Consider the following 121896-nt stretch of genomic DNA (forward strand, 5'->3'; position numbering starts at 1 on the left):
GCTACAGTACCGCTTGAAATGCGAAAAACTAGCGGTTTACAGGTTGATCTTCAAGTTTTATCTCAACCGCCTGGAACAACTGCTGACGACATTGGGAATAAATTTTGGAATTTTAAGTACGCTGGAAGAGGTCAAATTGTCTATGCATTGGATGGTGGGTTCCATATCAGTCATAAGGTCAGAATATAGCCTTTTGATTCTACGTACCCCCGTTCTAGTTATAAATATAGAGTAAAACCGCCTCGGAAAAATATGAGAAAAGATAACAAGTCCAAAGATTAGGAAACTAAATATCAGAACGCCAATATCTAGGAAACGCGTACGATCAATATTGAAAAGATGATTTTCCCTGGAGCCTTGCCGGCGGATGACGGGTTTACCGCAGCCAGCCTTTCCGACGTCGACCACGGAACCGCAATCGCAGCCAAAATTGCAGGCCGAACAATAGGTATCGCGACAAACGCGACTCTCATCTTAGGAAGAGTCACAGATGGCTCGGGAGTTTGCGACTACAGTACTCTATTAGAACTTTATCTCAAGGTCTATGATGATATACTTGCCCGAGGCCCGAAGCAAAACTGCATAATTTCTTTATCATATCTGACCTCCATCCCGCAGCCAGAAGACCCAATAGATACTACCATGAACTTGTATCATATCGGAATCCAGGATGAGAGCGGCTATTCTTGGTACCACCGGCTCGCTAAAGAAGCTATGGACGATGTCATCGATTACATTATAAATCTTCCCAATACATTTTTTGTCGTTGCATCGGGAAACGGTGACGACGTAAGTTTTGGTAACTCGAGAATCAATTCACCCTCGGCAGGTGGTTGGTTCGTCTTCGATTAATTATGGTTTTTGGCTAAAATCATTATAGCATGTTCTTGTAAATGCCCACCCTGCCACACTCGGCGCGGTATACGCCGGAGTGAACCCAAGGTTCATAGTCGTGGGTGGCTATGCTCCGAACGTGGGACTAAATCTTTACCAGACCGCACCTTACGTTTCAGTAATGGCGCCGGCGGGATCAATCAACGTTCCTGCGCGGTGGATAAACAAACGACTCGAGGACTCGGATTCCTATGTGTGGATGAAAGCCTTATTCCACAGAAAGCACGAACTCGGCTTCTCTGCCGGAACTTCTTATGGTAAGTGAAAGCTCCATAGACATCCATAAGATATCTTGATTTCAATTCCGCCACTTGAATGTCACTCTGACTTCCATACCAAAATAATAGCTAGCCCAGCAGTTGCTGCCATGATTGCAGCATGGCTATCAATCGGAATTAAGGTGAAAGATATTGTGCCATTGATGGAAAAGCTAGCATATCCAAGGGTCACGAGGGGCCCGAAAGCTCTCTATAACGGCGTCCCAATTAGCCGCTGGCCGAAAACTCAAGTACCCGCATGGTATAAGGCAAAAAATAGTACCCCCTTGCCTCCGGCCCAGTTAGACATAGAGGTAAGCGAAAAGAATGATACCCTTGCCGAATTGTAAATCGGAGTACTCGGCGTCGCACATCGTTCTCGCCGGCAACAGTTCTTATACTTTATCGAAACATACATTCGCAGATTCGTACATTCTATCGATCCTGCAGGACAGGTAGACTATCACTTGTGGGTATTTCAGATAGTACGCCATTCTCTAGCATATCAGCAGACAATCATGTTAATTTTATATTCAGGGTGTAAGCCGTTTTCTTTTGACGATCTTTTTGAGGGTCCGGAATTGTTGTATATATCAATAGTATTTCTAGGAGATGTTAGGACTAAATCGGGGTTTATCGTACCTCACAACATGATCTCGAAGCTCAAGAAATGAAATAGGCTAGCCAATAGTTTCAAATCAAATCACAATTGCACTGGATGCCCTGGTACCATACTAAAGCATCCAACACAGAAAATACCACAATGGACGTCTATAGGATTTAGGAATTGAACTAGGAAGTGGAATGGACATCAATTCCCTCCCAAAGACAGTGGCGAGGGACTGCAGATATTAATTTTATACCATTGACTAGACCCCACCTAAATATTTGGAGTTTCACCATAGCCGCACCGTGGGCCCTCCGAGAATATTCATTGATAACACGCTGATAAGCATGTTTTTGACATTATACTAAGCTAACTAAGGTCGGAGCACTCGGATCCTATCCACAAAAGCATTCGCGATCGATACATTAACTTTTGAACATATTTAACGAAGAAGCAAAACTAAACTATTATTAAAGACCTGAACGGTCAACAAAGAAAACCCTATCAGGCGCAATTAACATACATGCATACCAGAGCCATTCAAGCATTATCATTAGATGAGAAATTAAAGTATCGGCACTAAAGCATTCTGATCAAAGATTGAGACTTGGGTCATTGCCCAATAATAACCACTCCTTCAACAACCTTGCCCAAACTGGAGATATGTTAATCCGCAACCCTAATCCCACTTACACCTAGTCTTACACTGAACCGTACAATGTTTGGTAAATGTACGAGTAACCGTAACCGTTTTCGTGGGAGTTGGCGCAGTGGTTACCGAAGGCTTGACACCAATACACGAGCAAGCACTGGAGTATCGAACACTTCCTGAACATGCAGCAGCGTATGCAGGAATGTTTGATGGAACGACAGTAACCTGTCGAGCTTCAATGTCACGATATCCGACCCTCTTGGTGGCGAAGATGGTCGTTGTGGTCTTCTCCGTGACAGTGACAGTCCTACAAAAAGTTTAGCACTTGTTTTCTTCTTCCTCTTTTGAATGAAAAACGCGAGGTATCTGAGGTAGATTAGGGATTAACACATACTTCGCGGCTGGCGTGACCGTCGTCAAGAGAAACGATGAGCAATCGGCAGCACCTTGTCTATTCGGAAAAGCTTTGGCAATGACGGCTACGGCCCGTAAGGGTTAACCTTCGATTCCGTATCATACTATAGGTTTTAAACACCATACCTCTCAGGCAGTTGTCGCGCCTGCAACCATATTCTACTTGCATCGCTCCTACGATAAGAGCGTAAACGAGGGTAACGAACACAATTGCCAGACGCATTGTGGGCGATAGTGATAGTATTGTACGTTAAGTATAATCTTTATAAAAGGGGGTAATACAATTAGAATGCCGTTAGCTAGGAGATGCTTTCGATAATATATTAATACCGAAGATTATGGCGACAAAAACCGAAACTTCCACTGCCCTTTAAATAGAATTATCACGATCCTGCTAGGCAAGACTTTCCATTACATTTACTATTATGCTTATCTCAGTAGACTCCATATAACTCAGCCAAGAAACAATCCCGATCAACAAGATCTGGGCAGAATCAATATAACGTTAGCCAAGTATCGTGCCTCTAGACTAGCCAATTGCTATCTACGTCAAATGTAACAGCGGCACGGAAACGAACGCGGCGGTGAGGCATGGTGAGACGGTCGGCAACGCTCCAGATCACTGTTTTGTTGGATTTTGTAGCACGGCATATTCCACACTAACCCGGTAGTCTCGGCTCTAGCTAGCCGGTCGAAGCTAAATTTTTACAGGGAAACCTAGGTTTCTGTATGCACTAGTTACTGACCGTCAATTTATAGGGCAATTGCAGTTATTGATAACCTTATAGAATGATAAGCAGACGGATAGATACCTCCACGTGCGTATTAGATCGTACTTCAACTTAAGCTTCACATGAGGCTGATGATAATTTGGAATAATCAAGGAATCTAATTAGGTAAACATTGAATTTTTGTTTGGAAGCTATTAATAGACCTCAGGGATGTTACACACCCTTCGACGGTTGAATCTGTAGATGGCTTACAGTTTCTCTGCGCTCATCCTGGATATTCAGGTCGGAATTACCGCAACCGGCCGATATCAACAGCCCTGCAATCCTCCGGGTGAAACAAATCTATTCAGGAAGCCATCTTTACCATCTAAGGAAAATTACTTAGGAGGGCCCCAGAAAATGCTCTCCCGCAGCCAGGGTGTGCATGACTAGTCGTTGGTCGGCGGTTTGGGTGAAGTAGTAGGGACTAAATATTTATATAGAATATTAAATCATAAGACCACTACTCGCGATAATCACGAGGGGCCTCGAAGGTGCTATAGAGAATTGTCAATTAAGGCATCCAAAATCTTCTTTGATAGGATCATGCTCTGCCTAGGTCAGGTTTATAGCTCTTGAGTATTCTTGGATAAGGGGAATGGAAGGGAATCCGAGGCCTGAATGGGACTAAGATTCATACGATGCCTGTATAGTGTGGAATATACGAAGAAATTTCACGTTTATGCGTGATGAAGTCATACTACGCTATAACTAGCTTCAAAAAAAAATGAAACTTAAAATAGTTGGGGCAAGGATGCACACGACCTGAAGCCTTAATTTACGACACGACACATGAGGACTGTTTGGGAAAAGAATCTTAAAAAGGTAATACTACAAAGTCATTCTCGAATTTATGAATGTAACGCGCTTTGTATCTTACAAGAGCTCTATTCGACACGCCCTCGCACAAACCCGCTCTACCATAAAAGCACGAATCACTTTAGTGGTTAGAAGTCAGGATAAACCACAGGAAGACACCAAGCAAAGAGAAATCGGAGATTCAAACTATCAGTCTTAATTAGCTAACTTTTTCAATTAAAAGACCGAGATATCATCTACATACCTCTTCTTTTTCTCCCCCCAGTAGTCAGTTTTGAATGAGACATACTCGCCCCATTCGAACTCCCATTCTTCGTCGTATTGGATAACTTCCGGATCCTGGGGGCTTCGGAGGCACAAGCAGGTGAACTTGTATGGCACAACCCCTTTTTCAATTTGGGGGCTGGTTGGTTGTTGAGGAATTGCTCTGTTCCAGGTAAACCAGCGGGCAAGCTTCATGCCGTCGGGAGCGCACAAAAACCCCTCCAAGTCTTTGATGCACTCTACCATTTCCGGGCGCCAAACCCAGACAGTTGTCTTGCGTAAAGCAGCGTACTTAGGATCAAGGACCGCTGCAATTTCAGAGAATTCCCAGCGAACTAGGTCTTCATTGTGCCAATGGCGGTAGCGGTGGAGGTCTGTATTTGTTGGAAGATGTATTAACAACTGCGCTACTCTCTATGGGTTTGGGAATTGATCTTTACATACCGGCAACAAGAGTACAATACCAAGAGTTCCAGCCAGGGAGTTCAGTTTGGGCGAAAACTTTGTTCACCCACCAAGCGAAGAAATTGTCCATGAGCCTTGGGACCTCAACCACTGCTTCCTTCATTAGGGCGGCCTATATCATTCCAAGTTAGTATCACTACCAGCGTAGGTCTAAATTCTAGGAGAACTTTACATCGCAGGTGGCCGGCCAGTTAAACGTCTTATCAGTGAGAAGGCTATACGACTTGCGGTTTGCCAGGATGCTTTTGATACAAAAGGGGGCAGGTTTAGCTGCACGCTGTGGAGTGGTCGGAATAATTGGCATGTGCAACATTAGCGGGCTGCAATCTTGTTCGTGCGGGCCTAAGACGGACACCATCATTTTACGCATAAAAGTCGACAATTTTAGCTGAATCCCAAATCTCGTCCGGAAAATAATCGGTTTGGGGATGAGATATTGTTTCGAGGGGGTGCTGAAAAATGTATTGTTCGGTGCAATACCAGAACGATCAGAAGGTTGTAGTCGTGTGTATATTGTTTGGAACTAAGGTGAAGAAGTAGGTGAGGTGCAATGGGGCAAGTCAGGGGAAGAGTGAAAGAAATCCAGAGCGGAGAGCTTTTATACTGTGAAATGGTGAAGAGATGTCTAACTGGAATCAACGAATGGGACATTTTAGGAACTTCATAATCGTTGCAAAGATCTACCACCCAACGCAGAAATAACGTTGAATGGATATCTCTGAATAGCAACAACGATGAAAATCAGTATCAAGAAAAGCCAAATACGGTAACACGTGGGCGTAAACCGACCATTTGTATTGAATGAACGACGAACAAACACCAAAGGCAGTACTAGAACGTCAAAAGTCTACAAAAATCATCTTCGGTTTAAGAGCGATCTAATCATAGCTGTCAATGAAAATAAAAAGGATCTGCAGATGTTGACGAAAGGCTCCGGTGGAGAGACGGAAGATGTCAGGTCCACGTGTCAGCCCTCCGCTACCGTAAGTTCCTCCAGCGACTTCACCATATCCACGATGTTCGACTCCTTCTTCTTCTTCCTCCACATCAAACTTGTCTGCGTTTTCTCCAACTCCTCGATCCACTTACCTTTGTCTTTATTCTCCCACTGGAATACCCGTCTGAGATTCTCGGTGTTGGCCGGGGAGAGCTGTATGCCGATCCTCTTAGCCTCAAGCTGCATCAAGCGTACAAAGATTTTTATCGTAACGAAGCTAGTGCTAGCATTGCACGCCCACTGTAGAGTATTTTCAAAGGTTTGAACTGCATGATCTTCGTCATAAGGACCACGTGCAAGGATCGGCCGAACAATAATATCCTCTTTATCCCCCCCTTCGGGAACGGGAGTCGGGGTTTCCAATCCTTTGACTTTAGCGAGACTGGCCATGGCATTTTGGGAGACGATCAACATGGGAAAGGTCAAAGGCTGGGACATGGTAAACATCCCGTTCTTGCGGTCGTAGATGTCCATCAACACATATAGACCAGACTTTGACCGCTCGAAGCGAGCTTCTGATTCATCTTTGAAGAGTTCGAGTTCCGTTGGATCTTCTTGTTCTTCATCCTTGATCTTGTTTTGGTGGATATCAAGGACGAGTATGTGAAAAAGGGCACTAGGACACACGTTAAAATAGGCAAATTTGTGAACGCCAAAGAGTAGCCTTACTTCATGAAGGTGGGTCCTGGAGATATATTTCTCAAGTCTTGTATCTCTTCAGGTAGTTTTTCCCTCCATTCATCGAGAAGCCTATAGAAACGCTTCTTCTCTAGTAATGAAAGAGATTTCTCGCCATTAATACTCTCAAGCTGCTTTTCAGCCAATTCATAAGCAATAACATGTAATGTTGCATGGCATTGAAAGGCGACTCTTGTGACGTTCAGCTCTGGTTCTCTAATATAAGGGTAAGGTCGCCACTCGTCTGCTGCCTTAACTTCTCTAAACGCTCCACCATCCTTGTGCTGAACAGGGTGGATTGGTATACCACCGTCAGGGACGGGGTACCCTACCGGGCAGTGCGATTCAAGATAAGGTAGCGGAAGGTCTGGCGGCGGCATCGTATGAGCGCATCGTGCCACCCAATCATACATACTAAGGCTCTACGCGGTTAGCGGCGGCGCATCAACAAAATACTAACCCTTGAAGCCTGCGGCGAGTCCTGTTACCTTTGGAAACTAAACGCTGCCCAAACTGTAACCTGCCTTGCAAATTCAAATTTCTTTTCAGCGTCGGTTTGCGGCGCGGCTACATCTTTACCTTTCATAGAGCCTTCGGTGCTGGGTTGTAGGAATAGCTCCCTACACAACCTAATACCATTATTAAGGAACATTCCACCAAGACGATCCATTCCATCGGCTGCAAGAGTAACGCCAATCATAAGAGCACTCTGGACAGTTAAAAGAGTGGGTATTTGGGTTGTTTCTTCGTTCCACAAGCGCATGGCTTCTTGGAAGAACCGATGGCCAATGAAATTGGGATTGTGAGGATCCGCACGGAAAGGTGTTCTGTTGGAATAATGCTGCAACACTATTAGCATAGGTCCGCTCTTCGGTGAGGGGCCTTTGTCTTCCGCACTGGTAGATTTCGCTACACAGACCTTGGATTTCAAGGGGCTGGACAGACAGAGAAATGACAATTCGTTTATTTCGCATCGCTGCAAGGAATCATTGATTCCTTTGGCGGTTTGATCATTTTTTTTTGTCTTTGTCTTCGGCGATGTGCTGAAGCGGCGGAACGGGTAGCGAGATCTCGGCAAACATAGGTCTTGATCACATATCTCTGATCTTAGGCTAACCCAATACGCTTGTTCCTCTGTGGGACTTGGGCTTTAATAGATCGGGACACCAATTTATGGACCTCGCGGAGCTCAATATTTCGGAGTTCCGCTCTTATGTTTGGCGAAAGATCAAACCACCTCCTCCGCCACAACTGCGAGCTGTTTATGTGTATGGTGTAGAGCTAACTTACACATGCTTCCGCAAGCGTCGCGTTGACAAGGAGCGGCGAACAATAGGTGGTGTCTCCGGTTTTCATTGCGTCGATAAAAATGTCCCAATCGAAAAGGTGCCAGACTGGGTGGTCCCATGTCATGTACAATGACATCAAATGAGAAACAAGCTCGTCGTCGTCGGTAACCGTAGTCCAGGGGTGAGCGGTCACATCAAGGATTGGCCGGTCGTCTAGAATGTCGAGGTTTATCCTGTCCAGTGGTTCGAGGCCCTGGTACCATTCCTCGTTCACAAGGAGACTTAGTGACGATGTCGTAGGTACTGGTGATATTACTTCCGTCGGAAGATATGCTGCTTGGTCGTTCCGGATGAACATCATAATTTCTTCTAGAGTGGCTTGGCCTCGGATGACCGCTAGAACTCGTTGCAAAGAGGAGACGCTTGACCCTTTAATATGATCAAGGATTCTTTCATATTTAGCGATGTCCGATTCGTAGTCCTTGATCTTATCGCGAATGATATTTCGTTTGTGCCGCGCAGTCCCCTCGATGCTGTATATGCACTCCAGGTCCGATTCGATACACGAACTACATTTTGGCGACTCTTCATCGCACTGATGCCCATTTTTAGTACATAGTTCAAAATTGCGATTTAAGCAAAGATTGTCAGTTTATTGAAGCCCAGAACGTCTAGAAGCCTTCTACAACAACCCATGCTAGGGTTAGACCGATTATGTGTTGTAGACGAACTGGGGTTGAGAGCACGGTATAGGATTAAATAGATTCTCATGTAAAAATGGGATAGAGACAAAGAACCGTGAAGCGGGGAGGGGCGGCCGGAGTCATACATACTTTCCTTTTTGACTGCTGACAGGGCATACAAGCAGTCTTTGCCCGAGTTTTTTTGTTGCTCTTCACTACCATTGCAGGCCGAGGCTGGAGCGCCGGCGCCGGGCGCAACTTCCTCAGAGGGGCCTTAGAGCCACTAGGCCTTCCCGACATGGTTACCGATAAATCCTCAAGTTTTTCGCTATCGTTGTTTCCGTGGGAGATGAGTACCACTCTATACACGCTGAGGGTGGTCGGTCGCGATATGAACCGGTTGAGAACGGCGACCCCTCAGAATCCTGTAGGAAAGAACTCGATCTGTCTCAGATGGGAGGGGATAATGACAATGGCAACGGAAACTTTTTGATGCTAGCCTATAGCCCTGGTGGACTCCACTACCCGTCCTGCCGCAGTACAGAAAAGTGGGCGGGGTCCACCAGCATCTTTTCAGGTTGCTCCATGGCTTGGCACAGGAGCGGGCTCTCACGAGACCCGGCTGAGCGCTGCATCGAAGTGGCAAAGCCCCAAATTGGATAGTCGCTATCAAGATATGGGCCAGAACCGACAGCTCTATTCCGTTATCGTGTTGTCCAAATCTCAGACGCAGACACCTGACAGCGGCTACACTTCCCGACCAATCATATCCTATCAGTGGCTTGTCGGGTGGCTAGAGCGGCTTGAATTGGCTCTCCCAGGCTAGTGTTGAGGCTGGATGGGAATGGGATTCTGCCCTGCCAAATAAGATCCCGAGTCCATCGGCGTCCAAATCTTAGTGTCGCCTGCTTAGTATAACTGTACAGGTCCAACAATCGGCCCATGGAATATTAAGTCGCCAATTCGATACGTCAAAGCAGTCTTTATAGCTTCATCAAACGGGTAGGCGCCAGTACGCAGTCGCAACAGATCGCATCCTGGACACGGAGGTCGGAAGAGTTTTTTTTGTGCGGGTACGATATTTGGAATACATGAGACTGAGATGAGGTGGCCATCGAGTCGCTCAAAACGAAGGATTCCAACTGAGGGCATATATGTCTAGAGTACAACCAAAAATACCTAATAGACGAGTCAGTTCTGCTTGCAGCAACTGTAAAAAGGGGAAGTGCAAGGTAAAATACTTTCAATCGCACCTCTCGACGTTTATTGGGCAGAAACTCGTCTAATTTGCTGCTCGCTCCCAGTGTTCTGGTCCGCCAGCACCTTGTGAATCGTGCGCGAGGAAGGGCCGCGAATGTGTATTCGAAATTGCCCTCGATGGCAGACGGAAAGAATCTGCGAAAACCGCCCTGGACGCGGTAAAAGCCAAACATGGAGCCTTGGAGTCTCTTTTCAATTGCTTGCAGTCCGGAAACGATGAAGCTGTGTCCTCTCTGGTAAGTGCGATTCGAAAGGGGTCTGCACTCCCGGACTTGGAGAAAGTGGTGGAAGAACATCAGAGCATTTCCATTGTTGGGGCGAAGGAAAGGGAAGTGATCGCCGGCCCCTCAACCATCCAACAACAAGCGACAGAAGACCCCGAAGAAGTCGACGATGACATGGATATCTACGAAGCTTATTAATACAGTCGCGCATGTTTAGTTTATAGCTGGCACTTTTTTCGTTTTCAGTTTGTATTCTCTCGATTTCTTTGTCTAGCCATTTTTTAGATATCTCGAGGCCTTTTCATCCTAATGTGTGGATGCCTCGGTTACGTTGCACTATGTTTGCTTTAATGGGAGTATAGGTGTGTAGTCTATATTAATATACCTTTCTATGTATCGCGACCCGGATTAATAAGCATTTCGGCGGGACCTGAAATTTTCTCTCAGAATTACTAATTATATCTCATTACATATAAATGCTTGACGCTCTACTCTACCACTTTTTCTTTAGTGTTAGACTTTAAATTATTCTTTTAGAGTATACGTAGTCATTGTTTGAAGTTAGGATGCAACAGTAGTCTAGCCCCCAGTGCGATATGGAGTATCAACTTGTACACGAGCCGAGTTCCAGCTAGTAGAATTGCAGAATTCAACTTGAAGGAAATGTTGCGTCTCGAAGTACTTACTTACGACTTAACTACAAGACGGCGGAGTTTAAAAGGTTACTAGTTCATAGTTAATTGGAAATTTGGAGCTCGACCAGCCGACAAAATATCCCGGAATGCGCTAGTCCTATACCCAGACACATGTGCACATCAAATTGTCGCCGAATACGCCATATTATGCCCAATCTCTAATACCGAGCTCCAAGCACCTCAAAAGCTTCCACAACCCTCGCGACCCGACTCCTCGCAGATGCTAATAACGCTCTTGAGGCAGCGTATGTTACCTGCCCGCGGTGATACTTATAGCAGGCATCGCATACCTCACTTATAGCTTTTTCAGAGTCGGGATTTAGGCAAACTGGTGGCGGGTCGGCGTAATATGAGGAATAGCGGTGTCGGTGTCGGTTAGCGTAGTGTCTATACGAGGCATGTGGTTGTATATATCGACAACCATGGGGATGAGGTTTCGCGTCTCGATGGCCGCACTAATTTGCATAGACGTCACACGATATATTAGCCTTTTTAATTCATGGTCAGATGATATACAAGTATACTTTTATATTCAGATAAAAATTTGCTTACCATTGTGAAGTAGTAGAGTCTATAGCACATGTCAAGTGTTCACAATTGAATATCTCGGTTGCTGGATATAGGTTGTTTTAGGAGCTACAGATATGCAAGGAATGTGATTCGGGCAGATCTCAAGTTGTTGAAATCAATTTTGCATTGAATTGGGCTTTTGGACAAAGAGTATGAGTATCGCAAACCTCAATATATTTTTGGTTTAGGATTTAGATCTAGGAGATATCGTTGTTTCTAATGTAATTTAAAAAGAGCACAGTATTGACAATGAAAACTTGATGAATGAAACTACTAGAAACAGCTCCTAGCTAGATAATTTATATTGCTCGCCTGGTTTCTTTCAAGGTGTAAAATCCCGCTAGAAGCCAAAGTTGAAATTCATAATATAGCCCAAGAATACCAACGAAGTGGGGATAAGTCTAAGGTCCTATTTCTGTATCGATAGATGCAGCTATCCGGCACGCGTAGTTTTAGTATCTCCCCAGAACGTTATATGGGTCCACTAAAAACCTAGGGTCCAATCCGCATAGGACTTGGTGGGTAAATGAGCCGGGTTCAGAAAATTGAAATAACTAAACATGAAAGACGGAATTTTAGGGCCGATGCAAGCCTTCCAATTTTATTGGATCCTTTAACCACGCTCTCCATTTTATGGTTTAGACTTTGTTTAGTTTCCTACTGTTTACATACTATGTTTACGGCGACCCGAGAGAGGTTCGGGCCTCGCCGATTAAACATCCTCAGTCCAATCATTCTTTAAGCCGTCCCCGATCCAAAGAAAGCGATATTCCACAAAGCAGTGCTACCTCGGTGTAAAATGACTCGTCTGTCCGGAAATTTAACGTCTAAATTAAATGAAATATTATTGGCTCGATAGGAGCGCCTTGTTTTGCCAATTCGGCTCCTTCAAGTTTACAGCAACACTTAAAACCCTTCGTCATGCGTATACAACGTGTTAGTCAAATCGGTGCCGGGATTGTTTGTTCTAGCTGTATAGATTGGAATCTGACTGATTTTCTTCGTGGACTAGTCGATGATATGTAGAATCCACTTCGTGTGGCCCGAGCCCACGTCATTCGCACATGCATACCAGATTAAAAAGATATATTCTAATGGTGAAGATTGGCATAAAGGTCATAATTGTGACATGCGGTGAGCTGCAATCCATTAACATGAAGCGCTCTATCAGTGAAAGCTCCGACCAATGCAATAACAAAGTGATTACGAGACAATGCTCTGTTCAATTAAGAGACCAGTGCTCACCAGCCAACTTAAAGATTGGGTAAATTGTGTTGCCCCCGAAAATGCAACAGGGTCCAAAACCCAACAATTAACAACGCAAACCCGATCGACAGACGCAGTCAATGGCGATATCATAGGAGACCTGCAACGTCTCAAAACAAACCATAATGTGAATACCTGTCAAAATAAACGATTTTACGTCAAGACTTATATCAAATTATTTCCTTTCTTCTTTTTCTTTCCTTTCCTCTGTCTTTTTCTTATCACACTTCATTACCTCCTCCAGGTTTTGATATATATCTCCGTCCTCAATAACCTTTTCCTTTTAAGCTTTTGGAGCTTTATACATCCCCCCTTGTACAATTCTATCAAGCTTTAACTTACCGAGATGCCATCTCTTATTTCATCGCTCACAAGCGTGGGCCTCTTGGGTGTCTGGCTTAGCGGTCTTGGCTCCGCTTCTCCAGCACTCGCAGCTGCGGCGGTCGGCCATCGATACCAACCAGCTATTCGTGATCGAATCTCGTCATACAACGTTTCTTTCGATTCTGAAGAATTCGACACGCTTGGCGATCTTGATTGGCGTCCTCTTGATGAGCCCTATGAAGGCCTCTTATGGAAGAGCTTCCGCGTTGGGGCTAGCAGGCATTTCTTCCAGTTTTACGCTGGGAAGAATGCATTCGCCTTGGTTCCCTTGGACAAGGCAAACAGAATCCAGCACGAAAATGATCCTTCTCTTTCTTGCCTTTACAAGGACTCGGATATCTCTTCCTTCAGCATTGATTCTCTCATGTTTGGTTGCGCTCTTCGCAGCGGTGTCCCGGTTCAGTGTAATATCGACTTTAAAGGCACCGATCGCTCTGGAAATCTAGTTGGATTTCAATCTGCTGAGTTTTCACCCCCTTACGCTCGCATGAATGAAGTCGGTCGCCTCGAAGCCGGCAAAGCTCGCCTTCAGCAAATAAGATTCAACCCTGGCTTTAGCAAACTCAAGGACCTACGCTTTAGCATTTCGAATTATTCGGTGTTGTATTCTACTGATCCGCCTATGCAAACTCAAGTGCCTCTTGATGTTGCTTACGGCGGCTCTTTAATGCTCATTATCAACAGAGTCGAGTATATTACTAATTCTACGGCGGCTACCGAGAGTGTACTTCCATCCCCGTCTACTAGTGCTCCTGTCCTTGAAAAGCGCGGAAAGCATGTAACAGACTGCTTCGATATGAACGGAGACACCACCTACAACAGTATTTCTGTTCCTTGGAAGGATCTTCAGTACGACGGCTTTTATAACGTTAAGCATCTTCTTGGAAATTTCGACGGGAGATGTGACGCAAAAAGTTTAAACGCATCGACTGGTCACTTATTTGCCCCCGGTCTGGTCCCCTACACTGATAAGTCGGCGTCAATTTTTCCTTCTATTGGTATCGACTACTTTGGATCCAAGAGAAAGGATATGTCAATAAAGAGCTTCTACCTTGGGTGCGAACAATTTTTGGATCCGACTAGTGTTCTTGATACCACGACTCCGTGTACGATTGGTCTTGTCGGCCTTGTTCGACAAAAGAAGGGAAACAAACCCCAGGATCTCATATTTCAACAAGTCAGCATTGCCAAGCCCGCAGGCGCCGCCCCTGAGGATGTCGGGTTCGCCTTTGTAGACCTTATTGATGGCGATCACCTCACAAAGCTCTATTTTGTTTTACTCTCAGCCGACCCACAAGCTACGAGCGTTGCCATCATTCTCGACAATTTCACCTATTTAACACGGAAGGGCAAGGGACCACAAACCGGAAACAAAGCTGTCGCAGCTTCTCCGGACTCAAGGATCGACGAAATTGTTCAGGCCATTAGTGACGGGCATGGTCGCGAGACTTTGGGCCTACCAGGAAAGAACTTACGAGAGAGACAATCAGACATCGATTGGCTTCGGGGATCACCGCAGCAATATGAAGGCTTAAAGCCTCGTAGCCCATGGATTAGTAATCTCAATTGGGCCAGAAGCCAGACACAGAGTTCTATATCCGCCTCTGCACTCCCTACTTCTATTCTTGAGCCGCCTTATCCTAGCCGAAGTGGTAAAGTTTGGCCAAGGGGCAACTCTACCTTCACCTTCGAAGACGTTACCAATGTCGACCCTAAAACTGGATTTTTCAAGATTACCGAAGAGTCAACTGCCCCCTTTCAATTCGGACCGGAGTGGAAAGGCCGCCATCAAGATGCTGATGGCAACCCGAAAGATAATGTCATATTCAACAATGCGACTTGGGCTTTTGGACCCGTCAACGCTACACGCCAAAACTTTGCGTTTACAGAAGTTGCTTGGGCAAATCGTGGTACCCCAGAGTGGAATAATACAAAACCCCAAATCAGAATCCCATCCGGTCCAGGACATCCAGTCTATCAGATTCGAGAGTTCATGACCGCTTGCTACCCTGCAATCACGACAGACGAAGATAAAGCAAGACTTAACATGCTAGGGGGTGGATTTGAGTGTCATTTCACGGTCTTCGGGTATAAGGAGGGCAGCAAAGAGGATCCTGCGGAACATGCAATCGACTTCCCCATTGGTTCATGGGAGAAGTGGCGCTGGGATACTTTCCCAAAGAACTTCAAGGGTGTTAATGTTCTGGAGTTCCATGCCACATACGCTAGTACGAGGAATGTCCGCATCTTTGTTGATGACATCAAGTTTGAATCGTTCTAGTCAAGGGTTTCACCTTCCTTTTCTTTTGTCACGTCTTTTAGTTTAGTTCTTATTGGGATATGGGCGAATTGCTGTGGAGGATTCGGAATTTGGTATATCGGAACTCCCTTTCCACAGCTATCGATGAGCTATCTTATCTTCTTGGTCCGGTTTTAGGAGCCCCCCCAGGTAGATAAAAGGAATGGAAAAATTCATCGTATAACTTTTATCAGAATTTTGCTGATCTAGCATCAGGTTGTTTATTCTCGTGCTAAATTAGCCTCGATGTAGCTGCACTCCGCGCAATCTCCATTAAGCTATCAATACACCTATTGACGCATCTTCACTCTACGCTAAATCAACGTTATAATTTTCATGGCACCAGAATTTAATCTTGATGAGGCCCGGCCACTCAAATTCCATATGACCCTACCTATTTCCATCCCGAGCGCGTGGGTTCGATGCTATTCAAAGCCCTGATTGTAGGCGTACAGCAAAGATTCTATCTCCGGCGGAAGCATTGACGAATTGAGGTAAGCTCAGCCGCGCTGTCGTTGAGCTATTCCTAGCGTAACAGGCTCAAAGAGTGTATAAACTCTTAAATTGGGATTGATACCTCCTAACTCTCACACCACCCTGAGCACAAGTTGTTTACTACTGAGACCGCACACCGCCTTCCCTCATCGCTACTATAGAAAGCAACTCTCCTCCAAATATCGATCATACCGGGTACGGATCTATTCCTTGACATAGCTAGCACTCTGATCAATCGCGTTTTTTCTCTTAGAAAAGCAATGCCCCTAATTCCCATCGGACATCATCACTATATCCTCCCTGGTGGTGAGCAGGTATTCACGTTCAAAAATTCAGAAGTTCTGCAGAAGATCACTAGAACTCAAGGGAATCTTCTCAGAAAGGCTGAGACGGAAAGTTACTTGAGGAAGAAGGCAAAGAAACTGCTTCAGCAGTGGACTAAGGAGCTGGTATGCTGTATTCTTGGCGCGCGTATATTATCATGTGGAACGAGGATGGATTACTAATACTATTTTTTTCAATCAGAGAGAAGCATCTACGAAATATCACCAGTGTGTCATACATATCAAAGAGCTTTTCCGTATACAGTCTACCGGGGAGCCGCCACCTGACAAAAGCCTAATTCTTGTCAAAAAGCTACGGTTAAAGCGTAGTTCACCGAATTTGTCACCTTGCCCTCCTCTTTCTCCTCCTCTTCCGGGGACAAAAACTCCTCGACCACCAAAACGATCCAGGATTCCGATCAGCACCTGGAGAAAAAATGATCAAGGTCGTCTGGGAGGTAGATGTACAGACGACGCGAAGATTCCGTCGTTCTTAAGGGATGGGGAGGATTCTTCGGCTGGCGATGATCGACCGGTCACGCCGAGCACGCATGTTTGGAGTCCAGAGCCTGGAAGTGCTTCGGGAAGGTTTTGTCGTGTTGGATCGACTGCGAGGAGACGACCGAGGACTGCACCGAATGAGAGTGAGCTTTTGATCGGCTTGAGGGATGATGTTAGGAGGAAGATAAATTTTCGAGATCTTTAAGTGCGGAAGTTTAGTAGTCAACTCTTGAGCTATGAACTCAGGCCTTTCATGCAACTTTGATAGTATCCTAATATATCTAATTCGAAGATATCTTAGTCATTAGACTAGATATCTAGGTGATTTAACGAATCAAACAACTCTACAAAATTTCGTCAGGTCGCCAGACCCCTTAAATCCGAAAAGCCCCTTCACAGTTATTCGTAGTTATAACGTTTCCCCATTCTAGCAGCCACGTCAACCGAAACCGTTCCAAAGTACGCGACCGAAATCACCGTAGATGGTACAAAAGCATTCTGCAAATCACCAGGATGGTTCACCAACCACCAAGGTGCAAATGCAAAGATAGGGACTATATTAACTATAAGAGCCCAAATAAGGATCTTTGTTGGGCAAATTGCTTCTGCAGCATATAAACCCCATGCATCACATCTTCCCGCCGGTAGATCGTTAACTCTTTTTGGCATCGCGAACTTGATGCAATTGGAAGCGTTTATGGAATCATCTGGGTGATCGTAGTGGTCCATGATTTCTGGACGACACATGGGACGTATGATGGGTACTGGAGGTTCTCGGTGTGGGATTGCATAGTTCTTATCTTGTCTGTCCGGAAGACTTTGTCTCGTCGTGTCAACGTAGCAGAGGCCATCGCCGCGAGATATTTGTTTGGATGAATAACGGTTGAACTGGTTATATGTAAATATGTCAATTAAGTTAGTGTAACTCAGGAACAGAGGGAACTGACCCTTATAGACTAAGGTATCCGTATGAGTACTAACCTTTATGTACTGAATATCATGGATATGAGTAAAAGAAAACCAAAGTTTCCACCCTCGTATAGCAGAGTAAGATTTGCGAAAGGCCGAAAATAGATCTCTATCATTTTGTGACTTTGAAAATTTGAGGACTTTAACAACATCGCGATCACCTACACTTCCTCGAGCGCAGAAGAATATTTGAAAATTATCTGAGATGGTTGGCGGCTTCGGGACCGGATCCGCAGCCGCAGTGTTGGTCGAAGGGGCTCTAGAGCCTGGTAGTGAATTATTGCCTTCCTTTGCAGCACGGGACTTTTTTCGAAGACGAGCGTGCCGGAACTTACGCGGTTCTTGGCCGCGAGACTCTGTTTTCGTGGTTTGATGTCCTGCTGGAGCCGCGGTTCTCTTACTACACTCAACCGCCATGTCGATGTTGGGAGAGTCACAATCAACGTCGTCATCGAAACCCCCAGCGCCCGCCACATCTGGTATTGCGTCGGCCCTACCAGTCAATAAATTCCAATTCTCCCGGAACACCCCGTAAAATGAAATTAAGAGTAAGGGAATTGTGATACAGATTAAGAACACATCCACTACGAGAGAACATAACTCAAGTGTGAAGGGTAAAACACTTTTCTTCAAACTTTTCGGGTCAACAGGGTACCTGAATCTCAGGCAACTATATCGATCTGAGGGATCAAAAAGACACAATATTCCCATACTAACTCTGTTATAAAGCCTCTCGATAACGTTAACGTAAACATAGAGAGAAAAAGAGAAGGGCTTGGAGTTTATGGCTTCGTCCGATAGCTTCAGCGACGCGCTAGTGCTTTCACGGCGTGTTACAAACCGAGAACTATACCATAGACTAATAAAAGCTATGACGGGGATTAAACAGGTTAAAATTAAGAGCCAATACAGTCCAACAGACAGGACGACGCGTGGAAGTCTGCGTATTGGTCTAGCCTTAGCTGTATCAGCTATACCCCCTTTTGTGGCCTGGAGCGAGGCCACGTCGGCCTTGGTCGATTTATTATTGGATTCGAAATGCCTATCATCAATCTGGAAGCTCATTTGCATTCCACAATCCTGTACTATAGATATTTTTATTAGTTCTTTGATCCGTAATACCCTGGGATGATTTAATACTAGGATATACAGACACAATCCCAAAAGAAACGGCTGTACCCATCCCCCAGGACATTTTCAAGATCCCGAGGCTGGCTCAAAGGCCAAAACGATATCGGTTGCCGCAAGACACGCTCAAACCAGAGCCCGAGTCTATTAATATTTCTCCTAAAGGCACCAAGATTGAGGAAGTGACGTTTGTTCGTTGCGTTTGAATATGTACGCAAATTATAGTCGCCGAAGATTCGGTATGCTTCGACTCCATTGGATCCTCCCAGAAATACTTGGACACCGTCTCTGATTCCTGGGAACGGGATTAGTGTTGTATCGCCGACAGATTCTGAGGGCTCTGCCGCTGAAATTTGTGGCTCTGACTGGTCAATCATACTATCGGCACGAGTTTCATTTGATTACTCCGTGGATCGCTCCTAGTGAGTGAGATAGGGCTTGTTCTTAAAACAACTCTGTGTAAAAAAAGTAGGCATCAAGAGTGAGACAGCTGGCCTCGGACTCAGGTACCTCTCAACTATAAGTGCTCGCAGGCGCTGTTGTAATATATGGTTTTTTTTTAAAAAAAAAACACTAAGGAGGCTGCGCATTGATAACCGATCGGGTCCAAGAGGGGGCCTTTAAAGATTCAGACTTCCCGTGAATTAATTAAGCCTTGTTGCCGAGTGGGGCTGAGGAGATCCTGCATACATGTATGCATGCATGTTTGATTCTAGCCAAGCTACGAGGCGACCGATTTTCGAACCGCGCGCCTGATTAAGGCTGATTTTCAGACCCTTGGGCAAAGGTTCAAGTCTGATCTTCCTCTAGTTATAAAGATAGACAAGTTCATATCTATCACCATATTTCCGATTTTTCCTAACCCGAGACCCGATATTCCCAGAAACAAGACCGAAATACGCCACAGAAACAATCCACCAAGGTAAATACCCCCCAATACAGAAACAGAGAAAGTGGACTACAACCCCCCAAATCAGAATCTTTGTAGGACAAATAGCTTCTTCGGCGTGTAATCCATAAAGTTCAGAAAACCCGCTACGGGTGGAAGGTGTGAGTTTCTTCGGCATGGCGTATCGGAGACAATCTGAGGCGTCAGTTCTGCCGCCGGTTGGGTTTGAAAAATGGTCCATGATTGCTCGTCGACCTATAGGGCGTATGAGCCACGATGGTGGTTGGCGATGGGGGATTAAATATTCGTCATCGTCGATGGGCGGTACGTTTTCCTCCTTGATGTCGCAAAGGTCTGCTGCGTATGATGTAAATGGTTCGATATTCCGGAAGAGATTCCAGAAGCTGTTCCTCTCTTGACGCCTACGCGCATAATAGCCACGCCAGAACTAGGGGTTCAAAGAAGATGTTTATCAGCGATAAATAATAGCTACTGTTGCGATACACAAATGTGTACATACATACCCTCACAGATCTAATATCGTGAACATGCGTCAACGAGAAAAGAAGCCTCCAGCCCCGTATTTCGGCGTAGTTGATACGAAGTTGTTGAAACAGAGCTTGATCGGTGGTAAGGTTATCGGATTTGATAGTCGTCATAACATCTCTACCACAGTCCCCCTCCGCACAGAAATATATTTGGAACTTCACGGGAAGTTCTTGATTCGACACTGTGTCTACCCGAGGCTTAGAGGTTTCAATAAATTGAAAATCCATGTAGTCAGATCTGTCTAATGGAATATCGGCGTGCATTTCCATGCCGCAATCCTATGTGAGTACAGTTATTAGTCCTAGTTTGAGAGACTACGTCCCCTTGATGTAACATACACAATCCCAAAACATACGACGAAAGAATTTGGGGTGGGGTTTAGTGGTCCGAGGCTGTCGTAACGGCCAAAATGATATAGGCTGTCGCAGAGTGTCCTCCAACAAGATCTTAATATCATCAATCAGACTTGGTTTAGAATCTTGTCGAGAATCTAGCCGAAGGTTGTAATCGGCAAAAACCCTTCGGGGCTCATGATACTTTCTGGTGTAGTAAAGTTCCATTGTTAAAGAAGCCTAGGAGCAAATCCAGTAACGTGGCGTTTCGACGGACGGTATTAGTTCAGAGATTTGGGCTATAGATATAGATATAGTGTATCGATACACTGCAATTTTGGCTTCAACACCTGCTCAGCCTTACGGCGCGGCATAGCCTTGGCAAATTGCTTGCTAGATACATTGGAGTTTTTATAATGCAGGCGACGAGGTCAGTGTTTTTCTCTCGATTTAGTCCATAATTTTAATACCAAAGTTTCCCGGAAATCTGAACTCATGAACTTCTTACTTAGTCTCTGAGGGATTACTGCTTCATGAGGACCTGAAGCTGGGACAACTCCGCGTTGTGAGTCCAAATTACAACACCAAGTCAGTTATCACCACGCTTTGGAGTATTCTGGCCCACGACGTCGAAGTTGAGTTGGCCAAGATTACACTTCTTGAACCTCCCTGTCAAGTGGTATCGAGATAGCCCATATAAGACATATCTTTAGCAATTCGAGATCTCGAACCCTCGAAAGCTGTATTCGCCGTCAACCGGCACTGGTGTGTTGTTGTCAATCGTGTTGTCAGCCTCGTATCGCCTTGATAGTCCCGAAACCAAGTCGAAGAGCTTCGGTTCATGTCCATCAGAAAATGAGACAAGAGATGAACCACTCAAGAAAGACCTGAAGAAAATTCACCGGCCCTGGATAAATCGAATATATCAACTTGGACCACGTGAAAAGGAATATCCGACGTTCCTGGATATATAACAACTTAAGAGCCAAAGGGGCGCTTAAAACATACGCATTCAGCATATGCCATGAGTCGGCGAAACATCTAGCCGGCGGTCCAAAGCTCACTAGCTGAAAAACATGAAAGTCCGACAATTTAAGCTTAATCTTAGAGTCTTCCTCCCCTTGGAGGAAGGGTTATTGGGTGGAAAGGCACACTCGGGCCTGCGTAACGTTATCGACATTTAATGCAGTATCTCGTTTCCTCGGTTTCTTTCGCTTAGTTAGAGCCTTTAAACCTTAGATTTCGATGTATTGTGATGCATAAGTATGCAGGATATCAGCCACCACACCAGGCATGATCGATCGGGACTGTGCCTTTGTCAGATATTACGTGTAACTTCCTAGGACAAAAGATCGTGGGGTTGTGATCGGACCAACCACAAAGAAGTTTTGCAAGAAAACCTTATGGCCGAAGTATACACTTTCTTGTGCCTTTGTGTGAGCCTTGATTCAGTTTCAACCTGGTTAAGTAATCCCGCACCGCATAGAGCTCAGTGTACCGCCAAAAGGATATAATGCAAATGACGCGGCAACAATAGAACAGGAAAATTAACAAAGAATCAATTGATCCGCACGGGATAATGGCAGGACAAAGGACCCGAATTTACCGAATCAACTGGCTTGTGAAGTTTCATCTGCCTTTGGTGAATTGTGTTCTGTTGGTCTAGTAGAGATCTAGATGCTCATCGATGCTCTGCTGTGTATGCTGTGTGCTGGTGCAAAGGTGTTGGAAAGAAGAGTTCAGATGTTGCAATTTGGTATATAAAAACTTCGTATTCTCCCAACGTCACCTGTCTCCCCTCTCACTCTTCATTATCCTTCTTCATCATCACCACCAAGATCCTCCATCCTCCTCCCAAGATTTTCTTCCTACTCATCAGCAAGCTTAAGCTTAAGCTTCACCGTTTCCATTTCCTGTCAAGACCTTGCACCCATACCTTATTTCCGAATTCGTCGTGCCAAGTCTCGTTTAATCTTCCTCTTTCAGATATTCCAACATAGTCCAACACAGATCCTTCAGAGGCCAGACCGACGTAACCGCTACCAGAACTACTTCCACAGGAACGCCAGCAACCATGTCCTCCGTAAAACCAGCTGACAATAAGACCGGCGAGGTCATTCTCTTTGCCTTTGAGAAGCGCCCGGGTAACCCTACCGCTTCCGGGTTTTGTCAAAAGGTCGAGTGTTATCTCCGATTCGCTGGCGTCAAGTACACCCAAGAAGACACTCTCCCCTTCAAGGCTCCAAAGAAGAAGCTTCCTTACGTCAACATTGATGGCACCATCGTTCCAGACTCTCAGTTCATTGTTCGCTACATCAAGGAGAAGGGATTAGCTGATTTGGATAAGTCGGCCGGTCTTACTCAGCTTCAAATTGTTGAAGGTGTTGCCTACCGTGGTTACTGGGAGGAAGCCATCTACCCTGCTATCGTCAGAAGCCGTTGGTTTGACAAGGAGAATGAAGCTGTCATTGCTCGTGAGGTAACTACTAAGCCTTCTCTATCTAGGTACACTGCTATGATCTTATACTAACTAAGAGACTTCATAGGTCTTCGGAGATCTCCCATTCTTCCTTCGCATCCCACTTCACTGGTGGTTCCGCAGATCCCTGACCCATAGTCTCGTCGCACAGGGAGTCGGCCGCCACAGTGATTCAGAGACCGAAGTCATCCTCCGTGAAGCTCTCGAATCCCTCGAGATCCGTCTCACTCCATCTGGCACTGCTACTGAATGGTTTCATAGGACTGCTACTCCAGCTGATATTGACGCCGTCATTTCAGCTATGCTTATCAATCTCTGTGGAACCAATTCCAATCCGTTCTGCAAGAAGATTATCTTAGGCAGCAAGGTCCTTCGTGGATACATGAAGCGTGCTGTCGAGGGTTTCTTCCCAGAGTTTGAAATTCTTTTGAAGGAGGTTAAGGAGGCTGAAGGGAGGGATGGGCCTGTTTTGGAGGTTCTTTAAGGGATTGTAGCTGTCGAGTCGCTTGATTGTCGCGTGTTTGACGGTTGTATCTCTTATTACTTCTCTGACTACATATTTTCTTGTCCACTTTGGCTTAATTCTTCATTTTCCTACCAAGAGGATTGCATTTGGGCCTTTCTACCATTGGCCACTTTCCCACCCCTACAAGATATACGTTCTCGCCAGCTTTCGGGACTGGATAGATTCTACTCCTCAGTAGACCCTACCTTCTCCAAAGGCACCGGCCTCCATATCACAATATAGTACACTAATACTACTAATACTCCTTATTTTTAGTTTCCCGACTTTTTTTCCATTCGTTCAATTTCGTAGTGGTTAGGTTTGGCTTGTTTTGGTTAGATCTGCTTTTCTTTTCCATTTTGTTTCGGTATGAATTGCTTTCGCTGGTACTATTTTCTAAGATTGGCTTTCTTGCTTGCTCGCACTGCACGTACTTGTTGACCGGCATTTTCCACGATTGTCATTTATTTGTTTTCTTCCCCGTCACGTACGTACACATACATGCATACATACATCTAGATACTACAAGTACCTCTTCCACATATGATATCAAGCGTATTCATAACACACTTTGTGTATTCATAAAATAATATCCAATTGCAATTCATAAATCGGGGATAAAAGGATCGCTAAGAGTACTATGAACAAAAAAAGAAGAAAACAAAGAAACACACATGACAACACAAAAAAGCTATTCATGAATGAAAAGGGATAGACATATCATATATCATTTCGTAAGGAAAGGGCCTTTTCCGAAGAGATTTCGTACCGACCGACCGGGCTATTTTCTGTTTTTCTTCGCCGTGATCGTGAAGGGTTAAGAGGGGATAGGATGGTTATTCATTGTAGGAGGAAGGAGAGCTAGTGGGGGAGGAGTCCGTGTCCAATCCGGTCCAGTCCAGTCCGTTCCGTCCTGGTTAGGTGAGTAGAGATAAAAGGGGTCAAAAAAAAAAGTTCGTTCCAATTACATTAAACTAAACACATTAAACTAAGTATACCCGGAGTTCCAAGAGATCCTAGGACCAGAGGAGGTGGAGGGCACTAGTGGTGAGGTCGACAGCTAAATCGACGGTCATCAGTTTCGCACTCACGCACGCGCAATAGTTTCTCTAAAACACAAAAAGAATCGCACACAAAAACATGAGGTATCAAAACGTTTGCAAGGCTGTTGTTATAGCTTACCGGCGGCCGCGTCTACGTCGCCTCTTGCATTCAAAGTCCTGTAGAATCATATCTGCACCTTTCTCTGCGATGGCGTAAACGGTTCCTTGGAGATGGGAGCTGATCTGTACTGGGATGATACTGGCGTCTACGACTCTAAGTCTCTTAACACCGTGAACTCTGAGTTTCTCATCAACGACACCCTTGTGGATACCGTGGCCGCTCATGGCACAGGTACCAACTGGATGCCAATCGGAGACGGTGTTGTCCTTGACGAATTGAAGCCAATCGGTCTCGGTACCCGGGGCTGGCTCTGGAGGAACTTCACGCTTGACGATGGCAGCGTTCAGAGGACCTTGGCGGGCGATACTGTCGGCGAATTTAAGACCTTCTGCCAATGTGAGCATATCGACAACACCATTACCTTCGAAGTACCGTGGATTAATGACAGGATGTTGGTCAGCAGACAATGGTACACCGACTGGAGGTGGCTGGATATGGATGTGACCGGTAGAGAAGGGGTATTGCAACATTTGGAAGACTGTGCCATATTTCTTAAGAGGGTCTGGGTTGCCAACAGCGAATAGGATGTTAGGATCGAAGACGTATTCTAGATTGCCAAGGAATTTATTGAAGTCGAGCTTGGATTTGATGCTGAGAGTTCGGTCGTCGGTACCAGAGACAAGGCTTCGGAGATGGTTGACATAGGATTCGTTCATGACTTTGTTTAGTGGGAGATAGGCAAAATCATTGGGAAGAACGGTGAGGAGACCAGTGTGATTGGTATAGTATTCGTCTTCAGCGTCGGCCAGTTCAACGGGGTCTTTGAGCGGGCCTTGGTTTTCAACCAACGGGTCGAGTTCGTAAAGTAGAACGTTCACTATGAGTTTGTTAGTACACTTTTTAACTACTATCGCCTTCACATGTATATATATACGTGCAAAATGGGATGATTATAACATACTGATACGATCCTGCAAGTTCTCTCCAACGTGAGGGCTGTTGACAAGAACCGTAACACCGGCAGGCGTGAGGTAAGTTGGGTTTCCAACACCAGAGAGTTCCAAAAGCTGTGGAGATTGGATAGTTCCAGCCGAAAGAATAACCTCAGATGCAGCATTGACGGTATAACTGGCTCCACCGTGGGTGAAAATCACACCAGTTGCTGTCTTGTGACCTCCAACGGTCTGAATGATAACCTTTTGCACCATGGCTTCGGTGAGGACGTGAAGATTGGGTCTAGCAGCGTGAGGACGATAGTATTGCGAGGCCGAGTAGCTTCTAGTACGATTGATTGGGTTCACATTTGTCAAGCCGGTCCAAACACCCCAGTTCGATCCATTGAAGCTATCACGACTTGGGATTCCGAGATTGTTGAGGGTTTGATGCCAGAATTGGTGAGTGCCACCGTACTGGTTGGAGAAGCATGTATTGATTGGGCCGGTGGTACCATGGTCGGCAGCATTATAATCTAGCTTGAAGGCTAATTCATCGGCTGGACTGGGCGCATTGAAAGTTTCGGGTTTCTTGAAGTATGGACTGAATGAAGCATCAATGTTAGCATCATGATATCCACCCATCCAAGAAACGAGTTAAGAAAAGTACGAAGAGGCCAACTTACATCAAGCTGTTGAAATCCCACCCAGGATTCCCAAGACTGGCCCAGGCATCATAATCTGGCTTGTTTCCTCTCATCCAGACAAAAAAGTTGATAGCACTGCTGCCACCCAGCGCTTTACCTCTCGAGTAAAACAACGGTCGATTGCCCAGCTCGGTCTGAGGCTCCGTCATGAAGCTCCAGTCATAATTGGTACCCACAGCCCATCCCACCTTTCCTGGTGTGTAGATAATCGGGTCATCGAGACCACTCGTACCGGCCTCGAGGACACCGACTTTGATGTGGGGATTAGCACTGAGTCTGCCGGCAACAACGAGACCAGCAGTACCACCACCAACGATAATATAGTCGAATTGGACAGCTGCGAATGCAGAAGCCGTGATGGCTTCAACAACGTTCGCTCCTCCTAGACATAGGAGAACGGTCGCAATTGGAGCGACTAATTTGCTGATAAACATTATGCAACAACTGAACTTTGAACGACCCAGCTACTCGGGAAGTAGCTGTTATCAGGAGGAGGGGAGGAAAGGGAAGGGGGGAGGATAGAAGAAAGACTAAAACCTGACGTTCCGAGAATCTGGGAATGGAGTACGGGTACGTACCTTAAATAGACTTCGCATCAATCCCCCACTGTGAAGCAGTCCTCTGTCGCTCTGTGTGTCTTCTTCATTCGTTCTTTCTTTTTCCTTCTTTATTTTTCCTTCCTCTCTTTCTTCCTTCTTTCTTCTTTTCTTTTTTTTTTCTTTCCTTCACCGCGCGCACAATCACAGCAGTCCGGGCACGGCAGCGCCAGCAAGCGCAACGCAGCTGAGGTTAGTAATTTCCTTGCAGTGCAGTGCAGCAGCGTACTACACAGTATGATTTCTGGAAAAGCCAGTTTCCGCCGGAGATGATGCCGGACGCGTTCTGAAGTTCTAACTCAATCTAGAAAAGTTGACAATCGAACTTACAAGCTTACCTTGATAGTGGGGCCAACTTAGCAGACTTAGCAGAGGCTGATAAGAATCAGGAAGTCTTATGTGGGGACCGGGGCCTGATCTAAGAAGCGAGCGATTTGGCCACCCCTTTCTCCTATTTTTTCTCATTCGATCGAACTACCGAGGCCTTCAATCGTATGCAATGCAATCGATCTCAAATGCAATAACAAACCACCTCCAAGAATAAAACCTTTTAAGGAGCACGTATCAGCCAGGCCCGTCCGCTGTTTTGGAATCTATGTATGGAGAGAGAGAGAGATGGCTACCGGTTACCAGTTACCAGAGCCTCGGTATGATTGAGAGAGGGACAATGCATTGTGCAATTATCGAAGGTGGTCACCGACAATACCATGCTTCAGCACGACTTGACACGTGGGGTCCACAGGAGCCCCACGAGGGGCCTGAGCGGTGGCAGAAATCATTGGCTAGCGGCTGCTCATCACATCCATCACATCACATATGCACATCACATCACGAATTCATGCACCTTACCCACCATCCGGTGCCCCGGGACCCGCCGTTTCCCAACAACCAGCCTCCTCGAAGTTTAGCTCATTGTGGTGTTTCTGTTAGTAAATGTTATTCGAAGGTATCTTTCGGGTGCAAGGTGAGTGAAAATGAACAGGTTCGTAACGTTTGCTGACATCCGACCAGGCATCAGCCGGCAAACTGTCAAACTGGATAAGCGAAACATTATTGCTTCCTTCCCTTCCCTCCCGCTGTTCGTTTTATGGAAAAGACTGTAGATCAACCGCAGCGCGTCACATTCGTGCTTTGTGATATACACTTGGATACATACTATAAGTTAAGTATACTATAAGTACTTAACTATGTATGTCGAGTGGATCGAACTCAAACTAGTGGTGCCATTGAGAAGTGATATCATGCACTCCGCATCAATATCAGTTCCATGGTCCATTCTCAACCTTGCACGTGTATGTATGAGTGGAGTACTGACGAGTTTATGCAGCAATTAGCAATTCACAATCACTCTCTTGTTATTGATCTTTAGCTTTGCTGCTACATACTGTTGGGCACAAAATAGCAGCTGCGAAAGCCCAGACATTACCCCATATCGTATTCTAATTCTAACGATATGTGTGTGGAGCGGAAGAGAGTAAGATCCTCTTACTATTCGTGGGAAGAATGTGAAAACGTCAACTGGGATTCGAAACTATACCGGACGGGGATCTATACAGCTCATTTCATTATTGCATGGACCACCTTGCAAATCCTCGAAATGGAATAGCATCAAATTTCAGTTGAAGCCCTTGGCGCATCCAATTGGCTCGATCTTGAGGGCTGTTACTTTTTCGTTTTTTTGCACAATTGCCCAAAGCTCGCACACATAAGAGTGCTGAGATAGTGTGCATGCGTCGACTAACTACATGTAACTTTGGCTATACCTATAGGAAGCCATCGTTATAGCTCATAGACCACCTGAGCAAAAGCATTATATACCCGAAGAAAGATAATGTCGGAGATGACGTTCATTTACGACTGGATGCTTCAGAATGGGCAACAGAACACGAAAACCCGGAATTAGGACCCTGACAGGCAAGGATAATTGCAAACCTTAAATCTCCCTTCGGTGCTGGTTTGTTACACAGGCTGATGTCGAAATTCGGTGTTGAAATTCAACACATTTCCAGCTTGGTTTTCCGTCATTACATTATCCAAGCGACGGGACCCCCCGACGGGACATCCGCGGGATGATTACACCCAACTCCATTAATTCCAGGCTGAAAGAAATATACACGGCAAATGAAGATTTGGGCTGCATGTTTTCTGACAAGGTGGTATTCGGTCTCGTAAAAGAAATACATGATGGCGCTGAGCTGGGCTCCAGAGTGTGTCCAATTGTGTGTCCGTCGACGGATATTAGAGGCATCGGTAATTTTTCCCGACCCAATCACTTCCATCTCATCCCGAGTTCGAACTGCGATCGGTAGACGCGGTAACATATGATATAAAATATCCAGGGAACTACCTAATACTTGAGGATATAATCGACGTCGACATGATCCTTTGAAAACTCCACAATAGGTATGTACCTACTTGCTTCCTGCAGTCACTATCACCCGCATACGAACCTTTGCCACTGTGCCGCCTTTGAACATTAACTAACTTGGCGTCTAGCTTCCGCTCGGCTGACTTCAGCTGCTTGCTTGCCAGCCAAACTGCAAGGATTTCGAGCGGGGTATACATATTTTTGCCCACACCGAGTGACTGCCTGAAATATCATGTAGACTTCGTGATTGCTCTTTGAGAAGGTGCAGCTGCAGCTACTCCACTTTAGTAGTAAATTAGGACGTCGACATCAGGTTTTGTTTGTTCGAATCTTCAATAAAAAAAATAAAACTTGGAAACCTGCTACATATATGCTGACTGCACTTTTTTTTTTCGTAGACGTCTAGCCATTTTCGGAAGGAAGTCTACGACTCTTTGGGAATACTGAGGTCATGCATCGGTATTCGGATTTGTTAAACCTGCATATACATGCCGCGCGTATGTCGGTCCGGGATTTTAAATCCCCGTTTTTCGATGTCTTCTATTCGCAAGGACTGGTATCGTTAGATGAAACCATCAGTTCCGGGATTCTGCGTTGTTCGTCGTTCACGTAGGTCGTGGAAGTGGATCCCGTTACGTTGCAAAGAGCAAGAGTTTTTCGGCAACTGTTATGGTCCGCCTTTGAAGGAAGTCTTTCTTCCTCCCTTCCCTAAGGCTAGGGTTCGGGAAGGCCCGGATTTAGGTGTCTTTGATTTAGTTTTTCGACGCCACTCTGACAAGCTTTAACGAATTTTATGGCGGCGGGGCGTTTGAGGGCATAAATTCTTCGGGCGGGTTTCAGTCTAGTGGACTCTCTTTTTTTTGATATCGTGAGACTTTACATTTTTGTGATAGTCGACCAGTGGGTCTTACGGACCCGAGTACTTTTTTTCCTTGCATTTTTCTTGGGGAGAGGTAACGTCATGCAGTTAATTAAAGATTATTTTTTCGCTGCTACATGGAAATAAGTGTGATATCGTAATATTACTCGTTTTAGTAACTCAGCTGGCCAGTCTCACTCACAAGGAGGGTGGAGCGTTTCGAGTCCCGTGCTGTGCCGCTGTGCATAAGATACAGGTATGGAAGGTACTCATTGGCAGATATGCCGGTTTAAAGTTCGGATCGAACTTCGGAGCTTCTTACTTCTTACTTTTTGTTTTTTGCCCTCACTCTCTCTTCAACTTTGAGGAGGGGCCATGCATGGGAACCCTTGATGTGATAGTGGGATGATGTGTTTTTTTTCTTCCAATATTCAAACCACTAGTCATTAAACTTAATTATATTCAATGCTAAAACTGGATAATGAGTGTTAAAAAGTGCTAACTAGAGTGGGTTTTGTGCAGGAACGGCAACTATCTCGTGCATTGACGCAGTTACAGTCCTGAGAATCCTAGTAAATACCATTTGTTCACCTAGGATCCTAGGACTATGAAGGCCGATCCCGTCCAAATACATATATTCAACAAAAAAATAACATACCCTTGCCGACTCCTCGATCGCGATAGGAAAATTTAGGAAATTTTCTTTCTTGGGAGGCGAGTATATATTATGAATCAATTCCATCCATATAGTGTTAATTGGCTAGTTGCAACGGATTTACTGATATTCGCAAGTTTTACTAAGCTCAGCGGTATATCACTAAGCGGATATGCAGTCTGCCTTGTTTTTCTCGGCGGCGAGGTTATATAGCTTAGCGGCCGTGGTTTTTTGTCTATTCTATCCGAGGCTATTAACTGCTTCGGGCCGTGGCGTGGGATTCCTAGGTTTAAATCCGTGGATCCTTTTGGTGATGGGACTCCGCAGGTCCGCTGCTATATATATCTACCTGAAATAGGGACAGCAAGTTAGTTTGGGATATGGTCGGTATCGACAGGGTCTGGTATCGAACAAGGGTAGGGTATTGGACGGCTATTGCGGTATGTAGATCTACTAGTTTCATGCGGGTGATGCCGCAGAGCTAAGTGGTCACCTGAGTCAAGAATTCTTAGGATATTAGCGGCCAACGGACATTTAAGTGTCAGAATAGCTCTTATTTATCAAATGTTAATAGCTAATAATTTCGGTTCTTTTTAATAAAATATTAGTTCAAAGATATTAGTTTGGAAATGTGATGAACAGTCTATGCGAAGTTGTCACCCCGTGACCTTTTGTATTTTATAGTATGAGCCGTATGCTTAATTAGCTTGGATTTCATGTAACCACATATAACCCCTGGTATATTACTTGGATCTGATATATAGCTTTACCTAGGGTATCAGACTATTACGTGCTTCCCTCGAAGTAGCATTATTGACCTTGAGAGGGTCTCGGACTCGTTACCAAACTCTTTTGGAACATTATGATATCATCGACTGGATCCCCCAAAACCCCCCCTTTATGCAGGACATGTGATCAAAAAGATTGATATTAATTGCTAGCACATGGTCCGATACCGTGCCGTTGTATTCCTGAAACTCGTTAAAACATGAATGCATGCATGCATTGTGATGCCGCTCGGAGCCGCTGAATTGTCTCGCCATTCTGGTTAGTCGTCTAGTCACCTCGAAGATACGTCTAATTAATTCTCAAGATTATCATTACTATCACTTTTAACGAAATTCTTTCGCAAACTTCTCGATTTTGTCTCGAGCCTAGCCCAACCTAGATTTCTAACAAGCAGAGTGTATTACCAATAACTTTTCATGTTAGATAGTCGTGGCAATATCTTATTCCCTCGAACACCCTACACTATCTATATTCTCATTTCTAGATTTCGTTCACTAGTTGGTACTGCGCCATTTAGAATCCGGGGTTCCTTGGTGTGGGTTAAAGTCACATGCTTGTCAACTCATCTATCACATATCACTGCATCATGCAACATTGCTACGGGAGTATGTTGCAACTGTTTTACTGGGGGCGAGAAGCAGTCTAGACTGTTTTTAAAAGCATATTCTAGTTATGTCCAAAGCAATATGTTGGCACAAACACGCAAGATACCTTAGTTATACATAGCCCGTACCATGTGTCAGATTTGAGTTGGGTGGCACCGTATGTAATAGATTTTTGTGATATTTCTTGTGCACACGTGTCGTCAATAGAATGACTTTTAGGTAGCCTAGATTTTTTTTTTTTCCCTTTGTTAGCCTTGAGGCGGCGGATGTTTAAATGAGGGCAGGAATAGAAAGGCTATGCATTTGTTTGTGAAGTTGAAAGGTTCGTGGTGTGCGCATGTACTGCATGGATGTGGAGTTAAGTTGGTGTCGATCTTGATCGAAGGGTATGTAGGTTGCCACGGCTTATAACATTCTCGTAGTGCTTTCCAATCCATTTGGTTTTTGAGAGGCTGGACTGTAATTTGCGCCGCGGTTTGTGAGTTTTTTAATAGTAGCCGGTGATCGAGATGCACAGGATGTGCTCGATGTAGAGGCTCCGCGGCCGAGCCAACATTCATGGAACTTGCGAGAATCCATATACTCGCGGATGTTGCGGATGGCAAAACGGTACCACGGCGGTTCTAGAGTACTCTTTTCCTTAATCCCGATGGTAGATTTGTCTCACGGACCAAAAATGCATATCATAATATTATTGGAGAGACTAGTCTGGCTACGAGACAAATTCATATTATTCTAGGCCGCTAACTATATGTCTGTCATTGGTCGTTATCAAGTTGTAATATCATTATGCTTGCGAATTTGATTCATTATACATCTATTGAGGATCTAGATATAGTCTTTTATCCCTCGCTAGAATAGATATTGGAGTCCGGAAATGCGGGCACCGGGTTTTTCATTGTATACATTCACGCAGACATTTGTCGGGTGAGGCCGAAACCGATTAGCCGCAATGGCTCGTACGAAAAAAATATCTGCTGAGTCTCATTCTTAGACGCTATAAAGAGAGACACAGTCCGCTTTAATTAAGACTAGGTGCACGGCAGTAGGCTAGAGAGCTAAGAAGTGATGAAACGATCTGATCATATCGTTGCTATATACGGTCGTGCGTTCACTATGAGTGTTTCATATGGGCAATATCTTACTGAATAGAATTGCTGTTTTAGACTATCACCCGTAACTTAGCTAGCTACGTATCTTTCTTTTTCGAATGCGGTATTCTCGTTGATTTGTCGTCTTGATCAGAGTCTCGCGAACGCGTTATAACGTTAGCGATCGATCGTATGTACGAAATCCTTTGTCTTATTGCCAAAGTACTATCGTGCCGACCTTGTATCGCGTAGCTTATGTAATTTTGAGGAGTATTTTTTTTTTAAAATATATCTATACAGGTCTAGATGCCTTTTGGGAGATCGATGGGTCCCTGATAAGTAGTAAATAGGATAGTATTAGGGTGACAAGTAGCGATAGAGTGATCGGTGTATCATCGAGCCCCGAGATATATCGGATGTATATTTTGAATATCCTGGACGTTGACTTAAGTTGCTAGAGGTGGCGGTTTGTCGCGAAATAGCGACGTATATGCCGTGCATTTGTGAAGGTTTGCAATGCGACCGGTATAAGTGTATACGTACACCGTTATGGCCTCAATGATGCTTTGAGACCGAGACCGAGACCGAGACTCCCTAGCTATAGGGGGGTTGCAGTCAGTGCAATAGCATGGCCGTGAAGGTTATCGGTTCCTAAGAGCATAATGCCTAATGTAATGCACGTTTAGAGTCTGCATTTCCATAGTAGACAGTGTAAGAGGTATCTCGTTATTGACTCTGTAGCGTTAACAATCTTTATTGAAGGTGAATATATGATCAATTGGGGCGGACTGCTAAACTTCTGAGTTTGTAACAAATAATGGACCCGCAATCTTGACACTTGGATTCGTCGGGATAGGGATCTCGAGGTCAATCTTTGAGCTCGCAATTCTCTGTGGCCGCGCTGGCTTTCTCTTCCTGAACTTTGCGAGCATGAGTTTGATTAATTAGATGAATTTGTACTATTTTCGAGAGGATTTCTGACTAATTAAAGTCCACTAACCTAAAATGGTTAACTTAGTAAACGGTAGACTATCCACAATTCTAGATTCTGGATGATCTTGACATTCTGACGTGATAAAAATTGCTCTAGGGAAGGGAGCCTGGTATAAAATATTTTCAGGGCTTCCTTTGAAGGAGTTATATGTATTCAGGTAGATGGGGGACGAATATGGTAGAGGTAAACTAAGCGCTATAAAAATCACGCTCTTTTTCTTTCAATTTGTGGAGGTCAATACTAAATCTGATACGAAAGAGCGAACGTGGTCGTTATTTACTTCTAGCTCTTTACCTGGTACACCGGCCGGTATCGCAGGTGTAATTTCTCGTATTCAAAATGCAGGCAGCAAGAGTCGCCGTGGTGGTGAGGGCGTATGATTCCCAAGACCTTTTTTGGTGGCTCGAATGCAGGTGGGCTAAAAACGAAAAGAGCCGGGGCGGGTCTCGAGGCTAGGGGCGTTATGTAAGAAAAGAAGATCATTGCGCATGCAATAGGAAGCAACCTTAGCTCTATCGCAGGGTCGTTGGAGTTCTAGCGGCATGGTTCCGATGGTCTCCACGTAATGTAAGAGGTCAGAACGCACGCACTTGCACCTGCACCCCAGGCTGCAGGCATCAATTCTATGCCAAATTTAAACAATCGGAGGCTATTAGTAAGGTCATACTTCAACTTCACGGGTAGCTCTATAACTGGGACTTATGCGCTTCATGGGATATTCGTATTTTCTTGGAAATGGATGCGTTTTCACGGTTTCGAGGGCTATAGCGGTCCGCATATATGAGAGTTAGAAGACGCCTGGTAGTGAATTAGATGATGCAGTATCTAGATATCTATCATAAATTATCTTGTGATTGTGATTGCATGTTGTCTCGTACCCAGACCTGGAAGGATTGCATGGGTATAGTTTAAATTTGGTGTCGATTGAGAGTTCCAGTAGCCAAATAGATGGTAGATTCTGACCACCGGTCACATTAACTTCGGGCCTTCTAAGCTTTCTTCAATCATAATGTAATATACATAAATGATTTTTTATTCAAAACTAGCGTGGTGTATAATTGAATAGGCTGGTCAGAAGTTAAGGGGGGGCGCAATGATATGAATGTTGAGGCACCAGGCCTCGAGCTCGGTGTACATACCAACCATGGAAGTAAAGGAATTTCTATAGATCTATTTTCTGCTATCTGATGCACACTTCTCGAGATTTCGCCCTATCAGAATGCCAAGGTCCGAACAGCAGAATGTCGTAGAACCGACCAAGCTTTATGACGTAAAACTACTTCGTGCGCATTTGCAGGAGGTTTGTGCGCATGTCGCACAATACCCCGGATTATGAAGAGTAATCAAGTATAATGCTGAATCATGAATGATATATACTCATATATATGCCTAAGCCGCAACTAGCGCCAGATAAGCTACTTGTACTGAAGACATCCAAAGCTAAAACCGACTTCGGCCGCTTTTCGAATTTGTCTGTTTTTCCTTTTAGGCCTCAGCTTGACATGGGCTATGTCTTCGCCGCATATTTTGCGGTATGCAAACTTAGCTGAGCTTCCTAGACTTGAAAACGGCAAAACTGAAGTATTCGAGTCGGCTACGCCGTAGGTGACAGGCTTACCCCTCCACAAATAAGCAATATCCTGCGAAAAGACGCATCTCTAGTGGGGAACCACGGTTAAAGTTCAACTTTGTACTACAAAGATACGTTCAAGCTTTACGATCGGTAAGGCTTGGCTTCAGATATTCGAGGAGCCCCCAGTATTATTTCAAAATGAGAACTTTAAACTAGGAGTAAACTATATGTAATTGGTAGAGAATTATATGAGCTGCGGATAGGATCGTCCTGGTGGTTGGATAATTGTGAGTTCGTATTCAAGTTGATCAATAATCATAATAAGAACTAGGAAGGAACGTTATTAAAGGTCTAGGGCAAACCGGATTATTGGGATTTTTGATACACATATGCTCTGAGAATCTGGAGGGTCAAAAGGTCTTGGCTGACACGGGTAGAAGCGATAGGCAGGTGGGATACGGTGTGCCAGCTCCCTATTTCAATATCGGCTCCGGAAGGACTAAAACACCTGAACTGGTCAGAGAATCATGACAGTCGTTAGCCTCACGAAAAAGTTGACAGGTCCAGAATAGCGTGGACTAGGCCGAACGGCACCTTATTCCGACTTTATAGCAAACATGCCCGCCCTGCCACCCTGTCAAAGGGGTACGTGCGCTGCCCAAATCGCTTGAATGCAGAATTGTCCGGTTTCCACATCCCGCTTCTGCATATTTACGGCTTTCCGCAGCCTTAATCGGAATATTTCCATATCAATTGGAATGAAGATATATTCCATTGCCCTACGGATCTCCACGTGGGATTGAATTAGAGTTCTGATTGCAAAGACGTATACGCGTATCGCAACTACGGTAGCAAAATTAAGCACACATGCACAGACGTTACGTGCGTGAGGTGCCATAATTATGGCTGAAAACTGGAGAGCTCGGTCGCACCACATGTCTGTTGTGACACATGGACATTAGGGCCTCAAAGCTTGGTTCGCCCAGCTTTGGGGCACTGTAGAGCTTCACCTTCGCTCTCGAATTCCAATGGCCAGGGGAAAGCCTGAAAATAGCGAGATTTGGATTCCTTGGTATGATCCTGAGCTCATGAGATTTGGATATCGGGGTGCCTCATTAGGCGAGCTTACTTTTATCGACAGGGTTTTGGAGGGGTACGACGTTGAAGTCTTGGATTACTCATCGCGCATTGCATTGACGTGCATATTGCCAGACCAGGCTTCGCACGTAGCCGACAACACACTTTTGTGTGGTATTCCGAATTGGGACGCCAATGTTTTAGCTTCGGGAGGAGCGCCAAGATCTGCCAGTATCCGCATTCCCGTTCTCGTTCTCCACTCCGTTTAATTTTTTAATTTTATAAAATTGTAAAATTGGGGGTTTACAGTATTCAATCTGGCGAATGGAGACTTTGAAAACATCTTCTCTATGGCATGATCGAGTTGTTTGTTGCTAATCACTGATATCATATTCTCATTACTATAGTCGACCGTGGCTGAATCCAAATGGCTAGCGCTTCAATACAGCGGAGTCACTAGGAAGACATAAACGGCAAACCGCGATTCAGTGTGGCACTATTGCGGAGACTATAAATTTGTGCAACAGTGGAAATACATCTATAAGCCTTTTGGTCATCGAGCTCCTCGATACCTGGCCAACAACGATTGTATGAGGGGCCGGCGATACTCAAAATTCTCTGCAATAGTGAGACCTTTCTTACAGACCCTTGGTTTGACCTGAACCAAAGGTCCACGCACGTTGAGCATGGATCTAGTACAGTGGTAGTCTTGTGTTGTACAGTGGTACATGTAAGCCGGAATTCATGAAGGGGTCTCTTTTAGCTTCTATACATACCAGGGGGCTGGACACCGTCGACTATGTCCAACCAATCATAATGGTTAACTTCGCTTCGACTGCATAGGAACCATATCGGCCTACCTTCGCAATTTTATCATTTCCATGCATGCTAAACCTTTCAATTTTAGAAATTGTTCCTTTAGCAGCTCTCGGAATATCTCGTATACCCGTGCTCTTCGGACCAAACTTCAAACATGCGAGCTAATTCTCTAGACAAAGCGAATGTACAGGCTTGTCGAAAGTTTTGTCATTTCTGACAGATAGCGCCTTCCACTCTCGATAACTTCTACGGAAGTGAGATCTGAAAAGATATATAAAGGCCTCGAATCACCCCATCGTTCAGAAATTCTTTCAGCATCAGCGCAACAAAGCATCACTGAACAGGTCTTAAACCAGCATTCAAAACTACTACCGATCTCTATATCCTCTTGTCTATAACACAATTATCATTCTTCAAGAAAAATGGTTGGATTTATGAAATCGGTTCTCACCGTCACCGCCGTCTTCGGCTTCTTCGCTGGTGGCCTCGCCGCCCCAGCCCCAGCCCCAGAAATCGACTACCTTTCTCTCATCAAGCCAGGACCCGGGTTTCCAACTCCTCAACAGTTGAACCTTACCAATGCTGATTTGGCCAAGCCAGCCCCAGGTACGTCTATTCTAACGTTATGACCTTATCAATTCTTACTCGGAAATATCATCTAACCATTGGATAGCCCTTGCGAAATTGATGGTCCGTGAGACTCTCGAAAAGCGTTATAATCCACAATGTTGGGGTGAACCCAGATGCAACTATAACGATGCTGTTGGCTGCTATAACTACCTAAACAGTCTCGGAAGCACCACTTGCGCCGCTAGCGGTGTCGTTCGTATGTGCTCTGTCAACGGCTGCAACTGGTATGCTAGGTCTCTTAACGGCTATTCTGCTTCTCCTTGGTAAGTTTCAAAATCCCACTGAAGAGTTTTCGATGTCACAACAATGAGCTTCAGAGCTAACAGCGGTATTAGTTACAAGGCTGCTGCTGGTGGCGCTTGGGTCCTTAACAACTGCAACGTTGGCGGTCGTCTCTCTGGTGAGTTTATTAAAAGATAGAGCCCCGAACAATGAAACATTCAGGTTTGCTGACTTTTTTTATAGGATCCAATGCTGCCTACGATAATGGCAACCTTGCCGTTGATATCTTGGCTGGCTAAATCGGTGGCTTTTAATCCGCGAGTTCAATGGATATCATTGCTTGATATCTAGTATCTGAAATACCTAATCCCTCCTAAACTTCTCAAAAGTTGTTATTCTCAGTGGGAAACACACCTTCGGACCTATCTCAAAGATAGGTACTTTCTCTTTACTGTCGCTCGTTTATTCTTGTCAAATACTTTAGGCCTAAGTATGTAGCTTTTGAAAATAAAAACAAATCCGGATCCATATATTTCTACATAGATGAGATACTAGCTCAACTAAACGTAGGCGCGAGAGTCTCGACTAGTATGACTTAGGGTATATGTGGCTGCGTTCCCATGCTTTCGAGATTTGGTTCAGGTTCACATGACTATGCGCGCTTCTGGTAGCCTTTTAGAAGTTGCATGTGCGTGCACTAAGATACTCGAATATCATACATGGCTGGGCGCCAAATCTGGCCTTGGGGCCAACTACCTAGGTACATAATTAGGTAAGCAATATCGATACGTACCTACGTAAGATCCTCGTCAGGTAGCTACAAGAATACCTACTACTTCTATAGCCGTAGCTAGATAATCCCATTGGTCCAAACTCGAATAAAATATTCAAGACTTCTATTGAAACTTTTTATGGCTTGACTAAAGCCCATAAAGTTTTCTTATTCGCCAATAGAGGTGATACTTAGCTTGCGTCATGACGTTTATATCGGCGGGGGATTTGGATTTTGTAAAGACAGTCAATATGCAATAGTAATGGTTAAGCCGATCCCCATTTTGGGATTATAAGTTGAGATTCTTCCAAATATATCTAGATATCTGCTGAACTCATTGAACAGGGTGCACTGGGAATGCCGTCTGGGAATGAGATCGTGAGCGTAGTGTTAATATAAATGAAAACTGTAGCATCATGCTCCATATGAATATCAGTCGATCTCGTGGCTTTATAAATCTAGAATTTCCACCTAAATCAATTCCGGGATTTGACATCTGATATCTTTTTCAAAATCCTGTGTGATAATCACTTCGTCGGAATTCAATCGTTATCATGGTTCTCATAATCCGGTCAAAAATCCGGATGTTTGATTACTTTTGTTGTTTTTCGTTCCATCTCCTTGTCTCTCGGTCTTGTAACTTGCCATTTCTCATCTTCTCTTCAGTCGTCATCTATCTCCTTATTCTAGCTTGACCAACCATAAGCTATCACCACTACCCCCTAGCCCCTAGCTCCTATCAACTAACGTCCATCTAGAAGGTCAGACATAGTAGTTTTCCAACCTATTAAACTTGAAATATCGTTTATCTAGCGCGGAAAAACATTGCCTCGAGTAGGTTGTTACATTAATAACACACCCTGTCCAATCATTTACCACGTCAATGTTTAAGAGTACAAAGGCTGATTATTCGATCATTTCCAGGATGTCTGATAGTAACGGATCATATCTGCCCGAAACCTCGCTACCAGGGGCTAGTTCGAACGATCAAGTCAATGACGTGGGTTTCATTGCCCTTGAGCAAAGGGAAAGGAGTCTTCATGATGCCTCTCCCAGTTTTCCTCGCAAGATTAACATCAAGACCGTTGAGTTCGGCGAGCAAAAGTTTGAAGTCACGACTCTACGGAGTTTTATCAAACTCCTGAAAACCGGCCACCTTGCGTTTGTTCTGGGAAAAACTGGTGGTCCAGTTTTAGAGGCCGAGTCTACCCGGGCCGTTTTCCCAGGCTATTGTATCACCAGCTATGAGGTATCCGATACTACGATAACCGTCAAGTTTGTGAAGCATTTGGTGGATATCATCTATCCTCCTAGACCGTGCGAGGATGAATGCAAAGAGCTCTTGATAGCATTCGAGAAATGCAATAGCCCCGAAATAAAGCTTCACTTTGAGAAGGTGCCCTCAAAGACCTCTGTGTCAGTGGAGAGATGTTTGCGGCAAATGGTTGAGCATACCACATTTATTGTCGAAGATAACTCCTTAGGGCTTTTGTCATCAAATATCGTTCACCACAATGATTATTTGTTGGTGCAGTGGAAATCCGTACTTAAAGAAACAGACAAAAAAGCCGAAGAGGCACAAGTGGTCTTTGGAGGTCCTCTAGAAGCCATTGAGATGGACCTAGAGGATGAGAACGAGGAGACCGTAATTATCTTCCACCCAGAAGACCAACAGGAGAAAATTCTTTACGCGAAGATAGATGAAGAACAATCCTTTGTTCTCCATTTCCCGGGAGGTACCGAGTTAGAGGCGAAGTGGCCGAAAGATTACACTTTGGGCTACATGATGTCTCGCGTGTTCAAACTTTGTCTCCCTGGTATGACTGAGAGCCATCGCATGATTATCAAAAGCATGAAGGAGTGGATTTGTCTACTCCAGAGTCCGAATTTCGGTAAGATTTTATGTCGCGATATTTTGAATCTTTAGTCTTAACTGACTTTACGGATTATTAAAATTCTAGTTTGGAGGCAAAGCCGAACGAGGTGGAGAAAACTCGGTGCCGGAAGATTTTGAAGAATGCTGTGGATTGCTATCGTTCCGGGAGAGGGTTTCCAATTGGCCCCATCTTTTTTACCCACCCAGATCGCTCATTGGGGACAGAAACAGACCAAAATGTTGCTGAAGTTCTTGCTACTTCAGCTCTTAACGCACAACAAAGAGTTTCTGCGACTCATGCTCTTTGTAAAACAGAAGAGCTATTCTCAGGGATAGCTCTCCTTACCGGAGCGGCAGGAACTGGGAAGACCTTCACGGCTGCGACAATTGTCAAAGCTGCATCTGTTTCCACAGACTATAAAAAGATTATCGTAACGACCAAAAAAAACACTACCCTCCAGCGGATTTTCGAGGCGGTGATGGATGTCCTTGATACCCCTGGATGCAAAGTCCTTTACATCCAGGGTAAAATCGCTTCCGAAAAAATGGAAAAGTCAGCCTCGCAAAAGATTCGTGAACTCGTGAAGAAGCACGAGATACAGAGACACCAGCTTGAAGCGTTACAGAATTTACCAGATTCAAGCGCCTCTAAACGAAAAATGATAATCGGAGAGCATCATGTCATCTTTGCGACTTTGGACATTATTCAACGGGACCTTGATAGTTCTATTTTTCCCGCTAGCTTCATTTTAATCGATGAGGCGGCTGCGACGTCTGAGCTAGACTCTCTGATTCCTATCACAAAGTTCAATAAGTCATTGAAGCGTCTGGTTCTCGTTGGTGATTCAATGCAACTTAAGCCATACTCCGCAGCTGAAGACTCTTTCGTAACCAAGCGTAGCTTGTTTCTTCGCTGCCAGCAATCAGATTGGGCACTTCCGCGCTTGATAGATAACTATCGGATGCATCCCCAAGTGGCCGACCCCATCCGCAATATGTTTTACAATACGGATTCAATGGTACGATGGGGATTAATGAAGGAGCGGAACGCGAAAGAGTTTCTTTTAGAAAGTACCGAATTCGCAAAAAGTATTGCCGGTTCTCTAACCACTCTCGAAGTGATGAAAAATTTCAATCCAAAGATAAAGAGTTTGAGTTCTTGGTGGGATGTTCCTGGCAGAGAAAAGAGAGTGGGAAGTTCCTTCGGGAACGAAGCTGAAGTCGAGGCGCTACTCATCCTCCTAGACTAAATCCGGTCCTCGGATGAACTCAAAGCAGAAGATATCGATCTTGGGAAGGTTGGAGTCACAAGCTTCTATACCGGGCAAATTCACGCTATAAAGGATGCTGTGGACGAGAGATTCCCCGATTGGATTACCGAAGGCCTTGAAATCGCTTCCATCAACGCCTTTCAAGGACGAGAGAAAGAAATAATGCTTATATCTCTTGTGAGAGCAAACGACTGTGATGAGGTTGGTATTTTGAATAAACAACATCGCATTTGTACGGTTTTAAGCAGAGCTAGAATTTGTCAAATCATTATTAGAAATTTTGATTTTATCAGAAACCAGGTTCGTAATGGGCTTCAGCGCTGCCTTATTTTCGTCTGTCATCCACATAATATACTAACTAGTTAATAGATCCGCAGGAAGTTTGACGGGATCAAGCTTCAAGAAAGAAAAGCGATTGTTGAAGCGGGGAGAGTTCATGAAGTGAGTAGAGAATTTTAAACTTTTATGTTCTGAAGGAACTAGCATTGGAGCCTTTTTACTGACTTTTATCGCGATTTCCTTTTTAGCTACAAGGCGGAAAGCACGTGGGGCAACCACTCAGTACCCTTCTTAGAGACCATAAATGGAATCGGTTCCGGGATGACCGGATCAATCCTTTCTTGGGGACCCAGGAGGAAGCAGAGATGGAGAAGTTTGGAGGAGAGGCGTGATTGCCGGAAGGCGTACTCGGTCCTTGGGCGTTAAAGCTGCCTCAGATAAAGCTTGAGTATAGTTAAACTTGATTCAGAAATATCTGCAGCAGTAACTAGTCTCGTCGGAACTATATGTATACGGAATTTTTATAATCTGAAAACCGATACCTAGCTTCCCCGCCCTACTATTTTTCCCCTTCAAGACTAAGACTCTAATCCTATATCTTGGATATGTGGCTTGATTATGCTACTATAGTAGCCTGGAGCTGCGTCTTCGATTGTTCTTCAAAAGCACCGTTGCCTGTGCTGTGTATGTTAGCATTGGGTTAGAAATCGTGAGTTTGAGTCCAAATACCTTGAGGGAGGAAGAAGCTTGTGATCGCTGGAATTTAACACCCCTCCAACAGCTTTTATAAAGTCCTTCGTCTTGACTCTCGAAATAATATTTATCATACCCTTGATACTTCGAGAGCTAACATTTTTGCCTCTATGTTCTTTGTCCTTTGCCCAGGCTAGAGTATAATTGATTACCGGCGACTAAAAGATTTCTAAGACCGATTGAAACTTGGGTTTGCTCCAGGTTTGCTAAGTCGATATTATGTCTTCTTATCGTTGTCTCGAGACTTTGGTGTTTGCTGTCCCGCTGAGTAATTGACTTTTCGAGATAGTTTAATTTTTTTCTGGTTCTCAGAGACTCTTAGGGAAAATATCACCCGCAGTTCTTTGAGTTTACGGTCGAAATCTTGCAACGAAATGTCTGAGGTGGCTGGGGTTTGATTTCCGTTGTTAACAGTGCCAGATTTGAACCCACTAGATGCTCTGGGTTTCGGTAACAGCTTGTGATTTGCTGGGTCCCGTATCTTTGGTCCGCAATCGGGTAAATTTTGTATTGTAGTTTTTTCGTCGACGAGGCGACTGCCCATAGTTTCAAGCTCTTTTCTGTCAGCACGGAGCCTACCGTACCGTTTTTCTTGATCCACCATGGTACTGAAAGTAATAATTAGTACAGATATTGATTTCGTTCCCAGATGTCACAAAGGGCAAGTTGGCTAGAATAAGCTGATGGTGGTGGTGGTGGTGGTGGCGTTATGAGTAGGATGACGAGAGGAAAGAAGATTCCAATTACTCGAATAAAGGGTACCTAGGTATATATAGGTAGGTAGTTCCGCATATATATATGATCAAGTTTATACCATAGATTAATAATGAGCGAATATCCTAGAGCTGAGAAGATCGTGAGTGCGTGGGAGATTGGCGACCGAGTCACCAAAACGTAGGGACCATATTTAGGGCGGGCTCGAGACATATGTTTACGAATACGCACACTTACCGAGACTATGAGTACACGAAGAAAACACGCTTAGCATAATGCTGGATCCTAAACATCTGGTGGCCACCCACACTGAGAGAAAGCTCTTGCCGTTATTCGACACTGTTTCACGTAAGGCTGTGTATGCATTATCATATAGTGGCGGATGTTTCAATTGGCGTGTAATTTAGTCTTTGTATTATGACGAATGATTGTATTATTATTCACCCGAAAGAGATGACCCTAGCCCCTAGAGAACTTGCTAGAACCGCAATCGATAGTTGAAATCGAAAGGTAAAGAATTCTGTCAAAAATTGACCGGGACAAGGGATACCGAACAATAAGAATCATAATGAAAGGGAAGGTAGTAGGTAGCTCATTTGATGAAGTCAGTGAGGTTGCCAGATTGTTCCATAGATGGGCTAATCATCAGTAAGCTCTTGTTTAGAGCAGAAGAACCATTCTCGCCTCCCGTGGCGCCATCGTCTTTATTGGTCGAAACCAAATTTATGGCAACAATACCATCATCAAGTGTCCTAATCTCCTCCTCAATAGCATCTAGGATTTTCTCATGAAGAAAGCCATCGAAAAATGGACCTCTATCATCTTCGGGAGAGTCTCCCAAGATCTTGGTACCGACACCAACGATCCTTTTCCAACCTGGTAGATATTTTCTGATATCATCCTGAGCGAGTTGCAGTGATTTGAACCGGAAGACTTGCTGGCTAATCGCCTTTTTGTGCTCACGAGGGAATGAGGGAGAGGAGAAACGGATGCAACCATTGCAGGCGCGGTCTAGGTGACGAGTACCTCTAACACGTTTGCAACGGCATGGAGGGAAGTGTTTCTCGTCATCTGAAATGTCGATGTGGTAGCACTACAGCCAAGTCGAACGATTAGCGGACTTTTGCCACCTCATATGCTCAGATGAAAGACTTTTTAATGAACCTGGCTGAAAGTGTAAATTCTATGGCACATCTTGACCTGGTCGACTTGAAACTTGGGAGAAGTGGGTTCCCTGGTTGGTATTGACTGTGTGAAAGTTACGGTGTAATGGTTAGCTTTTGACAGAAACAACGAGAGGAGCGACTGGATTGAAAACGAACAACGTTACCTTTGCGTATTCTAGATACGAAAATCGCAGCTCGTGGCTTAGATTCGGTTGGAAGTTGATGTTAATATTGGATTCAACCAACGTGGCTCAACGATGATGTTGGGTTTAATGGCTTCTGGTGCTGGTGGGGGGTAAAGTGTGTTTGGGTTGTGTCGTTGTGTTAGCTTGTTATGGCGCCGAGGCTCAGGAGATGTATACAGTGAAAATCATCAACCTCACCAATTAAAGATTGGGACCTATTCACAAGAGATGAATCAATCTTGGTGCCAATACGATATCAGGATATTCTATTCTTTCACTTTTATCTCGAATTGAATTTTAACTTCAAATATACCGGTGTAGCTGTGGCCTTTGTTAGGGCCGCTCACAAAGATCCAACGACTCATTTTACACCACAATCCAACGTTGCCAACATCGTACATCGCACAATTTAATTGAAAACGTGAAGGTCCTGAAACTGACTTACCTCGATCGTTCCACGGCGCTCCTAATAGCATATACTACGGCAAAAATTAAGGTTGCAGCGGGACGGCTTTCTAGTTGTGTTCCGTTGGCCAAGGTGCTTCAAGTATCCAAGCTCTCATGAAACACGTCTCATGTGTGGCTGTGCCGGCTTTCGAGGGTTGTTCTACCACTTTATTATCACACATGTCGTCTATGCGCGAGAGGAAAGAGTGCCGTCGGCGTTCGATCATTATCTCATAGCCGCAGGACTCTCACCCTATCAATCAGAATTTACTTACGATCAAGAAGTCACAGGTAGTCCCAGGTCTAATGGTCTTATCAGAAGAATTTACTATCTTTAAAGAGCTTTCTTTGTGCAATTATTCAATATGATATTATCGCTCCGGCTGCTTCTATATGCTATCCAACTGCTTCTGGCCTTTTACTCTAGACTTGCGGAGTCTGTGCCGACACAGGCATTGGGTGATACGTCTTTCTGGTACTTACTTCTCAAACCAGAGCATCGTACCGATATTTCCCTACATAAAAATATCACGGCCGAGATTGCCGCGATTGAAGAGAACAAGGCGTTTAGATATTTTGCCAATGCGCACGAATTAGGAACATATTTCCATTTTTTTCAAGCGGAGGAGAAAAGAGTTCACTCTATTAGGGAGAAGTATAGAAACTATGTAAGTGGTTGATACATCCGAGTTTACTTGTGTACGATGACTAACGATAGTCCTGTTGCTCCGTTCAAGTATGACCTACTAGAGAGATATTCGGAGGAATTAGAGGTATCCGATGGAAAAGCCGAAATTGAAACTTTTAGGCGTGAGACGAGTCCACCGGATCATGATACTGGAAGTACGCCGGAAAGGACCCCAGACGAGCAATTACCGGTCGGATTCGTTCACCAACCGTCTACATGGGACTTAGAGGTATTATCAACACCACCCGGGAATCAAACGGGTGGGTACGGATACTATTATGCTCAAAGTTCAGGCGAAAAGGTTACAATATATGTGGTAGATACTGGAGCCAATATAGACCATGCGGTAATGAAGCACCTTTTCGAAATTTTGAAGTTGAATATAAGAATATATCGACTAACAACCACCAAAAAAGGAATTTGTTGATTTGCGTTCTCGGAATCTCATTGAAGAGTGGAGATGGGCAGGCCCATTTGCTGCAAGAGGTCAATATAAAGATCTAGATCCCGAAGCACGAGGAACTGGGATCCTAGCTTCGATAGCAGGGAAAAATCTCGGTGCGGTGAAAAACTCAAAGATTGTGATCATTCGGCAACAGGATATTAGCGGTAGTTTCACGATACTCAACGCTATATCTTCGCTGGTTGAGACGTATCGTTCGATACGAAATAAAGGTAGCACTGCCGAAAAGATCGTAGTAAATCTATCGTGGACAATAAGCGCTTCACCGCAACAGATGCAAAATCCAAGAATCAAGCGACTGGTCCAATATTTTCAGGAAATTTTGAAAGCTTTGCATGATATGCCGAACGTCATCGTCGTTCATGCTGCTGGAATGAGCAGAGATGTATGTATAACCGGTATTAAGGAGGTCAATATGATGGTAGCGCTAACCTTTAGATTTGAGTAGGATTCATTGTCACTGTTCTCTGGTCCTATAATCGACAAACTTCCAAAGCTGGTATCTGTCGGCGGGGTAAACGTTTTAGGTCATCGAATACACGCTTATGACAACAGAATTCGGATTTTCGCGCCGGCCGGTGAAATCATGACACCGGTTGGTTGGTCGAAGAAACAGTACGAGCTCGTAGGCGGTGTTGGACATGGTTAGTTTGGTGTCTTCCTGCCCAAATTAAGACTTGTGGAACCTCTTTACTAAATTATATGATAGCATCGGCAAGGGTTTCTGGAATATTGGCATATTTTATGGGCAAAGGAATGGATCCCGATAATGCGCGAGCACATCTATATAGCTTAGCGTACCCTAGGGGTGACGGTGATGCTCCTGTGGCATGGAATGGAGAACTTGGTGGATCTTCAAAATGTCAATGCGGGGGGGAGGCTTTAGCGTTCACTGAAACTTTGGCGAGGACTTTAATGAGGCCAACGATGGGGTTGGATCCTCGTGGATTTACTGTTCTAACAGATACCGGTATGTTATACTTAAATTGTGTCTATTGAGATTGAGTTGTATCATACTAAACCCTGAACTCCTTTAGACATATCCCCCGTTACAGTAGCTAGCGGTATATCAGAGCCAGTGGAGGGCGGCGGCCATATACCCGTCATTCACCATGGTCAATCCGATGGCGCTGCGCGGACTTCTCATCAATCTGAAGGCAGTACCCGCGCATCTACTCAATCCCAAGACGGCGAAGCACTTTCATCTGGACCCACATCAACTTCGATGGCTCACACTCGCCGACCCTCTGTAACAGTTTGGGTCAGTACAACGATTATTCACAGCACAAGGGTCGGCGATATCGAATCAATAGCTACTTTGGTGTCTGTCAAGTCAATTACGAGCACTAGAAGTTTTGACGACGAATTCAAAGGTAACGGAGACAGCACAGTAAATCAGCAGACCGCTATATCAGGGAGTGACAACCAGAATACTCTCGCAGAAGATCTCACGGACTCCTCTACAACGATGGCCCGGACGGAAGGGGATGGTAAAACGTATGTTACTACTATTTCGGAACGGATGACGACATCCGCAGGTGAAAGAGACCAGAAGGATTATGTGGAAGTCTTCGAGACATCGACTCGCACGGGCGAGGACGGTAAAATATTTATTGTTATCCTAAAAAAGACCGCTAGAAGAGAAGCCACCTCGGCTAATCGTGGGAGTTCAGAGGGCTTCGTGACGTCAACTGGGACGAATGGGGATGACCAGACTTATACCACTACTCGCCCCAAACATACTCAGCTTCACTCCACGACATTTGCAGATACAAAAGCGACTCGGGTCGTAGAAGATATAGTTATTCAAACGTCGACTGGCACCGATAAAGATGGGAAAGTTTTCACAACTACCCGTTTAGTGGTTACAAGTATCTACCAAACTATATCTAGGGTGGCCAGTGACCGGCAAGATGATGATGTGGAACCCCCTGAGATCTTTACTGGTACGGACACGGATGGTAGTCTATTTACCACGACTCGCTCAAACGGTGGATGGCGCCGAACGACGTCTGGGGTGACAAAACCGCAAGATGAAGAGAAAGTTACTGAGATCTCGACTGGTACGGACAAAGAAGGCAGTATATTCACCACTACTTTGACGAGAACTGGTATTACAAACATCCAGACGATCCGTGGGGTTGAGTTTGAGACATTAATTGATACCGATAAGGACGGTAGTACATATACTACTACTGTCCCAAAGAACACAAAAACTCACACAAGTAATAGGGAGAGTCAAAGTTCCACAGGGCCTACACGCTCAAGCGGGGTAACGTCTGAGGATGTATCGGCGAGTAAGCGCATAGGAAGAGGAGGAACTACATCCGCACCGGAAGGGGAGGAGACAGTCTTCAGTACTCTCAATGATGGCAGCGCAATAAGAAACGAGACTTCTCCAGTTTCAACTACCAACAACGATAGGCGCTCTGGCCATTCTGGCAGCCCGGTGACAGCCGGGATGCAGAATAGCTCTTTGCTTCCTGGACAAAAGAATAATAGTACTACCACAGGGTCTCTTGAATTTCCCAACAGCCATGGGAATGGTACCACTATAGGACCGTACGGTCGAAATTCCACCTTTGGTACTATGACTGCGTTTGGGAACTCGAGTGACCATCACACAGTGTTCATAACGGTGACAACAGCAAGTTTGGTTTTCATTCCGGGCCCAGCAGCCGTAATCTCGGGTGTCGAGCCAACCAAAACACCACCGCCAGCCACCACACAAAGTTCTGGGGGGGTTACTCTGGATCACAATTCGACATTATCTGATGATTGGTGGGCACCAATTGCTGAGACTACAACTTACCCGCCAGTCACGGCCACCTTTCTGTTCGAGGACGGAGAAAGTACCGTTACTGTTACGACCACCCAATCTGGCGGAATGATAATCGTTCCACCCCGTGACTGGGATAACAAGGCAAAAGATTTACTCAAAGAAATTGTCGGTAAAGTAAACCCTCCCCCGGTGGGCGCCGTTCTTGGGGGGGCGGCGGCAGGGGCGGCGGCGGCGGCGGTTTTGTTAAAGCTCCCCCGAAAAATTCCCCTCCCTCCACGGGTACAGCTAGGGAAATGTGGCTTGCCAATTTTCTGTGATGCTATCAAAGGCCTGCCGCTACCGAAACTAAGGGCGCCGCACCCCCCGCCTTTAGGGTTCCCGACAATATTCGGAGCCCTAGCGTTCGTGAGGATCCCCATGCCCGTAGTCATACCAGGCCCGCCCATGCCATTTCCGGTACCAGGGCCGCCGGTTCCGTTTCCAGTGCCTGTGCCTGTTCCTCCCATACCAGTTATTGGACCGCCAGGCGGTCCCGGTGGCGGCGGCGGCGGCGGCGGAAATGGCGGCGGAAATGGCGGCCCTAATCGTAATAACGGCAATAATGGCCGGCCTGCTACTGTAACTGTAACTGTAACTGTTAAGGACAATAAGCCAGATGACAAAAAGGATCCAAATGGGAAGGATGACCCGGACGACCCGGACGACCCCGACGAGCCCACCCTGACTACTACAGCAGAAAACAGTCTAACTCGTCTGTCAACTCGAACCAGAGCTGAAACAACTGAAGCTCCAAGTACAATCTACACCACTACCGCCCCAACTTATACGTTTGATGAGACGTACTCGATTACTTCGACCACGGGGAGACGTGATATCACATTGTCGAGCTCTAGAAGTAGAAGAACCAGTTCCTGGAATACTACAGCCACTAGTGATGATGAGGGGGAGACTACCACTAGCTATGAAGAGAGCGAAACAACTACTAGTGATGATGACACTTTTACAACTACTCGTGAAGACGACACGATTACAACTACTAGTGATTATCTCACTTTTACAACTACTAGTGGTGGTGTCACTTTTACAACTACTCGTGAAGACGACACAATTACAACTACTCGCGAAGACGAGACCGCGACAACTACTCGTGAAGACGAGACCGCGACGACTACTCGTGATGATGAGACCGATACAACTACTAGCACGGGGCGCCGGAGAACGACAAGTATCAGAAGATCTAGTAGGGGAACAACCTCTGAAGAAACATCAAGTACCTCGTCTGAAACTTCAAGCGAGTCATCGAGCAGCTCAAGTTCTTCATCTAGTTCCTCAAGCTCCTCAAGCTCCTCAAGCCAAAAGAATGCAACACTCATTGTCACTTATACATCAACAAACTTCGATCTCCCAAATTATGTTACTATCACCCTAACTGGAACAGCCAGTCTTTTGCCTACAGAGACTGGTAGGATCAGTAGGACCGTTATCAAAACCTACACTTCCACAGATTATGAAAACCCGCGTACAATCTTTGTTACGCCCACGGGCTTCCAGGGAACGAAGGTAATAACTGAAGCTGGACAGACCAGAACGCTTACTTACGTGTCAACAAATTACGAAAACCCTAATACTATCTACATCACCCAACCGGGCCAGACCAAGGTCGTGACCCATGTTTCAACGAACTACAACGATGTAAACACAATAACGGTTACTAAAGAAGGGGAAACAAAAGTCGTGACATACACTTCAACTAACTATAACGACGTAAATACAATAACGGTTACTAAAGAGGGAGAGACGAAGATTGTGACATACACTTCAACTAACTATAACGACGTAAATACAATAACGGTTACTAAAGAAGGCGAAACGAAGATCGTGACGTACACTTCAACTAACTACAACGATGTTAACACAATAACCGTTACTAAAGAAGGCGAAACGAAGATTATAACCCTAGTATCGACGAACTTCAACGACGTTCAGACAATTTATATCACCACTAGGTCTAAGGGAACTGTCACCGTTATGACGACAACAACAGATTGGGGCTACAGACCGACGATCATTTCAACAGTATTCGGCGCCGCGCCAGTATACATCACCAAAACAATGACTGAAAAATGTATACCAGGGTCTCGAGATAAAGTTGCCGAAACGGCCTCTGCGACTCCCGCCGGTGCCGTAACTTCCACCGCCATGGCAATGGACGCCGCCCTCACTGCTTCTGCAGATGCAAAAGACTTGGTTAAACGAGTTAAGCTCGCGGACGGAACAGATGTTGATATAAAAGTACCGGTAGTACAAACTATTTGGAAAACTTTAGTAGCGACGGTTACGACACGAGGCGCTATCACGGGTCTTGTAGCCGTACCCCCTCCCAAGATCGGCGTCGGTATCAAACAAGGCAATTGCTACGGTCTTACTCACAATCGTTATCTAAACCCACATGCGATTCGGGATTTGATTGAAAATCAGTTTTGTCCACAGTTGGAGTTACAATCTGACTACGGAGAATTCTGGATGGAAAATTACGGTGATACGCTAAACGAAGTTGAGGTCAGCGTTGTATGGGGTCAAGGAGCACGGCCTAGTAGATCTTCATGCATCACGTATCTCCGTGAGGTTCTCATCGATGGCTGTGATGGGGATGGGGAAAGTAATCCTTTGGAGTGGAAAGGTGGCGGGAGAGTTCTGGGTAATGGGGCATTGTGGATTATACGTCCCCGTAGAAACCGCGCTAAAGCTAGGAAAGAGAGGATTGCACAATGCAACTTGACAAATGGGGTTGTTGGGGATGACTTTGTGTTTAAGATGGCAGGGTATGGTTTCTTGGATGCTGACAATGGTGTGGAGTTATATAAAGCGATTGAGGAGGAGTGTCGTCAGCAGGACTTGACGCAATGGAGGTTTAATTATGAGACTAGTATCGCAGGGGAGGGTATCATTGAGTGGACTGCGGAGCATAAAGGTCGAGGAAATCAAACATCTTGCGTGGCAAATGCTATTCAAAAGGTTAGCGGTCTTGAAGGGATTCATTGCAATAGCGATTTTTGAGATCTATTATAAAGATAGCATAGTATATAAAACTTAGATTCTTTTTCCTCATGTGCAATCTTAGCTTGAATTTTAATTTTAAATCTCGTTATGGTTTATGGTTTAAGGGTCTCTATTAAGTTCACTTCATAGGTAGTTTAGAATTGATATCTATCTCTAGTAAAACATTGAATACAAGCACAGATAAGTTTTTGGTCGATCAATAGCATCAACGATCCGGGATAGTAAATTTTGATACGGGAACAGGTATGGCTAGAGGTCCTCTTTCCCTTCCCCCCTCGACCCCACCGCAGGAGGTCAACGTAAAACCTGTAAGTCGCTTAAATTTCGGGCGGAATGCATGCCCAACCAATTGGAAAAAATCAAGTGATTCCAGCATATGAAAATGCACTGCCTTAAGGATGCTTCGCCCCAAATCTTAAAACTTCGGGGTAGTGAACGGCCAACTTCTGCCTCCAACACCCCCAACCTTAGCAGCCATATCTCCTGACTCCCGCTGGCACTCGGCGATACTACTATCAAAATTGTACAACAAGTTTAAAACAGCACAGTACTTCCAATCAGGCCCCTTGAAACGAAAGGCACGGTGTAGGTTTGGCTAAATCTAGCTAGGTATCCGAGGCAAAGCAGCAATCGACTAGTCTGACCGTTGCAGTCGTGTCTGTATGTACCTGTCTAAAACTAGACTTCACATGTCTGTAGCAGTATTACTAGGTGCTTTATTGCTGCAAAGTACCATATGGGCGAATCTTCGGGATAATGTGATCAATAGCGTGACTGAAACTAGCGGGTGTCCTAAAGCGAGGCTAACTTTACTAATTAGCTTATAATTGTTTGAAATTAATCTATGAAAAAACGCTGAAGGAGCGCTACGCGAAAAAGAAAGCCATCAATATAGCTAGATCTTCTGACGCTAGCTCCTCGTTTTTGCTAATATTATCGATAACTACCTAGGTAGTCCGCGAACTGTTGAACCCGGAAGGCGTTGCACCAACCAGCTGGCCAGTTCGCTCTAAATCGCACGTACCTGGTCTCATGGTAAGAAACTCCTGCAGATTTGCGGGGCGATGCGGATTAACTTAAGAGTAAGAGAGGCGTACGCATCGATGGTAGAATCAAGAATGAGACTATAGAGCAGCGCAGATTGTAAACTAAATCGCTGTAATCCAGGCTTGCTTCGTCGCCAGACTCCTCAGCTGTACCACCGTGATCGATCTGAGCCCTCTATGCATACACTTATGACCAACAAGCTTTACATACGAAAAGACGCGCAGTAGACTAAATAGATAGGAGTGATATTGCGATTGCTGTGCCTCGAGATCTTCGGTTGGGGTTGGCTATGCAGCATAGAAGGTATCTAGCGGCCGAAGGATCAAGCCCTACGATATTTAGTGACACCCCGAGAGCTCACCACAGTACCGCATCCAGGGCGATGATAATCGCACCGAAGATGTAATAAATGCATGTCTAGTACTTAAATTTTACGTTTACACGCGCTTTCCTGAAGGAAAAGGCTCCCGGATTAAAATATTAATATATTGCCAAACCCCGCTCTTAAGACTCATGAACCTTGAATGATATTCAAATCAATTTTGTATTCGTGATTAAGGCGGTCACATGCACATACTATCTATCAGGACGCATCATTGCATCGGTCTCACCTTGCGATCGGAGACTACTCTACTTGGTAAGTATTAAAAGTTTTCCCGGTCGCTAGCTTCAGTAGCAGGAAGAATCACAAATCAAGACTTCTAGCTCTAGAGCCCTATATATAAAAGCCGCAGTATTGAAAAGATTGAAAAGTACTTTGTAAGTTCGGGCACCTAAAATCGATCGATTTTAATAATATATATTCGCCCGGTCATCTGACCATAAATTTAATAATAGAAACAGGAACCTCACCAGATACGCGAATATTTACATACATCCCTAAACATGGGGGCTCTGAGGGCAGCTTTGACTAGGGCTAGTACATTAGTTTTACTTGTAGTGTCCAGCTTTATATGCGGCGTTATGTCAGATGGATTGGACAATAGGCCGTTGCCCGATATCCAGGCTAAAATCGGCACTGTCGAAAATGCGCAAGAACACTGGATTGCATACATTCAACCAAGTTCAATAATAAAGGACAAGAAGCTCCCGTGGTATCAAGAATATTACAAAGCCGTGCAAAAGTATCTCCTTCCACCTGGCCAGAAGAACTTTCACGTTTACGTGGATTCGTGGGGTCAAAGAGGTTATATACATTTCAGTATATTCAGATCTGATCCTGAATTTAACTTCTGGGAGGCCGCCCTAAAGGATATTTATGAAGTGTACAAAGCCGAGGTAAGAACTAACTTTTGAATTGAAGTGCAAGTTGTACAATTGTTCCGCGTCTAGACGTCTATTGGCGACGTATCTCTAGGTTCATCGGGGGCGCTAATGACAACGTATAAATATGCTAACAGCACCATCGATTGAAGTACTTGCAATGTTCAGAGCTCCTTGTGCTAATATTCTAGCTAGATTGCCACGCATGCCGTTATTTATACGTCTATCGCCGATATATTTCCGAATGAAGCGTACCTTACACCATGGCTGACGGATCTGACGTCGGAAAGTTCAGCGATGCCCGCGAGCCAAGATAGAGCTTCAAAGCGCTCTAGCTTGCTTAACCGACGATCAAAAACTAAACGGCCGTCTCTAAACGAGACCAGACCAAGCTCACAACAGCATTTACCCCTTATGCTCGGTATTGGAAATGAAGATACCGCCAGAAGTGCCAATAAAGTAAAACGGGCCCGGCTTAATTCTGTAGAATTGTCACATGAAAGGCTGCCGGAGCTGCAAGTGATCGCACAGCCACCTTCAATGGTTAAAGCCCCCAGAGAGCTACCAGTTCTCGGTGATTTCTCCTTCTATTCCACCCAGGGGAAGGGACAGATTATTTATGTCGTTGATACTGGGTTAGACATCAACCATCCGGTAAGATTCTGATCAATAATTGAAAGGGGTTCACCGGAGATCACGAGCAGCTTTCGAAAGCTTAGACAAGCTGACCACGATCTTTTAAAACCAACAGGAACTAAAAAACGCTAATATCCAAGATTGGATATTCCCAGATTATTTTCCTAGCGACGAAAAAAAGGATGCGACACCATATCACGGTACATCAATTATAAGTCAGCTTGTCGGAAAGACTTTCGGGATTGTCCCACAAGCCGAAATAGTTGTAGTGGATATTTACGACGGCCGCGGTTTAAGCAATAGAGGTCTGTTCATACAGGCTTTTGTCGCAATTCGACATCATATAACCACTAAAAATTACGGAAAAAACTGTATTGTCAACATTTGCGCTGCTTGGAACGATCTCGACCCCTATGCCGAAAGCTTTTTTGAAGTATTCCTCCATTGGGCTAACTTAAATAAAGTTATTGTGGTTGTACCATCTGGAAACTTCCCTGTGGTAAGGTGACCTAAAATGTCCATGAACCTCTTACACGATTACTCGCGCTCCTGTGCCTTTAATTTTACATACAGGCGGATTTCGACTGATAAATCGGACTTTTTATAATACCGACGCTAATTATATGGTTATTGCGTTTATAGAATGTTAAAATCGATTCGTACCCCGCTAAGCTTCTTCACGACGATGCGAAGAAAGACATTTTTTGGAAACAGCTCGCCGTGGTGGGAGGCATAGACATGACTGGACAACAAGAGAGTATTTTCCAAACGGCACCATTCGTTAAGGTATCAGCTCCGGCTACTCGTATCTGGGTTGCCGGTCCATTGGAAAACTCCAACTTTGGGCTCGGTCCGCGCCTTCCTCCCTCAAACAGAGAAGGCTTTCGGCTGGTTGGCGGGACGTCATTTGGTGAGTGTAACTCGATTTCGATATCTTGCTGGTCTGTCAAAGCCGTCCTCCGAGTTCAAGAGTATACGGATCATGACAGACTAGCGCCCCTCGCTCAGTCTCAAACGAATTTTACTGACTAATTTCTATATAAAAAAAGCTGCACCATTAGTATCTGGTATGATTGCAATGTGGCTTGGAGCTGAGATATTCACCACCAATAATGTCATTGAGGAAATGTACAAGTTGGCATATAATCGTACAGAGAACGGCCCAAATGTTCTATATAATGGCATAAGCCCGGCTCAGTGGCCCAGTCAAGATTCTGATGATTCTGATGATGTTTGATTATGCGGAGGTTGCGGGGTCCCAAAGAGGCTGAAATGAACCTATGACACCATTTATTCGAAAGCTTAACCCCGTACCATGGCCAAGTTTAGATATACACCAATTTTATGAGGTATGGGAAAGAGACAACAGACTTTAGTTGAGTTTATTGACGGGCGGCCTCCTCGAAGCGGAAACTGACAGAAAGATCAATAATGGTTATGTGAAGTCACTTACTTGTAATATAATGATATGTATTTAAAGATTGCTCCATCGTTTGACCCCTTAAGCGCATAGACATTCTTTTTACTATTCAAGGAAATGCACCTGCAGTGTATTCTTAATTTCTCGGCCAAGCCCAGCTGCTCATAATTAATAAGCACGTTTCTATGACCTATATACCTTCCCGGTGAATTTTCATGCGCGATATCGAGAAAAACCTGCCGCAATGAATGCACTTTTGATTCGCTAACTTAGCCGTATACAGGAGCTGAGAATCGAATCGCAAGGGTATCTAGCGCTATACCCAAATCCTGCAGCTTAGCCAAGAGCGGGGTAATCAAGTCAATAATTTGTTAGTCTCGATGCCGATAGCCAATACATGCCTTTCCGCTGGCTTCCCAGGATTCTCTAATAACTCTACACCTAGTCAATATCGAAGCTCTTCTGGCCCAGACCATTCTGCCGCTAAGAACCAAGCTTATCGGGGTCTCCAGCCAGGCTTAAGCTAATTAAGATGACAACACAATTAAAACCTAGTATTACACGCGAGGAGCTAGGTAAGCAGAGAACTATTGAATATTGCTTCAAAAATGCGCAGGAGAGGCTGCGTAATGAAGTAGCTTTGAAGAACAAGAGGAACGAAGGTCCGCAAGCGAAGGAAAGCACAGCACAGAAGGAATTGGAAGAGTTTCTGACGGGCGCAATCAATATCACGGATCTCATTGCAACGTTCGAAAGGACTCCGGAGAGAGAAAAGAAGGATGAGAGGTTTGAGCAGTTGATGACGACTCTCGCTCGGGTTCAATCCCTTGGGGATGAGTTGATTTCCGCAGCGCCTGAAAGCGTGTCTCTTGTATGGTTTGGATTAAGTTCGCTGATATCGGTAAGTTGTGATGGCCATTCGTTCTCCAGATGTATATTCACAGTGGGATTTTATGTAATTACATAGACCCATAGATCAAAGACGATTCTACTACATAATCAATTCAAGATTTAGTGGTGCTAACAAAGATGGTGATGGATAACAAGATTGGAACAATGAAAGTCACGGTTCGACAATGTATTTACAGTACCTGCAGCTCCATTGTGGCCATGGTAGAGCTCTGCTTCCAACTGGAAAAACGAGAGCAAAACTATAACCAACCATCAAAAACGGTCCGAACTACAAACAGTCCTAGTATCTGGGATTCCAACATCCCTGAACTCATTTTTCTGATATTAGACTTTTTGTGGCATGCAAAACCTCATCGGGCAACCAAAGGTCTTAAAGGTATGTCATTAGCTTACAACTCTGTAATTAACACAAATTAGAACTTCATGCATGTTAAGCCGCAAACTTAACTCACCCACTCGGATAAAACTAGGCTTTGGAAAGACCATTAAGGAAGCCTTCACCGGTGCTTTAGAAGAGAAAAGTGCAGCTTTACTTGAGTATTACCAAAAAGTTGTCGAAAAGGCGCAACGGCTTTACGAAGACTTCCTCATCTGCGAAAACATAGGTAATCGTGCCCGCGTCTCGTCTCTTTTTTGAATTAGACAATTACGTACTAATCCGGTGTTCGCTATGACGCAAAGATATCGGAAAAGGGTTGAAAGGTAAAGTTTGACAAATCCCAGGAACACCATACCGAAAGTTATTATTGACAATAAAGTCATATTAGAAATATGTACCGTTGCAAAAGATCTGGTTGATATCGTACACCACGAATTTTTGGCGAGTGAGCTTGATAGGCAAAAAAAACGTCTTGAAGCGTCGAGGGCCCATGAAACGCACTTTAGGGCCCTGCAAAGCCGTCTGGACGATATTACGAGGCACCGCTAGATAGTAGAGTGGCTTTTGACCGATTATACCTACTTGGACTGGAAATCTAGATCAACCGATGCGGGGCTACTATGTCTGGAGGCACCAAGAGGCCATGGAAAATCGACTGCTATGGGGCAGATATGCCGAGATTTACAGATCGACGGGCAAAATATAATACTAAGATTCTTTTTCAAAAAGGGTGACAACGACATCCAAAGGACACATACGGCACTGGAAACAGCCCTATTTCAACTCTTGGACGATGAACGCATTCGAAGCAATGATGAAATCTTGGCAGAAGTTGTAGAGATCTTAAATCCATCTTATGGATCTGAAGGCGAAACTGTCAAATCCATTTCTTTTGAAAACCCAGACGCAATGAGTGAAGTGATCTCAAAGATCACGTCAGTCATTCCGAATCGCGTCTACTTGATACTCGACGCACTTGATGAATGTCAAGATCGAAAGGAAAAGGATATTCTTGATTGTTTCAAACAGCTTCTCGGAGACAACCTTCGGGTTATAGTCTCTGCACGCGATACTATCAACATAACAGCGGAATTGGACTCTGCCGATTATAAAATGGTGTATACTCCAGAGCAAGTTGAAACGGCCGCCTCGCCGGCTGTTAGAATGATAAGGATTACGAAGGAAAGAAACGCCGAAGATGTTAAAAAATATCTCGAGTTTGAGGTCGAGCAGGTCATGGGGCCTCTTATCAATAAAGATCGGAACGAAAATTACTTTCTTTCCCGAGTCAAAAACATTGTTGACACAATTTTCAGCAAGGCCAATGGGGATTTTACTAGAGCCCGACTTATTCTAACACATCTAAAACAACCCTCGAAGCTTCCATTGGATAAGAAAATCGAAAAATTACCAGACTCTATCGGAGATATCTATATGTCCAGTCTAGAAGCTTTAACACCCAATCAGCAAGAGTTGGTTGTTACGGCGCTAAAGTGGATCGTTTGGGGAGTTTCAGGAGTTCATATTACCGAGATTTCGGATCACTATCGAGAAATTTATCATCAAGACCGGGTAATGGATGAAAATCCTTCAGAAGTCGTGCCTCCAAACGGAAACCCCGAGGCCAATCCTACCGAAATGGTAGAATGCAATCTCTTGCCGTTCAGGGAGGAGAACTTGGGACCGGAAGTCAAAGAAGTTCTCAATCATCTTCGTGATGGAGGACGCGATTTCTTCCGTTATGACTCAAACACTGATCTGGTTACTGTAGATATTTCCATTAGAGAATGGATAAGAAACGATACTGCGAGTCATTCAGGTGCAAATCGGCCATCTATGATGAATGGGTTTCATAGATATCGCGACATGAATGGGTATACGGTTTTCCAACTTACTCTCACGCGTAGGTCTCCGAGAAAGACGGTCACTGCGCATGCCACTATTTACGTACTAATACATCCATTGTACGATAGCCTCCTTCGTGAAATATGGAGATATTCTCTCCCCTCTATTCAACGAGAGAGAAGCACAAATGAATTTAACCCTGAACATACGTAAGTGAGAACTTAATCCTGTCATATGTTCCTTGGAAGGGATCGCTGATTGAAATATCTGGTAACAACCGCTGATAACAATACGTTTAGTCCGCACACTAAACAATCGAGAGTTTAAAGAAAAATATATGCCCTGGAGCCGACGCTGGAGCCTAGAAGAAAATTATCGGCCTAGATACGAGATCGAACACTGGCACGATCATCTCGCCATATTACAAAAGTGGTAGACGGAGGATAGCATCGGTGATGTTTGGTAGTCTGGTCTTCTTCAAGAGCTCGATATCTTCACGCGGCCTGAAAACTGGCACCGTTGGAATATTCAACGTCGACCAGAGGTAGAATTCCGGTGGCCGAATACCCATTTTGCGCTGCCTTTGACTTTTTGGTACGAACCCGCAACTATGGTGGTTCCCTCAAAATTGCATACGACCGCAGAGCTCTTGTTACGATACTTTGAACAGCCAATTCACTTCGCGTCGCATAACGGGCTGCATATAATTCTCGAATACTTACTAGCACCGCGTTCAAGCCGACCTAAATCCGCCGCCCCACATTCAGAACGCGAACAAGAGACTTCTCAATATTTCAGTGCAAAGTATAAAACAATTTGCATGTTTTATGAAGCGTGGGAGCAGACTCTTAAGCACTGTGAGGACCGGGGAAGCTCCGTCCTCCCTCAGCTTTTATTTGCAGAAGGCTATGAGCTCTTGAGCATCGTGTCCCAAAAAACACGATCTTCACGTCCGGCAAAATGGGAAAGCTTTCTTGTGGAAGATGTACTCTTCCAGTGGGACACTAATTACCGTGCTGCTTGGTTTACTTTACAGGCAGCAAGGCAGGACCAATTCGCGGATTTTGCCAGCCTTTTAACGGATGCTGACAAAGAAGCTATGGCGGAGTTGCTAAAAAACCACGACCACGATACTGGAAAACTTGAAGCCGAATGTATAAAAATCCTGAGCGAGAAAAAGAACGAAGTAACGACCGCCTGTCCTCTATATAACGTACCTGATGGGCTTTACCGAGTCCCCCTACACATTGGGGTTTTGAATGCAAGGGTCCGCAAATACTTGATCAATTGTGGCGCCGACATTAATACTATAGTTGACAAAGAATATTCGGCCACTCTTCTACTTCAACTTTTACATGCCCTTAGTTTCGCTGAAGATAGACAAACCCATCGAGACGTTTACCTCCAGGGAGTTCGGGGCCTTTTAACCGAGGGAGCAGATTTAGAGAGAAGAGGAAGTTACAAGGGCGCCAGCGCTCTACACTACGCCGCGGCAATTCACGATCTAAGTCTGTTTCGGCAGATTGCCCAGTTAAAAACGTGGGATATCCTTGCTTTCGACCAAAGCGAAAGGACTCCAATGCATTATCTATTCATGTTCCGACCTCCCGATTCGAAAATTGAAGAAGTTTCCGAAATCTTTAAAACATTAATTCGGTTAGGCCCGGATACCTCGAAGGTAATTAATGCGCAGGATGCGTATAGTCAAGGCCCACTGTCTCTGGCTATGAAGACTGGGTTCATCGAGGGTATTCGATGGCTTGCAGATCTGAAAGTTGACATCCACGACGAGGACAGACAAGGACAGAACTGCCTCCATCATATGTATAACATCTACGACGATGAAAAATATGTAAATTCAATAGTTCGTCTGTTAGCGGAGGATCTGGGCACTGACTGGAGGAAACGCGACAACGGAGGACGAACACCCTTATACCTTGCGATCGAGTATTGTAATACCACTGTTGCACTTGCTTTCCTTGATCTTTATGATAGGCTAGGGCCTATTATATCGTGTGACGACGACCTCATCTGCTATAACAGTGATGAAAATTACAGTATCCTCCACTATCTGGCCTTAATTCCAGATTCGTATAGGATAATTGACAGGGTTCTCAAGTTGGCAGGGGGCAAAATGGATGTTTACCATCGGCCGAATGGCACAGGATCGCGCCCTTTGGAGTTTGCGATTAAGGAAAATATCAATATAGACGTCGCCCAGCGTATACTCGAATCGGGCTCGTACACCTGTGGCACAGAACAGTCTGGATGGAACGAAGTAGACATATGTTGCCAGGAGATCATGAAACACGACCCAAACGACGCCAAGGGTGCCGAATCTATGAAAAACCTCAAATTCATACTGCAGCTTTTTTTCCGACACTGTCCACGGGATGCTATAACTGCCCTTGGATACCCGATATTCCACTCAAAGAACCCATTCCTGAACGAGGATGAGCAAGAGGATATGATATCGCAGTTGGATGTTCTGCTTACCGATGCTCATGGCTGGACAGTCGCAGCTATTTTGCACGCAATGGGCAACGGTAGGTTCAAGGATTTACCGATAGAATATTATGAAGGGGAATTTACCAAGCAGAAGGTACCTGGCAAGCTCGCTCTAAAATCAAGCTTCGGGCAATTTCGAACCGAAGACGGTCTTCAATTTATCATAGGTAAGATGAGAAAATTTTTGAACTCTGAATATAACGATGGCCGACCTCTAAAGTGATAAGAAGGTTTAATTCTGACTATGATACACAGATCCAAGTATGGCTATCTATAGGCATTCATCTCCTGACATATACTTTGCAGATCACCCAATTACGCTATCGAAGAAAACGACATACTTTGAAGTAACATTTAATTTCTCGGAGGCTTATTATCGTGGGATAGGAAAGGATGGAAACGATATAGGAGAAGTGAAAGGAGGTCACGACGTCACTCCTTCGAATGCCACAAACGAAATTGACGAGGAACACTACTTCTCAGTAGGAGTCATGTCAAAGGTGAGCCAGCTACTGCCTGGTGAAGGGGGCTATAAACTAGGAATCGAGTGCAGCTCCGATGGCGCTATAAGAACCATCTTCACGCATTCAAAGGGAGCCAAGTGCATATCGCAACTCTGGAATACAGGAAGCGAGGATGGATACCGAACTGCGCGGAAGGCTGCCTTTGGAATATCTCCAACAGAACATGACGGCAAGCATGTCATTGGATGTGGAATGAACTCTCTTGACCGTATAATCTTCTTTTCTGTAAACGGAAAAATGTTACCGGCATGGTTCTCAACATCAAAATCACTGCAGCTTCCTACCATTACCCTCCGCGATTGCGATATGTTCTTACACGGGTTTTCGGTTAACTTTGGAAGAACTAAGTTCGTTTTTGAAGACGCTAACGCACCAGACTGGGTGTGGGATGGAGAAGTACCCGAAGTCGACGGGATACACCTTATACATCGCCCGGACCAGGATGGAATTATCAGAGACGGAGGCTTTATGCTTCCGCGGTACCATTGATATAGGTATTTTTCATAAGATAGTTTAAGCTATGGCAAATTACCATTTGCATCTATGTATGTTTATACCCTACCCGTGCCGAAGCGATGCAATACGAGAGTATTCTATATACAATTGATAGCTATTATATACCTAGCTATACTCTCAAATTTTAAGTACGTACTGCCTAAAACTAGTATTTCGGATCCAATCAAATTTATGTACCGTAAACTTTGAGGGATGTATAGTGATATACTTAAACGATATAAGATATAAGCCAGCTTAAGAATTTCGAAAGTCTTGCAAAGAGCCAGTACATTCCGGGCACTTAAGTGCGTGCTAGGTTACTAGGCGTTTCTAAAGGGGACTTAAAGTAGTCTAGAGACTATTTATTACCTAAATGGGAGATAGTTATATTGATACATGATTGGTGTCTACTCCATTGCTATCAGTATATATTTATTGCATGTTTAGCAGCATAACGGGGATGATCTGCCCTAATTTCTAACTAGATACCTAGGTAACCCACTACATAACTCCCTACTTGAGTACTTAAGTACTAAGTGAGGAATCCCAAATTAAAATATCTGAATAGGGACCAGCAGATGATCTCTGTCACTCAAGCAACCACCCCCAACACGGAACTCCTTGTTGCGTATTTCCAAAGGTACAACTCCTTCATCGAAACATCCATGAATTCTAAGCTCTTCCGCCATCAACTTCACTCCACTCCTCTCTTCGACTAGGTCACTTCGCTCAACAGCTTAAACCGTTCCGAGCAGTTGGCTTCTTTTAGATTCACATCTTGCCCTAAGCCTTTTCTTTGTTCCACCACCTGGTTCCTTCGCCTTTCTCGAATCATTCCACCCAGAAGTTGAAACTGGAGAAAGAACCAGACCAATTTTATCTTCTTTGAACATACTGTGAGTGAATTTGTATACCCAACTAGATAGGTGTTTCAAGGCTGTGTCCTAGATTGAAAAAGATTTTTTGGTACTATACGGAGATATTAACAACCTAAAACCATCGGTAGGGCTGTCTGACTTTTCCTGTCGGTTCGGGGATCTCATAGAGAGAAAATTTGCCTTTCTTCCACCCATCTATCCCACTGAATTCTGTCCAGACGTTTTGTCGACTACGTCACCTTCCCACAGAAACATATCCTTCTATTAACATCCGCCTATTTTCCTAACCCTTTCATCTTCCCTATCATCTCATCTTTGTCGTACCGACCAACCAAACTTTTATCGAAATCGAGTTTATTCCGCTCCAGAATCTACTAAAATGTGCAAGTCTATCTACACCTTCCAAGTAAGTCACGATTTTCCCGCCCTCATGATAATGACGCTTAATATGGGCAGTAATTCTTATCATAATTTAGTGCCACCATACATCTGTTGCAGAGCCTCAGACTGGGCTGCACCAAACTCCAGGGGAGTGTCGCTGTGGCAGATTCGATGGCAGAAAAATGGTCACTTTTCTCTGTCCAGGCTGCCTGTTGTTTAACAGGGCTATCGTCAATCCCCCCCAACTTTCCTGGTTGCTTGAGCAGCAAGAGAATACCGCGGAGTAAGTCCAATTTTTATTAGGAAACACAACAATATTTACGTCAATATGGTACCTAATATATGGTAGGATCATCCTCACCGGCTCCTTCTCTGACAACAACAAGAAGATCACATCTGGGACCGTTGAGCAAAAGACCGGAAAGTCTACTGGTCCACTCTCTGTCTCAGAGCCGGTTGAGCAAAAGTTCCGTCCTACTACCTATGCTGCAGCTGTTCGAGGAAAGCCTGGTGCTCAGAAGTCAAGCTATCTAAAGGGCACCATCGCCGAAGATCAGCAGATGCAACAGAAGAATTTCCGTCAGCAGCACGGTGGACGATATGCAGGAAAACGGGGGTAAATTACTCTCCGTACCTCCCTTTCCCGCACTTTATTTCCTTGAGTTCTTTATTAGTATCAGGGAGACACGGGATATAGCATTAGTTTGTACACACAGAGCGCTTCTCCGCTAACGGAAACGGTTTGATAGGTTCACACCAGGACATTGTTTCTTCTAATATTTTTTATATCCTCTGTTTGCCGACCGTTGGTTAACCTTTGATTCAAGAACCATTTGCGCTATGCGGGAGATCCAGTCGACGTCACCCAGTTCCTATTTCCCTTCTCCCCGTAATTTCCCCTACTTACCCGGCACATATACCTTCGCCACAACCCAGCTTCCATCCTAAATGATCCTCGCGTCTCTCCGATGAATTTCTGGAAGTGGTCGCGGATCAAATTGTGAGCATGGATATGGCTTTTCATCTTGTTTACTCTGCATCTCCCAACAGGATAGCCGTGTCCTGATCTTGTATATAGTGGATCTCTTTTCCTTTCCCCCAGCGGTTCTGCTTTCGTTCTAACTAGCCAGTCAGGTTTAACACTTTCCGGCTAGCACATTACTAATATTCCTTCCCACGGCTTTATTCTATCCCCACACTTGTCCCTATTTTCTCTATTGTCCTCTTTCTTTATGCTTTGGTTTGTGAACGCTGAACTCTATGGTCTGAGTCGACTTATTGTCTGGAATATCGAGCCTTCCCTCCAGCATCCAGACCATAGGACCCCTAGGTTACCTTTGACGGGCCACATGTCTAGCAACTCGACTTGCTCCTGTTGTTTTATGTTTCCGCGCGACTTTGGGGTGTTACGGCAACGGCGCGTCACCTGACTCCACTAATGCTATGGGCTAACTAGAGCACGTCGCCCCCAAAGCTATAACGAGTACCATCACCTGGTACTCTCATCACATTCGTAATGAAACTCTCCACCTATTCGCCAACCATCTCCCCAACATCAGTCCGGCTCCAGTCATCCTCATGAATACCAACCCACTTTCCAAACAAATCTAACCTGAATAAGTTCCACATGGCTTTGTCGCTATCTCATTGGGATCGTGATATCTACATTCCTGGCTTCAATACAACGGCTTCTCTTGCTTCGATCATTTACGTCATTGTCATTTCTTACTTCCTCTCCTTTGGTTGCTTTCTTATGTATATGATGCGACCTTCCCTTACGAGCCGTATTTGGTAATTCAACATCCATTGGATTATAACCAGTTATTCTAAGCCCAATTGTATTCCTTTTGCCCTCCTTACATCCTTACACCAACTCCACAGTCTCGGCTCTCCTCATCAACACCACTCCTCTAAACTATTCCTCTATCAGCCCAGGTGAGCCCTCTTTCCCTCGTCCTTCTCCCTTCAACGAGATTTGTGGGGGACCACTAACTATTATCCTCTTGGTTTTACGCGGCACTCGACGAAAACTAAACAAAATATCATAATACAGTCTTTCCAGGAACATCATTACCAGTCAAAATCTAAAATGTCTAACGAAAATGTCCCTCCTACTATCCCGGGCACTGTTCCGTCCGCTGCGCAAGATCAAATCAATCTTCCTTTCGATGCTATCAAAGAAAGCATCACTCCAGTTCACCCAATCTCCGCCGGAGAAAACACCCAGGCCAAAATCCGTACCCAAGTTCTCCGTGGAGCGGACCACCTCACTGGGCTAGCCCGTCACGAATTCAAACGCGACGGTGACTTCGGAGCACCTCTTCCCAATCCACCTGGTTTCGAAAACTCAATTCCTCCTACCACCGGCCCAGCCAATACCAAAGCCTCAGAACTCGACAACAACATTTGCAAAGCCGAATGGTACAAGTCTCTCGTCAACTGGCCATTCCCATACCTCTTCGAGAACTTCCACCAAGGATTCCTTGACGCCAAAACCAACACTATCAATATCGAGCTTACCACTGTCACCAGGTGTATCAACTTCATTGAAGACTGTGGGATTCCTCAACAGGCCTGGGAAGCTCATGCCTACAACGAAGGTGTTAAGTTTGGGAAGACATATATGGCTGACAGAATCGACACCAAGACCCGCGTTGTCACTGAAAAATTCGACTATGACAACATCCCTGGTGTTGCTCGACCGAAGGAGTACCCTCGTGGAGGATTTAAGCAATTTGCCAAGCGAAGGGAAGCTGAAGAACGGGAGGCGAGGAGGAAGAATATGAACTTTGTTGAGAAAGGGTGGGATAGTACTAAGTTTGGTGCTAAGAAGGCTTGGAAGAATAGGAAGCAGATTACTGAATGCAAGGTTACTTGAGTAGTTGGTTGGTTATCATTGGAGTCTTTCTGTGGCTTTAATTTTGATTGATCATGAAACTCTACCCATACCTTGACCTGTTTTTCTTGAGCTTAAGCCAGCTGATCTATGCTATTTTGTTTGGTTCAGCTCTTATGTATATTCTTACCTACTTTCTTGTAGAGTCTTTGGATAGGGGATCATAAAGGGTACCCAGCCCATATTCTACAAAATTATTTCTCTTGGCTTCTATTCATAGTCAATAGTAACTATTCTACCTCGTTCCACAATCAACTACCAATCCTTCCAACATTCTTACCAATACTTCCATCAGTATGATCACTTCTATCGCTCGTCGTAGTATCTAGAACGCTGACAGCTCATGGCATATATACTACCTAAGTGCTTGCATCTATAAGAGTATACGTACATGTCAACCGTATCCCACGTCACGCAAACCATCCCTCCTCACCAACTTACAGACCCCAGGAACTTCAAACTTAATATATACTCCCTGCTATCTACTGCTTTAACATTAAGGGGCACTCACGCGAGCTCATTTATCATAAAAGAGAGTAAAGAGTCCGGCTCATGATTTCATGCTATTAATATTATACCCCATACATCTACGCTACTAGATTTTCTGGAAGGCGAACGAAAACAACCGCTCTAAAGGATGGGAAATTCGAATCCCTCACTGATAGATGTGCTCCTCCCAATCACAACTTTTCAAAATAAGATAATTCCGACCCTGAGATACATCATAGAACCGTTCTCACATCTATAGGATGTCAGACGTCAGTAGCATCATATCACGAGTTTCAACCAATTTAACAATAACCCTCAGTCAACCACCCGTGCATGGATACCTATCCAATCCCAGCACACAAGAGGAATCAAGATGCATCACGTCGATGCAAACTACCATAATAAACCTTTCGCCTGGGCGAGTTACCAATGACATTGATAGCTAAATTTAAAATCTGAAGCCTCACTGCGGCTTCGAATTCACTGCACAAAGCTTAAGCCTCGATACCAAACAGCCTCTACTTGATGTCTCCTGGCACCTATACCACATTTGGTCAGACCAAAAGTGCCCAGAGCTGATGCATCACGATACCGTCTTGTTCTACAAAAGATCCATTACTGTTCTATGATCGCTAATTGATCAATCAGCCATCATCATCATCATCATCCAAAATTTATAGGTTATGAGTTCAACGGGAACGAGACTAGAGCTCAACTCCAACACAAGAAGGTACCTATTATATATAGGGGTTTGTAAGTTTGTCTTTCATCACAATTGGCGCAATTCGTGGGAATCGATAACTGGGTGGGTCTTAAGGTCTGAGAATTGCACTGGACACATGTAACCCGTGGCAAAACCATGTTGATGGACGATAGATTGCTGGGCCTTTCGTAGGTTATATTATATGTTATACACAAGCCTCAGGACCTCCCATACGTTTATAATATGTCGGTCTCGTAACCAAAACCTCAACCCAAAGCTTTAAATCATAAAGTCTGGACTCCGAACACAGATATTTACAATTTATCCAGTGGCTAGATCAACCCGTTTTTTAACGGGATTTGTAGACGCACTGCAATAAAAGACACTAATCAGCTTCAGGTATATTAGTGCTATTGTCGCAGATACTCAAATCGTGCAAGTCGCATTTAAGCGTCGCAGAACGGGGGATGTGAATTGATATGTTATGGCTTAGGTGAATTAAACAACTTTAAAGTAAATAGGAAAGTAGTGACGAATGCAGAGGAAATTTATAAATCCAGGTGTAGCTATGAGGCGGTACAATCGCCTTGTAAGTCAGAATGCAGAAAGATTGCAAAAATACCCAAGTTTACAGTAGAGTAGTAGAATCTTCTATAGGCCCGATCGGGTTATGTAAATGAACTACCTACAAATACCTACTAGATACAATAAATTTCAGGGCTCAAACTCAATGGACCAAACCGTACCGGGTTTACAGCCTAAAGCAACTCGGTTACCGTAGATGGCCCAGCTGTACGGTCTATAGTTTGGTGGTAGCCAAATTCTCTGACGACCTCGACTCACCCATTCGTTCTCGACGATTATGTGGTGTTGTTCATGTTCCTTGGGCGGTTGGTTCAGTTTGTCATAAGGACTTTCGGTAGAGGAATATGGTTTTCTAGACATCTCCCTCATAGCCAAAGACCTCAGAGATGCTAAGACGTCCGCGGGCCACGATTTTACTGTGTCAACGTGGGAGGCAAATTCTAGGGTGCTTGCCGCATCGGTATATTCCTGTAGTAGGACCCCGGCGCTAGAATCCCACAGGTTTACCGTACAGGTTTCTTCAAACCTCGACGTCGACATCAAAGTTCCACCGTCCAAGGAAAACCTCAAGATTGGCTGACGGAGGTAATTATAGCGCCTATCACGCGGGTTTGCAAGATCCATATCTCGCAGTGCGTCCCCGGTATCCACCCCCCACAGCTTGATCGTTCCATTCTCTCCGAAAACAGCAAGGATTTCACCATCGGGGGAGAACGCCATAGCAACCACGTTGTCAATGTGGCCCTCCAGAGTCCGCACCGAATCTCCATCTCCGCTGATATTTAGAAGTCCGACCTTTCCGTCCCCGTAAGAATATGCCAGAAAATTGCCATCGGGAGAGAATATTGGCTTCACTCCCCAGCCAACATCAGTATTTATCGTTCGTAACAACGTTCCACCCGTATCGTATAGTTTGACGTCATCATCCGACGCCGACGCTAAATTTCCAAGAGACGAAAATGCTATGCTTCTAAAAAGGCTTTGGTTCGACATTATTGTTTGTAGCAAGCGCCCATCTCCGCTCCACAGCTTGATAGCCTTGTCACGAGATGCGGAAGCTAGAATTTTACCATCAGAAGAGAACGCTACACCACCGACAATGTCCGTATGGCCCTGTAAAATCAGTGCCGATGGCTCGTTCAGATCCCAAAGTCTAATAGTGAAATCTGAATCTCCTAATACTAAAATCCCGCCAGAAGCAAGTGCAGTGTCCTGGATCGTGCCGCCGCGTTTGAATTCCACTGTTTGCAGGAGTGTCCCATCCATGCTCCAATACTTGAATGTGTTGTCCCAGGACCCAGAAACTATTCTGTCATTAAGAAATACCAAGCTCACAACAGCTTTTGTGTGCCCTTCCAGCGTTCGCAGCAATGTTCCGTCCACATTCCACAACTTGATTGTTTTGTCAATAGATCCTGATACCAAAGTTCCATCAGAAGAAAAGGCAAGAGCTCTGACACTGTCTGTATGCCCCTTTAGCACTCGCAACAACGTCCCGTCTGTTTTCCATAGCCTGATAGATCTATCGTCAGAGCCAGATGCTAGAATATCGTTAAAGAATTCTAGGGCCTGAATTCCACTGGTATGTCCTTCAAGCACTTGCGGTTTAGGTTGTGTTAACGTTGAGCCTGTATCCCACAGTATAACTTCACCGCCAGAAGATCCAGATCCTAAGACATCACCAGCAGAAAACCTTATCACCTCAACAGCACTCGTATTCTCTTCCAAGGTCCGCAACAACCTCCCAGTATCTATGTTCCACAATTTAATCATCCCATCTACAGATACCGACGCCAAAACTCCATCGAAACGAAACGCCAAACTGTTTATCGATCTCCCATCTCCTTCTATCGTCCGTAACGGTGCCCCAGTGCCCGAATTCCACAGCCTGATTATCCTATCTGAACACGAAGAGGCGATGACGCCGTCGAAGACCGCTACACTCTTAATCATACCTTTGTGTCCTTCTAGGGACTGCAGCAGACCACCCCAATTTCGTTGGACTTTGGGAAATGATCGGATCCACGGTATCATTGCTTTCAAGTCGAACCGTTTTCTGACAATGCTATCTTCTGGCGTGAATATGATCGCTGAGATGTAAGTTTGTAGAGGTGCCCTATCGATGATATACCTATTCTGAAGCAAGAACCTCCTAAGATCATAAAGAAAAGCTAGGACTTTTTCGCCCTTTTCGACCTAAAAGCACCTCTCGTGAGCCGTTATGATAAGACCCTAAACAAGATGACCTCCAGGAAACTAGACTGGATGCAATGCGGGCCAACCTCTTGATGGACTCCGATCATCAATTAATCAAAAACGGTGTCACTTACATCCACTATAGCTCTCAAGTCCTCCGCCATCTGGATTGTATTTTCCAGATCGCCCAGTATACTCTCCGCTTCAAGCCAATGAAGCAACCTGCGCTCTAGAAATCGGTGCGTTTGATCATCGTCACAAATTTTATTTCCGCTCCGGGTCAGATGATATACCCAGTAACGGCATGCGTACTGAAGCTCAGGAGATATATACTTTTGCACCAGAATTTCGTGAATTTCGGATCGCAGGATTCCTGGTAGCTCTAAACGGCAGATGTCTTGTTTCAACCCTAAGCCTTCAGAATTTGACATGATCTCGATGCACTTAGTCGCGAGCATCTTGTGTATCTCTTTCTCATTTATCCAAAGTTGGGACATATTCTTATCATTACACAAACGCGGGCTAACAAGGAAATCGCGGAAAGATAGATGAAATGTTCTGACCGGGTCATGGCGTCCCATAGGTATGTTGAGAACGGAATGCAGTTTTTTGAGCCGATTATCGATTGTTGTTTCCGGGACGGACAGAAGTTTTGCTAGAGACGGGATCGAGAGTGGACTAGCCAGAGTCAAAATTGACCCAACTATCTCCCTAAACTCTCCTGCTAACCTATCCCGTTGTTTGGCAGAGTTTTGATTCTCGACAAACCGCTTGAGGACGGGAAGATAGGTTTGTTCTACGCGAGCGTCCTCAGTCAAGTCTGCCTGATATTCCAGAATGAGACCGAGCTGTTCCTTAGCATCCCAGTTTTCATCAGCGATGAAACGACAAGCTGTCTTTGCGAAAATGAACAAGGGTACGGCTATTTGAACTAGCTTTGTGATGTCTTCGTCGCCCGGCCAGTCCTTGGGAAGCTCTCTCTTCGCTCGTATTTTCGAAAATTCATCATTTAGAAGAATACGAATGTCCCTGTCGATTCCATGCACCTCGTGTAAGACGACATCTTGATGGCAACCCTCAAAGAGGCTTTTGAACCCATCCCGAATAGGCAGCTCCGGCCTGCTTGTCAGGAAAACACAAAATTCGATACTTTTTACCTCCTTTAGTCGCGAGAGAAGGAATACGATTTCTTCTTGGTCTCTTTCGTCGTCGCACTCGTCCAATGCGTCAATTAAAATAATAACTCTAGTATGTCGAAGCTCAATTCCAGTGCCTGACAATCCGGACAGAGGCTGTAATATCAGTTTTTCAAACCGTTCCGCGATATTCATTTTGGGGATGCCAGGGTCCGCTTCAATGGCCCTTTGTATATTCCGCCCAACGCCGACTGTATGTGCCAATTGAAACGCAATCGTGGTGAACAGTCTGGCGGCCCTACCGCGGTCCTTCTCGCCTCTTCTAAAAAAGAAGCTGGCCCCAAGCTGGCCTTTCTTTTCGAGTCTTTTAGCTATTGTTCGCGATATCGTGGACTTCCCGGTGCCTGCGACGCCGCTTAGCCAGAAAATGCATTCACTAGCACCAGGCGGAGCATCCGCCCAGCCTGCAATGCGTTCTTGCAGCTCAGACCGAGTCCCAGGTAAGCACTCGGGTTCGTGTCGGTCCTCGAAGCTTTTATATCCCGCCCCTTCAGCGATGGGGAGCCCTGCCAAATCGAATTTCTGGTTCAGATTCCGGACAGTCTCCCTAAATTTGTGTCAGCGGACTCCAATGGTATGTTTATTTGCAATTTTCTCGCTATTTGCCCTCCCCCTCCCAGTCTAGGGAGTTACTTACGTGTGGTCTATGATGAGAAATGTATTAATAGATGCCTTCCACCTTTCTAGACTGTTGACGATTTCAACTACTCCGGTCTTAACGAACGGCCACTTTGTACGTTTGAGATATCTAAAGCGCGACTGCTCTTTTTGCGAATCCAGTTTGTCATGGAGTTGTTCAAGTTCCTTCAAGCAGCCCCCCAGTGCAACCTTTAACTCTCCATTCTCGGAAAGGCCGTGGTATTTCGGGTTCTTTATAAGCTCATCAAGTCGTTTTATTAATCCTTCGATACTCCCGATCTCTGCCTTGAGTTTTCCAATATCGCTCTTAGCGCCTTTAACACCCTCATAATAGTCCCAGCAGGCCTTGAAACCTTGAATTACGCCAACGATTCCAGCTGCTATCGACAAAGGATCCGCCATTATTTCGATTTCGGGTGTTGTGACTTTTTTCGCACCGGTTTGCAAGATCTTATGTTTTTTTGATCGTCTATTCTCGCATCTAGGCGCTCGAGGCAGGTTAATTTATGGAAATGGTTGAAGGATTGTGGGGTCGTTTATCTGTCAGCTGAAAACTCGCAGCCTTGAACAACATATCATGCATATGCATATGCATTGTCCGCCGCGTATTTTGCTCGATAACACATTCGCCAACTCAGGTTGGGGCTTGGCGGCTAACTAAGTATCCGGCGTAGGTTATGGTTTTTGACATAGATATAACCGTGCAAACTGACCGAGGCCGGATATTTACAAGTAACGACACATGAAGTTTCTCAGCCTATAGCTAGTTAGTTGTCAAAAGAGAGAAGATATACCACACTGTAAAGGAGCTCTATTAGTAAAAGATAGCCAAGATAAGATAATGAAGTTATGTACCGTATAGATGCCGATAATGAGCCTTCCCTGGATCGATATATATATTTTCAAACCATGGTCACGTGACGTCTATTGTTGGTGTCGTTTTTTGGCTCTCTTAACCTGTAATATACCTAATTCTCAGGAAGCATGGATGATTCTTTGAACTACTTCGATATCGATATCGATATTGCTAACTATCGGCAACACCTCGGCTGGGTTGGGTACGAGACAACTAACCATCATTGATGAAGGGTTGGACATTGCATTTGGGTGGTTGGTCCGGATTCTAGGTTTGCAGAGCTGAAGGGCGATGATGCTGATAAGCAGGACAGGTGTGGGTTGATGTTAGTGTTGTTCTTTGATTTCGTCTCCAAAATCCAACAGTGTTGACGACCTTGCAGATTGAAATATGTGCAGCTCCCCCTTTGTGATGTGACATGTAGGTACGACCGGCCATTGTTAATATCATCTATATCAGAGTTTCACGAATCAACTATACTAATGGAGTCCCGGATATATATAAAATGGTGAACGAGATACCAGTGGATTTAATTTTTATTCTAACTAGTAAGGCAGTAATAAGTATAATATTAGGTAAGGACAGATGCATGGGCTAAAAACAAAAGAGGAAGGATTAGACATGTTTCCGCTCATTCATTCTCCACAAGCACATGCATTTTCTAACTAATATTCAAAATAAAATATTCCGGCCATGCATTAGTACATATAGCTTTGCTAATATCGCAACGGTATAATCAACATGTGAGAAATTAATTGTTACATGGTCCTGGCCCAAGTCTCGCATGATTTTTGTAGGGGGTGTTTATGAATTAAATTTCAGGCGAAGAATCACCTACATAATCACGTCCAATAAGCCGACCATCGACGCGACGGACGAAAATACACAATGGAAGTAATGGCTCCCGAGTGTAAAATGTTAAATATTCATACTTAGGTATATAAGTATTTATATCTATCGGAGTGGCATGGCTTCTGGCCAATCTATACGTATAAGGTATGTACATGTACTTATGGTGTGAAAGTACATAGACATAACATCCCAACATGGCATATTTACAAAACTAATATATATAACCTGCTGTCTAAGTACTACTTACCTATTAACTATGATTGGGACCCACACGCAAACAATCACTGTTTTCAATCACTATGGCTCAAGTCTTTAGCTCAGCCTCTTCTTCTTCTCATTATATAACGACACCGTCTATGCGACCAGCAGTTTATTTTGAATGCTTCGATACGCTACATACCTGATATATAAACATTATTATAATCAGTTCGGACAATATGATTTCACTTACCACCACATGCATCCCAGATACTAGTGATCCTGGCGTGTACATCGCCTCAATATGCAATGACTCTATATTCAAAGGGACACTCTTGCCTTGCACTCATATCGAAACAAAGAGGTTCGAACGTTCGAGTAATGACTAGCAAAACGGTATCGATAAAGCCTCTTAGGTCTTCTACGATATATAGACATCTTCTGTCTTAGATTCATAGATTGGAATCGTTCCCAGACCATGGTGGTCTGACGGGGATATATATATATATTATATGCTTTCATACATTCCATCGGACCTACCTCCACAGGGGACAGATTCACCAGAGGGATGTTAGGGAGGTGGAAGAACCTGTGGAGGTTAGTGATGATGGAGAACGATGGGAGGTTGACTCAATTCTGGGCTACAGAAGAAGACGCTCTGGGGCTGGTAAAACAGAGGACATATATCTTGTGAAATGGAAGGGATGGAGTGAAGAGTACAACGAGTGGGTCAGGAGAATCCATATGAACTGCAATAACCTAATTGCAGAATGGCACAACGAGAACGCGCACGCCCCTGCACTCCGACAATTATACTATTAGTGTTATAAGCGTAGTACTAGTATATATATATACGATCAGAAAGCTTAAATTAGGTCGTTTCCTGGATGCCACAAATACAAAATATGCTTTCTTAAACTGTCTAGGTAACTTTGAAATCCTTGTCGGATGCGACTGATGTACTTAGTGAGTCGGTCAACAAGGGGGTGAGCACGTCAAGAGCATCAACTTTATCACCTCACATTCTTTGCTTATATTGATACAGGAGTCATGTCAAGATATACATGTATAGAACCACGTGTATGTACGTACATACACATATCCAACGCTTCCGAATTAATATCCATAGAACAACAGTACCCTCCGATAAAATTAATAAAAGAAGAATCATACAAAACTAAACCAAAAGCGCAACAGCTCCAAAAATCCCCATTACAACATTAACCATATCCCCCGTCAACGCCATAACTCCATTCCCAGTCGGCTTAGGCCCAGAAGAAGTAGTAGAAGTCGCAGCGGCGCCTCCAGTACCCGTAGCACGAGTAGTAGCCCCACCTCCACTTTGAACAGCACCTGGAGCTGTCGATACAGCGCCTCCTTGGATGGAAATGACACCGCCGAATGGAGAGGACGGGGTGGATTGGGTACGAGCGTTTGTGGCGGCGCTTTTGAAGGCCGCGAGGGTGTTACCGGAGCTTGTTGGGGTTTGTTAGTTTTTTTTGGATATTTAATATAATTTTAGGAGGAATCGGTTAGAGAGAATGGGAGACTTACGAGGGAGGGTTAATGGCGCCGACCATACCGAGTTGGCAGTGTGATAGCTGTGCGCAGTAGAAGTAGATTGGATCCGTATTCGCCAATATTATCGAGAAACTCTCGGACTATATTAATTGTATTGTATTGTTAATTAGCAAAAAGTGGCAATTGGAAGTTATAATCGTTAAAAACGGGGGATATTTACCCTAGATCCAGTGAAACCGCTCGAAAAGCCCCTCGAGGTGGGATTACAAGGACTACTAAACGCCGCTTGAGTGACCGTATGATTCCCTCCTTTGAAAACGAATTGCACGGTATCCCCCGTCTTGGCGGTAATAGAATCCGGAGAAAAAGTGAGCCCAGCAGATCCAACGCTGACGGTATGAACCGTCTGCGCGAAGGCCGTGGAAGCGAACGTAGCGAGCGTAAGAAGGAAGCGCATTGTAAAAAAATTTCAATGATGAAAACTGTGGATGTATACACAATGACAATTAGAATAACGATTGGAATCGGAGACTCCGTCTCGTGAAGGCGTTCGACTTATAAACACCCCCATTCATTCCGATCAGCCTCGAGGAAGTGACCAAAATTTTCAGTTCTATTGGAAAGGCACAGCCTAGTTTGTTTGCATCTTTGTCTCGTAGTTCCTCATTTCGAGGGCATCTTCCAGTTGGACCACAAATAGCTGATTAATACGCATTCCGCAAAATTCCTGCGGGTGGCTGACCAGAATCGAAGTCTGTCAACCACTCAGAATCCCCAGCTGAACAGGGATTCAACGAAATTCCGTGTAAAGCTAGTACGTTAGTGGTTAGTTTACGGGGCTTCCAAGACATAAACCATGATCGTGGATTCGAACAAGCTTTTTTTAGACATGGGTGGTCCTCTAGTTACCCCGGCTTGCATATTTGTTTTCCGTAGCCAAACTCTGGTGAGGATTTGAAAGCTTCTAGGCCACACCATTTTCATTTGGTCGTGCTGAGTTGCAACGTTACAGTCTATGTGTTTTTTTCGAGCGGCTGAATCCGACGGGTGGAATACGTGTACATCATCATATTGCGAGTTGATCACCCTCCATCTTGAAGTCTGCTCCCCTTGTCGGAGTACAAGGTCAATATAAACTTAAAAGTTCTCTCGGATTCTTCGGAGGAGATGAAAGCTGGAGTTGTTTCGGATTTCTTAATCGTACAAAATCGAAACGTTGATGCGTTCTGCGCCAACACCATCACCGAATTGGGCTTATTCTCAGAGGAACCTAGGACGCGTAAGCAGATTTAAAAGTTTCACGCTTCCACCTCTCGCTTCGAACTCTGAGAACTTCAGACTTCAATAAAGAAATGTATTTGAGGTAGCATTGATTATTACAAAAATATATGATTTGAAGTACATATGCTTCGTCTCAACTGGTGCGGAAGATAATGGGGTTTCCCATGGATGTTTTATTTGTTAGTCAAACAAAAGATAAGTTTGTCAAGGTAAGGACCTGGACGCTATCTTTTTCAGCCTACAGCTTGAGTTGACCGTCTGATCCTAACTCGAACTTTTTGCCGGGTGTGGCCAGAGACATAAGATCCGTCGCGAAGTCGGGGAAGCGATGATGGGCAGAACTGAATGGCTCTTGAGTTCGCAACTGGGAGATGTAGAGGCTAGCAAACTGAGAAAGCAGGACTCGAAAACTATCTCTATTGGTAGTTTCCAAAGCCGGCGCGCTTTTCACATTAGAAGCGGCTGTTTGGGCGTCGTTCTTCCCCTTCGGGGGTCCCTCGGTAGCAGTAGTGCCCTCGGTGGAACTGGAAGCCTCATTTGTTGCATCCTGCTGGCTGTTGCTGAGAGGTTCTAGAAGTTTCGTGTTGTGGCTGTCATAGGTATTCTCGTAGACCAACGTCACAGCGGCGGGGATTGCAAAAAGCACTTCGTCTGGCTTCTCTGCGTGTGCATTTTCGCAAACTATTCTTGCTTTCTCATGGGCGAGTTTCTTTAGGCCCGGGCAGATCAATCTGTCTGCAAGCACATAGATAGCTGCGTGTTGCGTGAGAGTATCAGCTCGGTCTTTGTCGCAGGTGTAGTCTTGAAGGTAGCAGTATTGAACAAACTTTTCAAATGCATCCGGTGTGTCGATTTCGGATGTCAAATCCACTGCTTTATCTCGTGATTCTATCATTGCAGAAGTCATAAGCCGTTTGAAGAATTCAGCGCATTCAACGGCAGATATGTGGACATCGAATCTTTTGGCTTGCTTGCCGACAAAGACGCCCAACGTATCAGTGTTGAAAAATCTGGGAGTCAATAATGTCATTAGCTACCACGTTCTCCTTTCACCACTAAGGCTTTAAGAACTTTGAAGATGTTATATTACCTGCTGAATGCGGAAATATCATTCCTTCGCAACTGTATAGATTCATCTTGTCCATCGGTCAGGGCATTCCTAGATTCGCTTGTACTGGCTTTGGGCTTTTCCACAGCATTTCTGACGAACAAAAGCATGTCTGTGTTAAAGTCTGAGAACTTGTGGTGGACTTTAACGAACTCGCCCAGATTCTTTAGCGCGTTCAGGTGCATTCCAGCGAGCTTTGCTAGAAGGAGACGAAATCTATCTCTGGTTATTTCTAGTGAGCCGCTAGGATCATTTGGGATAGGCCTATGCAATATAAATCCATGCCCAGAGTCTTCAGTGTAGGTATACACTACTCGGATAGCTTCAACCAGGTCTGCGACTATACTTAGCAGGAGGCTTCCTTCAGGTCTCGTGGAATCACCATAGGACCATTCTGTTGCCTTCTTCAGGGCGATAGCTTTCAGAGGTAAACACTTGAGTTTTCCGGCAAGAGCGTAAACTCGCGCGTGGAGAAGCAATAAGTGTGGCTCATCATACCCGAAGTACGTACCAAAGTAGCAGTACTCCACAAACATCTCGAATGCATCAATATTGTGTTCTCCACCATCTAAAAGGAAGGGGCCATCCTCGCTTGTCTTTGCAGAGAGTATTTCGTTGAAGTAGGTTGATTCCCGGCGTAGTGAATCGATATGGATCGTGAAACTCTTCTTCGAGGGCCCGACGATGATGGAAATCGGCTCCGATGAAAACAACCTTTTTATGTGCTGCATATTAGTGACACGGTAAAAAGGTATAGTAGTAGCTACAGGTATCCGAAAAAAGTCTAAGACTTACTCTGCGAAGTTTTTTACCAACAGCTTATCATCCCCAATGCGGAGGATTTCTGACCGAAGACGCTTGGTCTGTTCCTTTTCATCGGCCCAATTCTTCGCATATCCCTTACTCTCTGATTCGAGCCATGCATTTTTTCCCGCGGCTAGGGAGTAATGATGGTAGAGGCTGTTTTGCGCAGTTGAGTATATCACCACCTCGTCCTTGTATGCCTGACAACTGTGAGGCAGCTTTTCACCGGCTTTTTGACCCTTTTGCAGAATAAAACGTTCGCTGCATTGGCAGAAGTGGCATTTCTTGCAGTTCGGACATAAGCAATCCCTTTGACATCTGGGGCACAAGTTCGAACAACTAAAATATAGCAATACACATGTTAAAGGAGGTGGTGTTAGCATTATCATGTGGACTTCTTAAAATCGCTTCAAGGGAAACGATGGATTAACTGGGGTTAGATTGTTAGAACAACTGACCCTTGATGCCCAGAAACCATTTTTGGGTAGGCTGCTGCCGCGGTTGGCTGCAAAGGATCTTTCAATATTGGTGCGAGCTTCGCGTACTTGGAGAACAGCTAATTGTGAAATTATCAGCTAAGGTCGATCGTGAAAAGTTAGTGTGATAGGTTGGTATCGACGCGTTATGTGAGGGTCCGGAGGATTAGTGTCGATGTGAAGGTAGCTAGGTAGATAAGTACCTAGGTAGTCGTCGGTCTAAGTGATATGCCCGGGCAGGGCTCCAACGCATAAGTCCCACGAGAATACCTGACTTCACATTACTTTATGAGACATACAACTTTAATTATTGGAACTACTCAACTTAGTTCCTTCGTAGCCGTCCCTAGTAAGTTTAACTTTGAGGCATATAGACGACGTCTGATCTTACTACTTTAGGCAATTACATATCTATGTGGCGGCTGCTTATAAGGTTTATCTGCCCAAGCCAAAATTAACTTTCAACGTTTGGTCAATTCATCAATCAAAGACTCCGCTTCTTAATGACGACCCCTCCTCATTCCCTTTCAGCCTTAAACTAAGAATCTGCAAAGCTTTCAATGGATCTATTCAGCTTCTTGGAAGCAGTGGCTCCTCCAAAGATCCGAAAGACATCTCCAATTTCATCAACTCCCCCGACAAACCCTGTCTCTCCCGGCCATCATCTACAAAACTTGAAAGAATGGCCGGATATTCGGAATAAGGTCCACCAGTTGCTAGACCCTCTTCTGCAGCAGAAAGTATACCACCCTGCCCTAGGTTATCTCGCTCTCTTAAGTTGCTTATATTTTGACTAAGAGTTCCCAAAAAACCCAGTCAAACGCATTCCGTACCATCGCAAATAGGTTTAACCACGAGGCACAGCGATGGTCTTCCTGCGGGAATAAATCGGACGTACTAAGACTCGGGGCCCATGTCTACGAGCGACCCAGTGTTCGAATTCTCTATGAATTATTCTCTATTGACAGTGATTTTGGACATCACAAGGGAGCCATTGTCATCGGCGACCCAGATCGTGTCTTCTACACCTACACCTACACCTACACCGGAAAATCTTACGAAAGATCAAGGACCAAATTCCTGATCCAGTGGGAGCCCCCATGGACATTTTCCACGCCTCAAAACCTAATTCATCATTTCAACGATAACAGAGCTGATTTAGACGACAAAGTCGTAAAATTGGTTCACCAAATATACGGCTACATGACATTCAACAATCTTACATATGGCGGATTTTGCAATTATGAAGCTTTATATCTATTCCGGAGAACTAGAGATAACGGGTTGGAAGTTTCTCCCCCATTCCTATACAGTGACCCCGGTACCCGAGGTCCTGTAGCCGCTTTGATGTACATCTGCAAGCAGGCTGTCGAAGAACATCAATCTTTCAATTCCTTCCCGATAACCCACACCTTTATTCTAGACGACCTAGATATAGAAGGATCTTGGGATGAAAACTTAACGGTGCCATGGAAAGATATGGCCCTCAGGCTAAGTGGAACCGGGAGAAAGAATATTGCTACAGTAATGTCGGGAGAAATTCAACCCCGAGAGGACGTAAAATTCCGATATAGCAGTCCGGCCTTTTTCAAAGTCTATGACATCACGAAACCATATAATTTAGACTTTGCCCATAAAGAAATTTCTGCGTAAGCCCCTCCGTACATCAAAGACATTTGGGTGTAAAATAGCTTATTTTCGCCCCTTTTTATCACGCGGCCAAACCCTAATTTCTCAATCTTCATATGCGTGCGTGCTAAGTCTTCTGGTATAAATTAGGTACAACCGCCTACACTCCCTACAAGGAAAATACATCCCGCGGCTCTACGCCGCAGGATCAACTTGGAAGGCACTCAAAATTCTCGTCATCGAGGACTGTGGGCAAACCGCATGTGATGAAAATATGACAGAAGAGCTCTGGTCGCAAGCAAGAAAGGCAATCGTCGCCATCCATAGGCATGGAGCCATCCACGGCGATATTCGCATCGAGAATTTCGTGATTGCAAAGGGAACTATTGAGGTCATTGATCTTGGCATGTGCCGTCAGGGAACTCCGGCAGAGCAAGGTGCTGAGCTTGCAGAACTTGACAGGATGAGGAAGAGTTGGGAAGCAGAGCATACGTCTGATCCTCAGTAATCGGAGACCAACATAGTTTAGTTACGAGACAGTAATGGGCGCATGAAGGAGAGGTTTCGGATGAGATCCGTCGACCACACGCCAGGCTACGACGATACGGATTTTCATATATACATTGTCTCGTGAACCAGCCTGCCCTGCCCAGCCCACACCGAAAGGTAGCTGGTAGTTCTCTAAAGTCATGATCAGGCTTGACATGCCTCCTTTTGTGACATCTGAGAGTGAAGCCAACATTGGCGGAAATAAAGATTTATATAGAGGCGAATATTAAGTGTATGAAAAAATAATTAGAATATCAACTAGCCAAGAAGGATCTATGTTGATGGTGGCGTTTGGCTTTTTATAATTCATAGTTGGTTATTTCGGTCCCATATTTATTATATAAACTTATTAGATTTCTGACAGCGTATATCATTGTATTAGAATTAAGTAGCCAGTCCGCACCTATCGCCATAAAAAGAAAGGAATAAAGACATATATCTCATAGCAAAGCTGTTGGAATTTTGAAATCAAAGAAAAAGATTATCTCGTAAGCAAACGCTGCTGCGAAAATTCTTCAATAAAAAATCACGACCTTAGCTTCCCACTTAACCATCAACAGTATTGAAAATAGATCCTACATAAAACAATTGCAACCCCCCCATCCAATTAAATCCTCATTCCCCCCAAGTTGTCCGCTAAAGAATTAACCACTGCCCTCTTACTCAACTCCTTCAACCCGATCGCCGCTGCTATCCATCCAAAGCTACTTCCACCTTCATCGTCCTCCCTAGCCGTAAACGAAGCCTGCACGCAAGCTAACGCCCTCTCCAAAGTAAGGCCATCATAATGTCCATCCCTAACTGCCGAGCTTCCCTCACTTCCAAATCTGATAATCGCAGCAACATGGCTGATCAGCCTTGTAACTTCACCACGCATTTCTTCTGCACTATCACGGACGATACGTGATAGGCGATGACTTTCGGTACCGATGATGGCGCCGATGAAGACTTCCACTTCCTCTAGGGCATCGTTGTTGCGGTTTATGGCGTAATTATGGGATAAATCGCGGATGTTATTCTCGTAGCTAGTTCGTATTATCGTTAGCATAATTTGCGTTTTTGTATCTAGGTAGAATTCTTACCTCATCCGCAAATCCTGCGCGAATCCATATAGCCCTAACATTACTTCCATGTCCACTGACCGAACCATATATTCCTGTACTTTCTTCAGGAGGTCGTTAGGACCCCTTTCAAACCGCGCAGCATTATCCTCCCATGCCTTTATGAATTTTTCTTCATCTATTTCTCGGAATAAGTAACCAAGCGCCTTGTCCGATTTATAATAGCGGAAATCTGTGCCGCTTTTGAATGGGTCATCTGCATCATCGAATTTCGAAAGGTCGATTTGACCGGTTTCGAAATCTAACCATTCATACTTGAACTCGTCCTCGTATTCATCGGTGACGAGGTTTGGGTCGCCGTTGATAAATTTGACACCTGGACCCGGCGCGAGGAAGTCTGGGCGTGCTTTAGGTGTTCTGGGCAGCTCGCTCATTCTTACCTATATCACATCATAAACATTAGCGGAAATGTCCAACATCGGATGTATCTTTAAGACGGGTTACTCACTGGAACACCTGTCTTCGGGAAGTCTACTGCTTGCGATGCCATTCTTGCACACGTCAGGCAGGCGGCGCTCCTCACACCCGCTGGTTCCTGGTCGGCTAGAACCATATGAGCGACGCTGATAACCCCCAGCTTATCGTTCTCCATAAAATCCAAAAAGAATTTTCCGATATCCGCCTGTGTAACATCTCTATCGTAGTTTAAAGCTTCGACAGCCGGGAAATCTGAAGGTGCAGAGCTGAATCTCGGCATCAAACTAGGTTCCCACCAGATATGGAAAATGTCACCATCCAGATCCCCACCGGAAAGCATACTAGGCAAGTCTCTTTGCCCTCTCTGCGAAAAAACGACGCAATTCATGAGATCGCGGAGTGGCGAATCATAGGGCACTTCGACCGCTGTCACTATTTGGATATCGCCGGGGTGAAGTGCCGGGTTTCGGCAGATAGCGACGACACCTCGGTGTGCCTCTCTTTTTCCGCCTTCTCTTTGTATGGGACAGTATATCTCCCCTTCTTGGAGATATCCTGTTTCATCAAGCACCCCGACTAAAGTAAATCCCTTGTCGACTTGTATTCTTGCACGATACTTCATATCTCGAAGCGTGGTCAGCATGGTAAACTCGACTACCTTCCTCAGGAAATTGTCTTCTTTATAATCCCAGCCCAGGGCGAATAGTTCTCGGATAAGGAATGGGATATTTGCTTGCGTACACCTATTTTGGTAGTCTAGGAAGTGGGCAGCGCTATCCGGGGTAAAGGTCCTCTCACGAAGTGTTGCTAGGGCTCTTCCCTGCAGGTCCATGAAGTTTTTTATGGGGACTCCGCGGTCTTCGAGGATTTTGATAATACATCGGTTTAGATAAAATGGCAATGGCTTTGTGAAACTTCGGCAGATTTCGAAGACCTTGTTCTTCAAGCCGTCGAACTTTACCATTGAGTCGTAAAGACATAGAATGGGGTCGCGTTGAGTACTGTCAAGTGCAACAACTCCCTTGGCTCCTGTTCTCCAAGTCAATATTTGAAAGCTCCCTTAACCCCGACTAGAGATCCTAACAGAAAAAAAAAGGGAGAAATGCATCTACTGACCTCGGAATCGGATCTGAAAAACTGTCGGTTTCGGATCTGAAGTAAACTCGCCCTTTTTCCAAATCAACTCAATCAGGGGCTTAGAAACAGTGCCGCATCCATCGCTGAACGTATACTTTTTCCCACCAGGTGCGATCTTTATGATATCCCGTTTTTGGGCAATCATAAAGTCATCGATCTTGATGTTCGCAACTGTATCTGTAAATGCTTGCCCGATTCTCGCCGCGCATTTGCCGGGAATTTTAATGGATTTGAAATCACCCAGACGTTCAATAACCCCGTCTACCGTTATCGTCCTTCTTGGCGTTGATATTGTCGCCATGAACCATGCTGTATGAGACCTTAAAGAACTTTGACTGAAACCCAAAAATTTAAAGGTCCGACCGGCGATTTTTAGGAGATTGCTCTCCGGCATCAAGAAGGGAAGGAATCTTCCGTCGTAAATATATTTCCCATCCACGCCGCTTTCAAATCGTAGGTCCCCACCATCTTCCTCTACCAACGATACTCGAAGAAAGTGGTTAAGATAATCATGATACTCTCTTAACACTCTATTCTTTGGCTCTAAGTTTGGGCCACCAGGAAACATTCCGGTGGGTGTAATGGACATCCGATGGATTAAGACTTGGTTTTCCTTTCTATAAAACTTCATTCGGACCATGTATTCTTGACTTTTTTGCTTCGTTTCTAATGCTTCGAGAAAGTCTTTCTGGATATTTTCGGACAACCAAATCTGCGGGTCTTCGGATGGTAATTGGGGCTCCCATTCCCCTGCCCACGATTTAAAAACTGAAGCCACGACCTGCGTAGCATGTTCCCTCGCGTTGATTCCTGTTCCATTCGAGTCGCGGTTGGATTCTACCTGAGATACGCTGCTATAGGAGTTTTGTATCGCTCGTCGGACAACACCAAGAAGTTCTTTGACACGGTGAGGAAGAAGCACGCCATTCAAAACGAGCGAGTGCATTTGGAATGCGACATCAAATGGCAGGGTACGAAGTTGTTCCTCCAGGCCTTCCATAGACCGTTGGAAGTCGTAACTGACATACTGGTGGAATATTTTGAGACTTTGAATATCCTGAAATCCTGGAATGGAGCCAACGGTGCTAAGACGAATAGCTTCATGTGCTTCCTTGAGTTTGAAGCGGTACACAAAACAATACGATACAATCTTGGCGTGCTTTTCGTCGAGTGAAGGAATTCTTGCCTTATTGAGACGTCGCGACGGAGGGGCTTGGAAAATGGGGCTTCCGTAGGCATTAAGCGGGCTTGTTGGAGATGATGTTGATTCGAGCTTTTCATAAAGTTTCGGCGACCAGCGCAAGGAGATGATGAAGTATGTTCCTGTACTCTCATTGGAAATGATCGAAGATCGTATGGTACCAGTCGGACATAGCATATACTGTCCAACAGGGTGCCCCAATGCTGGCATCGTCTTGAATAACTCCACTTGAATAGCTTGGCGTGTCATCTTAAAATTCCCAGGCCGTGCGCTGTAGTAAAATGAAGAAAATGTCGGTAAGTCGAAATTTCTGGGGTCGGTAGTCCATACACCGCACTCAAAACCTTGGAATGCGAAAGGTGTGCGATAAGGTTTTTTATCCGCAGGTTGTCGATTTGCCATATTCCTCGCAACCTTTTCGTTCTCTTCACGGAGCGCACGAATAAGATGCTCGGGTACTGCAGAGTTCTTATTACTCCGCTTGATACTGATCGCAGACCCAGAAATGATCACAGGAGTCTGAGCTCTGCTAGCAATTTTAATGTACCTCGTACCCCGAAGTATAGTTCTCGGCTCCGGTGTACCATGTTTTTTGAAGATCTCTTCTCCAATAGCGGCATCGTGTACGGTAAAACAACCTTCTTGCAGGTGCCTAAACTTCTTGCTCTGCCACTGTCGGAGTTCGAATGCGTAAATAAAATATTTTTTGAGGACAGATCCCAGAGCAGCACGTATTTGCTTGGGACTAGCAGATGCCGGGATATCTGTCATGTAAAACTCCATGTTGAAAGTTTGGTAAGGTGATTAGGGTCAAGTCGGTGCCTGGATTTCTAATCAGTTTATCATCTATAGTCAGCACCTCCTTCAAACACAGTCCAAGTTTGAAATTCTACATAATCCTTTTTTATTCTGCAGAAGTATAAGAAAAGAGTGAGACCCAAAGCCAGAAAAAGCGATGGAAATGGCATCGTGATGCAATTTGCAGACCCGCCTGCGTCTATCCCATCAGGCTAGACGATCACAACAGGAGATAGCGAATATCTCGATGGACAACCATGATTTAGTCATAGCAGGTAGTAGAAGGAATATAAGAAAGAGAAAAGGGGTACCATTGGACGGGGGATGGAGCGCAAAGCATGGGTTGTTGCATCGGCCGGTCGAACGAAGTAATTGTGTTGCGCTGGCCAATATCCAACAAAACGTACCAACAAGGATCTGGCCAATCGGCCGCCGGCCCAACTCTGAAGCCGTTGATGGATGGATTGCTTGGTAGACAGATGGTATCGTCGACGAAGAAAGGGTAAATTGATGATGATGATGGTGATGGTGATGATGGCGATGAAGAAGGATGAAACAAAAGGTCTCAAAGACCAGGACGGGGACAGTTTCTTAAATATAGCAGCCGGAATAATACCCACAATCACGAAGGACCACAAGGCTCCAGAGATGGCCCGGTCAATTGACGGCAGCGTGCATATGATGCCTGAAGACAACAGAGCTGTTGGTTCCAACAGCCCACCAGAACGGGGTGTGCGCTCGCGGTAACTGGAGGGATGAGATGCCCCGCTCTGCATTCTGGCCCCACCATCAGCCAAGACCCAACAACGCCGGCGACATCTCGTCGTCGAAAATTAACCAAAGAATCAGATACTCTGTCGTCAGCCACAAAAAAGGAGTTTTTTTTCCCTTGTTCCTTTTCCTTGTATAGCCCGTGCCCCACCTTCGGAGCCTTCCGATTCTGCAGCAAAAACTTTCCGGTGGCGTCAAGTTCCGGAAGGTTACACAGGGTACCATTTATGTGGCGTCGTGTGGCGTGAAGATGAGGCTTGACCGGTAGGATTAGCTGGTGGGTTCCATATATCTGAAAGCAACACTCCCTTGTGGTATTTCGAGCTAGTCAACCGAGTTTGGTCCAGTCGCCAGAAGAGTGGCTATTACCACATGGCAAAAAGTCGGTCTCACGAGTACAGAGTCTAACAAGAGGTACTTTCAAAGATCTTCTGATGCCTAAATTAGAGACTGTTAATCTTCAATGATCCCGAAAATTGAGAACTAGCTTTGTTGACCACTGGCTGTCTCGTACCAATCAGTAGCTTAGCTATAGCCCTTCGATTTCCGTAATGTGAGCAAGAGCCAATATGCTCGTTAGTGTATTGGTGCACCAGTACAGCCTCTATTTCGCAATCCTAAAACTCTTGGGTCGCGAAATTATCATTTTTAGAAAAGGAATATACATTAATTAGGAATATGGCCAGCAAATCGCCAGACGTAAATGTGACTAAATCTAACTACATGTAGATTTTGGGAACTTAAGCTAGCTAGCCGACTAGAATACTAAAACATAGGAAGGAAACAAAAGTAGTCCTGTTCTCCCCAAGTAATAATAACAGCCATTTTTGATGATGGCTAGCGGTGTTGGAAGGTGGTGCCGATATTTGAAAAACATATTGGAAGAAATTATTAAAAAATTGCTATCGTGTAAATGGACAAAAAGAAGAACTAAAATCAACGGAATCAATAGCAACTATCTCCGAACTTAAGCTGTAAGGGAGAACGTAGTCTCCGTACAATCGGTACCCCCAGTATTTGTGTTAGTACTGACACCAAAAGCGAGTTGTTTATACGTGGTTGGGCTGTAAGTGCACATCAAGAACAAATGTTCTCCTGTCTTTGGATCACCAGCAGTAGCCGGATTATTCCGTTGTGGATCAATGACAAGCTGATTAGTCGTTCCGAAGTAATAAAAGGATAGCCAGTAGCCGCTGGTGCCGGCGGTTCCGGCGACCGCCAACATAGCCTTACCAGCCCCCGGAGTGCCTGCGGTAGGGTCAAGAAGGAAGTAGTCGGTCGCAGAACCACCAGAGGGAGTGTAACTGGTTGATATACGACCATAGTTGTCGATACTGAAAACGGCTGCCTCGGCGAGAGTACCCAATTTGAGTGGATACTTCGCCGATGAGACACCGGCGGCATCTACTACAAGATATTGCATGTTCGCACCAGTTCCAGTTGTGATCTTAACGTTGTTCGTTTGTGCCGCTGCAAGAGCCAGAGTTGAAGTCCAGGAAGTGTAGGTAGTACTGAAGCTTGTAGAAGTGTAAGTGGGGAGAGTGGTGGTGAATGAATACTGGAAGTTCACACTAGTAACAACTGTAGTCGCAGGTGTTGATTCGACGATAGTTGTGACAGGCGACCAAGTGCTTCCGATAAAGCCCTGGCAGGCTGAAGTAAGAGCAGAAGCGCTGTAAGTCGTCAATGCTGCTGGCGTAGTCGGTGACTGACGCTTCTTCCTTTGGGCCTTTACGACCTTTGCACCTGCAGGAGGGGAAGTGTTTGTCGGGTTGATCGTTGTGGACGGGTTTGTAGGAATAGACAAAAACTCCGTGACGAAGAGGCTATTTACGTAGGTAGATGTAAATGTATTGAAAGTCGTCAAAGACGGAACATAGCTCGTGGGTGTTTCACCAGTATGAGTAGTTGTAGATGTAATACGTCCCAACAAGGTCGAACAGAAGTCACCGTAGGAAGTGATGATTGTGGTGAGGGGATTAGCCGAAGACGACGAGCTTGAAGAACTGCTGCTAGAACTGGAGCTGGAGCTGGAGCTAGAACTGGAGCTGGAACTGGAGCTAGAGCTAGAACTCGTGCTGGCGCTTGAAGTTGTTCCTGAACTGGCGAACGAAAACGTGAAACTGCTGAGTGGTGCACCAGTGACGGGTTGAACATTTGTAACTGATTTTGCAACGGGAGAGGCTTTGAGAAGTCCTGCTGGGGGGGTTTCTCCGGAGGGTACAGGAACCGCAGTCCCGGTAACGGGATCAAGGTATATTTCCACTACAGTACCATCTGCTGACGTGCAGATCAAACCGCCACTTGGATCAACCTTCCAAGAGGCAATAGCATCGTTGGGACCCAGGGAGGATTGGAGTGCTGCCAACATGGCCATAATTGATGGATCAATAGCCGCATCTTGACGTCTCAGAATTCTACCTCGGCGACCTGTGCTAGGAACACCAAAGTAAATGACCCGATTTGGATCGCTGACAAGATGGAAGACGCCTTGATCATCGGTGAAAACTTGTTGGGCGTTGGCAGCATCCGCGGAAGTTGAGCTAACAAATCTAACGAGGCCGGTAGAGTCAACGGCCAAGAGCAAGGCGTTACCGTTTGCATCTGTGAGTGATAGATTAACTGGGTCACCAGCAACGAGAGTAGGAACAGTGCTGGCGGTAGCGGAAACTGATGAAGAGGTGAATCGAGTAATAGTTTCGGTCACCGACTCAACTTCCGTGGACACATCAATTGAAGTCACGGTGTCTGTGGTTCCACCTTCCGTTTCAGTCTCGGTGACTGTGGCCTGCTGGGTGCCGGTGCCAGTACCAGTAGGGATAGTATCAGTAGATTCTGTGCTAGCCGCGGACCAGACGACATTGCCACACAGAGGTAGTCCAGATTGCGCACAAGTGTAAAAGGTCGTAACATCATTGACGGTCACAAATGAAGTCTCTGTGACAATCTGTGCAAGTGTCTCCTGGCATGATAGCAGCGCCGCCAACAAGAGCGGCACCCTTGAAAGTCGAGGAGCCATGATATATTATTAAAAAATCTGCACCGAAGATTTTTGACGAAAAAAAGATAATAAATGGCAAAAAAATCCGAATTGTGACGGCTGCAAAGTGAAGGGAGAATGCAGTAGAGAATGGAGAATATTGTAAAAGAGATGGTATCCTTAGACTCCGTCTGCGGGGGAAATGTCAAGTTATATGTCGCACCAACGAAGCTCTATCATATAAAAGAGTGGGAGATGGATCTGTTTTAGATCTCCAGAGATTTGTGGCAATCCACCGCCGAATGTACATGTAGCAGGCATACCACCGTCCCATCAATTTCTGGTTGCTAATCACACTCTTACGAACGCTGTTTACCGGTTCTATCTAGAGCTCCTGCGATCACCCAATATAGGCTCTGAACAGTTTGAGTGGGAAGAATCGGTGATCGTGTGTTTTGGGAAGGTTAAAATAAGATCGGTGCGAGATATATGCATATGGCTCTAGTTAATAAAGATGGTGATCACGCCAATAGGAAACGGTACCATCGCTATCGAAGCCAGAAGACTCCAACGGCAACTTTCGCAGCGCTACTTGTCAACTAAGCTCCATGGGGATTTAGTATCATAGCAATTTCCATTATGGATCTATCATGGCCTCAATGATACCGTACAAAGGGACTCGGGAATCGCTGTCTAAAATAGGAGTATTTAGAAATGTGTTGTTTATGTAGAAATACAACAGTCTCGTCTCTTTAAAAGACGCAGGCGCAGGCATGAGTCGATCCTAGCTAGTCAGGCTTTCCGATACTCCCCCCTTTGCGGTCATAAAGCAATATGCTTCCAAGGATACAAGATCCTCCTTTGAAGCGCACAACTGCCAGACACTTCGGGGTATCTGTTGGCCGGTCATAGAGGGGATATCGAAAATCTTGAGCAGCTATTGAAATATCGAACTTTAAGTCCTCAAAGTAAGTCTAGTCAGTCGACGATAAGCTGTCTGAACCTTTATGAGGCCGCAAATCAGCACTTTTAGTGTTTGCGAGGCTTGGAGTCAGTTAACACAGCGGTTAATTGGCTAGCCTTACCAGGCAGTATTTCGGGTCGAGAGCATCATGGCAAAAACGTGGTTTACTAATTTTGAGCGCACTTTGGGCCCGAATCGGCCATGAATCGAAAGAGATAATCCGACAAACAATATATATCTCGCTTATCGCTACCAAGAGAAATGTCGCATATATTGGATGGTGCTACCATAACGCCAAAGAAAAGGTGGAGAAAGGAATATCGGTTCGATGTTTGAGGGGGATAGTTACTAGTTAAGGAGGTAGTTTACAGTATCGTTGGGTTTCTAGTTTGCGGGTATTAGTTAGGATTACCTTCATGGTCACGTCAAGTAGAAGACATTAGTACTAGTACTAGGGCTAGTTCCTATTAGCTAGACGAGATGAAAGAGTATTCCGAGATATAAGCTTATCATTACTATCTGCGAAAGCTAGATAGGGAGTCCGGTTTCCAATTTCGAAACTACAAAACCTTGACAATCAATCAATCACCTTAAGTTGACATGAATTTGACAATCTACCAATTGCGCCTGAATTGCAGCTTATTTACCAAATGACTACGTCCCTTTCAAAAAACACCGCGTCGCATCGCTTCCAACCGCAGATCTTACCCGCCCACAAGGACGAAGTTGCATGACTGACAAAATATCAGGCAAATTGAGACCACCCGCCGCAAGATTACTCAATTGTGAATCCTGATCCCGACATATAACTTAGCGTAGATATCTTCCTTCACTTGCTAGAGCCACTACCACCTCCAGTCTGTTTTGGTCCCTGCTGAGAAGCCCTCCTTTCCTCTTGACCTCGTAGCCTATCTTCTCTACCTCTTCGAAATTGTTGCAGGAGATCTATTTCTCCGGGTCTTCGGGCTGGAGGGGCCGCTTCCGCTTTTCGTTTTTCTTCAGCCTCTTTGGCCTCTTCCGCCTCTTTGTCTTGTTGCTCTTTTATCTTTCGTTCATAGTAAGCTGCTGTTTCCTGATCTAGGAACATGTTTTTTCGCATTGGTGTGTTTTCTTCACTAGGCAGCAAATCTTCTAGAGTTGGTGGCGGGGTATTTGAATAAGCTTGGGTCTCCGTTCTAGTACGCTGGATCTTTTTCTCCGGTGTACTTGGCGGTAGTACGGAGGTCGACGCCATCGAGGATGACGCCATTGATGGCTCCGACTTGCTGGGCTGTGTCGTCGAAGGAAGTGGTATCCGTGAAATTTTTGGACTAGTCTGGGGCTTGTTTGATGTTGAAGACTTTTGGGGATTTGAAGGTTCTATAACGAAAGGATTTTGGCCTAGTATCTGGGACGATGATGGTGGCTGCGTATCCGGTTGCTGAGGCAAGTACTGCTGAGTGGTTCGGGAAGAGCCTCCTGTTGTAGGACTCTCACTCTCTTTTGTATTCCAGCCAAAAAGACTCGGAGAGAACCTGTTGCCAAACGCCACTCGCTGCCGAGTACCCGGTGACCCTGAGGCGCCAGTAGGGGACGGTACTGAAGGGACATGTGTTATGCCTACTCTATCAATATTCGAGCTCGGACTTAGGGAGCCGGGTGGTCGCCGGAAGCCAAAATCTGGATAAGACAAACGCCCAGTTCCTGGTGAAGTGGCCGCAGTATCGGTTGGTGGAAAATCAAACGGCTGTTCTGTCGAATGCCTAGGGCTACAATCGACTGGAGAAAGCACTGCTCCGGCTTCAACAGATGTGTGAGGTTGTCGAGGAACCTCAGTTTCAGTCTTAGGAGGCTTCGAGGACTGCTTGCGGCGCTTCGCTTCCTCTTTCTTTGGTGGACGCGGAATTTGGCTACCCTGTGTGCTAGGCTTTGGTGGGTCTTGGGGTTTATTGTACGTACTGAAAGGTGGAGGTTTTGACCCAGAAGCTACTGGGGCTTGGGCAGGAGCTGTGGATGTTGAAAAGGGACCCGGCTGGCCAGTTTCAAACGGCGAAGGTTGGACAACACTAGCGGGAGGTCTTTGACCACTGGTGATTTTTTCAGCGGCCTGTGTCCCAGAGAGTCCCTGGGCAGTATTTTGGCCTCCTGGCGGCCCAATCGAGGAAGAAGTGCCGACGGAGGCACCGAAAGCTTCTCGACCAAAATCTATAGGCGCTGGAATAGTAGAAACAGGAGGCAGCGTGTATAGACTATTATCATCACTGGTATCCTCGAGTATTGTCGATAAGTTTGTATTGACTGGCTCTGTAGACGGTCTTGACTCTACACTAGGCTTTTTTATTGGGCTAGGAGGAATATTGTCTTCCTTTAGAGGCTTCTTTCGGGTAACAGGAGGCACGGGTGTTGAATTTGACGTATTTTCTGTTCTCCGCTGTTCTCGACCTGTGGGAGTATTGGCCCGTTCCGCAATGTTTCTTATTCGTTCTGAGACTATGTTCCGACCAGGTACAGGTCTTAGCTCTTCGGGTCTAGTAGATCCATCTGTATTCGCGGGTCTGGTTTCCGGGATTGGTCTTTGAGGTCTCACAACTGAAGGTGGCTTATTTTGAGCTGGCGCAGCGACAGTCTCAGTTCCGGTCGTAGTAGCATTATTATTGACACGCCCTGGGGCACTATTGTCGGAGCCAGGTGGTACTCCTGGAGTATTTTGAACTGGCTGTAGAATAGTGGATCCAGCAGCGTTATTACCGTGGGGGCCTGGAGCAGTACTACCAGTGTTGTGCACTACCGGTGGAAGATTATGAACCGGTCCTGGGGGGGCCTCAATTCTGGCTTCAGTTATATTGCTATTGACTGGTCCTGGAGTGGCGCTAGTGGTAACCTGTGGCGCTGCTGGAATGCTTTGGGCTGCCGGTGGAATAGTAATAGTCCTATTTGCAGCTGGATTGATATTGGGGGGTTGCGGAGTAGCATTACCAGCAGCAGGTGGTACTACTGGGTTTTGAACTGGTGCTAGAACGGTATCTGTTTTGGTCGTAGTGGCGTTATTGTTAACAGGCCCTGGAGTGATTCCGCTGGGGCCTTGTGGCGGTGCCGGGGTATTTTGAACTGGTGGGATACCTTTTTCAATAGTCGTTGACAAGGTTTCTCGAACGGGTAGCGGCCTAGTCTCTCTAACTGGCTCTGGCCGTACCTCAGTTACTAGTGGTGTTTGAATCCTTCCTGTTCCATCTGCAGGCGGAACGCGGGGAGGTGGGGGAGCAGGAGGATTTTGGGGTACAGTTCTCCCAGTTCTACGGTCTGTAGGCAGTTCTGTGACGGATGGAGTAGTCGTTGTTACTGTTTGAGCCGCCCCGCCTCTGTTTCCAGGTACTACAGGCCTAGTTCTTATCTCATCGGGTCTTGATTCGGTTGTCGGGGGCAAGGTAGTAGCGTCGATTCCTTGATTAACTGTTAGAGGGAGGACTAAAAGAGGTTCCTCAGGAACGTTGTGTAGCCGTCTCTGCCCATGAATCTGTATTCCCATATCAAGGATGGTATTTTCAATAGCAGCGGTAGCCTCAGAAGGTGCTAGGTCCCTAAAAGCCGAATCCCCTCTAAAGGCGGCAGATATATACTGGCCTCGGCCAATACCATTGCTAAATGACTTTTGGTCCCGCTCGTATTCAGCTTGGGAACGCTCAAACGTCGTTGTCGCCGCAATAACACGGGTGATAGTTAGACCCATATGCATCTTAATTTCATCAAGGAGCGTTTCAAGATTATCCTTTTCATCTCTAGCTTCGTGCGCACGACCGACTTCGGTCGAGGGGTTGAGAAGCTCGCTGTTGAGCAGACTGATGTTGTATCTAGCCTCTGCGGCCATGACACGGAGCGCACGTAGACGTTCTTCCTGTTTGAATTTAACTTGAAGGGACTTCGAAACTTTGCGTTCGGACTGTTGCAGCTTCCTGTCAATCGTAAATGGAACTGGGTGGCGGGTTCCGCCGGGTGTCAAAATGCCGCCGCCACCTGGAGTCAACCCTGGATATCCTCGTTTACCGTGTGGTGTGGTTGGCGGTTTAGGAGGACCAGATCCAGAAGTTCGGCTCCTACGTCGATATCTGGTAATTGTATCTCGTAGTGATCGCCAAAGGTAACCCGGCGTTTTGTACAAGATGAAAATTGCTCCAATAACCGTAACCTTCGCGATGAAGATGACCCAAACGACGAACTTAATGGGAGGCATAAAGAATTCTTGCCAAACCCTTCCTAGACCGTTCCAAAATCCCACTATCGATATTTCACCCGATGCAATTGTTGTCATCAGATCAAACATTAGAATGGGTACACTAACCCACCAGCGGCAAGTAGCTTTTAAGAACCCCCAAAAATGAACAACAACCCACTTGAGTACCCATTGCCCAGGGAAAAGATCAGTCCCTAACCAAAAGAATCCTCCAAACCACACGGTTGATAACAAATCTATCCAACCTATCATATGATTTGTGAATTGCCAAATTGCACTCAACATCTTGGCATCAGTTCCTCCGACATGCTTTGAAAGTCGAGAATGGTCCCTATAATACTTTCGGTATGTAGGGGACAAACATATCAGGAAAAGATGTAAAACTCCCAGAGAAACGACGGCTGGCCACATCAATACAACCAAAAGTTGAGCGGTACTGAGTTGGTACCAGATAATAGCTCGAATGATTGTGACGGCTTTCCTTGGGAATAGCGTGTTAAAAAAAGAGTCATCGATGTAGTATTTTAATGGAGGAAACCAATATTGAAGAAGCTCACTGGACTTCGAGAGGGCCAAAACTGCGAGGGCGTTTAAAATTCCGGCTTCTGGTGGAGTCCCATGTGGGAATAGGTACCCTAGATACCTTCGTTTGATGAATCCACTGGCTAGCTCTAGCCGAATGACAAAATCTCTCCATTGCGCAGACCCCCGAAAAACATAGTTGAGGAAAGCCCAAATTCCCTTGGAGACTGTGACAATGTAATCCAAGATGCCCTTGAACCAGCTCAGTAACCACCCCACCCAGTCTAGCACTTCGGCAAAGATCGGGAAAGTTGTTGGCAATGACGTTACAGTGCCCACTAACGATAGTGGAGTACTTGTAGTCGGAGGTACGACGGGTCGATTTCCTGGAGCAATGGTGGTACGCCTACTACTCTCAGCATCCCGTGCTTCTTTCTGCTTTTTAACTATGTTCCCGAAATATTCGAGGGTATGTTCAACCTGAGCTAACGCCTCTGAAATAGCCGCGTCATTCCCTTGTCCAGGCGGCAAACATTCCTTAAGGTTAGTCGCAGGACACCAAAAAATATCTGATGAGATGCGTGTATAAAGGCGCCAGGCATTGCGATCCCAGTTTTCCGGCTTAAGTTTCTGGCCATCGCTGCTAGGCACGCGAGATCGAACTGATGAAGTGCGCTCATCTTTTGTGATCATTGGGTCCCTTGATAGCGGTGACAGTGTCGTTGTAGCCCTCGCCTTTCGGATTTGGTCTTCCGTCGTTTTATTACCGTTGATGTGAAGGTTTATATCCTCCCACGTGGCTAAGGAATAGAATTAATAAGAGTTCAGTTTTAAGTGACAATATCGTGAAAGTTAAGATAGACTTACCAGTTCTTGGAAGGCCTAACTGTTTTAGGACCTCCGCCCTGTGGTTTACGGATGTTGCTACCCCCACTTTTTCTTCTCGCCCCATTGTAACTGGGTCGGCAAAGCCAACCCGCTCACTTATAGGCACCGCCTCGTCGACAGTCTGTAGGATACCGCCAAAGCTACCTAGCTTATTTCCTACCACGGCTGCTTTGTCCGTAACAACCGAAGGTATTCGGCTCAAAACCTTTTGAGCAGTTTGTGATTGCATAATTTTTGATAATCGACTTTGTTTTGCTTCGGCCACTCTTTTGTCTTTTCGTTTGTTGCCCAGAACCCATGCAACGGTGAAGACCAATATCAAGATGACAGCAACAACCATAGCACCACTATCAGAACACCCAGGGCATTCGAAAATGGGCTCAAGCTGCGTGTCTGGGTCGCCCGGAGGGCCTCCTCCTTTGCCGAAATTTGGTCGTACCATCGGTGGTCCTCCAGGGGGTCGGCGAGCCCTTGGATTCAACCAGTCTTTTTGTTCTGGCGGGGTTAGGCTATTGGTGGTGATGAAACTGTGAGTTGCAGAGCTTTCATCAGAAGGTGGGATGAGGTTGATAGCTGGTGTGCCAGGTGGAGAAGGTGGTACAGGTACTGCGTTGAGTCCTGGGGGTCTACGTAGTTGACTTAAGGACATCCCTCGGGGCAGGATATCTCCGAACATAAGAACACCTCGTTGCTAGATAATGTATAATGCTTGATCAATAAATGACACCCACCAGTTGGTACGAATACCGTGAAATCTTTATAGCTAGACTCCTAAATATTTGAAGACTTGACTCACCCATGATCTTGGAGGCTTTGCTGCATGCATCTGTGTAGGTCTTCCTTTTGCTTCAGGAGAATCTGGCCGCATTACACCCCTTCCTGGGCTTTGGAGTCTGGGGGCGTTGACCGGCTTTTTACCAGAAGGCCTCTTTGCTCCAACCTTTTTAGGCGGACTTTTAGGCTTACTAACAGGAACTTTGGGCTTATTCTGGGGTGGGATATTTGGTTTCTTGCCATCAGTTTTATCGGTACCATCCTTAGGTTTCCCTGGCGTCGTCGGCGGCCCAACAGCTTTTCCACTACCACCGTTATCGCCTCCCTATATAAATGATTAGTCTATCAAGCTTTGCAAGAGGAATGGATTAGAAGTATCGGATCTTACAGGACGGAAAGCTCCCCGCCCTCCTCGAATAGCTGACCCACGACCCCGCCCTCGCCCTCGAACACTTGGATTAGTAGGACGACGATCGGAAGGTGGGGCAGCTTTGGTTTCATCACTCTTTTTATTTTCTCCCTCTTTTTTTAACACCTTCTTTTTTTTCCTTTGAACTGCGTGATCCAGCCATTCTCAAGCCAGTGCTCTGTTTCGTTGTTACTCTCTTGTCTTTGTACGGCTACGCTCATAAAAATAAATAGTTAAATGTCGAACGCATATACTAGCCTTCTATAGGCTCTAGAAGCTTTCAAGCACGGCCAAATAATGAATGAGTGTATAGACCCACCTGTAATGTCGCCTTTTGTTTGCTGTCTTTTATACCGGCACCTTTAGGTTCTTCTCGGGCATTCTTTCCAATACTTTGTTCCCCTGATACTAATCTCGATTCTTCCACATCCTCCTCCATCCCATACATCTCTAAATCCTGACTATCTTCTGGCGAAGGCAGATACTGCCTCGCCTCTCTCATACCTCCCTCCACAAAATCTCTGATTGCATGTACCCCATCTCTCACAAGTTGATTCAATGACCATGTATCTCCGTTACCACTGTGATCCGCTTCATATCCTGCATCAGTATCGACATCCATCTCATCATATTCATATCCATTCGCTTGCAGATCCTCCCCAAAACTCTGAGTAACTGTATCGACCCCTCCACCCCATCCTATCTCGTTCGCAGAAGATTCAGATTGAGGAGTAATATTATCCTGACGACGGGATGTTCTTAAACCAGTTTCTGGTGGTATAGAAGTTCCATACTCTCCAATCTCACAAGAAGTAGACCGACTCACGATCGCCTGTTTCTTCAACACAATATTTGCCCTTCCGCCTCTTCCAGGGGTTCTTCCACCTGAAGAACTACTACTCGCACTCCCACTTCTTGAACTCCGGCGTGAGGCCTTCGATTTCTTCTTCGGGGTTTTACGGGATCCCCGACCCATGGTGTTTGTGGGTTAAAGCGTCTTTGTAAAGATTACTTGGATTGGAGGAGGGTGCGTTTTAGGACTCCTGATTGGTCCGGCGAGGTTCAAAAGTAGAGCCGAAGCTGTGTAACTTTCCGGATGCGGATTTATAGGGATTTGAGGATGTGTTGTTCTGAAGCCTGTGGTATTTTGTGCGTTGAGCCTCGGGACGGGAGACTGAGGCTGAAGCTGGCACTGAGCCTACGAAGGGAAATGAATATTTACGGTGGTAATATGTTCTCTTGAGATCGTCTACATGCGAATCAAAATGGAATCAAAATATTATTGGCAATATTACTACCATCCATCTCCTAGTCCTTCAGTAAAGGGCGAGCGAGAAGGAAAAGGTCCAAATCCACAATAAACAACAATAAACAAGTCATAGTATATCATCAATAGTATTCTATGATAAAAGGCTTGTCACGCATAAAGAAGAAAAATTATTCTGCCGGATTGATCCCTTGAAACGGAAATAAAGAAAATATGCGTGTGGCGTTGTCGCGTGTTATTTTCATATTCGGACTTGTGCCACATTTCCAACAGTCAATGAAAGAATCAAGCTTGTCTGCTTAAAACGAGAGAGACTTGCTGCAAAGAGAAAAAAAGAACAAAGCGAAAAGCGAAAAGCTGGTAGTATGGTCGCGGAATATTTTGCCAAAATATCTTTCATGGCTTGTTATATCGTTTCAGAAATTTGGCTACCACGACGAGTCTCGGTTGACTATCCATATCCACCCAGACTGTATCGGAGTAAATATTAATCCCAAAACACGGTGTTGAATGAGGGAGCCTTAAAGCTTTGAACATGATAGAATGGGAGGAAAACGTCGATAGACAGGCTCTCAGAAATTTAGATTGTATTTAATGTACATAGAGCAAGGAGACTTAGAGAGTACAGATATAGGAGGTCTGTGGGAGGGAAATTTAAGAAGGTACGAGAGCGAAGGGTAGAAAGAGGTTTTTGCCCCACCGTGTACCAGAGAAATGGTGATCTGTGATCGCTAGAAAATAAAGGCTGGCTCCAATGAAAAGTTTAAGGGGTTAGAGCGGTTCTCCGTAGCCTTCGGACCAGAATATTATCGCGGTTCGTAGCCGGAGTTTCTGCTCATCTGCGATATCATATCAAGAGACTTGGGAATTATCTCATTCCAACGATACACATTAGATAAAAAGTTAGCACCGTTTATTCGTCTTCTGGCTCTTCCCCTGTCTCTTCCTCTGGTTTCTCCTCCTTTAACTTTTCTTTGATGTCGTCAGGAAGGTCCAAGACCATGTGGTCGCTAGTCTCTTTGCTCCCCGCAGCAAACCTGACTCTTTTGGAAACAGGCATTCCGTCATCCCTAGTTGGAACTGGGGAAGAGTTTTCGGAGTTCCGGCCTGGCATTTTGTTCGGAAGGCTCCTTCGTTGATTGCGGAGTTGTTGGTGCTTAGTTTGAAGGGCTGCAATAGACCGAGTAACCCTCCCGGGCCAGACATATGTGTAATCAGTCGTCCTTATGGCAGATTTCAATACTGGCTCCGAGACACGGCGTTGGGTAGAGGCTCCCCGAGGTGGGTCAATTTCCATGGCATCGCCATCGCCAGCGCCGCCTTGGTCAACGCTCTCGGAAGACATGAATTCTTGAATAGAACGCTTTGATGAGGTGCGGCGATTGCTGAAGGATTGCGGTAGGAGAGTAAAGGGTTTCCCAATCTTGGAAGATGCAAGCCTAGTGGAAGTTGCAATTCTTTTGCCAGTGATCTGTGGCTTTGACCCGAGAATAGTTAGTCCTTGAAATTGTTCTCGGAGGTTCTTAGCTCGCCGAGACAGAGTCGGTCTTGAGGAGGGTTCGAGTGCTGGGAATGGATCTTTAGGTAGGAACTCGTTCCCAAACGGATTTTCCTCGTCCGAAGGGGGCGATGACAAGGAGCTATCGCTATCGCTTGCAACCCGCGGACCTTTCCCTTTCTGTTTCCTAGCAACCTCCTTTTCCAAAGCCTTGATTTTCTGTTCACTGCGGGCTTTTGGTCGCGTAAGTCTTTGATAGGTGATTGGACGCCTTGGACCGAGGCTACTTGACTGATACTTTGAAGGCGAAATAACGCGCTGTCCCATTCTTCGTCGTGGCAGCGGTGGCGCATGCTCGACTTTCCACTTTTGCCTCGTTGTAACTTTGCTATCCGGCTGCTTCTTAACCCACGCACTCGGTTTGAAGGTTTTATCATCGTGATCACCCTCTTCCTCATCATCTTGACCTCCACCTCTCCCGCCATCGTTTTTACCATCTTCTTCCTCTTCGCCTTCTTCCTCCTCTTCGTCATCAGCTTCGGCTTCACATTCTTTTTTGCCACAGGTTCTAGAGACAGGTTGCTGATAAATTCCTGGTTTTCCTTTCATTTGGCACTTCCTTGGCCTGTCACACGTGATGCGACGCTCCCGTTTCGTGTGACCGCAGGTATACAGCTGTTCGTGATGATAGCACATTTTGCCGATACCTGTTCTATTTGGTGCCTTTTCGTCTGGTTGTTCTTTAGAACTGATTCTCTGTTTCGGAAAATATGACTCTGACGGTTTGCGAATATGGTACTTCAAATCCGTGAAATCGTAGAAATGATGGCTTAGGGTCGAACTGAACTCAATCAGCAACTTAGCCACGATCACACAATTAGGCTCTAACCTCCATGGAAACTGAGAACTCACCTAGAATATCGCGTTGCTTTCGATTAATCTTTTCTTTGTTACTACTCGGTTGCAATGGACATTAGAGGAGATGGTATTTTGGTAGGAGAGTGTACGTGTGCTAGTTGAATTGAAAGGAAGGAGAAGGTAAGAAGTGATATGAGAAGCTTTTGTGTAGTTGGTGATGAATATAGGATGAGGAAAAAGGTCTTTTGTCAACCTTGGTAGGTGGTTGTTTCGAGACTAGACAGCAGAGAGCTTTAATTAAATGCTGATATCGATGTATACGAGATCAGCGGGTATCGATATATCCAGTTTGAAATCTCGTACAAAATTGCTATAGACCTGAGTACTCGGTCTCTAAGCAGAGTGGCGACCCAGTCATGCTTGAGCTGTTCTTTCTACAAGTGTAATCCAAGATAGTAGATATGGAACAAGCACGCTTCATCTTCTGCAGGATACTCTCTCGTTTTAATTTATTCCCTGGTATTACGGGGATATATTTCCCGAAACTAGAAATGCCGGTATTTACGGATTGAAAGAGATCTAAAAGAGCCTCGTATTGATTAACTGATTGGGACTGATTAGACTGGGACAAGCCTGGGATCCCATCTGCATAGGTATCAATTAACTTCTGTATCGAGTGTATGGTGCTCGGGCATAATTCGTTAAGAAGATAAAGTAAGTCTTTAAAGAAGGTTGAGAAGAAAGGAAGAATCAAAAGTGCAGGATCAAAGCTCCTACAATTGTTAGCCTACATGCGGACACCAAAAGGGGTCGATATGTACCATAGACGATAACACCCCGGTATACCGGTAACGAGACTAATACCACCTAACGATTGTTATCACCAAAGTCCAAGTTCATAAGAATCGCCCTGGCTCTACCAATCATCTTCACCCCAATCCGAAGACAAGCAAGTCTTACACTTTTTCCATTTTCCAATAATCCCGTCGCATCCTTCCTTGAAGCAATATGTAACCCCGCTATCATGCTCCCCTTCCAGAGATGCCTTCAGAAGTTCAATACCAAGTTCGTGATATTGTTTCAGCAAACTGAGGAACCACTCTTCAGCCATAAGACCATCTTGCTGAACTATCGCAAGCACGAGACGGAATACTCCTTTGTAGATGTACGATCGTCTCTCATCCTCCGCCGTCAAAGAGAAAATCTTTTCCACTAGTTGGATAAATTTGTCTTTATCCTGCAAGACGACTTCCCATTTTCCAGCTTCAAGGACGGCATCGTACAAAACCTTTTCCATAAGACATTCAATCCCGAGATCTTCAGCGCAGGCGTAAATATTCATCAAAGTTTCGAATTCTAGAGACGCGAGGTCCCCCGTGTAAAGATATCGGAGCACATAATGCAGTATCTGAGGCTCCCAGTGCGGGATGCAGATTTCGGTAGCGTGAGAATCTGAGCAAGCGAGAGCGAGAGAGGTGGAGTGCTCAGCGAGGACGAGGCGGTGACAAGGAATCCGAGAACGAGAAGTACCAGCGACTATAATCATATCGGTATATCTAGGGGATCGAAGTTGGCTAGAATGTTAAATTTGATATTAACATCTTGGCTACAGAGCCCATGTATATAATGTTTTTAATACGCGAGGCTGAAGAACTCAAAGTAGTAGTTGGGTCTAACATTACCTTTCGAAGCCTGGATAGCAAGGAACGTCGAACCTTGGCGCCATTAGAGTGCGATATATTTTTTATTAATTGTCCTTTTAATTAACTATATTAATTTTATCTGTGGACTTAAGCTTCGCAGTGTTTGATCAATTGAACGAAAGAATGAGGGTTTGGAAAACTATTCTCAATATACGTTGTAGGCGGAGTTCGAGCGCTAGTATGGTTGCTAGAATGAAGGAGGAAGACTTGAACAAGGTAGACAAGATCATGAAGATTCCCATTCAACTTTCAGTCTCTTTCTCTTATATCCTCGAGCCTGACGCAACAAATATATTCTGAATTTGAAAGGTGTCTTGATTTGCATTGAGCTACATATAAAATAAATATAAATACGGACTTCGAAGTTCGAGACTCTAACTACATCCAAACTCGAGGCTTGGAAGTAAGCTGGCCAACGCAAAAAATACAACATTTATCGGAAGGAAAGCCATGCAAAAACCTAAAATATCTCGGGAACCTTGTCTCGTACCCAGACCTGGAAGTCGGGAACCCAATTTTAAATTTTTTCGATGCAGATAGTTTTTTCGGTTCAGACGCTCATTTTGAAGAGATACCCTTACCTGAGATCTAAGTATAGAGACAGTCGGTATCGTCCAACTTCTGCTTCTTGTCGCCCTCTCCAGCCCCAGATCCGGATTCATCATCGTCTTCGCGCTGGCGTTTACAGCCCGTGGCTGGCGGCCTCACACCCACCCATGCAACTTTAGGGCCTCCATGGGTTCGAGCATAAGCGTCATTGTACAACTTATTTATGGCACCCGTGGCATCCAAATCCTGATTCGACGATAGATGCGTTGCTAGTATTCCGGCGACTGCGGCAGCAGCTACAGTGAGGGATATGATCAATCAGAGTTGTGGTTTTAATCAATATGGGGTCGTGGTTAAAATAGATATTTCTCGATATCTCTAGTAGCTATCTTACCGTGATGGTGGCCTTTGGCAACAGACTCATATCCGCCTTGAATTACGCCAACATCCTCTAGCCGCCTCATAAAGGGGACCTCAACCCCATAACCTACCGCAGAAACCTTGATGAACTCAGCTTTTTCCTTAAAAACAAGATTCCCGCTATTGTCAACAGCACCCACGATGACCAAGTTACTGAAATCCGGACCGCGCACCGCAGGCCAGTTGACTATTGGAGTTCCCTAGTCAAGATAATATATTAATATATTAGCCTGGATCCTGGATGCGATTCTTCAGGGGTTGGGTAGCATGTAATACAAAGTCCTTAGGCGATCCTCCCGCACTTGACACTACTATAATATTTTCTAACTGCATCAGTGATTCGAGTGCTTCGTCGCTTATAATCGATATTTGTTCCATCCAGTTTTTATCGTTTTTGCTAATTGGAAACTGTACGCCCCCTGATCCCCTTTCTTTCTCCTTCAGATACTCAATAGTTTCCGACGCAACCTGAATAACGGCTTTATACTCAGGATCGGTTTCCCGTTGGGTTAAAATATGCTGTCGAATCGCCATTATTTGTTCGGCGACGATGAGTGCTGGCCATGGCCCATCCCAACCTCGTTTGCCATGAGACGCAATCCAAACATCAGCTTTCTTGGCAAGTCCCGCTCGCTTACCTAGAATCTTAGACACGAGACCTGTGCCAACAGGAGGGGCAATCTGACCATCGAAATCCATATAATCTCGGTCGGTCTCCTCATCACCTACCATGCGGTGGTGAAGCCATCCTTTGATTCGGCCTTCAGTCCCTAATGCTCTGGAGAGCTCCTAGGTCAACAAATAATACTGTCAGACAGACTGTCCTGATACCATGGTATTGTTTCCATGGATTATATATATCGAGAAAACTTTGCGGAAAGACATTCCAAGCAAAGCGCAACTTAATACAGCTTAATTGTAGCTTACCGGATGGTCTTTCGCCTCCTCAAAAACCCCACTAGTCAAAAGGTATACGTTCACACCCTCGCCCTGAGAATCATCTAGCCATGCATTTTCCGGGACCCCGTGGGTCAGAATTTTTTGCCGGGTTGTTTCTTCTAAGCTGGGTGGAGGTGTAGCTAGAAATCGAACGTCGTAAGTACTCTCCGCTATCATCACGGGCGAGCGCTTTCGCAACTTTGATCTTTTGGAGGTTTTGAGGATTTTTGGCTTTAAATCGGGTGTATTTCTGCTTGCTATGTTTGGCGTTTCTTCGAATTGCTCTGGGAGCTGGCGGTTTTGTGCCCGCGGATCTTCCCCAGTTGCTTGTAGCACAGCTAGAAAGAAATTTAAGTTCTGCATCGGACTACTTTCTATGACTGATGCCATCTAATCCTCCCCATATCGGTAAGTCATAAAAGAAGTTAGCTTACAGACTTTCAAATTTACTTATTCTTCTCCTTCTATATATTTCATTTTCACGAGATAGGACACTTTCGAGCTTTGACAAACAAAAAAACTCACCCCATCCACAAGCCATTCATTCAGCGAAATAAATTCCACGAATATCTTAATTTCACTGGCAGAAATTACGCAAAATGGTCTATAGTCGGATCTCCATTCTGCGCAGTAAGCTTTGAAAGATCCATCTTTCTGAACCTCATAAACGTCCTGGCCATAATAGCTTTTGATCTCTTCATCGAACTTTTCGTGGTATGAGGCGCTTTCTGCTTGTTTTTGTTTAAAAAGAATCGCAACATCGATCTTTTTTGTCCATTCAAAATCCTCCGGCCAATCGAATTTCGAGAGAACTCTGATCCAATGATCCGTAATGTCTCTCTTCTCCGGGAAAAAAGAGCGAGCAGAATGGTTTTTGTGCCCAGCTAGCTCATTGAGCTGTCCGGCGGCCGATCGCTTTTTTTGCCCCCCTTCTAATGCGATACCAAAGGTCGTCTGGATTAAAAGAAGACTGATCCATAGAATAACCAACTTGGCGAAGATCGTTAGTGTCATGGTGGTTATACGCATGTATCTTTCGCCCAACGCTTTTAACGCTTTTGCATTGACCCCTTTTATAAAAACTGATAGCAGAGTAATCAAATGATATCTCGATCTATGGCGGGATTAAATTACCATTTTTTCGTGAAGAAGTAATTACAGCAAATTAGTCTATCTAGGGTAAGAGCCATCACCCAATGCAATCCTGTGTTACAAAAGCCGGCGCCGCCCACCAACAAGTTTGACCAAAACGATTTGCATCGCATAGCCGGAATCACGCGCAAAGGCGGCTGGGTAGCATCGAACCACAAGAATGGCAAACTACAACAAACACTATTGAGGTGTCCAATCAAAGCTACGCAGCTAAAAGATCCAACCTAGGTGGGGGAGGCTGAAGCTCTGCTGTTTTATAAGGTGTTTTTTTCGCTCCTTTAGCAGACTAAAATCAATCCCCAAAGGGGCTTGAGTATGTTTAATCATAGTTGTAGGTTTCACTGCGCATATGTTTGGGAGACTTTAATCCAGATACCACGGCGATTCCTCTACTCATAGCTTTCAATACAGAAGCCTCCAACGGTTGGGGTATTTCCACACTTACCCTTGTATGCTAAGTCTCCTACGTGCTTTGGCATCGCCCCATTTGACTTTATAACTTGTTTAGTCTAGCTGTTAGACGTTTCAAAATATTGTTGCGGCGAAGCTTGAATTTGGAAAACCGCCTTGGAATCCAACGTCCATGCGAAATTTCGAAATCGATTAAATTTTAGCTGCAGACAGCAAATAGGCTCAGCTGCGGTACCTAGCCCACGACAGCCAGAAGGAGCGTATACGCGTACCGATGAATGTGACTACACTTCGCAAGGTAGATAGCATGATTGGATGAGAATACTAACATTAAATTATAGATTGCGGGAGACGGTCCAACAATGATTTTAGGTATACATCGGGTTGAAGGATTTGGACAACTTGTCTTGGCAAAATTAAGCCTTGGCTGAAGTGGAAGCTTGCTGGTGTGTGTGTTGTAATGTTGTATTTTTTGCGATGGAGACGAGCGGTCTTGTTCAGCGTCGACGTCTTAGAGTCGAATTCGAACGCTGAGACTGACGGAGCTAAGCTCAGGCTGACAATCGCGAACGGACTATCATACACTGGTGGTGAATCACAAATCTCTACTGTCATGGCTCAAAGCCGGGACCATCTTGTATTTATCCGGTGTTGCAAATTTCGACCCCTTGCCCCTCAAAAACAGAGGAAAGTTCGCCTGTAGACTTCGGCAAAAAAAATTGCAAAAAAGAAGGAGTGACCAATGAGCGATTCGAACGCCCAGCCTTTCGATTTCACGAACTTGTTATTTCAAAGTCCTCTGGAGTCGAACGCGCTACCGTTGCGCCAATCAGTCCTGGATTGTTGAATTCCGTGATAAAGAATCTATACATAACCGCATTGACAAATTGCTTACACTCGTACGGGAGTAAAAGCTCCCATTTTCAAAGGTGATAGAGCTATAACTACCTTCCGAATAGATCACCTGGCGCGATAAATTACTATGATTTAAGGGCCAATACCGTAGTTATAGACACCTTCATGGTTTTGAAAGAAAGCCTAAGTTACGAGACTGGGTTACAGGTCTTCCATAAGACCTCAAGCCCAACACAAGACGGGAACAGCACACTTAAATTAAGAAGCTTAAGGCTGGAGCCGTCGACCCCGAATTTCCCGAATTCACCAGCCTATTTATTTTAGTTATTATGGCTTCCCATTAGTTTTATACCGAATATACTTGATGTGACTGCCTCTCTTACCGGAGACTACTTAACGTTTAATATCAGCTGCCGACATGACACCTTCGCGCGAATTCGCTACATGCTCAGAATACTATAAGCCACCGCCACAACGGATATGCGCCACGCTTCGAATCCGTCCACATCCAATTACTGCCTTGGACTGCTACGCTTTGTGTATATATCTCTCACCGTTTGTCCATAGACCATTTAATTCAACATCCATTAACCTTTTTTCGGAATAGCTTTCCCTAGACATATTCTAAATAACCTCAGCGACACTCTTCCCTGAATCACAAGCCCTAGAAAGGAAACACTCATACCAACTCAAGAACAAATATTAATATATTGATTCGCAGAGAATCAACATTCCCAATTTTCTATTAATAACAAGATCTTAAAATGGTATACCTTGACCAAGAAATAACTATAGAACGGGAAAAGGTATTTGGGGAATTGGCCGTATCCGTTGAACGAGTCCATGACTGCGATGACAATGACGATGCCGAAATACCATTTTTAATTTTTGCAGACTACTATCTTCAAGTAAGCTACGAGACTCTCTCTTTCTACTTTTTTGTCTCTTAGGTGACAGTTCAAAGTACTGACTTTAAATCATCCCAATAGTTTGTGGCAGCGGTTTATGGGTCAAGAATTTACAGATATTCTAATCAAAGTTATCGCACCGAGCGGCGTGGCATAGTTGCTTGCAGCGCACCGTGTCGTCCTCACTGCGATGACCACACTCAAAGACAGGATGAAAAACGGCGATCAGACCGTCGAGCTCCACGGCATTTATCCAAGATATTTTTTTCATCTTGTGGCGTACGCATACGCTAGTTTGCCCGATGCTTTCATCTTTGGCAATATAATCGTACCTGAAGAAGATGATACCAATCGTCACTCACTTCCGCCGACCGGGTTTCATGGCATGCGCAGGGTACCTATAGTCATAGATGTTTCGACTACCTCAAGTAAAATCGACGACTTCGACAATAAATTATACTTAAAAAAATAAGCTGCCAGATACTCCGACGGCATCTATTGAGGAAAAGCTTTTTCAAGTTTACTCCTACATTGCTACCCAACAATTTAGATTACACGACGTGCTCAAATACTTAAAAAACAATGGACGTTAACTGAGGGTCTTGAATATTGTAAATGTTCTGGAGATAGTGCTTACCCTCTCATTGCGGAAAGCTTTAGACTTCGTGCCTCTAGATTCCATGCGTATGGTTTCTCTCCGCTTTGCAATTTGCGGCCATGGAAATCGACACAATTTGCGGCCGTTTCGAATTTGCACACTGCAGCAGCGCAGACGGGAATTGCGGGGCTAGGCTCGAATTTTGTTGTTCATTATTAACAAGCAAAGTCTCTCCACTATCAGCATAGGGATAGATATATTACAGGCTTAGAATCAATCCCTCGTTATGCTAGCATGCTAGATATGTCGGGAGACAAAAACTTATAAAATAATCGATTATCAATGGAAATTTTGCATTGAGTTTTGCCGAAAGGTCCAACACAGACCTAATCAAAATGCAACACCTCCCAGAAAATTTCAGTCCTCATAAAATGTATAACATGAAGCAAAAAATATGAATCTACAACAAGACGGATTCGCCTGTGGTCACCCACCAGACTACTGACATCTCGATATGAAGCTTAAGTAAGGCAGAGCGGACGGGATACCCTGATGTCTTCATTCAATGGTCGTAGATATCATTCCAGTTTCGCGCTGAGGTTATATCTCCAAATGGGGATGGTGGATTTCTGGCGACAGGGAAGATTTTTCAATCGCGACTAGGGTGAATTTCGATGTGCACAAAATGATTTTTGAAACTAATACCGAATTGATCGTCGAATTGACAGGATTGAAGGTTCCAGACTAATATTGAAGGGTTTTTTGGGCGTGGAGTATCAGTTTTAATTCTCTACCTGTTCTACAGTGAAAAAATTTAAATGCCTTCCAATTGTATTTCAAAAAATGAAATGTACACATGCACAGACACAGCCAAAAATATACAGCCAGGACGGTTCTAAACTGACAAAAAAGAAGACGGAGAGAAGGGTCACTGGCTAACAGCTAGAGATGTCCAGCGTGATTGGCAGGCGTTGAATCGTTCAGCCGACCACAATGGCAAAAAATAAAAAATAAAAATTGGATCTACAACAATCAGGATTCGCATATCATCTCCGACTACACTACTGGCTGATCGATAAGAGGCTTGAGTAAGGCAGAGCGGACGGGATACCCTTTGTTCCTCTTTCTATGGTCGTAGATATCGTCTCCTACTGAGCGCACAGCTATGTCTTTAGTCGGCATAGTGCTGATTGATAGGAAAATATTCTCTCAACGCCATGGCGCCAAGAAACTCCGTTTGGGAGAAGGATACCAGACAACCCTTTTGTGGGCCTGCAGGTCCTGAAGGGTCGAATATTCTTTTGCACAGAGCGTGGAGCTATTGGTATTAGATCTAGCTTCTGATTAAAGGCTTTATGAGATTTAGAAAGCAATTGAAGTTTAACGTTTATGACCGAGCAAAATTTCCTTGGGTTTGTCTTCAGTTCATGACACCTTTTATTAACATTTGATTCCGTACATGGGGTTGTCTTTGTCGAGACGGTTGAATGATTACATTTGATGGAGATATGCATATGGAAGCGCTTAATCTCAACGATACTATAGCTAGAATGGGCATGTACATACGGGCTGTGTATCCCGAATTGCCAGAAACAGTGTTTCTGAATTTTGATTAGCTTAACCAACCTAGGAACTAAATAAGCGTATAGTATTATATAGTAAAGACAGCGATGTAGTAAATGAAAATAAGGATAGATCGCTGATTATTACTAAGTAGCATAAACTTGAAATCTCATATAAAAATTATCAAAACACCATGACTTCTGGAACCGAACGCTAACGTCCCTCTTTCTGATATTATGCTTTTTCTTTAATTACAAAAATAGATAAACCTAGAAACTACCACTTAAGCAAAACTTTCACCTTGAAACTTATATCAATGGTCAATACCGCCTGAAGTGCCATAAACTAGAGGTTGACAAGTGAAAATTTAGCCCACGAAAAATTTATAAGAATAACGATGAGGCATAGTTTCTTTTTTCTTTAATATTGGTGAGAACTTACCTTTGTGCGTTAAAGCCTACAAGACTGGCCATTTTGACCTTACACATGTACAATAAATCGATTACTGAGCGTTCGTCGTCTCATCCATTTCGGCGTTTCCCGCCTGATTTGGCATAGATATTTCGCGCTTTTTTAACGAATTATCGCGTCTCCGAAGAAGTGGAGGCGGTGCCGATCCCCCCCCAGGAGGTCTGTCGAAGCCTCTCACCGGGTCGTAATAACGTCGGGGTTGGCGCCAACCTTGGCGGTCATGCGCTCCGTACAGGGTGGGCCCTCTAGAGGGCCCTGCGCTGGACTCTACAATGGATTCTTCGTCAGATTCCCCGCCAGATTCCCCGCCAGATTCTCCGTCGGGTTCTCCGCTGGGTTCCTCAGGTGTGCGTTGCCTAGCGTATGGAATTGCTGTGGTATCTAGTAGAAGCATTTCCAGCTGATCCATATCCACTAATTCGGGGGGTTCCTCTAGCGCTGGGCCTAGCTCTGGGGATGCCACTGGTATCAACCCTGGGGATACCCCTGGCTCTAGCTCCGGGAGCGGCGCAAATGGGGGGGGTGCTTCTCCAAGCCAAAGAGGTCGCACGTTTATAGTGGTACCTGGCGGTGCCCATTGGTAATCTGGGACTTGATCTCTAAAAGCCTGGGGGAGTCTTTCTAAAGCGTTGAGGTGTGCCTCATAACTCTCTCCTTCAACGAGCGGGGGCTGACGAGCTGTAACTTTACAGTAGCAATCTACAACTATCATATTAGATCTTCATTATGCAAAACTCTGCACACGATGGGTATATATCTTCTCTAGGCTAGGGTACGAAACAAGATAATATTTTTTTATGCAATCTTTTCTCCTCCCTCACCTTTCGTGTGGGCGATGCTAGATGCTGTATTTTTCTAAGTTTCTTCGGCTAGGGCATTCAAGGGGATCATAGAAAAGGTACTTCATTAAAGTCGGGAATTTGGTTGATATGCGCAGGGGTAGGGGAATTAGTGTAGTAGCAAGGAGCAGACTTACTCCACCAGCTACGACATGATTCTGGAACCTCGGTACCCCTCAAACACCAAGTGTGGGACTTGGCCGACCCAGTCGGGGGTTGCCCACCGGGCTTAAGTTCGCCGGTTTCTTGGTCGCAAGTGCAAGTTCGACATCTGAGTAGGTGGTTCCTAATCCGGCGGTACAAGAGCTCTTTAGCATTATGGCTCATATTTTCGAGTTCGGAAATGTGGTTGATGTACTCGGGACGACTTCGCCCACCAATTTGATTCAGTTGTGGACCGGTTCGAAATCTAGGGTAATTCCTCCAGCTTGGGTCCATATTGCCGACTATCCAACGTGCAGAGGGGCATTCAATCTCCCACCCGGCGATGAAGATATTAGGTGAGACTACCCGTTTTGTATCATTGTGGTCAATTAAATTTTTGAAATCTGGTGGGCTTGAGCCTTCGATGCCTCTTGCCTGGCTTGAAGCATTGCTGGCTGTCGTTGTGCTAAGGTCAGTGTACTTAAAAGGTACTCTGAAGGCCGCCGTTGGTATACTGGTACTGGAGTTGATAGCGAGAGCCGAATTATTGTTGTCTAACATGGGAACTGCCAAGCTCCCTGGAAGGAACGAATAAAGAAACATCAAAAGGGTTAATGCATGGCAGCAATAGTGCCATACTGACATACGGCGGGAACGCATGGTATCTTGCAAGAACAGTTGACTTTTGGTCTTAAGTTCTAGTAATCGGCGATGGGCGAATAGTAAAAGGTGATCCTCTTAAATTTTTCGGATATAGTAATGCTTCTAGGAAGGGAGAATGGATACATCTAGAAACAGCAGCCTCAAAGCTCATTCAAACAGAATATCGCCTAATTATATATACGTGTGTGATGTGTACAGTGGCATTTTGTGTAGTGTATGGTTGTACACACGTTCAAGTCTGGGCCGGCCCATGGCGCATATCGCTATTGCCGCCGTAAATTTCTTACATACACAGCTTCGAGAGGCTGTGCGTGCTGAGCCGCATGTTTGTTATTCGATGCATTGAACATCCTGTGACCCTGGAGTCGGGACGTTAGGCTAAGGTATGAAAATATAATTATGTGATCACAGTGCTCGCTTGGTTTCATATGATCATTTACTTTGGTGTCCGCGCTTTCGCCTCATCCGTCAAATTAGTTGAGTATAGATGCTGTACGCAATTGCGCGCAATACTAAGGAGGGCCTGTAATTAGTATATGAGAGTCTAAGTTCACATTGGTAGCGTGAAACGATGCATGATGCTAGATTCGATATCGATTCGATTATCGGCCCAATGTTGGAGTTTCATGGTAACCAGTTGTCTAGCTTGTACCCAACTCCGCCCGATCGAAGCATTCCTGAGTATACTAGGAGTTCGACCTCGCTATAGCCTGTGCGAAAACTAGACTAACCTGTGCGCAGGTTTATATATCAGTTTATAGGTTGGTTGGGCTCAACTTGGCTAACATGATGAGTACCAGGCTGTGCCCTGGCCTTGACGTTTTTTTAGTCCCCTACATTGTGTACGCCTAATCGATCGAACTTAGCCCCATGACTTCATGAATTCAGGAGCTGGTTTGTCAATCACGAGTTTGCATTGAGAAACATGAAAGCGTTTCAGGTTTACTAAAGAATAATACCACGCACGATCGCTGCGGCGTTTGCAATTTGGGCCGCAACTATATTAATTCCGGGTTTGAGTTCCAGCCGTAACGAGATATTTTGTGTTAAAACGACAATCAAATGCGTCAATTCTGCGCATTGTCAAAGTAGCCTAAGAACAATGTGTAAACCTGGCCCGAACCCCTTAAGCGCTTTTAGAATTTGATCAAATGGCTTTTGAATATTTTAAATTGTCTCGTAGATACCCAAACAGAGGACATCGATCGAACCACGGCCGTGCTGCGCCACACTCCCGTTGTTCGAATGTTGGGTATGTATTGTTAGTATTAATACATGATATTATCGCATTGGGGTGATTAGTCCATATTACGTATACGCGTATACTTGTTGTTTAAATAAATAGAAATTAATTCTAGAAGCCTTCTATCATATCAACATGCATGCCACGTCTTCCGGTTTGAAGTGAAGCCTTTGACTTAATCATAGACTTGGAAGGATACCTAGGATGAAAATCTCATACCTGCGGGCTCATCGAAGATACCTATAGACTCTACTGAAGATCAATTTATAAATTTAAACTAAAGGAATTGATATAAGCAGGGGTTTTGCGGATTTTAAAGTATGTCGAAGTTTGAATGAGAGTATCTCTTAGCCGTTTACTCCGTATTAATATTCCGGATGCCGCTGCTGGAACGGTATCATACGGATCGTCATCTTATATAGCTTAGTTCAATTCTATAAATACCGAATAGCACAAGATAGTGTAAGAATCAAAGCTAATAGTCCTCCTCCTCCTCCTCCATCCGTACTCCCTCCTCAAAGAATTGTGGCCCATCAAATGAAGGAATATGAATTCTAAAGTCTAAGGGATCAAAATCCGGTACTTCGAGCTGATTATCTTCGGTAATCGGACTATCTCCATCACTCCCTCCTCCTCCTCTTCCTCCTCCTTCACCTCCTCCTCCAGCTTCTGGGTCCCCTAAAACCCCTTCATTTGGTTCTTCTTCCATTCTGCCTTGTACCTGTAAATCCCCGGTGCCTCCTTCTATATTCATATTATTAATATTAACATTATCTGTATTGGGGGACTTATAACCCTGAATATCCCTTTCAAAGTCATAATCCTGAAAACTGACTGCCCTCCCTTCCTCCTCCTTTACCAATCGTTCATCAACCCCACCAAAGTTTAGCGGCGTATTCCAATTGCCCTCCCCGACATTCTCCCCCCCAAAATGCCTTATCCCTCTTTCCAACAATGCTAACCTCAGGAGTTCCATCCCATAGCCATTATCTTCAATCGTCGGTTTCCCTTCATTCAATTTAGACACCAGTCCCCCTTCCACACCTGGGAAATGCTCAATCTCCAACATCCTCTTCAACAATTTAAAATACGGTATCTGCCAACATCCAAACCAAGCTTCAAACCCATCCAGCAAGTCCGCAACCCCAAAATCCACCCGTATCGGGTTACCCTGGGCATCAACGGTAGGTCTATCGAAGAACTCAGGATCATATTCCTCCCACGGTTTTAACAGCTCCGAGAATCCAGGATATTCCATGTTCCCTTCAAAAGCTAATGCTCTAAATTCTTGAACCCCATCCGTAGCAGCTTTCATAGCATTCAGATACTTCGCCAGCTCAACCATTCTCTTCCTCTGTTCCACAAGATCAACCGTGATCCTCCTTTTCTCTGGATCGGTATCAGGAGGCTCATTCCTAGTCTTCTTCACGGGTGGTAATCCAATAAGTGTAGTAGTAGCCCAATCCAAAACAATTGGCTCACGATCAAGATATACCTCATCTTCTCTTCCCGGGTATAATTTATAATCAATCGGTTGAGGAAGAGTCGGGTTGGAAAGCACCCGACCGAGTTCACTGTAAAGATTGTAGAATGAATAGAAAGTTTGGTAGATGTGAATTAAAGCTATTAAGATGGTTTCGGCGCGGGATTTGAAGGTCGGACGCGGGATGAGACCGAACGAGGATACTAGATGCGCGAAGTTGGAGGAGTTTAAGATTGTTTCTTCACTTTCGTTGATGTTGTTGCTACCACGCGAGGGAGGAGGATTTGGACGTTCTGGTACAACATCTAATACTTCCTTTTTAAACCCCTTGGTTAAGTGTTTTAAACTATTGAAGAGGAAGGATAATGAGTTCCTTGGTGGAGGAGTATCCGCGGGAACATTTTCGAGAAATAAGTCGTTAGTGTTAAGATTGAAGTTCTGATTAATAGCATCAGGCTTTGGTCCCAACGGACAAGACAAATTCCTAACTTCACCGAAGAAGTCGATTTCGTCTCCTAAGTTTCTTAACCGGGGACGGTTTTTAATTGCCCAGGTTTTCCAAGTTGATAACGGGACAATGAAGTCGTGGGTTGGAGTTCGGGGACCGCTGGTGACGACGTAGGTGCCAAGCGGTGCCGCATTTGTATTCGTATCAGCGTTAGTATTGGTGGCGGGGGTGGAGTTGGGTGGAAGTTGCTGTGGATTGTTGATGTTGTCGGGTTGGGGGTTTTGGGAGGGAGGAGACTGGGTCTGCGGCTTCTTGCCGAGTTGGGAGAGGGACGGGTTGGTAAGAAGCAACAGGACCAAGAAGTAATACTGCATGATTATGGTGATCGAGGGGTTGCCATGCGGGTGGTGGTGGAACTCGATGTTGAAAAAGTGAATCGTGGAAATGCATATGTGGGATACACCTGTTGGATGCATGGGTCGGAGTGCGGCGTTTTGCTCCATATCCCGTCAATATCTCATACTAAGTAGTAATTGGTTGGCAAGCACAAAAGGTCGTTATCATGGCTTCGCACTTCTGCGGCCCGGTCTAAAGTCAGATAATAGAGATTAACGAGTCGTTATTAATACCTAGGTATATTGTTATGATAGTAATGTACTAGCTAGTCACGCTTCGGTAACATATCTCCAACAGTCGATACGATAGCCCTTTGAACTAGATTGATGAGTCGTTTGCCTGTCCCACCCCTGCCTTGCCTCATCTATTAGCGCTATATACCTCGTTTCTGGCCTCGTGCTCATTACCCACATGCTTCAGTAATGCACCATTTGACAGCTAGTATGTCGGGGACATGTGCCGTAGCTGAATAAGTCTCTATGCCACATGGTACCATGGAATTCGGACATACAAGTCAATTTTCCAACAAAGAAATCAAAAAAGGCGTAGTATCGCTACCAACTATATCCAGAGGCGAGCTGCATAAGCCTATGGTCTTAGGAGCATTAGAGCGTGACTCTTCTGCCGGGTTATCATATCAGCACTACACTTTAGGTGTTGCATCCGCTAGGTAGTCTTGATTGTACCTTTGTCCGCGTGCCTGCCTTAGATATTGCTAAACTTATTAGGCTGGAACTAATATCGTAGCCAGCCTGTCAGTCAGACCTCATACCGACCGATGGGTATCTTTAAAACGGGGTATAACGACCGTTAGCTCAGATGGTCTGACAAACCAAACTTCCAAAGCGTGACTGGTGGTGGAACTTACCTGCTCATTACCTCGTCGACTGACTCCTCAACTGTGCATGCCCCCATTTGGTTAAATGCCTGTGGGTGGGAAAAGTTAATCGTCGTAAACCTTTGTCCTAGGATAGCTGTGCTATGGAATAAATGCTCAGGAGATTCAATCAAAAGCGTGGGTAATCTAAACCCGAGAGGACTGAAGCAATGGAATGTTTAAAGGAAACAAGGGAAATTCATTATATGTGTCTCTCATGAGCTCATTATCATATCATATAAACCATGCAATCATCTCAGCCCAGCCACAAAGACATGTAACACACTACCCCCTTAGGCTTCCACTTCTATCACATCTAGTGCTCGCTAATAATACATGCATGTATCGAACATTTTCATAACACGTGATAAAAACAGAAAAGAGAAAAGAGGCCATAAACAGTAAAAAAAAGGGCAATTTGACAGGGTAAGAGAGGAAAAAAGAGGCGCAAACAGAAATTAAAACACTGCAAAATCTTGCACTTCCTCCACGACGTATTTCAAACTCCCCATCCTCCCCAGGACAGATAGGGTTGTGTATACTTCTCAAACATCATATTTAAACCTTAGAGGTATTAGAGGTCGGAGTGACTCCAATAGGTCCAGAAACCTGAGAAGCCGTAACCGGTTTAAAGGCTTGATGACCGATACCAACACCAACACCAAGCGGCATAGGTCCCGGAACAAGAGGGTTATGACCCGTTTGGTAACGAACCTGGTTGCCAAATTGATTGTAGCGCTGGAATTGGTGATTATGATGACCACCAGCAAATTTGTGAGGGTGATTGTAATTATGAGTGAAGCGATTGTAGTGGTGCTTCGACTGGAAACGGTTGTTGTTGTTGTTGTTCGTATTGTGACTATTATTGTGGTTATTGTTGTTGTTATTAGTACCAACGTGGTCCTGGCTGCGCAGTTTGGCCATGGGAGGAGGGCCAAAGCTACGATCTTGGATTGGTACAGGTGGGTTGTATTGCCGCGCCATTTGGGGCGTTGTGTAGATAGGCTGTGGAGGTGGTGGAATATACACAGCCGGTGGGACAAATCCAGGGTTCTCGATAAAAGTCGTATTTGGAAGAGGTGAGACGCTGGTGGCTCGGAAGGGAACGATGATGGTCTTTGGTAATGGTTGTGGGACACCGAGGTATGGGCCCTCTGGAGCAGGAGTAGTCGTCTTTGAAGGGACACTGATCGATGGACTTTTTGAGGTAGTGGATACCGGTTGGGAAGCGATGTCCAAGATCTTGACTACCGAGCTCGAGTAAGGGTCGTTCTTGCTTTCGACGGCAGCGGGAGTCGTGGGGATGCTAGAACCAGTCCCTGACCCGTCGGTAATGACTTCCTCGCCGTCTTCCTCGTACTTTTCGAAGAGCAAAGGGAGAATAGCCAATGGAGGGAGCTCAGTAAGCAACCCAATGGTAGACGCAGGTGCCGATTCCGAGGGGGTGAAGATGATTTCAGGGATCGGAACACTTGGGACAAATATCTTTGATGGATCGTATCTGAGCTTAGAAGGAGCTGGGGCAACTTTTTGGGCTGTTAGAGCTGGGTGCTCTGCAATAGTTTCAAGAGGGGTGGTTGCGGTCCCTAAGGTAGCTCTAGAAGCAGCTCCGGAAACGGATGGAAGAGCTGGAAAGTCTGTAGCGGAAAGAAAACCTGGACCGAGAGACCCAGTCATAGTATCCATCTTGTCACCATGGAGCTTCATCTTTTCTTCACTCAACTGCAACCAACTTTCTCCTCCGGTTGGCCCGATCCACCCATATCCCTGCAAGCCGATATCCAAGGCTTTCTTCAATCTCTCCATCTCCCCGCCAGACTTAGCGTCGTCGATGATCTCACAGATGATATGGTCGAGGAAGGTCTCGCCAGGCTGGGGGACGTAGGGAGGAGCAAACCCAGTAGGATTCTTCCCGTTCTTGATTCGGTTCTCAAGCCTTTGCTTGTGGGCATTGGCATGCTTGAGATGGCGGGCAGCTACATGGACTTCCCGTCCGATGGTAACGGTAGACACGTCCTTACCGTTTTCGCGAGCCTCACGAGTGAGTCTCTTGTTTTCAGCATCCTTGACCTCGTTGTCAAGGATCTCACGCCAGGCTTGACACTTGGCCCGGTTCTCTTCGGTGAGGTGGTCTTGTGGAACAGGCTGTCCACGAGCAATTCTAAGGGCTCGATCACATTCTGGGCAAACAGCTATGCGATGTGGGAGACGCGAGAAAGAACGACAAAGGCAATCTTTGGTATGGGATCTCGCACGAAAGTATAGCAAAGATCGATCGTGGCCACACTAAAATCAAGACACGCGTCAGAATACTCAACTGTCACACTGGAGATAACGGGAAGCTGCTGGAAAGGAGAAAGACATACCCCAGTATAGAGGACGAACTGGTAGCACATTCTGAGGTAATCGCGGTGGTGGTACTGACGTGGAGGAGGTAAAAATTGGTAAGGTGAATTGACGAGAAGAGGTGGTGATGGTGGTGATGTCAAGCAACGGTCGAGGTTGGAGTTGAAGGGGGGTGGAGTTCCGCAAGATTGTTTGCTTGATATAATGCAATGCAGCAAGCCGCACACAACTCAGACCCCTCTGTGACCCTCCTGTCAAACACTGGTACTATACCGGTACTGACTGCTATCAAACTCTCTTATCATACTACTCCCCCTCAGCAGCCTCTTTTCCCACAAGCGTTCATACACTAATCACAATCCTACAAGTATCAAAGGTTCTACCGATTATATGGCAGCTCTCGAGCTCAAAATTGGTTTTATGCCCCAGGTAAGTAAGCCATAGACACCAATAATACTATCTCTCCTGTACTGACATGTGTGGTATCATAGGAGGAGCAGCTGAAACAATTTGTTCCTGCAGAAGCAGCATAGTAACAGATCCATGGCCTCGGATCCCAATCGGGGCATACGTGTCTACTCGGTGTAACATGCTGTAGCCGGGTAACGCCATCCCG

At 45.1% G+C, this 121896-nt stretch overlaps 34 protein-coding genes across 34 annotated transcripts in view; 15 read left to right on the top strand and 19 right to left on the bottom strand.

Moving 5' to 3' along the window:
- The window catches only part of AOL_s00110g239 (uncharacterized protein), a gene marked incomplete at both ends in the record, with an annotated part of 1800 nt that extends 299 nt beyond the window's left edge, over nt 1-1501 (top strand). The window contains 4 exons of the mRNA XM_011126929.1: nt 1-177; nt 313-789; nt 881-1151; nt 1242-1501. The exon at nt 1-177 is cut by the window's left edge and continues 199 nt beyond it. Coding sequence (XP_011125231.1) covers nt 1-177; nt 313-789; nt 881-1151; nt 1242-1501 — 1185 coding nt within the window. The remainder of the gene's footprint in view (nt 178-312; nt 790-880; nt 1152-1241) is intronic.
- Nucleotides 1502-2351: 850 nt separating this feature from the next.
- AOL_s00110g240 (uncharacterized protein) lies at nt 2352-3047 on the bottom strand (the record flags this gene model as incomplete). Its single annotated transcript, XM_011126930.1, has 4 exons — nt 2352-2413; nt 2464-2717; nt 2805-2889; nt 2951-3047. The coding sequence occupies 4 exons, from the start codon at nt 3045-3047 to the stop codon at nt 2352-2354; spliced, it is 498 nt and encodes a 165-aa protein (XP_011125232.1).
- A 1494-nt stretch (nt 3048-4541) lies between these two features.
- AOL_s00110g241 (uncharacterized protein) lies at nt 4542-5446 on the bottom strand (the record flags this gene model as incomplete). The annotated part of the gene is made up of 4 exons (XM_011126931.1): nt 4542-4599; nt 4658-5051; nt 5122-5254; nt 5315-5446. 4 exons carry the CDS (start codon nt 5444-5446, stop codon nt 4542-4544), a joined length of 717 nt encoding a protein of 238 aa, XP_011125233.1.
- A 663-nt stretch (nt 5447-6109) lies between these two features.
- Nucleotides 6110-9089, bottom strand: AOL_s00110g242 (uncharacterized protein; the record flags this gene model as incomplete). The annotated part of the gene is made up of 5 exons (XM_011126932.1): nt 6110-6755; nt 6809-7231; nt 7306-7658; nt 8108-8701; nt 8940-9089. 5 exons carry the CDS (start codon nt 9087-9089, stop codon nt 6110-6112), a joined length of 2166 nt encoding a protein of 721 aa, XP_011125234.1.
- Nucleotides 9090-9943: 854 nt separating this feature from the next.
- On the top strand, nt 9944-10471 carry AOL_s00110g243 (uncharacterized protein; the record flags this gene model as incomplete). The annotated part of the gene is made up of 2 exons (XM_011126933.1): nt 9944-10021; nt 10094-10471. 2 exons carry the CDS (start codon nt 9944-9946, stop codon nt 10469-10471), a joined length of 456 nt encoding a protein of 151 aa, XP_011125235.1.
- Nucleotides 10472-13150: 2679 nt separating this feature from the next.
- Nucleotides 13151-15469, top strand: AOL_s00110g244 (uncharacterized protein; the record flags this gene model as incomplete). The annotated part of the gene is made up of 1 exon (XM_011126934.1): nt 13151-15469. One exon carries the CDS (start codon nt 13151-13153, stop codon nt 15467-15469), a length of 2319 nt encoding a protein of 772 aa, XP_011125236.1.
- Nucleotides 15470-16242: 773 nt separating this feature from the next.
- On the top strand, nt 16243-17011 carry AOL_s00110g245 (uncharacterized protein; the record flags this gene model as incomplete). The annotated part of the gene is made up of 2 exons (XM_011126935.1): nt 16243-16431; nt 16508-17011. 2 exons carry the CDS (start codon nt 16243-16245, stop codon nt 17009-17011), a joined length of 693 nt encoding a protein of 230 aa, XP_011125237.1.
- A 194-nt stretch (nt 17012-17205) lies between these two features.
- On the bottom strand, nt 17206-19280 carry AOL_s00110g246 (uncharacterized protein; the record flags this gene model as incomplete). The annotated part of the gene is made up of 3 exons (XM_011126936.1): nt 17206-17694; nt 17788-18860; nt 18926-19280. The coding sequence occupies 3 exons, from the start codon at nt 19278-19280 to the stop codon at nt 17206-17208; spliced, it is 1917 nt and encodes a 638-aa protein (XP_011125238.1).
- A 429-nt stretch (nt 19281-19709) lies between these two features.
- On the bottom strand, nt 19710-20901 carry AOL_s00110g247 (uncharacterized protein; the record flags this gene model as incomplete). Its single annotated transcript, XM_011126937.1, has 3 exons — nt 19710-20240; nt 20317-20619; nt 20680-20901. The coding sequence occupies 3 exons, from the start codon at nt 20899-20901 to the stop codon at nt 19710-19712; spliced, it is 1056 nt and encodes a 351-aa protein (XP_011125239.1).
- A 1846-nt stretch (nt 20902-22747) lies between these two features.
- On the top strand, nt 22748-23636 carry AOL_s00110g248 (uncharacterized protein; the record flags this gene model as incomplete). The annotated part of the gene is made up of 2 exons (XM_011126938.1): nt 22748-23152; nt 23220-23636. The coding sequence occupies 2 exons, from the start codon at nt 22748-22750 to the stop codon at nt 23634-23636; spliced, it is 822 nt and encodes a 273-aa protein (XP_011125240.1).
- Nucleotides 23637-24835: 1199 nt separating this feature from the next.
- Nucleotides 24836-26894, bottom strand: AOL_s00110g249 (uncharacterized protein; the record flags this gene model as incomplete). Its single annotated transcript, XM_011126939.1, has 3 exons — nt 24836-25698; nt 25783-26357; nt 26440-26894. 3 exons carry the CDS (start codon nt 26892-26894, stop codon nt 24836-24838), a joined length of 1893 nt encoding a protein of 630 aa, XP_011125241.1.
- A 10124-nt stretch (nt 26895-37018) lies between these two features.
- Nucleotides 37019-37336, top strand: AOL_s00110g250 (uncharacterized protein; the record flags this gene model as incomplete). Its single annotated transcript, XM_011126940.1, has 1 exon — nt 37019-37336. One exon carries the CDS (start codon nt 37019-37021, stop codon nt 37334-37336), a length of 318 nt encoding a protein of 105 aa, XP_011125242.1.
- A 972-nt stretch (nt 37337-38308) lies between these two features.
- On the top strand, nt 38309-39037 carry AOL_s00110g251 (uncharacterized protein; the record flags this gene model as incomplete). The annotated part of the gene is made up of 4 exons (XM_011126941.1): nt 38309-38492; nt 38560-38779; nt 38852-38916; nt 38982-39037. The coding sequence occupies 4 exons, from the start codon at nt 38309-38311 to the stop codon at nt 39035-39037; spliced, it is 525 nt and encodes a 174-aa protein (XP_011125243.1).
- A 1398-nt stretch (nt 39038-40435) lies between these two features.
- AOL_s00110g252 (uncharacterized protein) lies at nt 40436-43328 on the top strand (the record flags this gene model as incomplete). The annotated part of the gene is made up of 6 exons (XM_011126942.1): nt 40436-41327; nt 41390-41402; nt 41472-42583; nt 42662-42957; nt 43027-43098; nt 43185-43328. 6 exons carry the CDS (start codon nt 40436-40438, stop codon nt 43326-43328), a joined length of 2529 nt encoding a protein of 842 aa, XP_011125244.1.
- A 1667-nt stretch (nt 43329-44995) lies between these two features.
- AOL_s00110g253 (uncharacterized protein) lies at nt 44996-45597 on the bottom strand (the record flags this gene model as incomplete). Its single annotated transcript, XM_011126943.1, has 2 exons — nt 44996-45496; nt 45568-45597. The coding sequence occupies 2 exons, from the start codon at nt 45595-45597 to the stop codon at nt 44996-44998; spliced, it is 531 nt and encodes a 176-aa protein (XP_011125245.1).
- A 1308-nt stretch (nt 45598-46905) lies between these two features.
- AOL_s00110g254 (uncharacterized protein) lies at nt 46906-53191 on the top strand (the record flags this gene model as incomplete). The annotated part of the gene is made up of 5 exons (XM_011126944.1): nt 46906-47235; nt 47306-47737; nt 47801-47996; nt 48062-48322; nt 48390-53191. The coding sequence occupies 5 exons, from the start codon at nt 46906-46908 to the stop codon at nt 53189-53191; spliced, it is 6021 nt and encodes a 2006-aa protein (XP_011125246.1).
- Nucleotides 53192-55126: 1935 nt separating this feature from the next.
- On the top strand, nt 55127-57377 carry AOL_s00110g255 (uncharacterized protein; the record flags this gene model as incomplete). The annotated part of the gene is made up of 5 exons (XM_011126945.1): nt 55127-55519; nt 55700-56158; nt 56256-56639; nt 56783-57050; nt 57190-57377. The coding sequence occupies 5 exons, from the start codon at nt 55127-55129 to the stop codon at nt 57375-57377; spliced, it is 1692 nt and encodes a 563-aa protein (XP_011125247.1).
- Nucleotides 57378-58092: 715 nt separating this feature from the next.
- AOL_s00110g256 (uncharacterized protein) lies at nt 58093-61132 on the top strand (the record flags this gene model as incomplete). Its single annotated transcript, XM_011126946.1, has 6 exons — nt 58093-58461; nt 58608-58848; nt 58943-59077; nt 59408-60754; nt 60825-60905; nt 60996-61132. 6 exons carry the CDS (start codon nt 58093-58095, stop codon nt 61130-61132), a joined length of 2310 nt encoding a protein of 769 aa, XP_011125248.1.
- A 174-nt stretch (nt 61133-61306) lies between these two features.
- On the top strand, nt 61307-64217 carry AOL_s00110g257 (uncharacterized protein; the record flags this gene model as incomplete). The annotated part of the gene is made up of 2 exons (XM_011126947.1): nt 61307-63371; nt 63460-64217. The coding sequence occupies 2 exons, from the start codon at nt 61307-61309 to the stop codon at nt 64215-64217; spliced, it is 2823 nt and encodes a 940-aa protein (XP_011125249.1).
- A 1447-nt stretch (nt 64218-65664) lies between these two features.
- On the top strand, nt 65665-66102 carry AOL_s00110g258 (uncharacterized protein; the record flags this gene model as incomplete). Its single annotated transcript, XM_011126948.1, has 2 exons — nt 65665-65765; nt 65832-66102. The coding sequence occupies 2 exons, from the start codon at nt 65665-65667 to the stop codon at nt 66100-66102; spliced, it is 372 nt and encodes a 123-aa protein (XP_011125250.1).
- A 1469-nt stretch (nt 66103-67571) lies between these two features.
- On the top strand, nt 67572-68360 carry AOL_s00110g259 (uncharacterized protein; the record flags this gene model as incomplete). Its single annotated transcript, XM_011126949.1, has 1 exon — nt 67572-68360. One exon carries the CDS (start codon nt 67572-67574, stop codon nt 68358-68360), a length of 789 nt encoding a protein of 262 aa, XP_011125251.1.
- Nucleotides 68361-70284: 1924 nt separating this feature from the next.
- Nucleotides 70285-74588, bottom strand: AOL_s00110g260 (uncharacterized protein; the record flags this gene model as incomplete). Its single annotated transcript, XM_011126950.1, has 3 exons — nt 70285-72351; nt 72486-74094; nt 74185-74588. 3 exons carry the CDS (start codon nt 74586-74588, stop codon nt 70285-70287), a joined length of 4080 nt encoding a protein of 1359 aa, XP_011125252.1.
- A 2681-nt stretch (nt 74589-77269) lies between these two features.
- AOL_s00110g261 (uncharacterized protein) lies at nt 77270-78070 on the bottom strand (the record flags this gene model as incomplete). Its single annotated transcript, XM_011126951.1, has 3 exons — nt 77270-77567; nt 77647-77753; nt 77834-78070. 3 exons carry the CDS (start codon nt 78068-78070, stop codon nt 77270-77272), a joined length of 642 nt encoding a protein of 213 aa, XP_011125253.1.
- Nucleotides 78071-79132: 1062 nt separating this feature from the next.
- AOL_s00110g262 (uncharacterized protein) lies at nt 79133-81284 on the bottom strand (the record flags this gene model as incomplete). The annotated part of the gene is made up of 4 exons (XM_011126952.1): nt 79133-79904; nt 79985-80716; nt 80798-81145; nt 81265-81284. 4 exons carry the CDS (start codon nt 81282-81284, stop codon nt 79133-79135), a joined length of 1872 nt encoding a protein of 623 aa, XP_011125254.1.
- Nucleotides 81285-81842: 558 nt separating this feature from the next.
- On the top strand, nt 81843-83419 carry AOL_s00110g263 (uncharacterized protein; the record flags this gene model as incomplete). Its single annotated transcript, XM_011126953.1, has 3 exons — nt 81843-82022; nt 82081-82931; nt 83062-83419. The coding sequence occupies 3 exons, from the start codon at nt 81843-81845 to the stop codon at nt 83417-83419; spliced, it is 1389 nt and encodes a 462-aa protein (XP_011125255.1).
- A 648-nt stretch (nt 83420-84067) lies between these two features.
- On the bottom strand, nt 84068-88119 carry AOL_s00110g264 (uncharacterized protein; the record flags this gene model as incomplete). The annotated part of the gene is made up of 4 exons (XM_011126954.1): nt 84068-84485; nt 84543-84961; nt 85030-86027; nt 86115-88119. The coding sequence occupies 4 exons, from the start codon at nt 88117-88119 to the stop codon at nt 84068-84070; spliced, it is 3840 nt and encodes a 1279-aa protein (XP_011125256.1).
- A 1753-nt stretch (nt 88120-89872) lies between these two features.
- AOL_s00110g265 (uncharacterized protein) lies at nt 89873-91924 on the bottom strand (the record flags this gene model as incomplete). The annotated part of the gene is made up of 1 exon (XM_011126955.1): nt 89873-91924. The coding sequence occupies one exon, from the start codon at nt 91922-91924 to the stop codon at nt 89873-89875; it is 2052 nt and encodes a 683-aa protein (XP_011125257.1).
- Nucleotides 91925-93678: 1754 nt separating this feature from the next.
- Nucleotides 93679-100625, bottom strand: AOL_s00110g266 (uncharacterized protein; the record flags this gene model as incomplete). The annotated part of the gene is made up of 4 exons (XM_011126956.1): nt 93679-98378; nt 98446-99157; nt 99263-99565; nt 99969-100625. The coding sequence occupies 4 exons, from the start codon at nt 100623-100625 to the stop codon at nt 93679-93681; spliced, it is 6372 nt and encodes a 2123-aa protein (XP_011125258.1).
- A 1204-nt stretch (nt 100626-101829) lies between these two features.
- Nucleotides 101830-103110, bottom strand: AOL_s00110g267 (uncharacterized protein; the record flags this gene model as incomplete). Its single annotated transcript, XM_011126957.1, has 1 exon — nt 101830-103110. The coding sequence occupies one exon, from the start codon at nt 103108-103110 to the stop codon at nt 101830-101832; it is 1281 nt and encodes a 426-aa protein (XP_011125259.1).
- Nucleotides 103111-104188: 1078 nt separating this feature from the next.
- AOL_s00110g268 (uncharacterized protein) lies at nt 104189-104818 on the bottom strand (the record flags this gene model as incomplete). The annotated part of the gene is made up of 1 exon (XM_011126958.1): nt 104189-104818. The coding sequence occupies one exon, from the start codon at nt 104816-104818 to the stop codon at nt 104189-104191; it is 630 nt and encodes a 209-aa protein (XP_011125260.1).
- A 745-nt stretch (nt 104819-105563) lies between these two features.
- AOL_s00110g269 (uncharacterized protein) lies at nt 105564-107897 on the bottom strand (the record flags this gene model as incomplete). The annotated part of the gene is made up of 5 exons (XM_011126959.1): nt 105564-105820; nt 105919-106144; nt 106221-106733; nt 106872-107273; nt 107409-107897. The coding sequence occupies 5 exons, from the start codon at nt 107895-107897 to the stop codon at nt 105564-105566; spliced, it is 1887 nt and encodes a 628-aa protein (XP_011125261.1).
- Nucleotides 107898-112872: 4975 nt separating this feature from the next.
- Nucleotides 112873-114385, bottom strand: AOL_s00110g270 (uncharacterized protein; the record flags this gene model as incomplete). Its single annotated transcript, XM_011126960.1, has 2 exons — nt 112873-113540; nt 113818-114385. The coding sequence occupies 2 exons, from the start codon at nt 114383-114385 to the stop codon at nt 112873-112875; spliced, it is 1236 nt and encodes a 411-aa protein (XP_011125262.1).
- A 1820-nt stretch (nt 114386-116205) lies between these two features.
- AOL_s00110g271 (uncharacterized protein) lies at nt 116206-118035 on the bottom strand (the record flags this gene model as incomplete). The annotated part of the gene is made up of 1 exon (XM_011126961.1): nt 116206-118035. One exon carries the CDS (start codon nt 118033-118035, stop codon nt 116206-116208), a length of 1830 nt encoding a protein of 609 aa, XP_011125263.1.
- A 1457-nt stretch (nt 118036-119492) lies between these two features.
- Nucleotides 119493-121330, bottom strand: AOL_s00110g272 (uncharacterized protein; the record flags this gene model as incomplete). Its single annotated transcript, XM_011126962.1, has 2 exons — nt 119493-121220; nt 121301-121330. 2 exons carry the CDS (start codon nt 121328-121330, stop codon nt 119493-119495), a joined length of 1758 nt encoding a protein of 585 aa, XP_011125264.1.
- Nucleotides 121331-121896: the final 566 nt, after the last annotated feature.

The sequence above is a fragment of the Orbilia oligospora genome, assembly GCF_000225545.1.
Source record: "Orbilia oligospora ATCC 24927 unplaced genomic scaffold scaffold00110, whole genome shotgun sequence".
Lineage (NCBI taxonomy): Eukaryota > Fungi > Ascomycota > Orbiliomycetes > Orbiliales > Orbiliaceae > Orbilia > Orbilia oligospora.